Here is a 124,146-nt window from a genome sequence, read left to right as displayed (position 1 = left end):
ATCCTCATCCTGAGTGACGCCCAGCATCAGGTGACCTGGAATGTTTTGTTTTAGAAAATCAGCCCAGGGTTATGAAGAGTCTGGATTAGCCAAGGAGCACAGGGGGCAATTACTCTAGGGGTCCCTGAGCCCCCCATCCTGTAGTAGATCTACCTGCCTAGTTTTATGTGAGCCCCCCCCCGTAAGAGATTACAGGGATGATGAGATTTGGAGAACTGGCTCCCCTGGGACTTTTATGCAGGTTTTAATCCATAGAAAAATATCGAGTGGGTGACCAGAATGTACCCGCAGTCCCTCATTTCAAATGTTTTTGTGAGGCTGTTAGATCAGTCGGTTACCACAAGGTGGCGCTGTTACTCTGTATATTTTTGCTCATTTCTGTTGCAGATTCTGTTGGGATATTATGGGTTAAATTAATTAATAATACGTTTTGGTGGAGGGGGGGAGGGCAGAAATATTTTCCCTTATTTTAAATCTGTAACAAAATATTGATGCAAATAATATAAAAACTATAGAGGGAGGTTTATGGAAGAGCAACATGTGTTTGACATCACGCGTGTTCCAGTACGACATCACCGGGGCATTTCCCGGGATATAAATCTGGTTTTCCTCACACATAATGATTTTAACACACAGTTACACACCAGCACACAACCATTCACTCTTCCACTGACACATACTTACACATACACACATACACTCATACTTACACATACACACATACACGTACATACGCACAAACACACATACTTACACATACACGCACATACGCACATACACACATACACACATACTTACACATACACGCACATACACACATACTTACACATACACACATACACGCACATACACACATACACGCACATACACACATACATGCACATACACACATATACACACATACTTACACATACACACATACACGCACATACACACATACACGCACATACAAACATACATGCATATACACACATATACACACATACTTACACATACACACATACTTACACATACACACATACTTACACATACACACATACACACACATACACACATACACGCACATACACACATATACACACATACTTACACATACACACATACTTACACATTCACACATACACGCACATACACACATACTTACACATACACACATACACACACATACACACATACTTACACATACTGGTGCACATGGGGTTAATTCTGCACAACTTGTACCCGAGTCTAATATGCACCCCAAGCTTCAGGACCCTAAAAAAAGGGGGGAAATGGTAAATATTTTTCTAAAATATGGCGGTTGGGGTATCGGTGGATAAAAGCCCCTCCGCATAGATCGATGGCCTCAACCGGATCAAATTCATTGTTTTATCTCATTTTGTGTTATTTCTGCATTTCCCCCCCCAACAGTTTCTGTAAATCACAGCTTAGAAAACGCAGCGGATGTCCCGGGGTTCGGGCAAATTAAACTTCTCAATCTTTACAGACGGCATCATAACGCGGGCGCTGGCTACGGAGAGCAACATCATTCCAGGACGAATGGGACTGAGATTTATTCTGTACGGAATATCCAAGAACAATTATACAGAACGTAGATATGTGGAACAGCCTCCCAGCAGAAGTGGTAGAGGGTAATACAGTGAGGGTATTAAACATGCATGGGATAGACATACGGCTCCTGAATCTAACACGAGACCAACGACTGATTAAGGTTTGAGTCTTTACTGCAGGAGAAACGGGCGACTAGACGGGGGCCGGCGGGGGCCGATCTGCCGGCAGGTTGTGGGTTTGTATGAAATGCGCGGCTGTATTAGCTGGTAACCCACATGTATTTTACAGCTTCGGCTGTGAGTGGTCGGAGTGGAGGATTCCTACTCCTGCCAGGTAATTAGTTGGACAGAACAGACAAATTAAATTAATTCATTTCTAAAGCCGTTTCCTGCTGTTTCTATACACATTATCGGGGCTTTTAGGGCTGTAGAACCCTGCGATCCCCTCATACCCAGCAAACATTCCGACCTCCTAGAAAAGAGGGGCATCAGGGGAGGAAAGAGGGGCATCAGAGGGAGGAGAAAGAGGGGCATCAGGGGAGGAAAGAGGGGCATCAGGGGAGGAGAAAGAGGGGCATCAGGGGATTTGGTGCTAAGAGAGTATAGGTGTAGTAATAATAATAATAATAATAATAATTAATAAATAATTGTAATAATAATAATTAATAATAATGTAACCTGGTGCTTTTTCTCACAGATATAATAATAAACAACGAACCCAAATCATACATTTAGTTAGAATGTCCCAGAACATAAATTAAATATTATTTAAATACTGATATATTTGCTGATTTTATGGTGAATTATCAATAAGTTTTATATTGACCTAAAAGTATTTTAAATACATCTGCCGTTAACCAGTTATTAACCAGTTATTGATCAGTTATTAATCAATCAGTTATTGATCAGGTATTGATCGCTATCTGTCCTCGATCAGCCGACAGCCGCACCTTTCCCTCCCGCCCCCTTGGCCACACCTCCATCTCCAACTCAAATGGGTGGGGAAGATGTTTCACGTGCGCCCGTCTCGGCCAATCAGCGGCGGGTTTGGTTACCGCGGTAACAGCGTCACTGAAACACACAGCATCCCCGGAAGTTGCCGGTACCTCAGACAGCGGAGCCCGGACTGCACCCCGGACACCGGTACGGAGCACCTCCTGACAGGCAGCACAGGTGGCATACCCCTGACCGTCTGTACCTACCCCCGGGTATCTACCCCTTAATACCCTCAGACGGGGACGGAGGGTTTGTAGACTCATTCTCACTCTCATAGCCCTCAGAAGACAAGAGAGAAATACCCCCTTCCTCTAAGGTGGGTAATCCGGCATTTAAATGGTTAATAAGGAATAAAACAGATATATGAACCCAAAATGTGATACATAAAAATGACAGAAATTAACTGACATTTAATTAAAAGGTTATCGTTTTTTTTTCTTATCGTTTGTATTGGGAGAAGCGGGAATTATACGCTGATTTGTTTAATTTTTATTTCTGTATTTAGGATACGATGCATTCCCGAGTAACGAGTGCCGAGAGCTTCAACGACTTGCGCCCCCAGACTCGAGGAATCACCTTTGCTGGGCGGCCGCCGTCTACGCCGGGCAAATATCTCTCACGCAGCAGTAGCGCATCGTCTGTCAGATCTTCCCAAAGTACGTGACGCAAGTCGGCTCAATCCCGAGGTCTCCGGTCAAATGAAAAAGGGATAACGAGCTGGAACTGCGTGCAAATGTTCCTTTTTAACCCTTTTTTGGCAAAATCTCTGTTTTGTAACAATGTGTGTATTTCTTATCTTCTCTCTTCTTCTTATTACCGGTATTTGCAGTTTCTTCGGTGATCTCCGCGCCGGATCCCAGCCTCTCCGTATCGGACGTTGAAAAAATATTACAGCGGAGAGTTACTGAAATCGGGGAAGATTTAAGAAACGCGTTTATGACTCTAGACGCCGATCAGAGCTTCGCTGTCACAAAAGGAGAGTTTTACCGGGTGCTTCGGAACTTCGTGTTGCCGTTAACGCAGACGCAGTTTGATGCATTGTTGGCAAAGGTCATTTTCCATTTTACGTGTGATTTTCCCCCAAGAAACCCAGAGCCCGTCGGCAGATCGGCCCCATCCGGCCCCCGTCTAGTCGCCGTTTCTCCTGCTGTAACGACTCAAACCTTAAGCCCGTCTTAGATTCAGGAGCCGTATGTCTATCCCATGCATGTTTAATACCCTCACTGTATTACCCTCTACCACTTCTGCTGGGAGGCTGTGCCTTTTATTTACCACCCTCTCCATGCTAAATACATGCGGTGCAGAGGGTTTGCACAAGAAACGCCCTAAAAAGCCATGGTGGCCTCTTTTTAATTAATACAAAGGAATAGGCATAGGTCTTCCTTGATCATAAAACAAGACTAGGGACCAAGTAATGTTTGAAGAATGAGCAGATTAACAGACGGAATTTATCTGCATCTGTAACTCCCATTACTCTCATAGCCCTCAGCAAATAAGATAGAAGCACCCCTGAGTCTAGCTTCTCCACTCCTCTTTATATCCACGTTATGTTTACAATTAGATCAGCTCCTATCACTCTTAGCCGAGGAATAAAAATCCCATGGATGGATGGTGTTAAGCTCCATATAATCCTTTATTTATGATGATCAATCACGCGCACAGAAATGTTTGTGCAAAAATATAAACGGGCAATCAAACGCAACGGCCAGATGTGATCCATTTATTCAATTCTATTCTTTTTTTATTTATTTTGCTATATTTGTCATACAATTTCAGTTATAAAACACAAACTAGACTATAATTTGTAAACATTATTTTATGTGAAAGGCATATATTCTTGCTTGGTTGGTATTTATATAATTTCTATTAAGGTATCAATAGATTGTTCCATTTTGTTGCCACAGATTCCCATCCTGGGTAACGGAGCCGTTCCGTATCTCAAGTTCCTGGAAATGTTCCACCGAGCCGGCGGGCGCTCGGCCCAGGGCAAGAATGTGAAACGAAGGTATGGCTTTATTCTGGTATTTATCTTAATGCCACCACTTCTTGTTACCACCAGCGTCGGAATGAACATGAAACATCTACATAGGAGGAGTGATCTACACAACGGTTCAAAGGTTTGGGGTCACTTAGAAATCTCTTTATTTTTGAAAGGAAGGCACATTTTGTCCATTAAAATAACATGAAATGGATCAGAAACCCAGCACAGATGGGGTTAATGTTGTAAATGACTATTATAGCTGGAAACAGCTGATTTTTAATGGAATCTCTTCATAGGCGTACAGAGGCCCTTTGTCACTCCCATCACTCCTGTGCCCCAATGGCCCTTTATCACTCCCATCACTCCTGTGTCCCAGTGGCCCTTTATCACTCCCATCACTCCTGTGTTCCAACGGCCCTTTGTCACTCCCATCACTCCTGTGCCCCAATGGCCCTTTATCACTCCCATCACTCCTGTGTCCCAGTGGCCCTTTATCACTCCCATCACTCCTGTGTTCCAACGGCCCTTTATCACTCCCATCACTCCTGTGCTCCAATGGCCCTTTATCACTCCCATCACTCCTGTGTTCCAACGGCCCTTTATCACTCCCATCACTCCTGCGTTCCAATGGCACTTGTGTTCGCTGATCCAAGTTTAAGTTTAAAAGGCTTTTTTCCATTTATGTTACAGACAGAAATTTCCTTGTTTTTCATTAAAACAGCTGAGTGACCCCAAACTTTTGAACAGTAGAGCTTATCGTAAAACAGACTGTTAAGTGCCGCATGCCAACATTTAAAAAAATTATTTAATATGCGTAAATTGCATGGTTTTTTAATAAAAAAAAAATGTATGTGTAATGAAAAATAGGATGATATAGACATTTTTTAAAGCCTTGTATCACACTACGGCAAACTATCCAGCACTGAAACTGTTAAAAAAAATAATCTTGCATGCCCTCCCGTGCTAAACAGCTTGCGTTTCCATTATGCAAGTTTCAGGCGAGTGTATGCAGGTTGCCGGTGGTTTTGTTGCGAGTTGGCGTTAGCGGACCTAAATTTTTTTTGCCAATCCAAAATTTAGCGAATAGACCTCAACCCCATACATCACACCTGTGCGTAAGGAGGTCCTTTCTGTAAAAGACCAACAAAGATACAGTATCTGGCACGCACACTCTATAACTATCCGCAGACAGCCGTGTGAATGCCGGGCACGCGCCCAACCTCCTACCCAGTATAAACTCATCATCATTACTGGAAAGGCGACGCTCTTTTGTTGTGATCAGTGGGGTTTGTAACCAGGATCCGGAATCTAATCGCACCTGATGAAGCCTTTGGCACGTACGGCTCCTGCCCACTGGATACAATGTAACCACGAACATTGCAGTTTGTATCAGCGCACCGGTCTGAATGGGAACCAAAACATTCCTTTCAGCAGGACACAAGCACACAACAACATAGCAACAGATTATTGTGTTAGAGAAACGATTTATGGACCCGTTATTTGTCCTTCAAACAACAAAAGGCAAAGACATTAAAAGCCTTTTGTATCTGGCTTTGGACAGACAAATAACGTGGATTTAGTGAAACCCGATATTCCCGGAATGCTCTTTTTTCCATATTTCTTTGTATGTTAAAAAGACTTTCCCCGATTATCCTTTAAACACAGATCTTTCCGAATAGTGCCGACAGATTCCGTTGCGCTGTTTCATTAGCTATTACCTATACCTGCGAGTAGTTATTTAGGGGCTGCGTAGCGCCATGTACCCCCAAACCACGCTGCCCCTGGCTTCTCTTATACTTATCTTTGCCTCGTATATAAAGGCGGTTTTAAGTCTGGTCTTTGCTCCCAAATATGCCGAGCGTTCCAGAGACTGCCGTGTGCCGGTTTGTTTTTCTTAGATTGTAAGCTCTACGGAAGCAGTACTCCCTTTGTAACGGGATCATTGATCTTTGACGCACCGGAGGACCTGATTGCCCAAGAGGATGAAAAGCCCCTGGTTTTGCGGTGGGGGGCACTGCCTCCACCCCTGTGCCTACTGTTAAATCTCATGCATATATAATAAACCTGTCCAAAGAATATCTCCCGTACTTTAGACTCTTGGCTATTAGTCACCAAAGCAGGTTATTATTCACAACGCTTTCACGGTTGTTTTTAACATCAGAAAAGCTGATAGGATTTTCATGATAGCCATTTATTTCTATTATATAGCATAGAAAGAAAGAAAAAAAAAAAATATATATATATATATATATATATACACACAAACCCTGTTTTGGGAGGCTTTAATCATAAACCATCGTTCCCACTTTTTCTGGCGTCCGACAGGCTCTATAAAACTCCATCAATTTGTTTCCGGAGCTGGAAACTGGACAATATTTTCAATAAAGGGAATTTTATTTATATTTTGCGGTTCCCAGTTTGATGTTCACCCGCCGCGTAACATTCGTCTTCATCATCGGTTCCTATAAAACTTTGTAAGCGGAGTATAAAATGATACCGTGTGTTTTCTACTATCGCCACCACCCTGCTGCTTCCGACCGACAGAGCTGCGGCTGATGGAATTCCTCGGCTTCACAGCACGCAGACTTCGAGCGAGAGGTCTCGGCGGGTTCTTTATACAGGCACCTAAATTGGGGAATTATGTCTCTTTTTCAGGTGGAGTCTCGCCGAAGGAAACCAGGTTCTGACCCTGAATGAACTGGAGACCCAGCTGAGACACATGGTACGGTATGAGATTAACAGAACCAGTAAACTTATTAACAAACCGGCCCCCACTGGGGGTACCCGCTGTGATGGCGGCCCCTGATTGCTCCCGTGAAACCTTAAAATTTAATAATTATAATATTATATATACTATATATATATATATTATATATATAATAAAATAACTTCAATACAATCCACTACCAAATCACACATATATGTGCAAGCAGATTTCTTTCATTATTATAACTTTTTAATTGTTGAATGTCGTGTGGATTTACCTGGAGTTTAACGGGTTTAATATATATATTTTAGCGTTAACTGTCGCTGTCATCGTTGCGAGAGAGATGGCTCGCGGGCGCGTGAGGCAGGAGACGTCTCGGCGTCCGCGGTTAGCGCGCGTTGCGTTATCTCACCAATAGGCGACACTTTAAGTGTTTAATTGAGATTGGAGGATTTTGCCCGTTTTCTTCACATTTTAATTTTTGAAGGTGAGAATCCAGATTAACTGTTAACAAACCTTTTGGCGGCAAAGCGCTCGTGGAACCAACGATTTCACAGTCAGTGGTCCTCGTACACTCGCAAAGAATGGCACAGAATATATATATTTCTGGATTTTCCCTGAATCCTGCATTTTTCAATTCTATGAATAAACCTCATGTTAAAATGGTTAAAATAAGAAATATATATATATATATATATATATATATATATATATATATATATATATAACATCATAACCTATGCTATTGTTACATGACATCATAACCTATGCTGATAGGACATGACATCATAACCTGGCATCGCCATTACAGCCCATTAAATAGGAGTAACCTATCCAATGTGCACTATTTGGGCATAAATACGGTTAAATGCGCAGATTATCAAGTTTCTGTGTCTTGTTTTTAAAAGTTTCGTAACGTGAAAATTACATTTCTCAACCTCATGCAAAAAACAAAAGCCGTTAGCATCGAGGCTTCAGACTAACAAATACCCAGACAAGTTACAGATAATTAAAGCTGGGTTAATTAGGATCAGCCAATTAAATTGTAATTAGAAGAAACCTTGTTATTGTAGCATAATCTTGTTATACCGTGGCAGGGTTTTCATCTAATTAAAACATTTTTCCCTATAGCAGTTTGATGTAGAGTTTGCTTGGAAGGTATCCTGTCGGTTTGTCTGTCGGTTTGTCTGTCTGTCCGTTGATGACGGCCGCCAAGCCAGTGTCTGCCGAGGGTGCTTTTATATAATAGATTGTAAGCTTTTGTGTATTCTGAGAGCTGATGGGATGCTACTCTTTCTCTAGAGCCCCTGTTACACCAAAGGTTGTAAATTACGCTTGGCCATTTACCCCCGATTACCCCTCTGAAAATACAGACGCTAATTCTCTTCTCCCTGTTTACAGTCTGTGGGATCTGTGGAGTCAAAATAATTGTAGATCCATGTGATAATCCAAGGAGCCGACCAATCCGTCCATCTGTCCCTCTGTCCTTCGTTCATCCACTGGTCCCTATGTCTACACATACATTCGTTTATCCATCCACATGTCTATCCACCCTCCCATCCATTGGTCCCTCTCTCCACTCATCCATCAACCAGTCCATCCACCTGTCCAATGCCTATCCATCTGTCTATCGGCTGGTCCTTCTGTCCACTCATCGATTAGTCCATCCATCCACCTGCCCATCCATTGGTCCCTCTGTCCATCTATCTGCTAGTACATCCATCTGTCTGTCCACTGGTCCACACATCCATTAGTCTATCCATCCACCTGTTTATCCACTGATCCTTCTGACCACCCATCCACCTGCCCGCCACTCCCCCTCTACACATCCATTAGTCCATCCTCCTATCCGTCCATCCACCCATCCATTGGTCCCTCTGTCCGTCCATCCATTAGTCCCTCCATCTACTCCTCCACGTGTTCATCCATCCACCGGTCCCTCTCCACACATCCGTTAGTCCATCCACCGGTCCATCCCCTGCTCCCTCCGTCTATTGGTTTGGAGTGCTTTCTGTCACCCCAGTTGACTGATTGCATGAGTGAAATTGTCTTATTTTATTGTTTTTCTACTGATTTTGAGTCTGGGAGTAGCTGGGAGGAGTGGGGAACTTTGGGCTGTGTCTGTTAATGTGCCATTTCCGACTTTGGTCGGCCGCGTGGAGATGTAGTAATTGCATCAATCCGCCGCCCCGCGTCTCTCGCCGTTCTCTAATGCTGCATGTGTCGGAGGGGATGATTAAAACCCGAAATCTTAAGGGTTATTGTTGGTCCCTTCCCTGCCAGAGGTCTGCATCAGCTTTGATCATTTTTGCCTGGCGTGTAATAAAAGTCTTTCCAAAATTATGGACTTTAATCATATCCGCGCCAAATTAGAGCCGCTTTTATTTTGCAAAACAATAAAAATAAAAATAATTTCCGCTGAGTCGCTGAGACGGTGCGGCATCATTTAAAAAGGTTTCCACGACGACTTAAATAAAAAAAAAACTATGACTCCCTGAGGTTTAGGTAAAAAATATCGACAAAAAAATACTTTTTCTTTAAACAATAATATTATATCTGAAAAACGAGCCTGAAACATTTATAATATCATTTTTTTTGTTAAAAATTTGCAAAAACATAGAGGACTGGGCCTGGTGCGAATCTTTAGGTGAAGGATTTTTGTCCTTTTGTCTCAGCTACCGAAAATAGAAAAAAAAAAACCCTAATTGATGCATGAAAGTGGATATCTTTACATTGTATCGCAGATCAACAGAAAACAGCATTGATCCATGTCAATATGCGATATAACAAGGCCACAGGTCTGTGAAAGGAGAGGGTGATAGACAAAAGGAACGGCCTCCCAGCAAAAGTGGTAGAGGGTAATACAGTGAGGGGTATTAAACATGCATGGGATAGACATACGGCTCCTGAATCTAAGACGAGACCAACGACTGATTAAGGTTTGAGTCTTTACAGTAGGAGAAACGGGCGACTAGACGGGGGCCGGATGGGGCCGATCCGCCAGGGTTTAAGAAGGTGACGTGTCGGGGTTAGCACTGAACACATTGATTTTTCTGTACGCCGTCTAGTCGTACCGGACTCTATAGTTAATTAAAAACGGGAGACGAACAAAGTATTAAAAGCCCCGTTTGTGTTTCTAGGCAAAGTGCCAGAGCCTGGAACGGATCCAGCGCTACCAGCTGGTAAATAGGAAGTGTGCGCAGCGGGGCGCCGATCCTCCGCAGAGCGTAAACAGATGGAGTCAATAGAAAAAGACAAGTTAGGCTTCGCTGCCGCGGGAAAGCAGCCAACGCGGACAACCTCGCCGTCTCGATACTTATTCCGTTCCAGATCGTTTAGCGCTGAATGTCTCCTGATAACGGCTCATCTGTGCCGTTTCATCCATTTTTGTCCCTTTCTTGAGAATGACAATTTCAAGAGAAAACATAAACAAGAACAACAAAAAAAAATAATAAAACGAACGCGGTTTTTATGTTTTTATGGGTTTTTTGGTTCGCGTGGGGGGGGTGCTGCATCGGTAACGGTCTCTACGCGGTATCCGGATACATTCCAGCTCCCCAGCGCACGTCGTAACCCAAAATAACCTGTTTTACCTTTAGATAATGAGATTATCGTGTCGAAAAATAATAAACGTTACGAGAATGTTACCGATGTTTACGGGAATGTCACTGATGTTTACGGGAATGTCACCAATGTTTACGGGAATGTCACTGATGTTTACGGGAATATTACTAATGTTTACGGGAATGTCACCGATGTTTACGGGAATGTCACTGATTACGGGAATGTCACTGATGTTTACGGGAATGTCATTGATGTTTACGGGAATGTTACTGATGTTTACGGGAATGTTACTGATGTTTACGGGAATGTTACTGATGTTTACGGGAATGTCACCGATGATTACGGGAATGTTACCGATGATTACGGGAATGTTACCGATGATTACGGGAATGTTACCGATCTTTACGGGAATGTTACTAATGTTTACGGGAATGTTACCGATCTTTACAGGAATGTTGATATGTTTACGGTACTTTTTCACTGTGAAGGTCAGACTTTGGAAGCAACGACCTGATCCGGACAATTTCTTCTATGTTTACAGATCTCAAAGAACCTAAAAAACGTGGTTCGCTCCTGCAGACTGTTTGATTACAATCAAAACGGCCAAATCCAGAAGCACGAGCTGCGCCGGATCCTCGAGAGCCACTGCTTCAAAATGAAGAACGCGGAGTATGAGAAGTAAGTCCCAGAATCCCGGCTACTGATCACTAAGCACATATCCCAGGGCCCCTGGTGCTGCCCCTGCGTCACTGCTCTCAGGGGCCCCAGTGCTATGTCTATGTCAGTGCTCTCAGGGGCCCCGTGCTACACCTATGCAAGGGCTCTCAGGGGCCCCAGTGCTATGTCTATGTCAGTACTCTCTTGGAGCCCAGAGCTTTGTCAGTACTCTTTGGGGCCCCGCTGCTCTGTCTAAGTGAATGCTCTCAGGGACCCCCGGCTACGCCTATGCGAGTAATCTCAGGGACCCCGTTCTATGCCTATGTCAGTACTCTCAGGGGCTCCAGCAATTTAACAAGATCACAGCGATGATCAAGTTTAAGCTACGAGTTAGATCGGTCGCCTCGTATATTTTATTACAGTTTCTTTGCCATAAAATAAATCCTCAGCCGTTTCGCTCCGGCCTGTCTCTTTATTTTATGATAATTTAATAACCGCGTAGAGATCGCGGCCGTCGAGTCCCTTTAAAGGCCTGACTGGTTCACCGGCAGTGAGGATTCGGGGGACAATAACCCTGCCCGGCGTCGGATTTGGCAGAAAGCGTCGCATTCTTTACCGCGATTTCCAAACAGCTTAAAGCCCTCAAATTCACATAAAGCGGTAAATTATCGGACGGCTGTGCGGTTTTCAATTAAAGTACTAAAAATCATAGCAGAGAGTTTATAAAAAGAGGGGGGGATTTTATTGCTGAGCGGCTCTGCTCCCCCCGAGCCGTCGCACCGCGTAGCGAGCCGCGCGCCGCACATACAGAGAGAATAAAAACGCCGTTACTTTTCATTGCTGTAATAAAGAGACGCTTCCATACTGAGAGCCGGAGAACGAGGAGCAGTCAGATAAACAGAATATAAATCTCTGTGTGCATGCGCAGTGTCCCCTCTTACTCTGAGCTGGGGGGCGGCAGGAGATCGTGCAGACAGAGGGGGTGTGATAGAGACATTTAAATGCATGAAAGGGTTAAACAAAGTACAGGAGAGAAGTTTATTTCAAAGGAGGAGAAAAGTTAGAAGCCAGAATCTAACGCTAGAGCATCAAAGGCTGAGACGGAATGGAAGGAAGCTTTACTTTCCCGTGAGGGTGGTAGGTAAGTGGAACAGCCTCCCAGCAGAAGTGGTAGAGGGTAATACAGTAAGAGTATTAAACATGCATGGGATAGACATACGGCTCCTGAATCTAAGACGAGACCAACGACTGATTAAGGTTTGAGTCTTTACAGCGGGAGAAACAGGCGACTAGACGGGGGCCGGATGGGGCCCTATGACCTAATTAGGATTAACGATTTCTTTTGGGCATTTGCCTTTTTTGCGCATCCTGGGTCATTCTGCTCCCGGCGCGTTCCGCTTCAGTTCCCAGCGTCTGTTTTTACAGCTTTCTCTAAATTTACCGAAACCAGTTTTTTTTTATCAGTTTATTTCTATGTTTGATTTTTTTTTTCTATGAATACATTTTGCTTCTTGCATTTTTTCCTGAATTCTTGGTTTTTTTCCTGGAATATCTTGTTTTTTGCGATGACAGGCTCTGGAATCAGTACTGCGTCGGGAAAAGGAACACCCTGGATTACAGAGAGATGCTGAGAAACCTCGGGCTGAATTCCGAAGCCCACAGCCAGCCCGTGAAAGAAACAGTAGCCGAGGGCAAGTGTGTTTAACCAAAATTATTTAAAAACAGGAAGAAAAACCCTTAAACCCTTCCCAGAAACAATCCTTTAATCATGTGAAATGTATTTCCATTCATAATTCTGCCGGGAACACTTATTTGTCATGTGACGAATAAACGCGCCGCTGATAGGCTGTTGCCATAGAAACTGAAAAAAGCTTCTCAAACGTTGCTTTTCTATGATTATATGATTTATATGATTACGCAATCAGAGGAAACAATAAAATGCTCGATCTGCTAAGGCTGTCGCTATACATAAATATATAAGATACGGAACAGCTTGGCTTGCAGTTATTTTCTGGTGAAATTTGGGGCATTTGAATGTTTTTTTGTAATCTTTATGGACTTTATTTGCCGTTTTCTTGCTGCATTCAACGGATGCCACAACAGGAAGGGTTAACCCTTTAATGATGACGTAAGTGCGAATTCATAGATCATGTTCCATAAGCTCTTTTTTTGCTTCAATTATAGTTTTACCTTTTTTTTTTATTATTTGGGTTAAACCATAATGCAACCAAACACGGGTAACGATTACATCATGTTCTACAGCCACAAAAAAAATAGCTTGTCCTTATTTTAATGATAGCTACGTTTTGTTGTTTTTACCCGTTTCTTTTAATATAAAACAAAAGATAACAAAAATATTTAATACAAAAAATAATAAAATAAAAAATGGAATTTAATATATCTATATATTATACAAAATGTATATATTAATATAAACTATAAATAATTGCTTTAATATAGTAATAGCCAAAATAATATTTAAAAAAAATCATTTCATACACCCCCCCCCATAAAAACAAGATTTTTTTCTTTTAAAAATGCCCTATGATGATTTATTTTTATGATTACAATATTACATTGGTGATAGCGACGCTCGCCCGGACCGCATGACAGTCGGCATGGGGGGTTCATATACATATTATAAAGATTAATCAAGCCCCACTTATTTTTTTTTCCAGTTTAATTTTCATTTCATGCAATTAAATACTAATTAATGACCGGCCCACATATCTTTATCTTATATCTTTCTTCTGTTTAATGATTGTGCTCATTTGCATATTGCTGTGTCGTTATAGCCTTAAATTGGGAAAGCGTGCGGTTGGCGAAGGAAAGGCAAAATGTTTGGAGACCCTCCTCTTCGTCCAGGGGTCCCGCTGCAGAGGAATGCACCGCCGAGGATCTGGAAGCAGCTTTTAGGAAAGCGGTAAAAACATATTTCTTTTTTGAAATATATTACCACGAAGAAAGAGGAAAAAAAGTAAAAAAAAGAAATGGCTCAATTAATATTTTAAATATTAATTTAATGATATCTTTTTAGATATTAATTTAATTATATCCTTTTAACTATTATTTTAAATAAAATATGAATTTAATATATAATTAAAAAATATATATCTTAAACACCAACCAGACAGCAAAATGCGTTGGTATTGCCTACATTTGGGCCTTTTTTTACCCTATAAATTCTTGAAAATATTTATTTTTGCTGTGTTCTTCACTGGAGAATAGCAACCAATGGTCCAGAATTTACCAGGGCAGTCCCAACAACATTTTTTTTTTATTGACGTGTATTATTGAATTATTTTATACCCCCCCCCAAAAAAAATATTAGTTTGCTATCTTAAAAATGATCAGTTCCTTTTTAATTTCCCCAAAAATAAAAAATGATGCCGGAAAGGATGTTTTAATTAACGCTGTCATTTATTTTTTATGGCGTTAAGGCTTCTGTCTCCGTAATGAAGAGTGTTATCTGATCACGGCGACTTTAAAGCACTTGTTTCAGACATTTCCATGTTTTCGGTTTTTCCACAATTTTCCATTTAACTGGCTGAATAGATGTCTTTTCAGAATTGCTTTAATTTAAAAGGTTTAAAAAAAATAGTTTTCACCTATTCTTCTTCTGGGTAGAAATCATCATAATTCTATAACAGATTGCCGTGCAGTGTTTTTTCTTTTTTTTATTATGTGGGACAATGCATTACCATAGCAACAGCAGAAGAGTATACAATACCACGAATATGAATATTCCATCACATACAATGCGCTCATACGGGGCAAACATTGCATTTTCATTCAGTTAGACGTATTCTTTAACGATATAAATAAAATGTAAAAAAAATGTTTTCTTAAGGTATTTTTTTCAAAACCATATCTACATTTTAACGGCTTTTCCTGCTGTAACGACTCAAACCTTAATCAGTCGTTGGTCTCGTCTTAGATTCAGGAGCCGTATGTCTATCCCATGCATGTTTAATACCCTCACTGTTTTACCCTCTACCACTTCTGCTGGGAGGCTGTTCCACTTATCCACCACCCTCTCAGAAGTAAAACTTAAAGCTTTCTCTGCAAAATGCGTTGGGTTATCGGAGAGAATTATATTGACATGGAATAATAGAAAAGGGGAGGGAACAAACTGTAAATGTACGTTTTTTGAAACATATTCTTTGCATAATTACATTTTTTTTACAGATCCCTGCCTCGTACTCGAGTCTCATTAAGGCTTTCAGAACTTTTGATGCAGCCAACAGCGGATACATCGCTCTGGATGACTTAAAATCAGTGCTTAATAACTTTATTTTCCAATTACCAAATGGAGCGTTCCTTGAGTTGATGAACAGGTAAGAATCGATGTCTTAAATTCTCTATATATATGACGGTCTGGAAAAGGACATCCAACGGTTATAATGTATAGGTAAATCAGCAAGCCGGCCCCAAGTATAATGTATAGGTAAATCAGTGAGCCGGCCCTGTATAATGTATAGTTATATCAGCGAGCCGGCCCCTGTATAATGTATAGTTAAATCAGCGAGCCGGCCCTGTATAATGTATAGGTAAATCAGCAAGCTGGCCCTGTATAATGTATAGTAAAATCAGCGAGCCAGCCCTGTATAATGTATAGATAAATCAGCGAGCCGCCCCCCTGTATAATGTATAGATAAATCAGGGAGTCGGCCCCTGTATAATGTATAGATAAATCAGCGAGCCGCCCCCCTGTATAATGTATAGTTATATCAGCGAGCCGGCCCCCTGTATAATGTATAGTTATATCAGCGAGCCGCCCCCCTGTATAATGTATAGATAAATCAGTGACCGGCCCCCTGTATAATGTATAGATAAATCAGTGACCGGCCCCCTGTATAATGTATAGATAAATCAGTGACCGGCCCCCTGTATAATGTATAGATAAATCAGTGACCGGCCCCCTGTATAATGTATAGATAAATCAGTGACCGGCCCCCTGTATAATGTATAGATAAATCAGTGACCGGCCCCCTGTATAATGTATAGATAAATTAGAATATTGATTATTCTTTCTCTTTGTTTTTAGGCTTGGATTTAAATCCCCAGGCAGTATCCAATGGGAACGGTTTCTGAAAGCGTTCCAGGAGCCGCAGCCTATCGAGAACGGGCAGACTCTGCCCATTAGACCCAATCACAAGTAAGATGCACGTCCCACCTAAAACGGGTGCCTTCCATGCCGTTTAACCCTTTACTATCCGGGTCCATGCTTTCCACCCCGTAATGTGTGGATCGAGGGTTTATTTGAATCCGGATCGTAGACTCCGGTAAATCCCGGGGCCGGATCTGAACGCTCTTTGTGTTTCAGGGTCAATCCGGTGAGAGGAACGAGCGTGACTTTTCCAACCGATCATATTCTTCATAAACTACGGAATCATCTGCAGGAGTCCTATCATTCCCTGAAGGAAGCGTTTCTAGTGCTGGATGAGGTAGATACTCGTTACCGATCGAGACCCGTTGTATGTGTCAGTATAAAAGAGCCGTAAATCTACAACTAGAGGGTCAGAGGCTTAGATAGAAAGTAAGCAGGTTTTACTTTTCTGAGAGGGTGGTAGATACACGGAACAGCCTCACAGTGGGATCTGGTCAGTCGGCCGTTTGAAATCTTTCACTAAACCCACATTTGATTTAAAATAAATAGCAATGACATACGTTTGGTCGGAGCGGCCGGGAAGCACTTTCATGTTTCTGTGTATCAGGGGCGCGACGGAAAGGTCAGCAGGAAGGAGCTGCGGCGGATCGTGGACTGCATGCTGTTCCGGATCACGGACGCGCAGTTTAAAGAGTTAATGATCGTCTTGGACCCCGAGCACACGGGATTCATCAGCTACCACCAGTTCCTGGACCTGTTCGAGGAGAAGGAATCCGTGGTACGTGGCGCTCCCCGCTGACTATCAATCCCGATTTCGGGTACCGCTCAGGCTCCCCGCTTTCTATCCCTGATAATTGCAGTCAATGCCAGATAGTCCCTTAAAGGCTCTTGCCACGAGAAGAGCCTCCCAGCAGAAGTGGTAGAGGCGGATACAGTGAGGGGATTTAAACATGCAGGGGAAATTTAGGTTTCTATCGCTGCTCACACTTAGTAATTCATTTTTTTGAGCGTATAAAGCAGAAAAAGTTCTAAAATACAATGTATCAAATTACAAAGAATTATATTGTTACCAGTTTCTCGAGGCGGAGTAAAGGAGATAAAACTTTGCCCCCTTCCTAAGTCGTTGCTACAAAATGAATAATATTATACAGAAAATGAAATAAAGACGGCAGAGAATTTTACTTTCTGACCCCGGGAGAGTTCAATCTACTTTGTTGTGATTGGTTGGTTTGAAGAATCATTGTGATTGGCTGATTTTTAGCTGTACATTGATCGGGATGCATATGCAATGATTATCGGATCCGCCAAAGGATTATTTTTTTCTGCTTAAAAATAAATTTCTTTTGTAGTCACAAACGTCTTTTCTTTCTTTCTTTAGACAGGACATAAATGGTTAAATAATAAAAGGCAGATAATGCGGGAAACCCCGGTCCAAGTGTCATGGGACGCAGTGAGTATCTGTCACTAATTCAGCAAAATGTTTAAATAAAATGTAGATAGGTATAATCAGTTATAATGTAATAATGTATTTTTAATAATTTTTATTATTATTTTATTAATATTAATATTTTTAATATTATTTTATTAATATTATTATCATTATTTTTTATATATATATAAATAATCCAAGCTCAGAAATCGATTTAATCAAATGTAATTTTTTTTTATTATTTACTCATTTGGTTTGCTTTTTTTTTTTATTACAAAAAAATAAATATTCCAGACCCCATCCCCTACAGATTAGCGTGTGCTAATGATTGGCGTGTAGATAAAGAGCATGTTTGTATGTAAATCGCTCTGCCACGTTTCTGTATCTTTTTAACAACATAATAGCACTATTTAAAATGCAGAGTCGGCAGACGAACATCAAACCATTTAAATAAGAATTAATTTATTCCGCCAGCCGGCTCAAACTTTTACTCCCCCCCCCCAAGTCTGCGAATCGCTTGCTTGGAGGATACAAACAGATCTTTTTATTCGGGAAGCAATAAAAAAAAAAAAAAAAAAAAAATGAGATGCAAAAACGATATATAATGGAAAATGTCAGAAAAATTCCGATTTTATTTTTTTATTCTTGTAAATTCAACACGGCTGAATATCTGTGTTTGGAACTTAAAAATAAAAATATAAATTAATTATGTTTCCAATAACAGGAGCGTTCTAAATACCCGCGCATGTTCTCATTCTGTGCTCCATCCCTATTTTATATGTTACTTCGTATCTAACGCCTTTTCTTGCGCTCCTATTGGTTGAAAGGGTTAGCAAACATGTTATAATAACGTTGCTCATTATGTCAGCCAGTTGTAGGCTAGCTGAGGGTGATGAGAGTTGTTCTTTAACTCCCTGTCTTGCTCTGACTGTAAAGTTAACGTTTTATTGATGAAATCTGTTAATCTGTTATTTTGCCGCTGGATCTGCCCGTCACGGGTTTTCTGTCTTTTCCCGTTAGATGGAAAACATTCTGCGTGAAAAAATCACCAGTAACTGGAGGGGCTTCTCCAAAGCTTTGCAGACGGAAGACAGTAAAAACCAGGGGATCATCAGCAGGGAACGTTTTAAAAGAATCCTGCAGACGCACTGCCCGGCATTATCCGGCGAACACCTCCAACTGTGCGTAACGCTCGCAAACCCGTGGAAAAGAAATCCCGAAATTCTCCCCAGCGCTGTATACAGTAATACCCCCCCAACGCTGTATACAGTAATAACCCCCAGCTCTGTATACAGTAATATAACCCCCAACGCTGTATACAGTAATATAACCCCCCAGCGCTGTATACAGTAATATAACCCCCCAGCGCTGTATACAGTAATATAACCCCCAGCACTGTATACAGTAATATAACCCCCAGCACTGTATACAGTAATATAACCCCCCAGCGCTATATACAGTACTACTCCCCCAACGCTGTATACAGTAATATACCCCCCCCAGCGCTGTATACAGTACTACTCCCCCAACGCTGTATACAGTAATATACCCCCCAGTGCTGTATACAGTAATATAACCCCCAGCGCTGTATATAGTAATATAACCCCCAGCGCTGTATACAGTAATATAACCCCCAGCACTGTATACAGTAATATAACCCCCAGCGCTGTATACAGTACTACCCCCAACGCTGTATACAGTAATATACCCCCCAGTGCTGTATACAGTAATATAACCCCAGCGCTGTATACAGTAATATAACCCCCAGTGCTGTATACAGTAATATAACCCGCAGCGCTGTATACAGTAATATAACCCCCAGCGCTGTATACAGTAATATAACCCCCCAGCGCTGTATACAGTAATATAACCCCCAGCACTGTATACAGTAATATAACCCCCCAGCGCTGTATACAGTAATAACCCCGGCGCTGTATACAGTAATAACCCCGGCGCTGTATACAGTAATATAACCCCCAGTGCTGTATACAGTAATATAACCCCAGCGCTGTATACAGTAATATAACCCCCAGTGCTGTATACAGTAATATAACCTGCAGCGCTGTATACAGTAATATAACCCCCCAGTGCTGTATACAGTAATATAACCCCCCAGCGCTGTATACAGTAATATAACCCCCCAGCGCTGTATACAGTAATATAACCCCCAGCACTGTATACAGTAATATAACCCCCCAGCGCTGTATACAGTAATAACCCCGGCGCTGTATACAGTAATAACTCCGTTCCTTCGTAGACTTTCATTAGTCCTATATTGATACCAATAATAATAAAAAAGCAGGACCCTTAATCTGCATCACTTTGTGGCTTTGGATCAAACCCTACAGATCCTCAAAACTGGAATCTACTCTGTTGAATTATCCATGTCCTTATCTTTGCTCTGAGTTTATATTCAGATTTTTTTGCCATTATTGAGAATTGTGAATTATTCCCAAGACATAGGTTTTCTGTAAACGCGTTTTGCACATTTTTTGGTCCTTAGGAGAAAATGTAAATGTAAAGAAATATTTAACCTTTTTTTTCCTAGAATTTATGAGCGGTATGGTGACGATTCTTGCCAGTACATTGCATACCCAGAGTTCCTGCAGAACATGGGCATCGTCTTGTCGCACGCCGGGGACGTTAATGGCGTCAGCACCAATATCTTCAATGAGAGTCAGTGCAGAGAGGAGTTCAGACAGACGGACCTCTCCAACAGGTAAATCATCTTCCAAATCACTCACCTACAGATCTGTCACATGCAACCAAACTCCAGACATCACACTGTCAATAACCGAAGCAGTATAATGTGTACAGAGAGGGTAGTAGATACAGGAAGTAGCCTTCCCGGCAGAAGTGGTAGAGGGTAATACAGTGAGGGTAGTAAACATGCATGGGATAGACATACGGCTCCTGAATCTAAGACGAGACCAACAACTGATTAAGGTTTGAGTCTTTACAGCAGACGGGGGCCGGATGGGACTGATCTAAATTGTTCTCAATTATTCTAACATACATTGACTGTTGTAGAGGTCACTGCAGTCTCCCTCTCACAATGTCTCTCTGTGGCAGAATGAAAGAGATTGATCACCAAGCCAGTCATCTGATCAGGAAGATCACCGTGGATGGTGTCATCGAGAAGCTGAAGGAGTCTATGAATATTCAAGAATTTGCCACCAAAGACAGTTTCCTCGCCTGCAAGAAGCAGAAAAATGGAAAAGTGACAAAGGCAGATTTCAGGAAGGTGAGAAACAGAATTATTTACACCTTAGATCCTATCCGGAATAAATATTACCAAGAAGGTGTTTTAAGGGTTAACTCCAGACGCATGACCTCCAATACTAACACTCGCAAAACAACTTGTGCGTGACCTCACATTTTTGCAAGTTTCAGTCGAGGTCATGCGAGTTCAATGTGAACTCGCATGTCCTTTCCAGTAACTCACAAAATGAAGCATGCCCTCCCCCTCTTTCCTGTATGAGACCGGTGTCCTCTTTTGTTTTTTTTTGTCACCTGACAATTAAGTGTTCCTTTTGGTTCGGTAAGTCCAAACTGAGATGCGATGTCCGTTGTACAGCGCCGCGTAGTACGCCAGCTCCATATAAATTAATAAGACACAATGCTGCTCTCACTGGCCTGGCGTATGAAGGGTTAAAATGTAACAACTATCTGCCACTTCTGCAGAGATGCTGCCAAGGCGCCAGCGACGGGTCCGATTCCCACCAGCGTGCCGTTTGTCAGATCCGTCTGATTCTGATGTATAACAGTAATAAGGCGACGACGCGTTCCGCGAGGACGCGCCGGGCGACGGCACACGAGACTCCGTATCACGGCGAGCTCTCTGTTAACCTGTTAATGGAATCTCTCGTCTATTAACGCGTCCCCCCGCGGGCAACACAGTAATTAACGCACATAATAAATGAGGGTATCTGCGAAATACGTTACTGCGTTACCCTTCGCATGCTGGATGTACGTTTAACCCTTTCAAGAGACCGGAATCTAACGGGATCAGAGGCTGGGATGGAATGGACGATTAGACGGGGGCCGACGGGGCCGATCTGCTGGCAGGATATTATATTATGGCTTTTTCTAATTAAAATCTCAACTGCAGTTAAATTTTAAAAAATATATTAAAAAATATAAATATATTTTAGAATATAGTCAGAGATTTTTGTAGATTTTGGTAAATGTTGCATTTAAAAAAAAATAATATTTGAATCGCTTTCAGTTTCTGACGATCTATAATGTTTAGATGTCACCTTCCGTATCATTGACGTCTGTGTAGAAAGGCTGACACATTTTATACGTTATCAAGACAGAAGGAGACAGCTTTTCAGGAAAAAGATTTATCGAGATTTGATGAATTTAAAAAAAAAAAAAAAAAAGCTGTCAAGTTCGGTGGAAAGAATTTCGATTCCAGCTGTCGCTTATCAGCTAAATCCGGCGAAATTATTCCTCCCGTTCTATCCGTCACTTCTGAGTTACGTCGGTAATTTCTTCCCAAGAGACCCCTCTTGAAACCAGATTTTTTCCCGGGGGGCCCAGAACGGAACTTTTTTGAAAGAAACATAAAGTTTCAGAATTCCGTGGATCCCCGTGGCGTCGTTTTTTTGACAGGAGCTTCTTCTCCTCGGAGAAATCCTTCAGATCATTAACATACTCGCGCTCTCCGGAAATTGGAAATGCTTTTTATTGACAGACCTGATAACTTTTCTCTTAAAGCGGCACGTTCCGTTTTTCCAAAATATTTTATTTTAGAACAAATTTAATTGCATTTTCCTAATCAATTATTTGCTTGATCCTAAAACAATGAAAAAAATAATCTGAAAAAAGGACCTTGTCTTATAAACGAGGTTGTCTTTTATTCAGACCTCAGCTTCGCGGCTCATTCACTCTCTCACTCTCATTCGCTTGCTCTCATTCACTCTCTCTTCCCTACCTTCTTCTCGTTCTTCTTACTTCGTCCGGTATCAGCTCCATTATCCGGGTACTTCCACGAGGAGAGGGAGGAGCCTCCGCACACACTGGTCTCCCCTGATTGGAGGAAGGGAAGAGGCTGTCCCCGTTGTGCGCTCCACGGCTCCGCCCTTTTGCGGAGGTAAATAAAAACAATGCCGAGAGATTTGTGGAGATAGAGAGGGGCCGAAATGCTTCTCTTTCTCCGCTAATCGTCTGCAATAGTCTGACCTCTCTGAATACTTCAGAGAGGTCAGGGGGCGGAGCCACAGGGACAGCCTCACCCTCATTCCTCCAATCAGGGGAGAGGGTGTGCACGGAGGCTCCGCCCTTTTGTCGAAGTACCCGAATAATGGAGCTGATACCGGGAAGAAGCGGGCGAAGAAAGAAGACAGAAGAACCCAAAGAGATGAGAGAAGAAGCGGAGGAGACGGGGAGACTTATTTGGACAGAATTTTGGGAGACATCGAGAGAATCACATTTTTTTGTAATAATATTTGTAGTATTTTGTAATCTCCCTTTAATTTGTGGCTTGAATCGCGCAGGTTCTGGAAGATCACAGAATCCATCTAGACGACGACCAGTTTGACGAACTCGCCGAGAAACTGGGATTCACCGGAGAAGGACTCGGCTACTTAGACTTCGTGTCGTTATTCCAAGGTACCCCAGACAAAAATGTGATTAAAATGCTTTTTTTTTAATATACATAAATTTTAATAAATTACAAGTGAACAAAAAAATAATAAATACAATGTTTTAATCTCAAGAGACCCACATTTAAAAAACCCGAAACGATTAAAAGTACGTTAACATATGGGCCGTTTTTACTGATAATTAAAAAAAAATGTTCTGCTTTAATTTATATTTATTGGCTTTATTTTCATTAATATACAAATATTGATATTTGAATTAATAATTTAAAGAAAAAAGTTATTAAAATTGTCTTTTTCTGGACAGTCCCTACAGGCGAGGGACCGGGGGACGTCTTACAGAACAGCCCAAATCACCGCGTGAACCGGACGAAGTTTCACTACACCACGGCGGAGGAATGTCTGAGCCGATTGGCCGAGAAACTGCACGAAGGTTACGAGGTGGGCGCCCCCCCCGTGCGTTCCGCGTCTCCCCACAGAACATCGCGGTCTAAGCGTCACGGATCTGCGGGATTATTCCTCCCCATTACGTTATCTCTCGTGCTGATAGGTTGCTGATTTTTGCCGATTGGTCCCCCTTTTCTTTAAGAAATGCTGGTTGTTCAGTAATAATATAATACTAATAATAATAATAATAATAATATATTAAAATCCCTCCCGCTCCCTGCTGCTCGACCGAATTCAAAGCAAACGCACCCAAACCTTATACAGAGATGAGAGACGCCACCCAACCCATCCCTGGGTCGGGTTAGTATGATGGGGATCCCAGCTCCTTCCGCCGGGGGCCCCGGGCCCTGCCGCTGGGTATGTGATACGATGTATGGTTTACCTGTCTCACCTGTCACCGGGCCGCCTCTTGCTCCCCCGCATCTCTCACCCCCCGCTTCTCTCGCTCCCCCGTCTCTCGCTCCCCTTGTCTCTCATCTCCGTGTCTCTCGCTCCCCCCCAGGACTCGTATTCGGCCTTTTATAAAATAGACGGTAACCGTGACGGCATCGTTTCCATGCACGACCTCCGCCGCCTGCTCGACAGCTTCATGTTCGTCTTGACGCAGAAGGAGTTCGAGAGGCTGCTGGGGCTTCTCGGGCTGAATCTCAATTCAACTTTAAACTACGTGGAATTCTTAAAGTTGGTGCAAAGGCAGGAGAAGGACGACTGCCCCCCGTGGCTGAACTCATTCTACAGGTGGGTTAAAAACCTCAGCCTCGCAGACCCCCCCTCCCCGTAATCTGGCCACCGTGTGTCTGATACTGGTGAATGTCGCTGCCAATTCAGGACAGTTGGCAGCTATGATGTGGTGCCTGTCCTAGCCCAGGCAGGGCTGACTTCACCCATAAACAGGTATCATTGTTTGGGGTTAAGGGGTTAAGGGCTACTTCATCAGCCAAACAAGACTGTCGCCTAAAGCACAGATGATATGGCAACAAGAAGGCGTGGCTTAACAAGGTGTTTTTATTGCTTCGCCCACTTCCTGACTACACCCCACCTCCAAATCCTAGATATATATATTATTTTTTTTTAGGAATTAGGGTCACCGGCGGTGGGTGCCGGTAATCCGGGCCTCGAAGATCTTTATCGTTTAAGTCACGCCGTGCGCGGAGCTTTGATTTCCTAGAAAACCATGAAAATTTAATTTGCCGTGAAGTAGCGTTTATTTAAACATCAAGAGTCGTTGGTCTCATCTTAGATTCAGGAGCCGTATGTCTATCCCATGCATGTTTAATACCCCCCTGTATTACCCTCTACCACTTCTGCTGGGAGGCCCTTCCACTTATCTGCCACCTTCACAAAGCTATAAACGAAGCCGCTGAAACTGATCTGTTAGTGAATTAGCCGTGGAATATCATTAACACACGATGTGTCTCCCAAGGCCGAAGCAGACCTCGGACTGTGCGGATCTGGCGTGTGAACAGGCTCATTACTACCTCGTCACGAAAGCACAGGCCAGATGGCACGACCTAGCCAAGGTAAAGCCCGTCCGGACGGCCCGACGCGTCTCACACGCACACGCACCGCGTGTATACATACTAACGAGGGTCTGTCACCCTCCCCCGCATCCTGCGTGTTACATCATCCACGAAATAAACCCGTGTAACGATATTTACACCTGAAAATAATCAACATATATGTATTAGAACTCCCCCCCCCCCGCTTATGTGTGCACAATGGTAGCAGCCATCTCAACTTCCTGTTCTCAGGACCTAAAATTCTCCTAAAATAAATCCTAGATATTGTCCCGTCCCGGAATACTCGGTAATTAACCCTTTCTTTGCCTGTTTGGGGTCCGCGGTCTGTTTGTTGAATGACACCAAAGAAAAAAAAACGCTTTAAAAGGGGAAATATATCACGGAGAGAACAATATCGGGCAGAATGTGTCTTATTTTAATGCCTGTGGGGTTTTTTTACAGACTTTTTGCGAGTTTGACAGCGAGGGGAACGGCATCATTCAGAAAAAAGATTTACGGAACGTCTTGTTTCGTTTTTCGCTTCCAATTACATCGCAAGAGTTTGAAAAGCTGTGGAACAGGTGGGGTTAAAAACAGCGAGGAAACAAATCGGGATTCATTCCAAAAACAGAAATATTGACATCAAAAAGGCCTGAAATCCGTTATAGGGAGATCATTTTCCAAAACAATACACGAGGCCGTTCAAAAGCTTGGGGTCATTTGGCTGTTTTCATGGAAACAAGAAAATTTCTGGCTGTAACATAATTACAAAAAGTGTTTTCTAACCATCAATCAGCCTTTTAAACTTAAACTCAGATCAGCGAACACAACGTGCCATTGGAACCCAGGAGTGATGGGAGTGATAAAGGGCCATTGGGACACAGGAGTGATGGGAGTGATAAAGGGCCATTGGAACCCAGGAGTGATGGGAGTGATAAAGGGCCATTGGGACACAGGAGTGATGGGAGTGATAAAGGGCCATTGGGACACAGGAGTGATGGGAGTGATAAAGGGCCATTGGAACACAGGAGTGATGGGAGTGATAAAGGGCCATTGGAACACAGGAGTGATGGGAGTGATAAAGGTCCGTTGGAACACAGGAGTGATGGGAGTGATAAAGGGCCATTGGAACACAGGAGTGATGGGAGTGATAAAGGGCCGTTGGAACACAGGAGTGATGGGAGTGATAAAGGGCCATTGGAACACAGGAGTGATGGGAGTGATAAAGGGCCATTGGAACACAGGAGTGATGGGAGTGATAAAGGGCCATTGGAACACAGGAGTGATGGGAGTGATAAAGGTCCGTTGGAACACAGGAGTGATGGGAGTGATAAAGGGCCATTGGAACACAGGAGTGATGGGAGTGATAAAGGGCCGTTGGAACACAGGAGTGATGGGAGTGATAAAGGGCCATTGGAACACAGGAGTGATGGGAGTGATAAAGGGCCGTTGGAACACAGGAGTGATGGGAGTGATAAAGGGCCATTGGAACACAGGAGTGATGGGAGTGATAAAGGGCCATTGGAACACAGGAGTGATGGGAGTGATAAAGGGCCATTGGAACACAGGAGTGATGGGAGTGATAAAGCGCCTCTGTGCGTCTATTTAGAGATTCCATTACAAATCAGCCGTTTCCAGCTATAATAGTCATTAACCCCATCTGTCCTGGATTTCTCATCCATTTCTTGATATTTTAATGAGGAAAATGTGCTTTTCTTTCAAAAACAAGGACATTTCTATGTGACCCCACACTTTTGGACCGTGTGTAAGACAGATAGGTAGACGGATAGACGGATTCCATGCTGTTTTAACGTGAATAGTTCCAGGCGTCTCTGATGTTCCTGGCGCTGGGTTTCTGGGAGATCGCTGCGTCGAGTAGATTGCGCTTTAAATCACGGCACACAGTGGGGCTTTAATCGCTTCTCGCCGCTTCGTATCCGGAGCCTTTATTCGTTTTCGAGACGCTTCTGGAATTATGGCGGAAACGTCCGTCTGTCCGGTTTATAGTAAAATATACGCGGATCGCGCGGCGTTTGGCTTAGCGAAGGGGGTCGGCGCGCGGTTTAGACGTCTGAGCACCGATATTATATTTACGTGCGGCCCCTTTAAATGTTTGTCTTGCGCAGGTACGACCCGGAGGGTAAAGGACACCTCAGCCACGCGGAGTTCCTCCAGAAGCTGGGCGTTCATTTCGCCCCGGCGGACGGCGGTCCGAGCCAACGCATCGCCGACAACAACCGGGAATCTCTGCTAAAGCATTACGGCGGGCAGCAAAAAATGGCCGAGGACCTGGAGGCCTTTCACAGGCGGCAGACCAAAGCGCTGGACCTCAGGGGCATCGAGCAGCAGATCAAGTAAGATGCCGGCGGGGCAGTAAACCCACTACTGCCCCTCCTGCCATTGTACAGCGCTACGGAGTATGATAGCACTATATATAAAATAAATAATAATAAATAATAATAATTGCCCCCGTCTAGTCACCCGTTTCTCCTGCTGTAACGACTCAAACCTTAATCAGTCGTTGGTCTCGTCTTAGATTCAGGAGCCGTATGTCTACCCCATGCATGTTTAATACCCTCACTGTATTACCCTCTACCACTTCTGCTGGGAGGCTGTTCCACTAATCAACCCCCTTCTCAGTAAAGTAAAACTTTTTGTTATTATTGAGCTGCCCTGGAATTCCATCTTCTTCAGTAACTATTCAAGCAAGTTATTCCCACTCTCCCCATCGATTCCCGTTTTTTCCTCCCCAGGGATAAATTCAGGGAATATTACCAGGATTTCGCCGCGGCTTTCGCTAAAATGGACAAAAATAAAGATGGCTTTATTACCGTCCAGGATTTCCGACGCACGCTGGAGGAGATGAACTTTTATCTGGACGACGATCAGTTTGATAACCTCCTCTGCAGGTGAGCGCATCGCCTCCAATTCGTTAACCAGATTAATGCCCTTAAAGCCCCATCTTTAAGCAGATCCGTCATTTTATGGTTTCCTCTGAATATTTAATCGCAAAAAAAACAACACATAGCTTTTTATGAAGCTGTTTACAGTTTCTACGGTAACAACCAATCACCGCCTGCTTTTTGCATCACGTGACAATTAAAGTGTTCCTGGCAAAATGTATGCAGAATGCTAAATTTTGACGCTGTCATTATTTGTGGGACGGATTGGGACGTTCAGCGGGACCGGTGCTTCTAACGCGGCATTTCCTTAGTTATTGGATGCCGGAGAGTAAGTGGAACAGCAGCTTTACCGGCGGAGCGTCGGCAGAATAAATCCCCTGAATGCTTTTATTTTCTCTCCCCGAGGTTGAGGATCAGAGTCCGGGACCGGAAGTTCTCCTACTTCGATTTCCTCAGAGTCGTGGATGACGGACGGGCTTCAAAGTACGGCCAGAAACCCAGCGGCCCCCCCGACCGCTTCCCCGACCTCAGCCCCCCAAAGGCGCTCGGGAAGCTGAGAGAAGCCATAGCGGCTTCGTACGACGAGCTGTACAAGGTGAGACCCCCCCGACGCGGCCCCCAGCGCTCAGGCGCTAACCCTCCGCAAATCTCGTGTCCAACACAACGGCATGTCCGCTAAGGAACCTTTCTAGGATTCTTCCCATCCCACCAGTAACAGAAAATAGACTTGTGAAGGATTTGGGGGAAAAAATTAATTTTATTTTGCAGTTTAGGGGATAGAAAAAAAACATATCGAATAAAGAAATTCACAAAAAATGCCCATAACCCTCAGGACACATTTTTTTTGCCTCTTTCTTAATATTTGGGTGAAAATGTAAAATTATTTTTAAAAAGAAAAACTTTCCTGCATCGCATTTTGGCAACAAGAGGGAACACAAAGGCATGGAATGGAAATAAGTTTTACTTTACTGAGAGGGTGGTAGATAAGTGGAGCAGCCTCCGAGCAGGAGTGGTAGAGGGTAATACAGTGAGGGGATTAAACATGCATGGGATAGACATACGGCTCCTGAATCTAAGACGAGACCAACGACTGATTAAGGTTTGAGTCGTTACAGCAGGAGAAACGGGCGACTAGACGGGGGCCGGATGGGGCCGATCTGCCGGCAGGTTCTCTGTTGCTGTGTAATAGTACAGAATGCCGGTGTCTTAATCACCAACCGATTTAAACCAACCAGTCAATGCCAGGCTGTCCTGTAAACATAGAGTTTATTTAACCCAATAAACCCACAGATTAGTTTTTTCTCCCCAAATTGGCAGATGAAAATAATGTTATTCTTGTTGTTCTGCTGCCGGCAGGCGTTCTCGGCGGTTGATGCGGACGCCGCGGGGTCAGTGAAGCCCCCCGAACTGCGCAGGATTCTTGACAGTTTCTGTTTTAAGCTCACGGACGAGCAATTCGAGCGTCTCCTGCGGGAAGCGGCTCCGCGCGTCGATCACACCATAGACTGGAGAGCCTTCCTCCGCAACCCCCCCGCGCCGGCTGCGCAGGTATGAAAAGCCCCCGCCGCGCAGGTACGAAACCCCCCCCCGACCACCGCCAGCACATGAGACGCTTCAACGCATTTCACACGAAAGGCAGCAATTTCACCCGTAACCATCAATTAGCCACACGGAGGATGAATAGTTATTTTTTTTTTTATAGAAAGGGGGCTTTTATTAAAAACAAACCCAAAAGATAGAGGAGCGATAAATCGCTGTCAAGCCTCGTTCCGGAACAATACGTGCCGACAGCTTAAAAGGCAATTCATTCAATATTTAGTTCGGGGAGGAATAAAGAGACAACAGAAAGAGAATCTATGGATCATAGCGGGTGCTGTAAGCGTGCGGGGGGGGGGAGTGCGGACCCCTAATTGTTTTATTACCGCCTGGATAGTTATTTAAGGAGAAGTATTCGGGGGGGGGGATTTATGTGTTGTTTTTTTTGTCCTGGTGCCGTATTCGCTGATTTTATTTTTGTTCGATTGTTAAAGGGTTAAACAGAGATCTTGCTTTGTGTCTTATGGGCATACCTGAGAAGGCTCAGGATTTGCCCCCCAGATTCTGGGGGTCACACAGTCTGAGTCCTTCCTGTTCTCCCCCCGCTGGGATCATATATAAGACCCCCAGTCTGTGCTTTTGCTCCCAGTATGTTATGGTTGATATCCCTGCTTGAATGCAGGTGACTCAAGTGTTTCTTTAAATAATGACAAGTCAAGGTTTCCATGACAACCGGTATTAGAGCCAACACATTTGACGAGGCGCTACGTAGAATCTTCTGAAAGGGTTAGTATTTGGCGTCTCGGGGGCCGCTCCTGTAGAAGGTTCCGGGTTCCGTATGGGGGGGGCAGCCGGGTCCTGACGAGTCCTTGGAATGTTTTACGATCGCTGATATTTTTTTGTAGTCGGCCTCCAGTTGGGTCGAAAAAGTGCAGAAAGCCACCGGGCCGAAGTCCAGCCAGAAACTAACGACGAAGGACATCCTGACGCGCATCCAGGAGGTAGTCGGGACTCGATCCGACGCCATCCTGCAGGAGTTTGCAGAGCGGGATTACGCGAACATTCACGTCATTTCCAAAGAGGACTTCAGAGAAACCTTCAGCAGGAACTTTCTGCTTCTGACAGACGAGCAGGTAAAACATCCGCTGTCCTCGCCGGAGTTTCATCTCTCATAAAACTCCGTCAGCTTTGCAAAAAATTAGGAATATGTATCAGAAACCCACCTTATGTGTATATCATGTCCTCATTATTCCTCCCCATTATGTAAAATCAGCCATTTGTATGATTCTCGCTCTGTCATCTGACCCCCGATCTACTAAACACCGCGACTCCTTATCATACTGCCTGTGGGGAACAAAAGAATGACTCAGTCTTAATCACCCAGCCAGACTCTCTGACTAATGAAAGTCTATGGAGGAACGGACTTCATTAGCATCGCCATAAAGCATCAGCTCAGTGTATCACTGTATACAGTGCTGGGGGTTATATTACTGTATACACCGCTGGGGGTTATATTACTGTATACAGCGCGGGGGGGTTATATTACTGTATACAGTGCTGGGGGTTATATTACTGTATACAGCGCTGGGGGGTTATATTACTGTATACAGCGCTGGGGGGTTATATTACTGTATACAGCGCTGGGGGTGATATTACTGTATACAGCGCTGGGGGGTTATATTACTGTATACAGCACTGGGGGTTATTACTGTATACAGCGCTGGGGGTTATATTACTGTATACAGTGCTGGGGGTTATATTACTGTATACAGCGCTGGGGGTTATATTATTGTATACAGCGCTGGGGGTTATATTACTGTATACAGCGCTGGGGGTTATATTACTGTATACAGCGCTGGGGGTTATATTACTGTATACAGCACTGGGGGTTATATTACTGTATACAGCGCCGGGGTTATATTACTGTATACAGCGCTGGGGGGGGTTATATTACTGTATACAGCGCTGGGGGGTTATATTACTGTATACAGCGCTGGGGGTTATATTACTGTATACAGCGCTGGGGGGTTATATTACTGTATACAGCGCTGGGGGTTATATTACTGTATACAGCGCTGGGGGGTTATATTACTGTATACAGCGCTGGGGGTTATATTACTGTATACAGCGCTGGGGGTTATATTACTGTATACAGCGCTGGGGGTTATATTACTGTATACAGCGCCGGGGTTATATTACTGTATACAGCACTGGGGGTTATATTACTGTATACAGCACTGGGGGGTTATATTACTGCATACAGCGCTGGGGGTTATATTACTGTATACAGCGCTGGGGGTTATATTACTGTATACAGAGCTGGGGGTTATTACTGTATACAGCGCTGGGGGTTATATTACTGTATACAGCGCTGGGGGTTATATTACTGTATACAGCGCTGGGGGTTATATTACTGTATACAGCACTGGGGGTTATATTACTGTATACAGTGCTGGGGGGTATATTACTGTATACAGCGCTGGGGGTTATATTACTGTATTCAGCGCTGGGGGGTTATATTACTGTATACAGCGCTGGGGGTTATATTACTGTATACAGCGCTGGGGGGTTATATTACTGTATACAGCGCTGGGGGTTATATTACTGTATACAGCGCTGGGGGTTATATTACTGTATACAGCGCTGGGGGTTATATTACTGTATACAGCGCCGGGGTTATATTACTTTATACAGCACTGGGGTTATTGTCTCGCATTCATTCCCTTTTCTCTGCAGTTTGAGAATCTGTGGAATTCATTACCGCTCAATCCGTACGGAAATCTCAAATATCGTGATTTTTTGAAGAAGTTCCGTCCTGAAATCCCGTCGTCCCGAAACTCAGACGGCGAACAGAAGCTGGATCGGTCTCTGAGATACGGCCGCCCCAAATCCGGCTCAATGTCTGGGATCAGACGCCCCAAAACTGCACCCCCTGTTTTAAATAAATCAAACGTAGGTACTTGGTCCTTCATCTCGTCTTAGATTCAGGAGCCGTATGTCTATCCCATGCATGTTTAATACCCTCGCTGTATTACCCTCTACCACCTCTGCTGGGAGGCTGTTTCCCTTATCTACCCGGTAAAACTTCCACATACACACATCTGTCTCTACAGATCGGTATTTCCAGGCCGCACACCGCCGGACCTCTTTCTACTCCGATTGTGAATTGTGACGGAGTGGAGAGCAAACTCAGGACTGATCTACAAAAAGTTTGGCAGGAAATTCACAAAATCTGCAGAACCAAAGATCCCGAGAGCCTCGGAGAAGTGACCGTCACAGAGTTCATAGGTCTGTGTTACTAGTGTGATAGGAAAATGCTTCGCCCCAAACCCCTGAAGCCCCTCCTCTCCCCTGATGCCCCTCTCCCCCCCGATGCCCCTCTCTCCCCCCTGATGCCCCTCTTTTCTAGGAGGTCAGAATGTTTGCTGGGTATGAGGGGATCGCAGGGTTCTACAGCCCTAAAAGCCCCGATAATGTGTATAGAAACAGCAGGGACCGGCTTTATAAATTAAACGGGGTAATAAGATTATTCTTCTTCTAAATGCCCCGCCCCCACTCCGCCTCTAACCACACCCAAAACAAACTGTACATGTATATATACCGTGACGCACAGTACTGAATTTCGTGTTGCCGTCTCTTGCAGACGTGATGAGTCGGTTCGGCGTGGATCTGACCTCAGACGACCTTCACCGGTTATTAACCAAATACGACTCGCGAAACAATGGAAAGTTCTCTTATTCCGACTTTCTCCGGAATCTGGTCTTCGCCCAAAAGCCAGGAGAGGCAACTTTCCCACGGAGGATGAAGCTGCCGAGGCCCCGGGTCCCGGTAAGTGAGCGCGGTCACATCCGAAAGAGACCCCCCCCCCGAGAGAGAGGCAGGGGGGCGTCCGCAGCGATCATATTTAGGGTATTATTTTTGGGGGCCCCTCTGCCCCCACCTTACGAAACCACCGGGCCCTGCCAGGTCCAAGAGGGTCTTAAACAACACTCAACTTCTGTCCCAAAGTTTCCTGGGTTGAGGTAGCCCATTGGGACCCAATTCTGAACGCTACTCAGGGGTACCCCATCGCTAGGGCCAATGAGAGGGCCAATTGTAGCTCCCTGTTTTTTTTAATAAAGTGAGTGTGAGCGAGCGAGTCTCTGTTTGCGTTTGCAGATGAGTTCGGGAGCGCAGGGGCCGGTGTTCCTGGAAGCCATGCTCCGAATTCAGCCCAAGATACGGGATTGTTGGAGGCCGATGAGAAGAGCCTTCGTGGCTTGCGATGACCCCAGGACGGGGTATATAACCATCCCAGACTTCAAACAGGTAACGCGCCTCTGCGTAGGGGGTGCCCGGAGCAGCAAAATCGGGGAGGGGGGGATTTTCATTTCCCTGTCAGAATCTTTTCAATGTCACCAATTTCCCACCATGTTCGTGGCACCCCGTTTCCTAATCGTGCCCAGAAAACAAACCCACATCGGAATCCGTCACTCGGGAGAGGTGGGGAGAGGCCCGAAGCTAACGAGGAGGGTCCAGCTGCTAACGTGTATTTGTTATTTTATTTTTTTTGTTATTTATTTGCAGGTTTTACAAAAGTTTGGAATAAATCTATCCGAAGACGAATTCTTCCACATCGCCGGATACTTCGACAAAGACTTGGAGTCCAAAATATCCTACAATGACTTTTTGAGCGAGTTTCTCCGATAAAGCGCATCGATTACCGCCTACGCTGGTCTGTATACAGCGCTGTTAGCGGGGGACGCGCCGCGGTTTCATTTTTTTTTTCTTTAAATTGATGAATTCCGTAAACGACGATCCCTCCAGCGGGATATGAAGTCCGGACGCGGCTCATAAACTACAGTCTAATAAGTAACATTAGTAACTAAAGCAATAAGTGTTTTTACAGACATTACATTCAGCGCTAACGGGCACAGACACCCCCCCCCACCCCACCCCCCACTCGCCTAATTAGGGCAATCAGACAAAAGTAATGAGAATAATTTCAAGTTTCTATAAATCCAAGATAAAATATGTAAAAAAAAATATATATATATAAATAAAAAATGAAATGAATTCAGTGAAGTAGAACCGTGTATCAGATTAACTGGAAAATAATCACAGTTAATTAAAATACGGGGAGAAAAATCATTTTTCTTGCCTGTCAACCACAGAACAGAAAAACAGAATATATATATTTTATTTAAAAAAATGCAAATCCAGTGAAATTTAGTCATAAGGGGTCGATGGGATGGGATGGGATATCGAGTTTATATTCTACAGACAGGAAGCACAGGATGTCAATTTGAATACAGGAAGTGAGGTCACAGTCTCTGTATTACCTAAAGGCTAACAGGAAGTGAGGTCATTGCCTCTCCGTTACCCAAAACCGACCTCACAGATCCGCGAGAAAACCAAGGCGAGCAAAAACCCAGAGATTTTATTTCCCTTAAAAATAAGAGAATTTACTTTTAATTCTGGGTCTTCGTAATTTATTAAATTCCTGAAAAATTAGCAAATAATTTCAAATTTGGAAATTTCGTTAGCGATAAAACAGGTTAGAAAGTAATCTGTTTATAACGTAACATCTGACAGCTAAAAATAAATTCAGCACGTATTTATTAATTAATTTTATATAAAAATATAACTAATAGACACATTTAATTGAATTTAAAAGGCTCGGCAAATTCCCGACTCCTTCGTTCCGAAATTATTATTATTTTTTTTTTTTTTTCTCGGAATGTGCCACATCATTTCATTACGATTCAATTTAGGGCGGTTGAGCGTTACACAATAAGATCATCTTCATATTTTTGTCTGAAGTAAGAAAAAAAAAATATTTACATGCATGAGAGAAAATAATAGAGTTGAAATTGAAGTTGTTGAAGCAGGAAATTATCGTATGGCTTATAGAATAATCGGCTAAACAAAGGAATCAGCGGCGCCGAATTCCGCCAGGAGACCCGGAGCTCATCGTTTTCACAGAGCATTAAAAAAATAGTTTGCTTTGTCTTTTTAAGGCAATTTTTTTTTAATAATTTTTTTACCCCAAATTAAAGTATTTATAAATGGTTTTGAACGATCCGAAGAGCACCGCAGGTGATTATCATCAATACACAATATTTTAAATCATTTCTTTCACTGTTTGAATTTGTGTGTAAATTTTAAGTATTAAAAAAATCGCTTTTATTGAAATGCTGTGCGTTTATTTAAGAATATTTTCTGGAAAATGCTTAAAACTACAGTATATACCGGTATATATTTGTTCAATTTATTTTATTAATAATATATATATATATGGATAAAACGGTTTATTAAAGCACGGGTTGTCTTAATTTTAAGTGGAGAAACAAGGGCACTTTTATTTTAGGGGGCGTGGTTAGAGTTGTGACTGGGGCGGGGTTATTTGTGTAACTGGGCGGGGCATGTAGAAGAAGAATAATGGGGTTTATTTCCCCCGTTTATTTTCCTGCTGTTTCTATACACATTATCGGGGCTTTTAGGGCTGTAGAACCCTGCGATCCCCTCATACCCAGCAAACATTCTGACCTCATAGAAAAGAGGGGCATCAGGGGAGGAGAGAGGGGGGACATGGAGGAAAGAGGGGCATCGGGGAGGAGAGAGGGGGACATGGAGGAAAGAGGGGCATGGGGGGAGGGGCGTGAGGGGAGGAAAGAAGCCCACAGGTGAGGAAAGAGGGGCACAGAGGAGGAAAAAAGGACACAGGAGTTTGGGGCCCAAGGAGTGACTGGACAAACTACACAGGGGCACTTGGAAGGTATGCGTTCTCTATGCTATCAGACACTTTATTAGAATGAAATAACTTCACAGACGCTTTTTCGGCCTGAACTCCGTCTTGCGATTGTTGGAAGGCATCGCCGTTTTTTTTCTGTATCCGTTTTTGATGGGAAAGGCTGTAAATATTTCATCAGAGTCTAGATTTCTTTTTCTCTACCATCCTCTCCCTCTACGGCGTGAAGCCTCGCTGCCTGGAGAACCAAATCAACAATTATTTTAGCATTCCACTCAGCCTAACAAAAAACCTCCATTTCCAGCGCGTTCTGTCACCGAGCATCTGTTCGTCTCATCCCATCGTTACCAGGAGCTGAAAAGAACCCCCCGCGTCCCGGCCATTAACGGCGCTCTAACCGCCATCGCCTCCTATTATCTGTATCCGCAAAAACATTTCGGCGAAGACGTCTCAATTCTTCGCTTAGAGCGTCTTGAATAACGACGGACTTCATGTCGAGTTTCCAAAACTATAATTAAACAAACATTTCATGTTCTGTCTGTTTTTTTTTTGTCGGAGAAAACATAAATCTGAGTTTAAATACCAAATACGTAAAAGTATTCGGCGTATACCGAAGCCAGGCTAAGATTTCACTGATCCTTTATACCCCGTAACATGTAATTACCGTACAAACCCATTTATTGCCAATTAATTTTTTTATACCAACTTTTTTTTTTTTAATATATAAAAATAAAATATTTTCTTAAAATAAATGTAAAAATTTTTTTTTATCGCTTTGATAAATTGAATCTAGACAAGTAATAAATATTTTATGTTGATGCTGTCCTATAGACCATGACATTTCTCATGATGTCACAAATATACCTAGAATTATTGTAAATAACTTTGGGGGGGGGCAGACTGCAGTTCTAGAAATGACAGCATTTAGCTTGGTTTTTTTTTTGTTTTTTTTTCGGGCAGTTCCATCTTTGCGTTTACTTAAATAAGTTCCGATCTATTCTTGGAAGGTGTGTTAAACCTTCTGTATTTTAAATTTGCATTTTAATTGCCTGTCTCCATCTGGAGTCGGGGGGTGGGGGGATTCTGGAACACTTTCTATTCCACTGGTTCGAATCAAAACAGTGAGAGAATGTTAAAAAATTCTAATTGAAATTTTTATTTTTCAGATTCAACCGTTCTCCCGTGCGTCGGGCGCTTTAACTCTAATGATAGGAGTTTGTTCTTTAGACGGGGCATCTGGAACAGAGAGTTATATACGTATAGGGATATCTAAAAAAGATGCAGTGGGGATTTTTTTGGGGGGGAAAGATGATGTTGGGGATACTTTCTTGCAAATAGTTGAAGTTGAATCACAAGAGGAAAGAGGGAATCACAAAAGGAAAGAGGAGCACAAGAGGAAAGAGGGAATCAGGAGAAGAAAGAGAGGATCACGAGAAGAAAGAGGGGATCAAGTGAGGAAAGAGGGGGGGGACAAGAGAGGAAAGAGGGGACCACAAGAGGAAAGATGGAATCAAGAGAGGAAAAGGAAAGAGGGGACCACAAGAGGAAAGAGGGAATCACGAGAGGAAAGAGAGGATCACGAGAGGAAAGAGGGGATCAAGTGAGGAAAGAGAGAATCAAGTGAGGAAAGAGGGGAACAAGAGAGGAAAGAGGGGAACAAGAGAGGAAAGAGGGGAACAAGAGAGGAAAGAGGGGATCACAAAAGGAAAGAGGGAATCACAAGAGGAAAGACGGAATCACAAGAGGAAAGAGGGAATCACGAGAGGAAAGGTGGCTGTCAGAGGAGAGAGACACAGGTGTTTGGGAGAGGGACTGTCTGAACTAAACAGAGACACTTGGCAGTAATGAGATTCACACTTAACTGTGATAAACTAAAAGACTCTCAGATACTTGCCTGGAACACAATTTTATTTACATACAACATATGCCATAATTTAAAAGAAAGCAACAAAAAAAAAACATTTAGAATCAACAAACAAAATAAAAACCACCCAGCAGAGGGGTTATTGGGGGCCACGGAGGCCGAACCCCAGCTCAGGGAATTCATCAGACGAGGCCAGTTTGCAATGTGTGTATATGAAGAAATAATGGATGGAGGGGTTATGAACTACTAAATGGGGAGAAAACGGCGGCAACCCCATCCGCCCGGAGGCAGTTAAATCATTTATATTTCCACGCCAGAAGCTCATTACCCAAAACATGTAAAACTTTATGTTTCTTTTTGTATTCCAGTTACTGTGCTTTTTTTTATCAACGATCCAGAAAGTTCCTGCAGCATCATTTGGGATGAAGAAATCTGCAAGATGTGCTTTTTGTTTCATTTTGATTTTTATTTCTTTAGTTTTGTCCTTAAGAAAAAATGTTTTTGTTGTTGTTTTTTTGTTTTTGTTGTAACGAGAAGGAAACTGATGATGCCATCGACGGCCCGGGGGTCTGGGTTTCTACAACATGTTTATCTCCTTGAAGAAGAAGAATCATCATCCAGTTAAAATTCTGACGGTTTGGCTAAAAATTCACCAAGAATATGAAAAATAAATGTAAAAAGTTTGTTTTTTTTCTTCTTTTTTTTCTGGATAATTTAATCTTTTTTTTCTTTTTTTCTCAGAATAACCAGATCATGAATAATCCGGGACAGCCCCCCCCCCATAAAAATCCTGTTATCCTGGTGATTGGTAAGTACTTCTGGAAACGTGCAGGCGATGGCGCGATGTTATTATACCGCGTAACGCCGGCCGCCGATTCGGCGATAAAGTCTTCCGTAGTCCCGCTGAGAGCAAATAACGTCGTTCGTTGAAATCACGTGTTTCTTGGGGTTGGCAAATCGATGACTATCGGGGGGTTCACAGGCTGGTAGTTCACAGTACATACCGAGGAATTCACATACGTGGTGGTCCCGTCAGCCATGACGCCGTATCCTGGAATCAGAAACAATGTATCACCGGAGAAACGCCACCAGAGGAGAACCTATCGCTCAGCAGATTTGGTTTCGCGGCACTCGGGGGTTAATTTTAATCAAATCCCATTGGGCGGCCGACCTGGTTCTAGTTATCAGGGTTCTACCTTCCACGGTGCAAGAGCGGCAGCAACTACCCCAGGCACAGCGAGGTGAGGTTTGCACTCGAGCCACTGGGTCGCAGGCGTCAAGATCCTGAGTATCGGCCCTTGGGGACAGCCTGGCGAGGGTTTCCCTGCATCCCAGCTAAACCACGACTTGCATCAAAACTCAGCGCGAGTGAGTGGGGGCTGGGCACGATGAGTAAGCGCTCAAACTCACGGCTTCTGGGACCCTTTTCATAATGAGTTACCTTTAAATCAGTTATTCGGGTAATTGGGTAATCCGATGATACTTTACTAACAGGGACGTTAAGGCCTCCCTTTGCTCGCCCAGCCCATGCGCGTCAGACCCTGCCACGGAAATCGGGACAACTGTAACCGGTTCTTGGTTTGGAGCCGGCGGACATGTATGTGGGTTCCTTACCTTCATGTATGTGACCGAACACGTGAAGCCGCGGCTGTATCCGCCTCTGGACGGTGTTCAGTAACTCCACGCATCCCACTCTCTGCAGCTTCTTCGGGACCCAGTCTAAAAATCCTTAAAGTGCACAGAATGCGTTACAATTTACCCCGGCAACAGAATGACCTCATCAGGGCAGAGGCTGAGATGGAATCGACTTTACTGGGAGGGTGGTAGATGGATGGAACAGCCTCCCAGCAGCAGTGGTAGAGGGTAATACAGTGAGGGGATTAAACATGCATGGGATAGACAAACGGCTCCTGAATCTAAGACGAGACCAACGACCAAGAGACGTAAAAGTCCGTTCTTCTAAAACCCATACAAAGCACGTTCCCCCCGTGTCAGATCCTTTTGGGGCTGCAGATCCCTCCAGCACTGATAGGGTCGCTTTTAGCGATAGGATAAACCCCCGCCGTGCCTGCGCGGGATCGTTTCCCTCGTATCATTAGCGTGCAGTGAATGGAGCCGTAATTAGCCGCTCGGAGCTCATTCTCTACGCGTCCAAATTTATCATCCGTCTCAGGAGCAGCTGCCAGAGAAGAATAGAACGTTCCGGAACCCCGGATCCTCGCGCTCTAAACACCCGACTCATTTATAGCTCCGATTCCTTACCTAATGGCGGCCCGTGGGTGACGAGAACGTCCGTGCCTTCGGGGATGAGGTTCCACTTGTCCAGCAGGGCCTGACCCCGGGGAAGGTTAAAGCCCCAGCCGTAGAACCAGGGCTGCCTGCGGAGGGGGCAATTCTTTAGTTACACGTCAGAAAATAGACAGAAAGACGTTAGTGCGCGTTTATGGAGATTCACGGTCGTTATGGAAACCAGGACTGGTCAGGAGGTAAAGCTATTCTGAATGGAGTCACCTGTATTCAAGCAGGGATTCCAGCTGTGATAAAGCAGGGAGAAAAGCACCAATCGGGACGCTCAGATATCATTAAATCAGAGGAGAGTATGGAATCGGCTTTTGACTGAGAATCTGCCCATTTACCCCAAAACCCTGAGACTGGGCTAAAAATCCTGAGAATCTGCCCATTTACCCCAAGAAGACCCTAAGACTGGGGTAAAACATTGCCGTGCTTAAGATTATGACAGACAGACAGGGGTATGATTGACCGTTAATAGATTGCTTCTATGACATTATGTGGTTATTCCGCCCCGTTATACATTAACATCAGATCACTTTATAGAATATTCGCCGCCTACGAGATAATAAAATGGAGGTAAAAAACTGATTATTCGGGATTTGTGCCGAGAATCGCCTCCACCGAGGTAACCATTAGAATAAATTTCATACAGATTCATAGTTACTATGGCAACCATAGCAAATTTTTCTTCCCTGAAACAGATGTCTCATTTAGTTGAAAATTAGAACGTCTAAAAAAAAAAAGAAAAAAAAAAAGAGAGGAACCCACGGGAAAAAAATGAATTCGAAAATTCCCCCTGAATGCTGCCTAAAAACTCCATGTCCGGGGCTGGCCCCCCGGGGCAACTGCAGCTTTCCCAAACTTTACCATTCCCTGGAATATTTCTAATGATCCAAATAGATACAAAGTATCCAGAAGTATCCATCCACAGATTGATAAACCACCTGCAGGTAGGGCGACTAGACGGGGGCCGGATGGGGCCGATCTGCCGGCAGGTTCTCTGTTTCTATCCTATTATTATTTTTTTGCAGTTATATAGCACCATCTTACTCCGTAGCGCAGTACAATGGCCAAACAGGACCAAAGAAGTAGGGCATCTCCAAAGCGGCTGCACCATTCCTCCCCAAACTGAATCTACCCCCAAAGAACCCGAATACCACCCCAAACACTGACCCTTGGTAGAAAAGCTGACAATCTACTGCCAGGCAGGATAAATAGACAAAAATCATATAATGGAGAGAAGCTCCACGGGGAGAAGTAAAAAAACCTGAAATTCTACACAGAGATAAAACAAATGAAAATCCCCCAGTAATTCAGCCGGGTTTGTTTTTTTTTTCGGTTCTCGGAAATCGTCGCCCGCGTTCCGTGATAATAATCCCGAGATAATCCCCGCTGAGCCCCCCAGGTGGCACGAGACCGAGTCAGGAGAAAAGAATAAAAAATAGAAATACGAGTCCAGACTCAGCTTGGTGCCGGGGAGTCCCACTCAGGGGTCCTTGGCTACGCATGGGCAGGGGCCACATGTCACGACCTCGCATTGTAATAGATTTTGGCTTTCGGCACAATATGGGGTAGGGGGGGCATTAAAAGGTAATACAGATATCAGCTAAAATGGTACTGGTTACCCGGCTGGAAGCCCCAGTGTCCGTGGTGCCACCAGTGCATGGAGTGACGGGCCGAGTGGATTGAGTGCCAGGTTGAGTGCACAGAGTGACGGGCCGAGTGGATTGAGTGCCAGGTTGAGTGCACAGAGTGACGGGCCGAGTGGATTGAGTGCCAGGTTGAGTGCACAGAGTGACGGGCCGAGTGGATTGGGTGATGGGCGGAGTGCATTCAGTGACTGGCGGAGTGCCTTGAGTGACAGGTCTAGTGCACTGAGTGACAGGTTGAGTGTACAGAGTGACAAGCTGAGTGCATTGAGTGATGACTGAGTGAACTTTCCAAGTTCCCATTAGGATGCACTGAGGACACCTGGGAAACGTACAGAAGATCATTTAAAATAAAACTAATAAAATTGCAGCAAACAGCAGAGTCGGGGAGCGATTTTGTGCGTCACAGGAGCCACCGGGAAAGTGACAGCGTCTGAGTGAGTATGTGATTTAAACGATCAGCAAAGGGTTAAAGTATGCCTTTTGCCCAGTTTGACAGAATACAGAGCTGAAACTTGATTAGTGCTCAGCTCACTAACCCCGCCCCCTAGGAGCTCGAAACCTCCAACAAAACCAAATGGTCCAACTTTTCCTTCTCTGCTTTATTTTAATAAAATACTTTAACACAGGTGGGTAACGTGCCCCACGTGTTGATTGTTTTAGAATAGGGTAAGGGGCATTTGGCTTTCATGTTCTGAATTTTAGGGGGGGGGCTTTAGTCGACTACTTCTCTACAACGTTCTTACATTCTGAAAATGTAAAACAATTCATAAAAAAAAAACATCAGCAGCCAAACAACGAATTATTAATGCGACAAATTCTATATTTCCCCCGGGGCGGACAAAGACAAACATATTGAAGTTTCATATGTTGTCCGGAATTTGCCTATATGCCGTGACTCGCTCCTCGCATAGCCCGCGGCATCATTTCCCTCGTACGAGTGACACATTTATATCAACGTGATAATAAATTTCGCATCTCATCATATAAACAAGTAAGAGATATTCTCCCCCAGAAGCCTGCGGAAACATCCGTCCGATGAATAAACATTTTCTCAGGTGGGCGCCGGGCGTAAGAAAGTGAATTTAACATTTTTATTAAGTAATACATTATACGAAACATCAGCAGCCGACACGCTGACGCTCGGTACCCGCAGTATTGTTACAGAAACGACATATTCTTGGGTGTCCTCATTAAATGATGTTGGTTTTACTACGTTTGGCGTACTATTATTATTATTATTATATTTTATTATTGTTATTATTATTATTATTATATTTTATTATTATTGTTGTTGTTATTATTATATTATTATCTTTTATTATTATTATTAATAATGACGTTTATTATTATATTTTATTACTATATTTTATTATTAGTAGTAGTATTACTATTATTATCTTTTTAAATTATTATTATATTTTATTATTATTGTTGTTATTATTATATTATTATCTTGTATTATTATTAATATTATTATTAATGTTTATTATTATTATATTTTATTACTATATTTTATTAGTAGTAGTAGTATTACTATTATTATCTTTTTAAATTATTATTATATTTTATTATTATTGTTGTTATTATTATATTATTATCTTGTATTATTATTAATATTATTATTAACGTTTATTATTATATTTTATTACTATATTTTATTATTAGTAGTAGTATTACTATTATTATCTTTTTAAATTATTATTATATTTTATTATTATTGTTGTTATTATTATATTATTATCTTGTATTATTATTAATATTATTATTAACGTTTATTATTATTATTATATTTTATTACTATATTTTATTAGTAGTAGTAGTATTACTATTATTATCTTTTTGAATTATTATTATTATATTTTATTATTATCCATAATTTTTATTATCTTTTATTTATATAGCGCCAACAATTTACGCAGAGCTTACCATGGAGATCCGTAAATCCGGAATCCTCGGACGGTGACCTCGGAATCTTGGAGATAGATACAGTTTGTTAGGAGGGATTGGACATTTTCGTAATTTTCCGGTTTCAGTTTCGAAACCGAAGGAAAGTAATAGAAGTCCTGTTTGATTAAGTCGGCCATGAATTCGTGGTCGAAGGTCAGTTCGTGATTTCCCGCGATGACGATTTTATACTCGTAGGGGAGACTTCCTGAAACGAAAAGGAAAAAACGAGTCAGCGATCGGAAAATAATGAATTATTATAATTAATTCTTATTATTATTATTTTTATTTTTTTAAGCGATTATATTTTCACCAAATTTCTTCTGCCTCCTATCGGGGGTCGTTCAGCAGCTGCTGCGTTGTTGAGTATTCGGGACCCTCCGTGTTACACTCACCAAGCCAGTCATTAAACTTCTTGACCTCGCTCGGGAGTCCCAGCTCGGTGAAGTCTCCGGCGTGAATTAAAACATCGCCGTACGGCATTTGGATGAGGTCGGTTCTGGAATGAGTGTCCGAAATACAGACGAATCGAGTGTATCCTGGGGGTTTGGGGGCATCATGGGGTACGGGGTCCACCCTGCAAGAAAGAGAAAGTACAGGACAGCATAGAATCAGTTCTGAAATATATTATTATTACCATTATTATTATTACTATTAATATTTGTCTTAGTCTGTCATTTCTCGTCTTGTCAGACCCCTTGAGTATATGTATTGTATGAAGCGCTGCGTAAACTGTTGGCGTTATATAAATAAAAGATAATAATAATAACAACTATTTTTATTACTGTTATTATTATAACTGTTTTTATTGTTATTATAACTACTATTGTTATTATTATTACTGTTATTATTTTTGTTATTATTACTATTATTTTTACTATTATTATTACTGTTATTATTATTATTGCTATTATACTATATGTTATAACTACTATTATTAGTATTACTATTGTTATTATTACTATTATTGTTGTTATTGTTGTTCTTACTATTATTATTAATATTATTATCACTATTATTGTTAGTATTGTTATTATTATTACTATTATTGTTTTTGTTACTATTATTGTTACTATTACTATATTTTATTACTATTATTAATATTACTATTATTGTTACTATTTTTATTATTATTACTATCATTGTTATTATTGTTGGTATTATTACTATTATTGTTATTATTACTACTATATATTATTACTACTATTATTATGACTGTTATTATAATTACTATTATTGTTGCTATTGTTATTATTATCGTTGCTATTATTATTATTATTCTCTTATATGACAACTTGAAAATATTCATCCAGTAATCTCCAGGAACAATCGGCCCACCAGGATGTAACGTCAATCACAGGAGTTACCAAAATTACTTAAACAACTTGAAATATTTCTGAATGAAATATTTCTGTTCCACTTAAACATGAATTGCGCTCTAATTCTATCAGTTGAAACAAAGAAACCTCAGATCTGTTATTTTATTCTTTCCTCTGAATATTTAATCACTTAGGCTTTTTTCAGTTTTTATAGCAACAGCCTGCATGTCTTTGTATCACATGAACGTTAAGCATTCCCTGAAAAAATAAGGTAACGTTTCACACGATTAAAAACTTATTTCTGGGCAGAGTTTGAATTAAGGCGCAGGAGGATGAGGAGAGCCCACGCCAGCCTCAGCTGGGTTTTAAAACTGGAATAATATTTGGCAGTTACAGGCCTGAAAAGGTATAAATAATGTTAAAGTTATAATGCATAATATCGCTAGGGTCGCCACCTGGCCAGTATTTCACCGGCACAGCCAGTATTAAGAGCACCCTGCCGGTATCGGTATATTAAAAATACTGGCCATGCAATGGCCGGTATTTTTTGCAGGGCAGACTGGCAGGGTGATTGGCGGAGGCTGAGCTCTGGGTGGAAGTGATGTTTAATTTCATGACATCACTTCCTCCAGTGGTCTGGAGTCTGGCAGCATCCACAGACTGGCCGGCCTGTGCAAGCTCACTGCCTGTGGACTGGGAGGAAAAAGCTTTATGTCCCAACTCCTGCCTGCACTGATAAAGGTGAACTGAGGTAGGTGACATTATGTTTCTGTGACAGGAAATATTGGGGGGGTAGGTGCACATTATGTTTCTGTGACAGGAAATATGGGGGGAGGGAAGGTAGGTGCACATTATGTTTCTGTGACAGGAAATATTGGGGAAGGTAGGTGCACATTATGTTTCTGTGACAGGAAATATGGGGGGGAGGGAAGGTAGGTGCACATTATGTTTCTGTGACAGGAAATATTGGGGGGGTAGGTGCACATTATGTTTCTGTGACAGGAAATATTGGGGGGGTAGGTGCACATTATGTTTCTGTGACAGGAAATATGGGGGGAGGGAAGGTAGGTGCACATTATGTTTCTGTGACAGGAAATATTGGGGAAGGTAGGTGCACATTATGTTTCTGTGACAGGAAATATGGGGGGGAGGGAAGGTAGGTGCACATTATGTTTCTGTGACAGGAAATATTGGGGGGGGTAGGTGCACATTATGTTTCTGTGACAGGAAATATTGGGGGGGTAGGTGCACATTATGTTTCTGTGACAGGAAATATTGGGGGGGGTAGGTGCACATGTTTCTGTGACAGGAAATATTAGGGGGTAGGTGCACATTATGTTTCTGTGACAGGAAATATGGGGGGAGGGAAGGTGCAGATTATGTTTCTGTGACAGGAAATATTGGGGGGGTAGGTGCACATTATGTTTTTGTGACAGGAAATATTGGGGGGGGTAGGTGCGCATTATGTTTCTGTGACAGGAAATATTGGGGGGGTAGGTGCGCATTATGTTTCTGTGACAGGAAATATTGGGGGGGGTAGGTGCGCATTATGTTTCTGTGACAGGAAATATTGGGGGTGGGGGGTAGGTGCGCATTATGTTTCTGTGACAGGAAATATTGGGGGGGAAGGTAGGTGCGCATTATGTTTCTGTGACAGGAAATATTGGGGGGGGGTAGGTGCGCATTATATTTCTGTGACAGGAAATATTGGGGGGGGTAGGTGCGCATTATGTTTCTGTGACAGGAAATATTGGGGGGGTAGGTGCGCATTATGTTTCTGTGACAGGAAATATTGGGGGGGTAGGTGCGCATTATGTTTCTGTGACAGGAAATATTGGGGGGGGGTAGGTGCGCATTATATTTCTGTGACAGGAAATATTGGGGGGTAGAGAAGGTAGGTGCACATTATGTTTCTGTGTCAGGAAATATTGGGGGGGTAGGTGCACATTATGTTTCTGTGATGTCACGTATATATAATTAATTATGCAAATTAGCACTGCTGGTATTTTTTTGGCAAGAAAAATGGCACCCCTAAATATCGCGCATTATAAGGCCCAATGCTGCACTGGCCCACCGGGCCACCCGCCATCAGAACCCCCCACTTACGTCCCTCCCTTACAAAGGCTGCCTGAACCAATCGGCACCTTATGAGTACAGGAGAGAGAACTTAATGGGGAGGAATAATCATGCAGACCCTGACCCAGGGCGTCAAGATGGCTGCTCCCATGACATGCATATAAGGGGGGTTCTTCTAATACATTTCTTGGGTTTATTTAGAGTACAGAGATGGAAAAGATAAGTTGGGGGGGTATTTGCATTCAGCAAATAAACAGATTTAAAAATATAAAAACAATCCAGAATTATTTAAGAAGCATTTGAGATTTAAATCCATGAGTTTTTGCGTCACATGACAATTAAGTATTCCCTGTGAAAATGGCGAGCAGTCAGGTACTTGAGAATATATAATATATGAGCCCATTAAGGATCAAGAAATTCTAGGTGTTAATTCCCCTCGGTTACCAGAAAGCGCGTCGGGTTTTAATTAGTGTGAATTGAGACGATCGCGGCGCTCCGTGCCGTGACATCATTAATTATGATTTCTCTGAGAAAATTCACTTTCCTGTATAAAAAATTCAATTAAATTACCAACGATATTTGGGAGAGGGGGGGGCAACGAGTTGAACGGACGGCGGGTGATAATAGGACGTGAAGCTATTCGAGAAAAAAGTCATGAAAACAATGATTGTTACTAATGTGCAGGTCAAGGGGTGAGGAAAGTAAAAAAATATTAAGATTTTTTTGCTACGTTTGTATCATTTAGGGTTTCGAGGGAGGGAATAATTAATTATTGCGAAATAAAATATAAAAATAAGGTTTCTTTACATTAAAAGTGCTAATAATAATAATTAATAATAATCCATATTTAATTTATCCGTTTAATTGCATTTTCTGTTTCCATCGACTGGGGGAAGCATTTTTCGTGCGGAATCTACTTCCTGCTGAACTTCCTCCTTAGTATCTGCTCACGCCAATTTCTGATAGAAAAAATACTTTTCTCTATTGTTTATCATAAATAATAAAATGTATACTAAAAATATGAAGAACTATTAAGCTTAATGAAACAAAATGTGTTTAAATTTATAGAGTTTTCCTTATATTTTTTAATAAATTATGAATAAAATAAAAATGTGTAACTTATTATAAATTTGCTTTCCATATTTTTTTTGTAATTCAAGCAATATTCAGCGTTAAAATAAATTCTCTCGATACGGAGGCTCCTGGTCTGTATAACGGGTGCCCCCCCATCCTGTTATATGTTTATCATTAATAACAACTAAACTCATAAATTATCCATTATATCCAAAGCGTTTCGTGACATCTGTTACTTCTAGAGAAAAAAAAACATCAAGAAAGCGTATTCTGTAAAATAACAACCGACGGGAAATAAATGATAGCAAAAATCATAATAAAAAATAATAATAAATAAAAAAATATAAAACAAACAAAAAAGGTACCCCAAAAAATCAGCTTGATAGCGAACAACTATTTTACCCAAATTATGGAAAATTAATTCACGCAATAAACGCACAGACAGCAGCCCGTTCCGGGAGAGATCGATCGCCTTTTATATATAAAGATTATTTCCTGCGGCTGCACAAAAGCGGAATCGGCAGCGATAAATATCGGCTTAATGCTGATTGGGTTCCATATGAGACAATATACGGGGGGCTGAGACCCCGATAGATGGATGGATAGATCAGTAGATGGATAAATATATAGATGGATAGATAGATACTGCGTGGCTTTGGTGATTCTGCTACATTGTATTTATTATACCCTTTAGAGTGTAAGCTCTGCTGCTCAGCTTTCTCTATAACTGTCTTTGTACATGGCTGCTGACTCTGTTGGCGCTATACAATTACACAATGACACTTCACGATATTACAATAAGTCCGCGTTTGGCACACGCCGCGGGGGTCCGGGGGGGTTCGATACTCACATCTGCACGTGGGGCGGCTGGAACCGGCCCTGGTTGATGTTGTAGAAGGTGAAGGCTTGGGTCGGGTTGGCGCTGTACTCGTCCACTTCGATTATCAGCCTGCTCTGCGGGTGCCGTCTGGATGCCATCATGTGCGAGTGGGTGAAAGCCATCCTTCTCCTGTGGAACGGGGTTTTTTGTGTTTTTTTTTTTCACGCTCTCATCTCTCCCGTCTTCCTACAGCGGCGGAAAAAAACCCGTCATCTCCTCGTCTCTCCCCTCTAAGAAAAACTAACAAAAAAAAAAAAAGCAAGAAACGGAGTGTAAGTATTTCACGCTGAATCTGTAAGGAGGCGGGGGGCAGGGATTCGGAGATGAAGGTTTCGACAGATGATGAGCGAAAATATCACCCAAAAAAGAGGAAAAAAACCCACATTATTAATCCAAAATCTGGAAAAAAATCTAACAAAATGAACCTTCAGATTAGAGGAGAGTTAAACGCGCCGGACCGGACAGCGCGGGGTTAAAATGGAATAAAGATAGAGATTTACAGAAATGGAATTTCCGGATTCATCCTGTTTTTTGTTTTTTTTGCCGCGTATTAAGTGTTAAGAACTAAAAACACGTTATTGTTATCGGGGGTTTTTTGTTCTTTTGTATTAATGAGGATTTTACTCCGGAATGGAAGGAGGATTCACTCGGCGTGTTGCCGCAGGACACGCGTGTAACACGCAGCGATTAACTGACGCCGCTTTAAATCACATGGAATTACCCAAACTTCAGAAGAACCTTACAGAGAGAGAAAGAGAGAAGAGGAGAGAAGAGACAGAGGAAAGAAGAGAGAGGAGAGTGAGAAGAAATAGAGGAGAGAGGAAATAAATAAGAGACAGAGGAAAGAAGAGACGAGAGAGAATAGACAGAGGACAGAAGAGGCAGAGAGAGAATAGACAGAGGAGAGAAGAGACGAGAGAGAATAGACAGAGGAGAGAAGAGATAGGGATGAGAGAGGAGGACAGAATGGAGAGAGCAGAGGGAAATTTAAATACATAAAGGGAATTAATAAAGGACGGGAGGGAAGTTTATATCAAAGGAGGAGAAAAATTACAAGAGACCCGAATCTAACACTAGAGGGTCAGAGGCTGAGATGGAATGGAAGGAAGTTTTACTTTACTGAGTGGGTGGTAGATAAGTGGAACAGCCTCCCAGCAGAAGTGGTAGAGGGTAATACAGTGAGGGGATTAAACATGCATGGGATAGACATACGGCTCCTGAATCTAAGACGAGACCAACGACTGATTAAGGTTTACAGCAGCAGAAACAGGCGACTAGACGGGGGCCGAATGGGGCAGATTCCGGGTCTCTATATATGTGCTGGATATTGATCGCTGATTTCTGGTGTGTGTGTGGGGGGTAGCGGAGTCCCAGAAAACCCGCGAAGCGTCCAAATAGAGCCGAATCCCCTTCTTTTTTCAGCATCAGATTGGGGGCCGATCTCCGGACGAAGCCACATCAGGCTTCACATCTGCAGCAAAACCGCGTGACTTTATCCAGCGCTCAGCAGCCAAAATCCAATTCTAAATGCGGAGCAGTTACTATGGAAACGGGTGGAACATTCCCGCTGAGTGTTTCACTTTTGTAACTTTGCACCGTAAATTCTGGTTTCCAGGAATCTTTTCATGTAAATCCGACAACAGGAAACAGCAGGGCCGGTCGGTGGATTATTGGCCCCTGAGTAACCCCCCAATGAGGGCAACTAACTCGATTCATTAATACAGACAGAAACTGAGATCGGTGGCAGTCTGTGGCAGAGCCAGCATTACCCATTAATGCGGGGAGGAATAAAGAGAAAGTTAAGGTTCTAATACATTGATATTTTTTTATTCTGTAATCACCATTTTATGGGTTTATTGTCGGATTTACGAGAAGTGGCGGATTTGCGTTGAACGTCAGGACCCCCTGCGCCGGGGTCTCGGGGTAGATCTGCATGGCGCTCTCGTTGAGGTCACGGACGCGTCTCATTCATTTAACAAACTCTCCGCTCAGCATCTGCTCAATAATTAACAATGTTTGATAAAATATGTAGACAGAGCGGCAAATATTATTCAGACCCAGAGCCGCGTCCTGCCGGCGCACAGATCGCTGGCTGAGAGTCATCGGTGCTGAACGCCCCGATGCCTTATTAACCCCTTACACTACAGCCATACCCCCCCCCTCATTTACCCTTTCCGGTATTAAAGAAACGTCTAGCTGAGTTAATAACAATATTATTTATAAATTTGTAGGCAATAAGAGCTTTTGTAGCAGAATATCTGAAATTCTGTTTATTTGTTTTGATGTTTTTGGGATGTTTGTGTATTTTAATAAATCACCTTATCCACCACATAAAATATTCGGAGCCAATGTGACTTTGGAGCAAAATTTTTATATATTATTCACATTCCCCAAAATGTTATTGAGCTCCTACTCCACATTCTGCAATCTACCTTTTTACCACTTCTGCTGGGTAGCTGTTCCACTTATCCACCACCCTCTCAGTAATGCAAATCATCCATTCCATCTCAGCCTCTGAGCCTCTAGTGTTAGATTCCGGTCTCTTGTTGTATCTTTTCTTCTCCTTTGAAATAAACTTCTCTCCGGTGCTTTGTTAAACCCCTTTATGTATTTAAATGTCTCCCTCATCCCTCCCTCTCTATTCTCTCCCATCCCATCTCTATGTTCTCTCCCCATCTCTCTTCCATCCCATCTCTCTCTCTCTCTCTCTCTCTCTCTCTCTCTCTCTCTCTCTCTCTCTCTCTCTCTCTCTCTCTCTCTCTCTCTCTCTCTCTCTCTCTCTCTCTCTCTCTCTCTCTCTCTCTCTCTCTCTCTCTCTCTCTCTCTCTCTTTCTCTCTCTCTCTTCCATCCCATCTCTCTCCCCTCTCTCTCACTCTCCTATCCCATCTCTCTCTCTTCTCTCCCCCATGCTGGACAGATTGAGACCCCTCAGTCTCTCCTGATTATTTGTATCCTATAAACTGCCCTCATCACCGCTCCATGATATCCCCCCACCGAGTCTTTGGCCCCTTTCCTTATAACCCCCAAGTCTGTGGCTTGGGAGAAAACATTTACCCCAGTCTCAAGGTCTTGGGGTGAATTGGTAGATTGTCAGGGTTTTTATCCCAGTCTCGGGGTGAAGGGGCAGATTCTGGGGTCTCATAGTCTGGAGCCGACTCCGTCATATTCTCATCTAATTTAATGATATCTGAGCGTCCCGATTGGTGCTTTTCTCCCTGCTATATCACAGCTGGAATCCCTACTTGAATACAGGTGACTCCATTCAGAATATCTTCACCTCCTGACCGTTATTAGAACCACCGCCATAGGGTCTGTGCGATTAAAGGGTTAATATTTAAAGCTCAGAGCGACTCTGTAACCGATCGTCGTGAAGGTTCCGCAGCGGTGGTTCTGCAGCCCACGAAGGGTTAACAGTAAGAGTGGAAATAAGCAAAATTTTTATTCTTTTTGGTCTGAAAAATAAAAGTCGAGTTTTAGGTCGGAAATAATAAAAAGTTATCCCCGCCGGTGAAAGTTTGTGTATCACGCAGCGTGTGTGTGTGTGTTGGGGGGTTGTGGTCGGCGATTATCTGCCCGCCGGGGCCGTTCGTGTCTCCCGAATAGCTGCGCTCTCTGCTGGAATTTTGCGGAGGTCGCTTTCTGGAGAGTCCCCCCCCCCTCTACCCCCCGCTCCCCCCCTCTCTACCCCCCGCTCCCCCCCTCTCCCCCCCTCTAATCAAACCAAATTATTAACCGGCTGTAAAAACCAGCAATGGGAGCCGATCGATGAATTGCTGCTCAGCCTTTATCCTCAGAGCCCCCCCCCTTCTTAAGCCAGAGCGACAATGCGGCGGGGCGGCCGCGGGGCAACTCCCAGCACTGACCTGTGAACAATGATGACGTCTGCTTTGTCCGAAGGAAGACGGAGAGATGAAAGCTCCTCGCGTCCTCTGCTCAGGGAAACGCGGGCGCCGGGGCTGGGACTGATCTGCTGGCTGCGGGAGACGCCGCTTCCTGACGCCTCACTATACGAGGCTTCCTATATATATATATAATGTATATCTGGGCTCAGCCAATCAAACGCAGCTGCGTTACTAGAGAGGATTTCAGAAGCTTAAAAAACCCGGTTACTAAATTCATATTTTTTTTTTAGAAATTTAGGATTTACCGAGAAACCTAGAACCCACCAGCAGATCGGCCCCATCCGGCCCCCGTCTAGTCGCCCGTTTTTCCTGCTGTAAAGACTCAAACCTTAATCAGTCGTTGGTCTCGTCTTAGATTCAGGAGCCGTATGTCTATCCCATTCGTGTTTACATTCCTTCACTTTATTACCCTCTACCACTTCTGCTGGGAGGCTGTTCCACTTATCTAGAGACATCACTTATTTTTACACTGGTGTGATATACATTGATAAACATTTACCCTCTTAAATTAATTTAAATGCCACATTAATATTATCCAGGACAGGTCCTAGAATACTATATAAACAGATAAAACAGCAGGGGGGGCATTACAAAGCAAAGTGACCCCATGAAGGCTACAGAAACAAACCCATCTTTATGGGGGGGTAAGAGACCCCACTTGGTGTAACCTATAGATAAAACTCCAACGTTAAGCTAGCAATGAGAAGGATAAAGGAGGATACGTATTAATGGCTGAGCAGCATAAGAGTTGTTGTCTCTGTTTACCTTTTAGCTGCACAAAGCTCTGCGTGGGCGTGTCTGCTCCTCGGAGGAGGGATGGAGTTAAGATGGGGCCGGATTTACTGTCCATCGGCTTTGTGATTCTTTTTTTGTTATAATCTCAGTGTTCGGCCTCTCTGGGCGCATTTTAATGGGTAAATACCCCTCCCTGGCACACGGAGCCCTAAACAAGACCCTTTCCTGTTTATTTTTTTATCGTATAAAGACAGGAAAAACACGACGGCATAAATATTCAAGCTGCGGCCCATTTCACCTCCCCAGGAAACAATGTTTCTTAAACTGCTTTGTTTCCTGTCTAAATGTTTTTGGGTTCCCTTCCTGCGGTCGGGAGGTTGGATGTTGCGGGCGGCCGCATGATGGGAATTTCAGTGTCTTTATCCCTGTAAATAAAAACATTTTTTCAACTTTTTCTCATTTGCTGCCCTCTAGTGGTAAAACAGATGAACTTCCGCATGACAAAAGCCTACTGTAGAAAAATCCAAAATCTCCATATATTTTATATTCGGTTCAGTTGCGCCCCCCCCCACCCACACACCCAATGCCCCGCTGGGTCAGAATCGCCCTACCAAATATCTAATAACCCCCCTGTCTCTTTCTGACAGGATCCTTTGCAAAATACCGGTATTTTAATGAAAATTTGGCACTAAAATGACCCGTCTCATTATTTTCTCCATCATCCTTTTCCTTCTATCGATTGACATAAAGTGTAAGAAAATTGTGCTTTGGAATTTCACACTTTGTCGTTTTGGGGCATTTTCCCCTCCAGTGTGTTTGTGTTTTCTTGTGGCCAGAGAAATCTTGCCCCCCCCCCGTACACATGTGCGGTTACACTTATGTGCATTGCGTGTTTTGGCGCGCTGTGTCTGTCTCGCCTCGGGTGTTGGAAAAGATTCTTGAAGGAAGGAAAAACTTTCTTGGGTTCTTATCTTAAAAACATAAATAAAGCCACAAGCGCCAAATTCTAAGCCTTTAATAGCGATCTCTGGAAAAACCGCCAAATTCCCAAATATTTCATTCCGCTCAAATATTTACAGATTAAAATTCTGTTTCCGACCAAAGAAAAGAATAAAAAAGCAAAAAGTCAGAATTGTGGCTCCATAAATAACGTCTGATCCGGGTATTAAAGCGTTTGATCCGCCGGTAAATGAGGAATTCAGAGGCACCGCAGAAACCAAGAACCTGCCGGCAGATCGGCCCCAACTAGTCTGACACACACTCCCTCTCATACACACACACACTCATTCTAACACACACACACACACTCCCTCTCATACACACACATACTAACACACACACACACTCCCTCTCATACACACACACATTCATACTAACACACACACACACTCCCTCTCATACACACACACACTCATTCTAACACACACACACACACTCCCTCTCATACACACACATACTAACACACACACACACACTCCCTCTCATACACACACATACTAACACACACACACACACTCCCTCTCATACACACACACACTCATTCTAACACACACACTCCCTCTCATACACACACATTCACACTAACACACACACTCACTCCCTCTCATACACACACACATTCATACTAACACACACTCCCTCTCATACACACACATACTAACACATACACTCCCTCTCATACACACACATTCACACTAACACACACACACTCCCTCTCATACACACACATTCACACTAACACACACACTAACACACACACACACACTCCCTCTCATAAACACACACACATTCATTCTAACACACACACTCCCTCTCATACACACACATTCACACTAACACACACACACACTCACTCCCTCTCATACACACACACATTCATACTAACACACACACTCCCTCTCATTCACACACACACATTCATACTAACACACACACTCCCTCTCATACACACACATTCACACTAACACACACACTCCCTCTCATAAACACACACACATTCTAACACACACATTCATTCTAACACACACACTCCCTCTCATACACACACACATTCATACTAACACACACACCCCCTCTCATACACACACACATTCACACTAACACACACACTCCCTCTCATACACACACACATTCATACTAACACACACACACTCCCTCTCATACACACACATTCACACTAACACACACACTCCCTCTCATACACACACACATTCATACTAACACACACACACTCCCTCTCATACACACACATTCATACTAACATACACACACTCCCTCTCATACACACACATTCACACTAACACACACACACTCCCTCTCATACACACACATTCATACTAACATACACACACTCCCTCTCATAAACACACATTCATACTAACACACACACACTCCCTCTCATCCACACACATGCACATTCATGCTAACCCACACTACTTCTCATACACACACACACATTCATGCTAACACACACACACTCCCTCTCATACACACACATTCATACCCAGGGCTCCAATTTGGCATAAAAAAAAGTCCAAACAACTGTAAAATTACACTTTTTATTACAGTTTCGATAGTTTTTATGATACAATGAATTTACGATTATAATACAGTTACAATTAAAAAAGTAAAATTCTGAGGTTTTTACGTGAATTCTGATCTTTTCAATGAGTTGCAAAAGGTTTAAATATATATAAAAAAATCTGTACAATTAATTGCATATTACAAAAAAATCTTGAAAGGTGCGTCACGTTTACAAAAAAAGAACACATTCTCCATAATTTGACATAAATGTCTATTATTCTGGGAATTAATGGGTTTTTACTCTTTTTTTTGAATAATGTCTGTTTTGTTATAGTCCGTCTTTTATACGCTTGTTTTTTTAGCCGTTAATTTAATAAAGAATAAGACGCTTTATGTCACTACCAACATTTTGATATAGTGAGAATTTTTAACCCCTTCCTTCTGCACATTCATTACCCATATTAACACAATCATTCCCGCTGTCTCCATCCCGTAAATATACCATTAATTTAAGTTTATATCCTGCGGTGGGCAACGCGTTCCACACTTTCTCTAGGGGGGAGATGATACTCGACGCATTGGGGGGGGTGTTAGCGGCTTTTATTCAGTAGATACCTCTGCTGCATGAGATACTTCTGATCACCAATTTTGGGCAGAAAAAAACATGATAAATATTTGAGTTGTACTGCTGAAAAAAAAGTTAAATTTTCAGCACTTTTGAGTGTTTTTAGCCGTAATTGTTTGGTTTGGTCATGAATATCACTGCATGCCAACCGTGGCATTTCATGGCCAGTTAAAAGGCAGATCACTGATCTCCCCAGATGGCGCGGTATGGAGGCCGAGTCAGCACAGTTTCCATAGATCGCCTCCTGCGCGTCATTGTAAAGGGTATGATGTCATATCCCAGCGCTCAGCGGTAACCCCAGCATTTTTTGGGGTGGATCCGTGCATTCTGATGAAAAAGAAAACCTGCCGATATTTCACAGTTTGAGTCTTTACAGCAGGAGAAACGGGGGACTAGACGGGGGCCGGATGGGGCCGATCTGCTGGCAGGTTCTGGGTTTCTTGTGGTTTAGCAGCTATATCCTTCTCTGTGGTTCTACTTCCTGCTACATGGGCATCTGGAGCTAGTAATGGGCAGAATCCGCAGGGGAAGCTGCAGCTTCAATGGAGTTAAAACCTACGCCAATAATGGATGATGCTGGAAGTGGAAGCAGAGAAGAGGATGTAGCTGCTAAACATATTTAACCCCCAAATAAAAAGATAATAAAAAGTTAATTTCTGTTCTGGACCAATTCTGTATGAGCTACATCCGTACAAATTGTTTAATGAAAAATGTAAGCTCTTGTGGTTGCCAAAAAATGTGTATCAATAATTATTACAATTTGGTAACAGGTAGTTTAAGATTAATCAATCTGTTCCCATTGGTCCATGAGCCTCCTATTACTCTTCTATCAATTCTATCTGAAGAAGAGACCTCTGAGGTCCTAGGAACTTATGTAACTTTGGTTACTATGTTGGCCCCCCAAAAATGTATCAACTTTCACCTGTGAATTCTGGTTATTATTATATTAAAGCCCTTTAGTAAAATCCCATCATCTGGAGAGCTGGGCTCGATAAACTCCCAAGCTACAGGTTGATTTTCTATGCAGCGCATTTTAGGTCCCCATCCGCTAAGCGGCGCAAATACAGAAATTACACAATTTGCTGAAGATCTCTGAACAAAATTCACGCCAGGCATGGACAGCAAAATCAAAAATACAGACATCTCTAGAAAAAATAAATTCTGTTTTTTTATTATTTTAATTTGAAACGTTCCGAGATCTGATTTTCAGAAGGTTACGGAATGATGAAGATTATGAAGACGGATACATTGTTTTTATGATAATAATATTCCCTTATCTTACAAACAATAATTCTCACCACCTGACATTCAAACGTTGGGAATATTCCTAATTCTTCGAGGCCGTAAGGAGGACACGAAGAGCGAGAATATTTAGAACAAAATAATAAGAGATTTGGTCATTTCTAAAACCCGAAAGCTAATATTTATTTGCAGTTACGTTAATAGATTATTATACAATCTACGTGGCGTGAAGCTCATTGTTCTGATGGATACTCGGCACACATCTATAGGTTAAAAGATTTAACATCCGCGGAATGAGCAGCCAATCGGAAAGGAGATGTCAGATGCATGCTGGGAGTAGATATTATAAAAGTAAATATTATTTATTGGGTTTATGCGCTGCTCATTAATGTAAGTTTTTTTGCTTAAATTAGACACTCTCCCTCTCATACATACACATTCATGCTAACACACACACACTCCCTCATACACACACAAACATTCATGCTGACGCACACACACTCCCTCATACACACACAAACATTCATGCTGACGCACACACACTCCCTCATACACACACAAACATTCATGCTGACACACACTCCCTCATACACACACATAAACATTCATGCTGACACACACACACACACACACACTCCCTCTCATACACACACAAACATTCATGCTGACACACACACACTACTTCTCATACACACACTCATGCTAACGCACACTCCCTCACATACACACACATACACATTCATGCTAACCCACACTAATTCTCATACACACATTCATTCTAACACACACTCCCTCTCATACACACACAAATACACATTCATGCTAATCCACACTACTTCTCATACACACACATACTAACACACACACACTCCCTCTCATACACACACACATTCATACACACACACACTCCCTCTCATACACATTCATAATAAATAAAATTTTGTTTAAACCCACCATATCACGGTAAGTTTCATGAGCCCCGAAGCCAGGATTTTCCTTAATTATCTATCAGAAGCGGGCGGCTTGAGGTTGGTTAACGCGGTTTGGAAGTGGATTTAGGGACGATAAATCACAATGCATAAAAACATTAAAATTTCAAAAAAGCGATTCCAGAAAACGACACCTTATTTTGGACAAACATTATTTTTCTAGGAGAAAATAAAAGCGCAGGACGGCGGGGTTGATCTTTGTACAACGCGGAATGAACTTTACATCCGGAACATTTTTTTTTTTTGGTTTCGATTAGAATGCTAAACGCTAAAGAATGAGAATCCCACCCGCAGCCCCCCAACATCACATATAAAATACAAGTGCAATTTCATTTTAAAATATTAATTATACTACACGTTTCCGTTTCCATAATAATCGCTGGAAGGCGGCTTCTTGAACCAAGAAAAAGTTCTAGAATATACATTTTATCTGAATAATTTGGGTGAAATCTCTGCAGATGCAGGCAGGGTCCTTTCGCTGCCTCTTGAAGCAGGTGGGTGGGCAGGGATCGGACCCCCACGCGACGCACCGATAACTCCTTCCTCTGTGTTTTCGCCGCAGTCTCGGCCAATTCAGTTTTTTGGGAGTTTTTTAAGGATTTTTTTTCTACGGGATGCAGATGGAGGATATTCCTTTGCACGGATTGGAGGCTTCATTTTGGATGCGGTATCTGGCTTTTTTTTTTTTTTTTTTGTATTTCACGGAAAAATGGGCCGGGGGCTTCTACGATCGCCGGGTTTTTTTTTTTTTTTTGCGGTGCCCATTTTAATTTATATTTTTTTTTCAAATTCCATCTAAAATTTGGTTTGTTTAATCTGATAAATGTTACCATGCGAGGCGGGTAAAATTAAATGGCATCAAACGTATAAAGGATGAGAAAAAAATCAAGATAATTCGCCACATCAATTAAAAAAGTACGATGATGGCGAGACTGGTGGCGTGAAGTTAGACTTTTAGGCATCATTTTGGGGAGATTTGGGGATATTCCGGTTTCAGGTCCTCTAGGTGAAGACCGTGGGTAGAATTGTGTTGTCCTCCCTTGGGTTGCGATGTTCGGAGACTGGTGCCCCCCCGCCATCGCAGAGAGGGGCTCGGCATCACTGTACATTGCAGCAGGCACGCTATTGTTGCCGTCTGAGGAGTAACATGCGCGATCTGAGGATCCGAGCGCAAGACGCAGAGAGGGGAAAAGTCTGTGGTCCCCGGTTGCTCCCGAGGGCCGAGCGTCTTTCTGCAGCGTCTGAAATAAGCCCCCTTTTTTTTGTTCCGCTTTTACAAAAAGGGATGCAAAGGCTGCAAAAATGAGTCTTCAGGAAGAGAACGTCTCTAAAGCGGGGAGGAATAAAACAGGAACGGTAAAAAAAAAAAAAAAGGAGGGGGGGAATTGGGGCTAAAAGGAGGATAAAAGCTACTTGTAAGGTCGTAAAAATCTGGAGACTTTGTTGCGGAGGAGTTTGATGAAGGATCTGGGAAACATTTCTTTCGATTCCTGCGCCGTGTACTTGAAGTAATTTTGAGGATGCGCCAACACGTCGAAAAGGGCCTTGATCAGCTTCTTGTCCTGGAATAAAGAAAGAGGCGTTCTGCTTAAAGAGTCCCATTTACACAATCGCTCCCCAACGGCGATGGCGTTCATGTAATTGTATGTTAAAGGGACGCTCCAGCCATCATTTGCACTTTAATAATACGTCGTCCCTTACATTTCCATGGTGCCCCCCCCCTACAAATGTAATATCTGCATTTGCCCCACTCTCTGCTATCTGCCCCATTCCCTGTCCCACCCTCTCATGCCAGCAATGTGTTCGGCTGATCTGAGTTCAATGGGAGTTCCATTCTGCCGCTGATTGGCTGCTTCGAGCAACCACTCAGTACCATGAAACATGGCACCCCTTTATTCAGGGGGTTAGATTTCCCAGTTTTACCGCCGTCGCCTTTCAATAAAGAGTTAAAATCACGTACTTTCAGTATCTCTTGGTGGTTTTCGGACGCGTACAGCCTCCCGTCCCGGACGATATCTTCTATCAGCTGCTGATAATCCTCTGCGAAGCGAGAAGACGAAATGCCCGCATTAGCCAATATTTGGAAAAAATAAACAAATTTGCGCTTATTGCATAAATAACCCAACGTATTCTGTGGCGCAGTACAAACATCCTAAAGTCCTAAACAACAAAGGGACCATGGAGCGCCTTCGTTTTCCGGGCCCCCTTCGTTCCGATGATCCAGAGCAAGGCAGAGAAACCCCAGCGGAGTCGGACCTTTAATGACTCCTTGCCGGCGACGGAGACGAATACGTTGTATTTATTACGTGTATTTATTATACGCAGCGTAAGAAGTCTTACCGTCGTACGTCACGTAAGGCACCTGGAAGCCTTTGCCGCTGTTTCCCTCGTTGGACTTGAACTGGATCCAGAGCTTGCGCGATCGGGAGGTGAACGCGATCGGCCTCTCGTACGTCTGGCACGTTTCGTAAGTGGTGATGGAAGTCGGGGAGGCTGCAAAGAAACCCGCGAGCCGTTATATAGAGATCCCCCCCAACTCACTACCAGGACTTCGTACCCACAATGCATTGGACCAGGACTTAGAAGTTATACCCAAGACCAATGAATTGCGAGATGGCGAATGCGATACTGCATCGGACCCGTAGGCGTGGAATCCACAGCAGGGACCCCCGGGTCGGCCAGAGGAGATCAGGGGGAGCACCAAAAGTAACCCCTGAAGCGGGTCAGCGAAGCAGCTTAACCGCACAGTGCCTGAGAATAAGGACTGTCCCATAAAAACCTGGACACTTGGTAGGTACAGTGGCGTCGCTACTTTATCCCCCTAGGATATTCCTTGCCCCCCCTGTTGCCCCCCCGCCGAAATTGGAGCCACCCAGGACAGTCCCCTTGACTGCTAACAACGGCATGGTGCCGTCGCTAGCAGTCACAGTCGGGTGCTAACGACGGCACCATGCCGTCGCTAGCACTATCTTACCTTGATGGAGGTCTGTGGACCTCCATCACCACCTGCCCCGGCGATCTGCCCCTCACACTGAAGGGCATCACCGGGGCCACCCGATCCGGCCGGTGACGTCGCGCGTAATGACGCGATGACGTCACCGCGCAACTTTATTAATAACTGACAATTGTCAGTTAAAGAGGTATGGGGGCATGCTGCTTAGATGCCTGTATCTCAGGCATCTGAGCAGCTACAGACCTCCAACATATACCGTTGGAAAGGTAATTATCTCACCTTTCCAACGATATATAGCTTGTTAAATAATTTTAAAAAATTACGTTAAAAAAATGTAAAAAAAAATGATTTAAACATAAAGTAGTTAAACTTTAAAAAAAATAAAAAAGTTTAAGTATTCTAGCTAAATGATCACTGTGATAGGCAATGTTACCACAGCGATCATATAGCTATAAAAAGTCACATTCCCTTTTTAAAAATGGCCGATACTAATTTTTAATCCCATGATCCCTTTGATCATGGGGTTTAATTTAGCCAACGGTAGAGGGAGGCAATTTTTGAAATCCTGATGAACTGCAAATATTATTAAAATCAGCCATTTAGCCTGTGCGGTATGTGAGTAACCATCTCATCCCTGGAGCGCCTTGCATTTTTACTGCAAAACTTATTTTTGCTGTAAAAGTGATTTTGTTTCTCCCTTTACCATCATTTCTTTGGGATTGTAAGGGGAAAGAATGGTGTGTGTGCTTATGTGAGTGAATGTATGGAAAGTATGGTGTGTGCTTCTGCGAGTGAATGGAGATATGAAAGGCGTGTGAATGATCAGTAATTAGGGTTGAACCCTTGACGTGGCATTACTGCTCATGTAGGAAGTTAAATTATGGCACAAAAAGTACACATTTGCAAGAACTACACACTTTGGCGCATCAAATGAGGGGCTGTATGTGTTTCTAGTACAAACATGGAGTGCGCTAGACACAAATGAACATGTCGCTATGGATAGAAAAAACATATTTTCTAGCCAAAGAGACATATTCCATCTTTATTTGTGCACTCAACTTTTGTCCTAGAAATACGTGTAGCCCCTCATTTGAAGCTCCAAGGGGCGTAGTTTCTTAAAATGGATGAATTGTCTGAATGAGGGAGAGCATGAGTTAATGTGTGGATGAATTGTCTGAATGAGGGAGAGCATGAGTTAATGTGTTTGTGTGTATCATAGATGTATAATTGTAGAAGGGCAAAGATGGCACTAGCAGGATATTTGAGCCTTGGGGACCGAGATGGCACAGGCCGGGTGTATATGGGACAAAGATGGCAAATCGTATGTGTGTTATCTGGGTGCTGGCCAGGTTCTATGTGGACAGCATGGACGCCAGGGCTTGCTTTGGGGTGTGCAACCTGTGATCTATGCCTGTAATTTAGGGGGTTTTAAATATACCTTTAATGCTGTGTTTTTATGTGAATTCCAATTGATCTATACCTGCAAAGCTGGGTTTCTGTGTTATTCTGTAGATCCATATCTGCTATGCTATGTTTCCATACATTATTTATGTATACCTGCAAATACAGGGTTTGTATGTCTTGTTCAGTTGATTAATACCTGCAATGCTGTTTCCATGTATTTATTTGATCTATACCTGCGATGCTACGTTTCATATATTATTATTGTATACCTGCAAATACAGGATTTATATGTCTGATTCTGTTTATTTGATATATACCTTCAGTGCTGAGATCACAAGTGAATTTAAATTGATCTATACATGCAAAGCTGGGTTTGTGTGTTAATGTGTTGATCTATACCTGCTATCGGCAGCAGGGTCTAATATTTATATATATATATATATGTATATATATATATATATATATCGTCAGCAGGGACTAATATTAATATATATCGGCAACTGGGGCTAATATTAATATATATGGGCAGCAGGGTCTAATATTTATGTATATATTTATATATATATCAGCAGCAGGATCTAATATTAGGCCCTGAAATCATTTAGTGCAAAAGTTAAGGTATTGTGTTGTTTAAAGGATTTCAAGGATTAGTCGTACTAAGTTGTGGCTTCAGGCTTCCAATGTTGAATGATCAAGTATTGTATTGTCCAATAACAAAAGTATCATTCCATAGCACATTACTTTTGGCTATATATATATATATATATATATATATATATATATATATATATATATATATATATATATATATATATATATATATATATATATATATATATATATATATATATATGTGTGTGTGTTTTTTTTCAGTGGTATCATTTAATGGTGGAAATTATTAATGCCCCCCCAGTTTGACTGTGGTATCTTGTGTGCCCCCCCTATATATTGTTTCTAGAGTCGCCACTGGGTAGGTATATTATATACTAACGATCTTGGTGCAACGCAGCACATGCTCCTCTGGCGCTCAAAGGGTTAAAGCCGAGTTATTCCGTCTCTCCTGCCCCCACTTACCGCTTTTCCTCATCACCAGGACGTCTCCGCACTCGTCCTCTATGGGGAGAAATATTTCGGGTACGACTATGAGAATCCTCCTCTTCGGCGGCGGGTTGATGTACCAGATGCACTCCACGTGGGAGGGGTAATCTCCGGGGTAATTGGGGGATTCGATGTATCCGGTATAGTCTCCTAATTCCCCCCCGCATTGCTGGTCTGTGAACAATAAATAAAAATCACATTAGCGATTTTTTTAAGTCTAGCTCTGTTTTTTTTTTTTCACCCCAGTTGTAGTTTTTGCCCCATAATACAAAGTTTTCAGGCAGCTGCATATCAGCCGTTTGTATGATTCTCGCTCTGTTATCTGATCCCCGATCTACTAACCCCCCCCCGACTCCTTATCATACCGCCTGTGGGGACAATAGAATGGCTCAGTCTTAATCACCCAATCAGACTCTCTGACTAATGGAAGTCTATGGAGGAACGGACTTCATTAGCATCGCCATAAAGCATCAGCTCAGTGTGGTGTTTGGGTTGGGAAAGTTACGCGGGTAACTTACTTTTGCAGTGAGTAACGTTAGTGGAGCCGTCGAAGTCCGTACTCGTGTTCCCCGGGCACGTTATGCAGAAGTTCTGCCCAAACTCGGGCTGGTAGGTGCCCACGGGGCATCGGATACACCTGTGGGTGGTGGAGTTGTAGTAGTGTCCGGGTGAGCAGTGGACTGCAAGACACGAAAAAACATCACATGTAACACGTTAAGAGATCCTGCGTGTACCGGGACACGTAACAATGCAATGAATCCCGCACCCTCTGGGTGGGTATTTGCCCCAGGCCACCAGGCATTTGCCCCGTCCAGCCAGATCTATCCTCCTGTCTATTAACCTTTTGTTTCACAGTCCTGAAAGGAAACCGCACTCTCGTATTTAGTTGTGAGGCCTCCTCCACACGGGAAGCAAACCGTCCGCCCCGACTCAGGCTGGTAAGTCCCGACCGGGCAGGGCCGACAGGGTTTGAAGCCGTCGGGGGAGATGTGTCCCGGAGAGCACTTTCCTGAAAATGATGAAAGGAAACGTGAGAACTTCTCGGTGACAAAGAACAGCTTTACATTATTTATATAGCACCGGCATATTCCATGGCGCTGCTTTAACAGGGAAGGGTGGAAATTTACATAAGAGCGTCCTGCTCCCGTGAGCTTACAATCTATTCACATACAGAAGAACAAAAGAGGGGAGCGCTGCGCTGACATCAGCGGGTACGTATGTGGGCTATGACATCACACGCTCACCTCCGCACTCCGACACGTTCCGCGCGCCCGCACTGCCCACGCTGTCGCTGCTAGGGCACGGCTCACACGCCAGCTGCCCCTCCATGTCCTGGTAAGTGCCCGGTGAGCACGGAACGCACCGCGCGTGTTCTCCGCTGTAATAGGTGCCGGCCGGGCAGTAAACTGCGAAGAGAAACTCCTATGAGGACGAGCGTAAAGCCTGACAACCAAACGCGGACCGGCGAGGGGTTAACAAGGCAGCGGAACCGGTGCAAAGTATCCAATATCTGGGGCAACAGAGCAGACTTTGAGGGCTTTTGCCGTCGTCATTCACAGGGTACTGAGGGGGGGTCCTCTGTGACCCCCTAACAATCCCCACTGAGATCCGCCAAACGGTGTAACTGAAATGGTTAATACCGCATTTTCCGTCGTGCAGCACCTGGCCCGAGCCGCACGCTTCTGGACTCGCCGAGCTCTTGGACAGCTTTGGGGCAACTTCGTAGTCCACCCCGGAGAGCTGGATGAAGAACTGCTGCTTGTTGATGGACTTCTTCAACGTCTTGAGGGCAGCCTGCAGCCTCTGCTCCGACCTCTTCCTCACGCAGTCCGCGTTACACGTGTCTGGCGTGGGGAGGAATAAAAAAAACATACGTGATTTTCTAGCAGGAAGAGGGGGAAAGACAGCAGCCGGACAAGCAGGTAAGAGACAGACGTCTTACCTGAAACTTCCTCCCTGTTCACCTCCAGCTCCACCTCTGCGAACAAATGAGAGACCTCCTTGGAAGGAGACTTGCGTCCGCGTTTCTTCTTCTTGGAGGAATCACACTTCAGGTTCACAAACGTCACGTGGCAATTCTCTGCCAAAAGAAACAAAATCTATACTCTATAATTTATAGGTGACTGGGGGGGGAGGGGCTAGGGGGGGCGGAGACAGATTCCCCAGCCAATGGCTGCAAAACTTAATATAATATAAATTGTATCCTATATACAATATTTGACTCAATTATTTATAATTAAACCCCTAAAATATTAACTAAAGGGAACTTTTGGAACAGGAAGCGGCCGTAAGCATCAGCAGGAAGTGAGTGGTGCACCCGAGAATTGCTTCCCCCATGGCTCGCATGTTTTTTGTTGTCTTTTTTCTCATCTAGGAACTCGATACAGATGCTTTTCCATTTCTCCAGTATCTGTTACAACGTAACTATTTTTAAGTAACTTTCTACATCATGGATTGCACTTGGCAGCTCAACAGGGACAGCGAGGGTGGTAGGGTGACCACACCGACCATGTTTTCCAGGCACATATAATTTAAGGGGGGACCCATCTGCCACTATCAAGAAAAGAGACATTAGAATCCCCTACATGCCCTAATCATGCCCCTGAACAACCCAAACACATAAAACAGCCCCATCCGACGAATCTCACGTACCCATCAGGGGCAGACGTCCAGAGTCCTTCACCTTCTCTCTGCTCCTCGGTCGTAGATTACATTTGGAATCTTTTATCTTAAATCGGATTTTCTGCGTGATGGGGGGGCCTAACGAGTCTGAGAGATGAACACGGATTCTTTTTTTACAGGGAATATAAATAAATTGTACGAGCTGCACAATAATTAAAAAAAATACAATAACCCCCCCCAGCGCTGTATACAGTAATAACCATCAGCCTTGGAAACATTATGGCGATGCTAATGAAGTCCGTTCCTCCATAGACTTCCATTAGTCAGAGAGTCTGACTGGGTAATTAAGACCGAGCCATTCTATTGTTCCCCACAGGCAGTATGATAAGGAGTCGGGGGGTTTAGTAGATCGGGGATCAGATAACAGAGCGAGAATCATACAAACGGCTGATATGCAGCTGCCTGAAAACATTATATTATGGGGGCAAAAACTACAACTGGGGTAAAAAAAGAAAACAAATAATTCCGACAACTAATTTTAAATCTGATTTGATGAATACAATATTTGTCGGGAGATCCTCTTAGTTTGATGCCTGTGACCTAGCTTAGTAGTTAAATTAGGATTTTTGGATATATATATTTATCTAGTAGATTGTAAGCCTGCGAGCCAGCTCTAGTTTTGTCAGACCCTTTGAGTGTAGGGACTGTAAGCAGCGCTGCAGGAATTGTTGGTTCTATATAGTTAGAGAATAATAATGCTAAATAATAATAAAATAAATAATAAATCAAAAATATAATAATAATAAGGAAGCGTTACATTCCCTTTTCTGTCAGTAGAGGGCGTCCTCTGCCAGTTAAACTAGACGTATGTTCTAAATAGCACTTCTGGCTGGCAGCTGGCAGCACGTGATAGGAGTGGTAGTCCAAAGTGGTTAAACTTTCAGCAAAAGTCAGCCCCCCCCCATACAGGGGACCACTCTGGTTTTTGTTGGGGGGGGCGTATCGAGCCTCATAAAGCAGTAGCGCAGGACTCGACGGGGGCTGGATCCGTCTCATTACGTTTAATTTGTATTTAAGTATTAAGTTTAAAATTATTCGCGCAAACGGCTGAAAGGCTCCTCCCCGCCTTCCGAGTCGCCGCTACAAAGACTTTCCAATTTATTTTTAAAAGAGTTTTATTTATTCCAAGTCAGTTAAAGAATAATCTCCCCCGGAGGTCAGCAGGAAGCCCCCACATCAAACAGAAGGCGGCTGGAATTAAAAACACATTTCTGCGGCTAATAAAAAAAAAAAAAAAAGGGGGAGGAATAAAGCATTCTGGGACTAGTCTAGGTTGGGGGGGGGTCATCTAATGGCCGGTGGTGAGAAGCTGCTGCAGAACTTCTTGCCATGATGTGCTGTCAATCATATGGGGTTAAATCTTTAACACAAGATCACAAAAGAATAAGGAAGAAATCACTATTAAAGCTGCTGTTCCACTGGGGGTTATATTACTGTATACAGTGCTGGGGGTTATATTACTGTATACAGCGCTGGGGGTTATATTACTGTATACAGCGCTGGGGGGTTATATTACTGTATACAGCGCTGGGTGTTATATTACTGTATACAGCGCTGGGGGTTATATTACTGTATACAGCGCTGGGGGGTTATATTACTGTATACAGCGCTGGGGGGTTATATTACTGTATACAGCGCTGGGGGGTTATATTACTGTATACAGCGCTGGGGGTTATATCACTGTATACAGCGCTGGGGGTTATATTACTGTATACAGCGCTGGGGGTTATATTACTGTATACAGCGCTGGGGGGTTATATTACTGTATACAGCGCTGGGGGTTATATCACTGTATACAGCGCTGGGGGTTATATTACTGTATACAGCGCTGGGGGTTATATTACTGTATACAGCGCTGGGGGGGTTATATTACTGTATACAGCGCTGGGGGTTATATTACTGTATACAGCGCTGGGGGGTTATATTACTGTATACAGCGCTGGGGGGTTATATTACTGTATACAGCGCTGGGGGTTATATTACTGTATACAGCGCTGGGGGGTTATATTACTGTATACAGCGCTGGGGGTTATATTACTGTATACAGCGCTGGGGGTTATATTACTGTATACAGCGCTGGGGGTTATATTACTGTATACAGTGCTGGGGGTTATATTACTGTATACAGCGCTGGGGGTTATATTACTGTATACAGTGCTGGGGGTTATATTACTGTATACAGCACTGGGGGTTATATTACTGTATACAGCGCTGGGGGTTATATTACTGTATACAGCGCTGGGGGTTATATTACTGTATACAGCGCTGGGGGTTATTACTGTATACAGTGCTGGGGGTTATATTACTGTATACAGTGCTGGGGGTGATATTACTGTATACAGCGCCGGGGGGTAATATTACTGTATACAGCGCCGGGGGAGGGGTATTATGTGTGGTAAGAAATGCAATAAATGATAAGGCTGGTTATTGTAGCCTGGCGCTCCTCACCTGCGCATGCCGGGATGGTAGAGTTGCGTCTCGGGGCGGACTTGCTTTGGACGGGGGCTCCGCAGCTGATCGAGTAGCTGTTCTCTGCACCTGAACACGGAAGCGAAGCCGGTGAATGAAGACATCGGAAGAAATCGAATGAAAGCAGAGAATTCAAATAGATTTTAGTAGCGTTTTCATGCTTTGACGCTCCGGGCATTCTGGGCACTCAGATCAGCCCCCTGCCTTATTCCCACCACAGTTATATAATATGAAAAGATTGTGAAAGTGAGTAACCAATCAGAGAGAGGATCCCAGACGTGTGGTGGGCTTCCCTATGTGGTCGTTCCTTATGGACCCCTCCCCCGCACACGTATGTTCGTGCGCCGCCCGTCACCCACAGACCTGGCAGGAACAGGGTGCTCGTCGGACAGGATAGGAAGCAGTTGTCCGTCGCTCCGGGTTTGGTGCAGGCGAGCTGGGCCCTGGCGGGGGGCTTCGTGGCGGGGAGACACTTCACGGACTCTGCGGAAACCAGAGGACAACCAATAGTAACGCAGTCAGCTGGCAGTGGTGTCGGGGTCTCGGGGTGAAGGAGCAGATTCTGGGGTCACACAGTCTGAAGCCTGAAAAGCTTTCTGGACCTCAGAAGTCTCTTCTTCAGATGGAACGAAGTCTGTAGAAGAGACCTGTGAGGCCCCAAAAGCTTGTGATTCATTTTCTTTGCTGGCCTAATAACGGCTCTCCGCTTCGACCAATAGGTTGGAATCATTTGCCCCTATCTTCCCTATTGCCTTTTTTTTTTTTTTTTTTTTTTTTTTTTTTTTTTTTTTTTCTTTTTTTTTGCAGTTTTTTCTCGTGGGGGCAGATACACTCGTAACTGCCCATCGTGTTAACGCAGCCCGAGTCACAGCTGCCGTTATTAACGCTGCATTCGTCGATGTCTAGAAAATCAATAATCAATCAATAATCCAGCAATCAACGATCAATAAATAATCCACCAATCAACGATCAATAAATAATCCACCAATAATCAATAAATAATCCCCTAACTACCCCTGCCCCCCCCAGTCTGTCTGATGGGGTCACTTTTATTCTTCCTTAATATTTACCAATAAAGGAATCTAGACAAGCGGCTGGAATCGTACTTTTCCAGCAGACGGCGGCTGAGGATGATAGGCATACCAGTGAACGTTTACAGGGCACTGATGCCGCAGCAGATGCCAACCGGCCGCAGGACCGGCAAGATACGATTGCCCTTTCTGCCGTCGCTATAGGCTGGCTGAGGATGATGAGGGGCAGAAGCTGGAGGTTTATTTGTTCATAAAGCGCCAGCATATTCCGCTGCGCTGTACAACGGACATCACGTCTCTACACGGCTGACAGACGCGTCATACGTGACCCCCCCCCTCAACCCGCAAAAGGTCAAAGAGAGGAAAGGGCTTCAAACCTCCGCAGTGGGTCATCCCGTACAGCGTGTAGCCCCTGCGGCAGACGCACTCGAAGCTCCCGGGGTAGTTGATGCAGATGTGGTCGCAGGTTCTTTCAAAGGAACATTCGTCAATATCTGGTGAGAAAGGAGGGGGGAGGGGTTACGGAAGGAGCCGGAAAGAACATACGGAACGCCAACAAACGACAGCCTCCGATATATAATAAAAGTATCTAAAAACATAAAACATACCAATTATCCACCTTTTATCTGAACTGCAAAACCCACGCAGTACCCAAACCGGCCACAAGGTGGCGACCGGCACAACATACGGTTACATAGACGTTTAAATCAGGAAAAAGAGACAATTTCACCAAATATTTGCCAGAAACGGGAAAAAAAAAACAATTCAACCACTTTATTCACATAATCTCTATACCTGCAGTCATGTGATGTTTTGGGTGAATTTCCCGGCTCTGAGCTGATGATTTATCTATGCGTTTTTACCTCCCACATACTGTAGGGGGCAGCAGCACGTGACTTGTATAAGTGAAAAAGCGACCGCTGTGGTTTCCTTTGAGCCCTGGAGCAGTCATTGGTTATAAAAATGGTTTAATTACCTACCCTGAGGGCTTATGTGCAATAAATACCCCTATAGCCTCTTTTTGGTCCCGACCACGTCTCCCCACACCCCTCTGTCTCCACACCATTGCATTCATAGAGTCGGGGGGGGGGTTGAGGTCTCTCTGTGCTCTTCTGCAAGACCCCCAGAGACGCGCCCCCCCCCGGGAAAAACACCCTTTTTATTATTAATATTAAAAAAAACAGCACCCAAAAGTCTCAAAATATTAATAATCCTAGAAAATGTTGCAGATTTTTTTTTTTTTTTAAACTGTTCTAAATTGACCAAATTCTATTTCTTTAGCCCCGAATCCTCCTAAATAATTGACCTCGTCAGCCACGGCCGGAATAAACACAAGATCCTAACCCAGCCCGATTTGTGTTTATTAAGCCGGAGACAAAGCTGACCTCGGTTTCTCTCGTTTTTTTTAATGACCGAGGGCTGTTTCCGCTCAAAGACTTCATTAAAAGAATAAAACGAAGAGGACGTGCGTCCCCGGGTTTCTCCCGCAGTTCCCGGCGATAAGCGAATCTCTGGACTTCGTTTGTTTAAATTAGAATTTATCGACTTGGAAGAGAGGCTTTCCACCCAGAAACCGTGACAATATTTCTTCCGATTACACGACTCTGGAGCTCATTAAGAGGAAACAGCCCTTCTTTATTAAACCCGCCATAAAATAAAGCACTTAGCCCCGTAACACCTCATCTGGAAGGCGCATTCGGGTCTCAACAAATCCTCCGTCTGCAGCCGCCCCGAGGACTCGGCGGACGATATATAGAGGGCATTAAATCTGCTATTTCCAGAGCATGCGGGGCAAATCCTACCGGGCCGGGTGCAATTATTGCTCGGAGATTAGCTTTCGTTACACATTTAATACGATTATTATTACTTACTGGTTTATATAGCGCCAACGTATTCCGCAGCGCTGTACAAGACGTGATGTATTGATTTATATAGCACCACCCTATTCTGTAGCGCTGTACAATGTTTATTATCATTATTGATTTATATAGCGCCACCCTATTCTGTAGCGCTGTACAATGTTTATTATCATTATTGATTTATATAGCGTCACCATATACTGTAGCGCTGTACAATATATATATATATGCAGATCAGGAAACAAACCTGTTGTTGTGTCAACTTGATCGAGAAAATGTGATATTTTTATTTTATATTTTCTGTGGTTTCTTTAAAAATGAAAAAAGGGAAAATCTTAAGAGTAAAAAGCGTCGGGGAAGCCAATAATCGCGGCTGGATTTCATAACGCGTTCCTTGAGAGGCCTCGGCGCACACAAAACGTGATTTAATGAGACAAACGCAAGCAAAACGGGTCCAAGCGCGGAACGAAGGGGCCAATTAAAACAGCGATTACGGTTCCCGCATTCCAGAAAAACCACTTTTTGCTCCAAAATTCATATTTCTTTTTTTTTTCTCACATCTCTCAAAAATGATCTATAAATAAAAACACTGAAAAAATTCCACCGGTTGCAGACGGACCCTCCGTACGAGGAGGCGACCCCCGCGCCTCCCCTCATTAATCATTCGTCCCGGTCGTCGGCCCCTAATGACTCCGAGCCGGCACTTCACCCCGTTGAACGCCCGCTGGGCCGTGGAAGAAGTTGGCCGCGATTGCGCCGAGGCGTTTTTTGGGAAGAACAGCGATTTACAATCCGATTCCTAATTTGGGCAAAAAGCGTTATTAATAACCGCCGTGCCAATTTCACAGATTCTAGCCTTTTTTTTGGCCCGAGCCGCCCCTGGTTTTTCGGAGAGGTTTGCACGATGATGGCGCGACGGGACAACAACTCGACCGCTGCTGCGTACATCCTAACAGTCCCGGTTTTGGGAGGACAGTCCTGATTTTCTCGGGATTTGTTCCCAGGTAGCCGCCCCAATGTCTCTGGTTGGAGGGATCCTCTGATCTCGCCTGAGATGGAGACCTCGATAGAGATCCAGGCTGTTGCCAGACAGACTTCCGCCGCAGCTCCTGCTTTGCCCGGTGGCTATTCATTTCTGGAGCAGGCCCCACCCACTTCTGGGGCAGGCCACACCCCCAGACACAGGTGGGGTTAAGTAACCCTGTATCAGAATCCCATTGGTCAGCCCAAGCAGGAAGTTGTAATCTGCTTCCTGTTCTCTCCCCGCGTTGTTTTAGCGGACGGCGCAGGAGCCTCTAGCACTAGAGATTGTTTCCAGCCGCGCAGGTCCCTCCGTAACGCTATTATCACAGATACCTCAGGGCGACGGGCAGCAAGATGACAGCTCCCGCATACAGCACGGGGGGGGTTAACAAAGGGGGATTTATATTCATAAAAATATGAAAAAAAATCACCATTAATAAGGGGGATATTCGGAAAATGTGGCCGCGGGGGTGTCGCTCACCTTGGCAGGTGCGCTCGTCGGTCAGTAACTTGTACCCTTTCTGGCAGCTGCACTCGAAGCTCCCGACGGTGTTCCGGCAGAAATGATCGCAGCCCCCGTTGTTTGCTAAACACTCGTCGATATCTGAAAGACAAAGAGTGCGGATACAGAGAGACTTTCAGTAAACGACGCCGAACATGCGCGCCGCTCGTACCCTCACACACACACACACGGCGGGAGCAAATGCATAGATTCAGGGTAAAAAAATATATATATATACACATATATATAATATAAATATAATGTATAATAAAAATATACTGGTAATTTATATTATATTTATATTATATTTATATAATATAAATTGCCGGTATATTTGTATTACCGTATATATATATATATATATACACACACACCGGCAATTTATATTCTACACTACTGCTTTTTATAGGTAAAATTATACATTTTTCCCCCAAATGTTTTCTCTTGTTTAATATTTTTTTTTTTGCTACATCATGGTTTATCGGTATACTTGTCCAGGGAGAAAAAAATACCTAATTTAAATCAATTAAACTAAATGAGATGGGGGGGGGATTACACTTCAAAAAGCGCCAAAAACCCCTTTAGTTTAAGGGGTTAACTTTTTTATTTTTATTATAAAATTATTATAATTTTTTTTAAGTTTTAAGAAGTTTTCCAGAAACAACAGATTACATAAAAAGGGAAGCTGCTTCTGCACCCGCGCTGCGGAATCTGCTGGCGCTATAGAAATAAACGTATTGGTTCTTTCCCACGCGTGTTAGCCCGGTACTCGCAGGCAGGAACATGCGCGCTCCGCTGCCTTCTTTGGGAGGAGAAAGTGTTTTTCTGTTGTTTTTTTCCCACAGGATCAGACAATAATCGTCTCGGTGAAAGCTGAATCTTTTCTCGCAGGAACAGGTGTGCGGAGAATACACAGCGGCCCACAATGGGGCTTGTTTTTTTCGGGAGAGAAAGGCCCCAGCGGACACCCACCTCCTGCTAGGTTCCCTTCTTATCTCTGCCATTCCCTTGTCTTTAGATAAGCCGGGTTATCTGTCACCCTGCGGATCAAAGAGCCCACCGTGTACCCCGGAGGGGGGCCGCGATCAATCTACAGAGAATACAGCAGCGGACAGCTCCGTGAGGATCAATCACCGGCTGATACAATGTATCCCCCCGCAGCGCTCATTCATTCGTCTTTAAATAAAAAGCTCAAGAAAAGTATAACTGTCTTTACGTTAGGAAGTTTTACTTTACGGAGAGAGTGGAACAGCCTCCCAGCAGAAGTGGTAGAGGGTAATACAGTGAGGGGATTAAACATGCATGGGATAGACATACGGCTCCTGAATCTAAGACGAGACCAACGACTGATTAAGGTTCGAGTCGTTACAGCAGGAGAAACGGGCGACTAGACGGGGGCCGGATGGGGGCCGATCTGCTGGCAGGTTCCATGTTTCTATCAGCAAACATTTGCTCATTTCCTGGCAGTGAACAGGTTAAACATAACAATAATTGACATTTTAATTTCTAGGTGGATGTGCGGATATTTTACATCCCCGCGGCTTGAAATGTACTCAGCGCCGCGCGTCTCCTTTCTGCCCCCGAACGCAGCGGCCGACAAACAGCCAGAAATCAGCAGCTCCCGCAATAAATTCCCCTCCGCGTCGTCTCACGCTGGGCGAAGCCGCAGCTTCCTGCCGTTTATTTAAAGCAACGCTTGGGACAGAATCAACAAATCGCACTTTAATTAACGCGGCGCTTCCAGAACCCACGGATATTACGGGCAGAAAACCCCAAATCCTGGATTTTCAAGCCTGGTGGCCAAAGGTTCATAAAAACCCTGGAGCCAGAAATCCTGCAACCCGGGGAGAGACCCCCCTCAGAGGGACGCGAAATAAAGGGGGCCGCAGCGGGGATTTAAATAGATCTGTTATACAGAACATAAAGCCCCATGGAAGAGCCCCCCCCCGCGCTGTATACAGTAATTAACCCCCAGCGCTATATACAGTAATATAACCCCCCAGCACTGTATACAGTAATATAACCCCCCAGCGCTGTATACAGTAATATAACCCCCCAGCGCTGTATACAGTAATATACCCCCCAGCGCTGTATACAGTAATATAACCCCCCAGCGCTGTATACAGTAATATAACCCCCCAGCGCTGTATACAGTAATATAACCCCCCAGCGCTGTATACAGTAATATAACCCCCCAGCGCTGTATACAGTAATATAACCCCCCAGCGCTGTATACAGTAATATAACCCCCCAGCGCTGTATACAGTAATATAACCCCCAGCGCTGTATGCAGTAATATACCCCCCAGCACTGTATACAGTAATATAACCCCCCAGTGCTGTATACAGTAATATAACCCCCCAGCGCTGTATACAGTAATAACCCCCAGCGCTGTATACAGTAACATAACCCCCAGCGCTGTATACAGTAATATAACCCCCAGCGCTGTATACAGTAATATAACCCCCAGCGCTGTATACAGTAATATAACCCCCAGCGCTGTATACAGTAATATAACCCCCCAGCGCTGTATGCAGTAATATACCCCCCAGCGCTGTATGCAGTAATATACCCCCAGCACTGTATACAGTAATATAACCCCCAGCGCTGTATACAGTAATATAACCCCCAGCGCTGTATACAGTAATATAACCCCCAGCGCTGTATACAATAATATAACCCCCAGCACTGTATACAGTCATATAACCCCCAGCGCTGTATACAGTCATATAACCCCCAGCGCTGTATACAGTAATATAACCCCCAGCACTGTATACAGTAATATAACCCCCAGCGCTGTATACAGTAATATAACCCCCAGCGCTGTATACAGTAAAATAACCCCCCAGCGCTGTATACAGTAATATAACCCCCAGCGCTGTATACAGTAATATAACCCCCAGCACTGTATACAGTAATATAACCCCCAGCGCTGTATACAGTAATATAACCCCCAGCGCTGTATACAGTAAAATAACCCCCCAGCGCTGTATACAGTAATATAACCCCCAACACTGTATACAGTAATATAACCCCCAGCGCTGTATACAGTAATACCCCCCAGCGCTGTATACAGTAATATAACCCCCAACACTGTATACAGTAATATAACCCCCAGCGCTGTATACAGTAATACCCCCCAGCGCTGTATACAGTAATATAACCCCCAGCGCTGTATACAGTAATATAACCCCCAGCGCTGTATACAGTAATATAACCCCCAGTGCTGTATACAGTAATATGACCCCCCAGCGCTGTATACAGTAATATAACCCCCAGCACTGTATACAGTATAACCCCCCAGCGCTGTATACAGTAATATAACCCCCAGCGCTGTATACAGTAATACACACCGGACATGCAGATCACACGCCATCACACTCATCATTCATCACTAGCGGCTAACCTTTGCACGTCTTCCCATCCGGCTGAAGCGTGAATCCCACCGGACAGCTGCAGCGGACCCCCGTCGCCGTGTCTTTGCAGGTGCGGTCGCAGCCTCCATTGTTCACGGCGCACGTTTCTGAGAACCGCAGGGGGAAAATGGAAAAGAATGAAAATCAACGTCACGAAAAGGTGAGCTTCACCAACACACAACGGCAACACAACAGAAACATCGTACAAGTAACCGCAACGGGGAAAAATAACTAAAAATAAATAAAATAATGATAAAAACGCACCAATCAGCAACCCCCGCCCAACCGCATTACATTTTTCTTTAAAAATACTTTAAATGTTACGTGGCTTCCTTGGTCTGTGTTTCTTTTGTCGCTTATGTACAATACGTGCCCCCCCCAACGCCATTACCCCAATAAACCTGTCCCAAAACACAAACTGAGATGAGGTTTCCGACCGCATTCACCCCGCGGACGGCTGATGGAGCCTGAGGAGGGCGATGAGAAGATCTCTCAGCCCGGAAGAACCCGCGGAGCAACCCAGACATCAGAGCAGCCGTTTAGTCGATCGGCCAACCGTGCAGCGCCAACGAGAACGCTGGTCCTGAGTGACTTCGTGGCTGTTTTCTGTGGGCTCCGCTCGCGTTGCGGTCTTCGATGTGGTCTTGCAGGCCGCCATGTTTTGCGTGGCCGGGGCAGAGGAGATGATGAGTTACTCCCATGGGGACAACAAACGATCGCTGGCCGCGTCCAGAACCAAGAAGACAATCAGAACGGACTAAAAACCCTCGTTAAGACACCGAGTTCCCCAAAGGATATAAAGAGGACTCAAAAGCACTTAAACAATCCAAAAAATAATGGGATTTGGAACCGAGATGGTTTTTGTTGCAAAACAAAGTAACAAACAAAGGAGATACCTCTCCCTCTCTCTCTCTCCCTCTCTCTCTCTCTCTCGCGCTCGCTTTTATGTGTATTCTACGAGGGGGCTCTCAGGAACATCGAGAAGGAGCCTTATGTTTCCTAAAGAGACCCGAAAACCGCACTCGTCCAGACCCACTGAAGGACCACAGCAAGGATCCAGAGCCGGGGTCGTGATCGTTTTTAGGACTATTCTTGGTGGTGTTGAACTCCAGGCCCCGAGGGCCGCAGACAGACCAGGAGTTAAGTAAATCTCTGCTTTGATCGCAAGCAACTTAATCCGTTCCACATCCACTTTTATTGAGAAGCATGTGCTTAAACTGGGATATCCAGAAAATCTGGCCTGGTCATGGCCCTTGAGGGTCAAACTCTATAATCAAAGCAACCCAGGGGCCAGGAGCCTCCTACCAGAGATCAACTAATCAGAGGTTTCGGCCAACGTGGCCCTTGATTTTCAACGATGAGGATTCTAAAAAGAGCAGACCAAGCAAAAAATCAAAAAATATTAACTTTTTTATACCCTATTACACCGTTTATAGCGAATAATAAAACGCACGGCCGTCGGCCGTCAGGAAGGTGGATCCACATCGGCCCAACGTGTGAATTTTCGAGCGGCTTTCATCTCCTGCCCGTGCCGGTTCATAGACTGTTTAACGACCCGTTCCGAAGACAGACCGCGCTCCGCCGAGGGGTTAAATAAACCCCCAAATTATTTAGCAGCTAAGATTATATAACGATAAAATATAAAAACCTCAAGGTCCTCAACTCCCAAAACGCATCGGCTTTCAAAAAAGAAAATTTCACCAAAAAAAGAAAAAACTAAAGCATTTAAATGTCAAAAATAATAATAAATATTTTCCCTTTTTTTTTTAAATTAATTTTTTTTTTTTGCCCAGTCGCTGGAAACGGGGTCACCGCTGAGCTTTAGAAAAGTTTCTCGTTAAATTGTGTAAATAGAAGGGGGTAGAAAGGACCGCAATATTTTTTGTGACAATTCACATAACAACAAAAAAGAGAACAAAGCTGCGATTCCACGCAAACTCGCGCTGATCCCGCCGCCGCCGGCAGAACAAAAATCATTGCTCAGAGCGTCTGACGGGCCGCTCGGGGGTTACTGTAAGTTCCCTGCGTGCCGAGGGCCGACGAGCTCCTTTTAATCCTTTTCAGCGCTTAATGGAACAAAAGCTAAAGATGAAAACGTCTGAGAGGAGAGTAAACAAGGATCGCGATTCACCTGCGCGGAAAACGCCAGGAATAAAAACACGGAGCCCGAACGGCAGGCGATGTTTGAACAGAAAAACAAAAGGAGGAACAGAACGTCGATTCGTTTCATGATTCAGAGGCTGCAGGGTAGCCTCGAACTCTGCCGCAAGGTAGCCTCGAACTCTGCTACGGCTCCCCCCACTTGGTGTTTTTTGTGTACCGGGGGGGGGGGGATGCCGGATCCTTTCCGAAGCTTTCCACAATCCACTATGGGGTTGTGATTAAAAACATACATAATCCATCAAAAAAAAAAAAATTAAAAAAAGATTCTAGGGTGTGAAGTTACCAGGTAGATGGACAGAACGTTCTTACTTGCTGTTCCATGTTAGGACTTCGCGTCAGAATTACTCTTTATTAATACAGACCGAAAACATGGGCAAAAAAGTAAAAAAATGCCAAAATGTGGCAGTTTAAAATATCCCGTCCCCCAGCGCTGTATACAGTAATAACCCCCCCGCGCGCTGTATGCAGTAATATAACCCCCAGCGCTGTATACAGTAATATAACCCCCCAGCGCTGTATACAGTAATATAACCCCCAGCGCTGTATACAGTAATATAACCCCCAGCGCTGTATACAGTAATATAACCCCCAGCGCTGTATACAGTAATATAACCCCCAGCGCTGTATACAGTAATATAACCCCCCAGCACTGTATACAGTAATATAACCCCTCCAGCGCTGTATACAGTAATATAACCCCCAGCGCTGTATACAGTAATATAACCCCCCAGCGCTGTATACAGTAATATAACCCCCCAGCGCTGTATACAGTAATATAACCTCCAGCGCTGTATACAGTAATATAACCCCCAGCGCTGTATACAGTAATATAACCCCCAGCGCTGTATACAGTAATATAACCCCCCCAACGCTGTATACAGTAATATAACCCCCAACACTGTATACAGTAATATAACCCCCAGCACTGTATACAGTAATATAACCCCCCAGCACTGTATACAGTAATATAACCCCCAGCGCTGTATACAGTAATAACCCCCAGCGCTGTATACAGTAATATAACCCCCAGCGCTATATACAGTAATATAACCCCCAGCGCTGTATACAGTAATATAACCCCCCAGCGCTGTATACAGTAATATAACCCCCAGCACTGTATACAGTAATAACCCCCCCGCGCGCTGTATGCAGTAATATAACCCCCAGCACTGTATACAGTAATATAACCCCCAGCACTGTATACAGTAATAACCCCCAGCGCTGTATACAGTAATATAACCCCCAGCGCTGTATACAGTAATATAACCCCCCAGCACTGTATACAGTAATATAACCCCCAGCGCTGTATACAGTAATATAACCCCCAGCGCTGTATACAGTAATATAACCCCCCCAGCGCTGTATACAGTAATAACCCCCAGCGCTGTATACAGTAATATAACTCCCAGCGCTGTATACAGTAATATAACTCCCAGCACTGTATACAGTAATATAACCCCCAGCGCTGTATACAGTAATATAACCCCCCCAGCGCTGTATACAGTAATAACCCCCAGCGCTGTATACAGTAATATAACCCCAAGCGCTGTATACAGTAATATAACCCCCAGCACTGTATACAGTAATATAACCCCCAGCGCTGTATACAGTAATATAACCCCCCCAGCGCTGTATACAGTAATATAACCCCCAGTGCTGTATACAGTAATAACCCCCAGCGCTGTATACAGTAATATAACCCCCAGCGCTGTATACAGTAATATAACCCCCCAGCACTGTATACAGTAATATAACCCCCCAGCCCTGTATACAGTAATATAACCCCAGCGCTGTATACAGTAATATAACCCCCAGCGCTGTATACAGTAATATAACCCCCAGCGCTGTATACAGTAATATAACCCCCAACGCTGTATACAGTAATATAACCCCCAGCACTGTATACAGTAATATAACCCCCAGCGCTGTATACAGTAATATAACCCCCCAGCGCTGTATACAGTAATATAACCCCCAGCGCTGTATACAATAATATAACCCCCAGCACTGTATACAGTAATATAACCCCCAGCGCTGTATACAGTAATATAACCGCCCAGCACTGTATGCAGTAATATAACCCCCAGCGCTGTATACAGTAATATAACCCCCCAGCGCTGTATACAGTAATAACCTCTTATCTGGAGCCGCCGTTGCTGTCGGTCATGTGATATTTTGGGTGACTCCCGGCTCAAACACCGCACTGAGCTGATGCTTTATGGCGATGCCAATGAAGTCCCTTCCTCCATAGACTTTCATTAGTCATACAGTCCAGCTGGGTGATTAAGACTGAGTCATTCTATTGCCCCCACAGTCAGTATGATAAGGAGTCGCGGTGTTTAGTAGATCGGGGGTCAGATAACAGAGCGAGAATCATACAAATGGCTGATATGCAGCTGCCTGAAAACTTTATATTATGGGGGGGGGAGATTTGGGAAGATAAATAAGTTGTTTTGTGTGGATGGATTGGTAGGGAAGCAGAGTGCGGAATTTCTACGTCGCGAAGCCTGCAGATGGTTGGGGGCCCCGCGTCCGCCGAGCGTCCCAGTAAAGATTCCCCTCTATGGTTCATTTGACAGCTGGGGGCCCTTGGCCAAAACAAGCAAAATCCTTATGTTTTCAGTGGGGCCCCAAAATTCCTAAAACCAAAGCTTCAAGGAGAAATAATAATTAAAAAAAAAAATACAATAACAACCCGTCCTGCGATTCCGAGCGAGGTGCAGAGGGCAGGGAGCCGCAGCGAGCGATCAGGCGGGAGCACGGGGCCGATATCCCGGCATTACCAGCTTTTATTTGTTCTAATGGAGACCAGATGCCCGCCAGGGCCGTATAAACGGGGATGTCGGCTTCGTGACCTCTGAGAAAGAGCCGGGGCGGCCGCACGAGGCCATCGGCAACTTGGTCGCAAATAAAGGAATGCGGGGTTAAGGCCGTCGGTCGCGATTATTCATTTTTGGGGGGCGGTTTAAAACTCTTATCCAATGAGAAAATAAGGCAGATATGATACGAATCGGACGTTGGTGACCATGGCAACAGTTTGCTTGGATAGGGATGCCGATCGGCGTGAGGTTGGCTGAGTGTCATGGGCTTTGCAGTTTAATATCCTATGGGCATTCCTAGGAGGTACAGACAGGGAAAGGGGCTCCTGGGGGCCCAAACCGCGCAGAACCCCAAAGCCCCCCCCCCACGGCCCACCGGCCGTTTAAACGCTAAATGTTTGAACATAGCAGGAATGGAGAAAACTTTTCGCCAAAAGCAGCAGAAAAATGTGGTGATTTCCATCATTTCAGCAACTTTAACAACGCGCCTGGTGATGAGCGTAACCTCCGGGGCGGAAAAACCTCCACTTCTCCTCAAAAAGTTAGTCACAACAGCGAGAAAAAGTACGAAAGTTATCGTTTAGAGGCAGAATAGTTCATTTTAGTTTTCCTTTACGCAAAAACACTAAAAACAATCTTTTTTTCCTTCTACTTCAATATTTCTATTGAGCTTTAAGACAAAAGCCCATAAACCCCCCAAAACAGCTTATTTTTTTTTAATGTTAACCCCCAGGGCAGCGACTCACAGGAAGACCCCGTCTCTGTTCTCCGCGGGGTAATTCATCGTATTTGTGATGTCACCGGTTCCGACAAGGTTCTGCCCCCCCGTGACCGGATCTCCTCGAGGATATTCCACCAACGGCTCGTTGCGCCCACAAGACCACAGACCACGGGCCGTACGCTTAACCTTCGACATGGCGACGGCAAGCAAGACGGAACGGCCCAAGAACGACCGGGAACATAAGCCAACCCGGACCGGAGATTCCTCGGCCCTCGGGCACTGTGGGCATCCGACCAACGATCTGACCAAGTGCTGCGGCGGAAGCCATCTTGGCCCCCGTGTGAATATCACCAAAAATAACCCAAAACTGTATCCAGGAACCAGGCGCACTTGGCCCGGGGTAAAAAGATTTGAATTACCCATTCATTAATAATTATTTAACTTGATTTCAAGTCGAAAGTCAACTATTATTTTAAAGTTCTAATGTTTTTTTATTTTATTTTGGGGTTTTTTATGCCCCCCCCCCCCCGGGATGCGGCGAAGGCTGTCGAGGGAAAGGTTTAGGTTTTAACATTAAAAAAAACCCTTAAGATTGTAAAAAAATAAATGAAAAGAAAAAGAAAAACCGAAGAACGACTTGAAAAGATCTTTGGACCCGACAGGAATTATCTCCGGTGCACATTCGACACACACACAAGGAACATAAAACGACACTTTTACGACACACTCCGGGAAACACGGAAAAGTGAAGAAAATGTTTACCCATAAGGAGGCGCCGTTTCACACGCTTGTCCACATCAGCTAATGACGTGGAATTGTACTCAGAACTCTCAATTGCAGCCTCATCCTTTTCTAAAACACAAAGTAAAGGACAAACATGGAGCATTTGGTTAATCAAAAGCCCAAAAAAACCTCTACCGCCTGTCACACAGCTCCCTGCGCACGCACAACCGAAGCCCACCCCCGGGGAGCCCCCCGAAATCCTCCGCCGAGGAGGGTGTTAATCCCGAAGTAAACCCCCAAAAGTAGGAATGATTAGCGGCCGAGGAGTAAAGGCGTTAAACTCTTAACACACACGCCGGTTAGTGCGAGAACGCGCAAGAACGGGTCGTCGGCAAAAAAAAGAGAGCCGTCGGAGGGGGGGGGTGACCGGCAGCGGCCACGTAGAGGGAGACAGAGCCGGTGATGGGTGGTTATTAGACAATTCCGAGAGAACATAACGGAAACGTACAGCGGGCACACGGAACATGCAAATAAACAGAAATATTACATTATAGAGGAAAAAAATCAATAAAAAGGAGGAAAGGAGATGACTCGGGCAGTGCTGGTTGCCTGCTTGTCTATGGAATGTGTTTAAAAAGTTGACATTTAGATGTCGCAAAAAAATAACAGATTCTAATAAAATCGGTCAACATGCAGTGAAGCAAGAAAAAGCCCAGCGAGGGGAGACGTGAAGGGCAGCGGGGGGAGGGGTATAAAGAGCGAGGAGGAGGCTACCACAGCAAGGGTTAATAATACACAAAGAGGTTCGGAAAGGAGATTAAAGGAGAAGTATCACTCCCGTCATTTATTTCACCCCGGGGGGGGGGCAGTGTCGGTTCACATACAAACCTCGGGGGTCTCTCTGCCAAAGCACCTCCCGTGCATAGCGAGCGAGGTAGCTCTGCTTCTTATTGGCTGGGAGGACGGCACAGGGCACAAAGCGGCCAATAGGAAGTTACCAATCACTGACGCATCATAAGAGCGGGGCAGAGGGACAGAATTTTGGAGGATGGGATTTAATAAGCGGCTGAAAGGGACAGTAACCCTTAAATATCTATTAAAGAGCTATTTTTGGAGATATTATATATATTTTTTCCTTTTTTGCTCTGGAATTCCGTGTTTAGCATCTTCCCATCGATGCGTTTATGGGCAGCTAGAGGCGAAAGCCAAAAGACGTTAAATCCGCATCTAAACGTCTTTATGTATAAATGAAGTCATCGCCGTCCTTTAACCCCCGGGGCGGGAGACGGACCGCTATTCCGATTATTTAAAAAGCTTCATTTTTAGGCGATACTTCGGCTTTAAAAAAATTTAAAAAAAGGAAGCAAATGAAGAATCTTTGAGTTATTGGCTCTCCAAGCAAAGCCGGGACAAACAAAAAAAAATAAAAACAGTAAAAAAAAAAGAAGAAAAAGGAAGAGAAAAGGCATTGTTAGAGGGGGGAGGGTGCAGGGAACGGCTCTGCTTTATAATATAGATCTGACATGCAGCGAACGAAATAAAAGAGGGAATCAGTCAGGCAAACAGACAACGCATTAGAGATGATTGAACGAGGATTACAGGTATGTTGCGGGCTTGCATTGATGCGACACGCAACACGCAAGCTGGCAAGGCGCAGGACGCGGGGAAGGAAGGCTATCTCCGGCCGCACTACATGATGAAGAAGAAGACATTTGACAAGTTCTAGATGAGATCAGGCTGCAAACGAGGTTCTTTCTTTTTTATATATATACACATACATATATATATAAAATCAGCAAAAAAATATTTTCGTAAACATCTTATTTTTATATATATATATGTTTTTTTTGTTTTGTTTTGTTTCAGACAAGACAGGCAATCAGAGACCATCACCAGAAAGCAAGGTAAATCAGAATGAAGGGGATACACACAAAAAAATAATTAAAAATGACTGCGGAAATTCTCTCATTTTGGGAAGGAAAGAGTTAAAAATTGTCTTACAGAAATATACACACAAAAAAAACACAATGCGAGCGGATAAACAGGTTGCAACAATGTATCCAACGCAACAATGTAACGGAATTCTACTACACAAACCAACAATTATTTACACGACAAATCAAACGATATAAGAATTTGAAATTTAAGAATTATTGATTAGGAAACAGCAACTGAATTGAGAAATTAATTTGGAATAAAAAAAAAAACGGACCCAACGTACACATAAGAAAAATAAACAACGTAAAAAACGGTAATAAATGACATTCCTGAGTGTTTCCCATATAGAATGTTTGTTTCGCATTAAGGAATAATTAAAAGAAATAAAAGGATTTTAAAATAATTGATTTTTTTATTAAAATAGATTCTTAATTAATGAAAAGAATTTAAAGGATAAATTGAGTTTCGTTTCATTAATCAGGGAGACGAGGTTATTCTGGGTAATAATCCGATGTACGATTTATAAGGTTGGTCCTCAAACACGCGACATACGGGAAAATAATTCTCGTGGAGGTCGTGCCCTACGTTTTTATGAATATGTTGGCCGAAATCTTTCGTGGCTTGGGATAAAAATGTGAATATTTCAGGGCCTTTCAGAGACACAAAACTCCTGGGGATTCTGGACGCATCAAGAAAACATTTTAGACACAATTTATAAAATCAGACAATAAAAAAAAAATCCAACCCGGGGAGCAACTTGGCCTTCCCGGGAGATCAAGGACAGCGCCGGTCGCCGACCAAACAGGCACCAGGCAGGAAGGCTCTTAGTTGCCCCCAAACACACCATGGCTTTTATCTTTTTATCCATTTAGAACGTCAGAGCAGGCATAGAACGCCGGCGCTCGTTTCCCACGCATGGTGGAGGCTTCCACCGCAGCCCCGTGCGTTCCACTTAGTGCCCGACTCTCCTGGCACCAACACTGACCCTGATCAACAACTCCGAGTTTATTTTGGACCAACTTATACCGTTAACCCTAAAATCACCAAACACGCAAGCTCTTTATCCATGAAAAAATACTCTGGAGATCTGTTATTAGTATTTTGGGCCACAGGAGAGGGGAGCGCCCAATGAGAGCCATAATTAAAGGGCCAATGATGCCCGTATATAAATGATATATACAGTCTTATGGCCACATACAGGGGGTGGGAATTATTAAACATCTCTGATTTTACTTTTGATAAAGTCCTGAAGTTTTGCTGCCGAAAGAAAAAAAAAAAAAAAAAAATCGACACGTCTGAATTTGCAGCTGTATTCTGATTGGCCAATCAATCAATCAGAAGCCAGTCGAAACTCAAGTCGGTCGCCGACCAGGAAACGGAATGGGAAGATATCAGCTATAAAATGCCAATTCCTGAGCAGAAAATGGAAAATAGAAACTTTATATCAATTATCTTTGCTCATTTTTTAAAATTTATTTCTATTTTATAGAATACACAGGTTTCTAAACGTTAAGCCAAAGTAACTGGAGGTTTTTGTTAATTTTCTCTCTCTTTGCAAGACGATTGATCTAGAATGACGTATCGCGAAGGTGCAACCTTATGAACTCATTGAACATGCGCGGCATACGTGGCCAAATCTCTTAGAAAACGTATGGCTTCCACTTACCGATGCAGGTTCTACCGTCTGAGTGCAGCGCGTACTTCTGGTGACAGTCGCAGACGGGGCCTGTATCCGTGTCATTGCACATATGTTGACATCCACCATTCCCATAATTGCAGGTTACTAGTTAGGCCAAAAAAACACCCCACATGTGAAAAACAAACATATATGACCCAGAGAAATTAGGGTTTTTTTCTCTTTGGAACAAATATCATGAAATTGGTCTCAGGCGGGCGGTCTTTCTGCAGGCGGTGCCAACGTCCGCAGCGGTCAAGGATTTAAGAAAATTAGACAAATGCGGCAGCTGCAGTTTAACGCAGATAAATGTAAAATAATGCACTTGGGATGTAAAAAATCCAAAAGCAGGAGATTATATATATATATGTGTGCTTAAAGGTAAGCAGGCGATGGAACAAAGGGGCGGAATAAACAAACAGAGTGCCGGGCATATAGCGAGAGGCTTTAGTTATAGGAAGAGGAAGGCGGTTCTGCTACTTTACAGATCTCTGGTTAGATCTCAACCATCTAGAAGCTTATTGACATCTTAGAGAGAGAGTTCAGTGGAGGCGAATAAGATTGGGAATGGTTTACAGGATAAAACGATCAAGAAAAACAGAGGTCTCAATGTCTGGCTTGGGGGAAAGAGAGAGAGAGAGATAGGATGGGGAGAGATAAAGAGGGAATAGGGGAGAGAGAGAGAGAGAGAGAGAGAGGGGAGAGAGAGAGAGAGAGAGAGGGGATGGGGAGAGATAAAGAGGGGATGGGGAGAGATAGAGAGAGAGAGGATGGGTCGAGAGATAGAGAGGGGATGGGGGAGAGAGAGAGAGAGAGAGAGAGAGAGGGGATGGGGAGAGATAGAGAGAGAGGGGATGGGGGAGAGATAGAGAGGATGGGGGAAAGATAAAGAGGGGATGGGGGAGAGAGAGAGAGAGAGAGAGAGGGGGGGGATGGGGAGAGATAAAGAGGGGATGGGGAGAGATAGAGAGAGAGGGGATGGGGGAGAGATAGAGAGAGAGGGGATGGGGGAGAGATAGAGAGAGAGGGGATGGGGGAGAGATAGAGAGGATGGGGGAAAGATAAAGAGGGGATGGGGGAGAGAGAGAGAGAGAGAGAGAGGGGATGGGGAGAGATAAAGAGGGGATGGGGAGAGATAGAGAGAGGGGATGGGGGAGAGATAGAGGGGATGGGGGAGAGATAGAGAGAGAGGGGATGGGGGAGAGAGAGAGGGGATGGGGAGAGATAGAGAGGGGATGGGGGAGAGATAGAGAGAGAGGGGATGGGGAGAGATAGAGAGGGGATGGGGGAGAGATAGAGAGAGAGGGGATGGGGGGAGAGAGAGAGAGAGGGGATGGGGAGAGATAGAGAGGTGGAGATAGAGAAAGGGGGATGGGGGAGAGAGAGAGGGGATGGGGAGAGATAGAGAGAGAGAAAAATTGATACATTTAAAAATCGATCTTTATCGGAAAAACACCACCTACATGTACAGTCGCGTTGGTTCTTTGCGAGTTCGAAGCCCGGCCGACACTCGCAGGCCACGCCGACCTTGGACGTCTCGCGGCAGATATGGGCACAGCCGTGGTCTTTGTTCATACAGTTCATCCCTTCTGGAAAAAAGCGAGTGTAATTAACTGAAAAGGTGTAATTTACAGAAAAAAAGATAAACCTTTTTTATTATTTTATTTTTTTAATTTAATTTTTTTTTTTTACAACAAATCGTAACGCAAAATACATAGAAGTCGTACTCCTGAATATGATGTCATAGGTTCTTCGTACTCCTTTTACTCAAATACTGATCACACGGTCCGAATAAATTGCTAAATCCTTGGTGACTACTATCCCTATTATCCTTTATTTACAAGCCGCACTGCTGTCCAATACACCCACTGCCTTCACAGAGATGCAAATACTCCGCTGGGGAGGAAGAGCAACCCGCGAGGGGCATTTAAAGCGCCGCAGCATGGTCATGTGACCTGCTAGTCGACATCATTGAGAAACGGCACTTCCCATTTTTGTTAACACTTAAAAAAAAAAAAATGATAATAATTTCACCCGTTTAAAAAAAATGAATAAAGCGGAGAACGGTAAAGCCAAATTTATAACGCAACATAGAACCCAAAATAGCATCACCTGCTGTGATGTCATCAATAACTGTTACCTCGTTCCTACTTTTTACCAGGAACACTTAAATTGTCATGTGACACAACGCGAAGGAACGCAGAATATTTTTTTTCTCTTGCTATCTGTTATTCGATTACTTCGATGTATTTTTGACATTAAATCCAGCCCATTATCTCCGGCTAAACGGGAAAACGGAGTCCTTGCGGCTGGATGCGATTATAAATCATTATTTTATATTATATTAAAGCCGGACTCTCACCTGGGGGAAAAAACCCTGCAAATGTGATTTCCTGGAGTCCTGCGCCAGTCGTAAAGCAAGTTACAAAGTATTTTGAAAGCAGCCAATCCAGAAGAGGAAGGCAGACGGTACAGACGTTTTAACCAATAGAAACGCGTCATCGGAACATATTACACAACATAAATAATAATAATAATAATAAATAAAAATAATCTTACAAAAAATATTTGTCGAAGAATTAACTGACCCCTACTTAAGCCATCCCCGGCCTTCCTGCAACTAGCCACACCCCTTGTAGGGTTAGACCCACCCTTATTCATATTAGCTCTGCCTCCTTGTGAAGCCACTCCCTCAGAAGAGGAAGCGCTTCAGGGAGCCAAAGGTGATGAAGGAAATCGTCCTCCCCTCTCTAAAAAAAGAGATTTTCCACTGAAAAAAAAAAAAAAAAAAACCAACAGTCATACTAAAATGAGAGGTTTTGGTAAAAATGAGAGGTTTGGCGTCTGTTCTTCCATCCATCCGCCCAACAGCCTTCTTCAAGTCTAAGTTTTTGTAAAAATTCTTTTGTTTCCAAATTATTTTTAATGCTATTTAAGGGAAAATGTTGGGGTTCCCTAAAGCGTTGGATTCCCAGCGATCCTTCTGTTGGTGTCCCCAAGAACGAGGGAAGGGCCTCCCAACGTCAGCTCTACCATCGGGGACGGACATCTTGACCAAGTCCCCGTAATCCACCTGAAGACCCCTCTCACTGGAAGCTTCCATCTTCAAGGCCTCGATCCTCCAAACCACATCCATTCCCGATGACCATCAAGTTCTCCAATACAACCCAAATCACCAACGCCCCCAAAAAAATACGCCAGTCCCGCCGCGTGCCGTCCCAAGACGATCAACAAGACTCTTTCCTGTTACAAAATAACAACAATCATCCCTGATGTGAAACGTTCGGAGTTCTCCTGCGTTCCGTTTCCAAGCATCGCGCGGGACGGCTTCACGCTGCGCCGATTAACTCCCATCCTAGAAACTTTGTAATCAGCTCGACAGTTTTATCAGAGTCACGTTGGACGGGGAGCGGGCCAGCGCACGTCTCTGAACCAAAACCGCCTCGTCGGGAGGCTTCCATCCCATCACCGACAAACCCCGCACGCCATGTGTGTTTACGAGTGCGGCGGACGATCCGATAAACACAAATCCTTACTCGCCAGGCAGACTTCCTGTCTTATGAAAGCGGGACGTTTTGGTTTATACTCGGGACGCGGCCAAATGTATCCAAAAGTAAACATTCCGGGCTCTCGAAAAGAAAGAAAGAAAGAAAATCCATCTCGTCGTTTAATATTTACATACTTATTTATTTTTAAACTGTAACTTTTATGCAGATTAACGTTCCATATTCCACAAAAATAAAAATCCACCTATGATATATATATATTTAATATCACTATAAATTATTTTACTTACTAAAATAAAAAAAAAATAATAATTTAATGCAGAATAAAATTTCATCAGCCAGGTTTAAAAAAAAAGACCTAATATTTTTTCTGGTAACCCTAAATAACATATTATATATATATTGATTTTTTTATTTATTTTTATTTATTTATTTTTATTAACACTGGTAAAAAAGAATAGATTTTTTTTTTTTCTACAAGAAATGTTTTTTTTTGTACAGAATAAAGCAAGGAAGGGGTATAAATTATTTGGCGGCCGTGTTCTAGAACTCCGCGCATGCTTCTGTCACAACGGAACTCAGCAGCCCAGATAAATGAATTTTACAGATTACACGGATATATTGGAGAAAATCATCAAAGCCAAAGATATGGCAAAAAAAAACTATATAAAAAAGATAATTAAGAAATAAATTCTATAAAAAATACTGATGAAATGTGAAACTGATACAAAGCCAAACTTTAATTCTATTCCACAGAAATACAAATAAAGAGCTCAAAAACATTTTATTTTTTGTGGGTTTTTAAAAAAAAAAAAAAAAATGTACAGAGAAAGATTAAAAGTCGATGATAAGGAAGATCTCGTTTCCGACCTGAGAACTTTATCCGAGGTCAAGGATGAACCCAATGGCGGGTATTTCATCGACGTGGGGGAGGCGGGACGAACGTAAAGAGTTACCCCTCGCACACCCTATCCCCCGGCACCTTAAGGGTTAAAGGGGCAATTTCTCTGCTCCTCCGTTTGCCATTTTCTTGGCCTCGCCGGGTAAATTATTATTATTATTTTTTTTTTTCATTGTTCAATGGCTACTCGGAAAACAATTTCTAAGCTCAACAGTCGTGGCGCCAAATTGCATTTATTGCGTTTACACAAAATAAACTCAAACCGTTGCGCTTTCTCCAGCACCTTTTATCGCGGGGCGTTTTCCAAACACGCATTTTCCACTTGGCAAATTTCTCACCGCGCCGAGACTTTGTTCCCTCTCCAGAACTCCTGAGCCATGAGCAGCCTGGCTAGCGCGGAACAGGCTGGGCTGACCACCGCCTAACCCCTGGCTCAGCGGATTTACGGATAAATAACGCCAAAAAAAGATTTAATAAATAATAAAGTGCTACATATTCGCTACGGAGAGGCAATTTGAGGTTATTTGGTGTCCCATAGACTTTATATACTAATGGTGCAGCCAATCAGGACATGGAGACCAGGGTCATGCCGGTAACTATTACGGGATTGGAAGGGTTCTAGGCTGGTTGAAGGGTTCTAGGCTGGTTGAAGGGTTCTAGGCTGGTTGAAGGGTTTTTTTGTTCTCATACTCGGTAGTGTTCAGATAAATGAGATTTAAGAAGAGCCTGCAGACCCAGAGCTTCTACACCAGGGAGAAAGATCTCTCACCGGGGGTTACGGGGATAAAACGAGGGGATATTGCCCTTTCCGATCCGCCACAAACAGTCCGCCGATGAGATTCGGCTTTATCCAGGTTATGCTCCTCATATATTATTATAGAATGGGTTTTTAAAGGAAAGCGACCAAAATCTGCACGCGCAACCAGATCTCACATTGTAACATTCCATTTATGGGAAAACAAACATCTACGATGATGTCATAAATGGCGGAAACAATAATATTGGTGGCCTCCCCAAACACTGACATTTATCGGAGATTAAAAGCTTCTTCTTCTGTGATTAGAACAGGAAGTGATGTCACCGCGCAGTAACATTGCGTGGCGTAGATGACAATGCGTTCCAAAAGTAGGAGGTGTTCCAGCTCTATGACATCGCTCCCACCTCAATCTACCCCTCCACCAATACACTGGTGGGGAATTTTTTTTTTTAATCTACGATGTTCTGAAATTCAAAAATGTATCATTTTACAAAAAAATGAAAATAAACCCCCCCTTAAAGCCACAAAATTATATTTTCTGTTAAAAAAAGAATGTTTTTTTTTAATAAAGGTGAACACTAATTCTATACACAGTCAGCTATGGAAACTTACATTTTTTTTAATGTACTTTGTATATTTCTTAAAGAAGGTATGCAATCTGTTTCTTTTACCAGAAAAAAAAAAAAATAAAATAAAAAAAAAAGCAGAGTCTCGAGACTATAAGCAATTTTAAAAATGACCCCATAAACCTTTCAAATTTTCGCTAATCTATTTACTCCGAACAGGAACGCAAAAAGCCACAATTAACATGTGCATCCAATTTCCGTAATCTCGCTCCGTGGCCTCGCTCTGGAGAACGAGGAAACGACTCTGACAGCTCTGACAGAACCCGGAAAGGAGGACAGCGGAAAACATACACAAAAAAACTGAAAAAAAGCCTAAAAGAGGGGTTTTTAACATGTTTTCTCTAAAATGTTTAGCTGTAACCCCCGATACCGCAGCGCAGCGGCCCGGATCTCTGCCGTCGGGGTCCGGGGGGGGGGAGGCTTTTTAAATCCCTTTTTTCTATTGGATGAGAACTATGGGGGGTTTACCGGTTTTCCGGGTACGGCGAAGCCAAAGCCTGGAAGATGCTGCTAAACGAATCGCGTAATTTGCATTTCATGCGATTTGAGTCCAGGAAGCTTCGTAATCCCCCCCCCCCGAAAAAAAAATCTAATTTCTGAATCTGGTCTGGGAGTCTGGATATCGTCCGGCGACAAGAAGCGTATCGTTCGGAGACCTTTCTGAGCCCGAAACGTGTCTTACAAGCATTTATTTACAAAAACTACAACGCATTGCATACAAACAGAAAGGAATAACCAAAAAAAAGCGGAAAAGACATAAAAATGCGTGCATCAAATCGATAAAAACGCTTTGGAAACTTTCAGCTGAAATTGGTGGCAGAGCCAGCATTTTGTGATCGGTTTCCTATCTGGAAGTTCTCTCCCTTCTTCTCCGCTGACAAAGGCTGCCTGAACCAATCAGCAGCAATCAGCAACCTAGCAATAGGGGAGAGATGACTAAATGGGGAGGAATAATCATGCAGACCCAGGAAGTTAAGACGGCCGCTGCCCCGGTATAGATACATATATAATGAAAACTGAAAACTATGACATGGGTGTATTTAGTGAACTTTCAAATATCTCCAAATATATGATTTTTTATGATAAAAAGCTGAAAATATTAATTTATAATATAACACAAAAAGTGACATTCCGAAAGAATTTCAATTCATTTTAATTCACTTCACAAGCCTATGAGAGCCTCGGCACCAAGGTCACATAAAGGTTGTTTTTTTAAACTTCAAGAGTTTCCAGTATTGGTTGAAAAAGAAAAAAAAAAAAAAAAAAAAAAAAAAAAACTTCAAACTCTACAGGAAAAAAAAAAGGAAATTCTTAAAGTTAAAAGGAAAATTCAGCTCAATTTAACGAGACTTATTTATTAACTAAAAAAGTTAACTATAAACCCCCCCCTTTTTTTTTTTTTTTTTTTTTTTTTACAATGGTTGCTGCCTAATTAACTTCTGACGGGTCTATAAATTAGATGAGTAAATAGAGCATCTGTTGTATTTTAACAGCCTGGCTTTAATTTGCTCAGCGCAAGAAAACCGTTTCACCGAGAGCATTTCAGCCAATTTCAGCCAATTGCTTTCTCAATGTACAGATTTTTGCAATTACTGCAAAATTCTTAAAAAAAAAAAAAAAAAAAAAAAAAAGAAATAAAGAAAAAAAAAGAAAAAAAGAGGTGAAATATAGCAAAATCCAATTAAACCGACGGCCTTTTCTTAAACGAGCCCGACTCACGAGCAAGAGGTTTCTTCACTAAGCCGCCTACAATACAGAACATTTAAACAAAACAAAAAACATCGGGATGAAATAAACATTTCTCAATCCTGTTTGTTTTTTTTTTGTTTGTTTTATATAAATTGCAGAGCTGTAGCAATTTTGTGTTTCTCCGTGATAAGAAGCTTTTTACATTTTTTTTTTTTAATATTTAAAATATTTTTTACAATATTTATTATTTTATTTCTCATAAATGTGCAAAAATATTTTTTTTTTTAATAAATTTAGATACAGTTTGGCCCTGGTGAAACCACTGCTGAAAGTAGTTTGTTTTTTTAACAATTTATTTTTTTATTTTTCTTATTATTTTTTTATTTTTATAGTTTTTATAAGAAAAGGTGATAATTATGGAGGAATATAAGATAAAGAATGTAACTTTGGAACACGGTATTTGGAATATGGCAGAGGAAATTTTGCCAGATTATTTTCTCCTATAAAAAAGTGACTTTACAGGGGGAAAAAAAAATAAAAATAACTGGCAATTCCAAATGAAATGGAACCAGGTTTTATTTGCTGCTGTTTAGCAATGGAAAAACTGGACTTTCAATTTTTCATAAATGTTACTTTTCTATTATCTCCAAAAATTTAGGTTATTAGAAAAATCAATGGGGGTATTAAGACTTCATCATCACCAGACTACGAGCTTCAGCGGCCAAACAGATCGTCATGATCAAAAATCACCATCGGTACCTCAGCCACTGGAAATATCCACGTGCGCCACCAAAAAATACATAAATAAATAAATAAATAAAAACAAGACAACAGGATTTCAAAAACCATGAAAACCGTGAAGATTTATACCCGTGGCCTCCGTTCAAACGCAAGCCACGGAAGATCCCGCCACGAAAATCTATAAAAACCCAGCTGTAAACCACCAAATAACGACGGCAATCTTAAGATTAGTGCCGCTTCCTCCTTGGTTACAAACGGCTTTTCCGAAGCATGCGCCGGACGCCGGCTGAAGCCCCCTTTCAGATGTTTATTTGTATTCCTCCACATTACCGTCAAATACTTTGTTTCAACCTTTGTGAAAACTTTAAAAAAAAAAAACAACAACAACAATTTATACAGAGTAAAATATATTTATTTTTATGTAATATTCAGGATTTGTTATCTTCTATAATATTGGGAGTTTTGCAGTAAATTCTAAGTCTCCCTATTTACATTTCACGAGGAACAGACTTCTGTGACTACTCTCTCAGGACCCGCAGGCAGGAATAAAGTAAATCTATCGTCTGAACTCCGAAGAGACTGCGATTGAGATGAAGACCAAGCAGGTAACAGACGGGGAGGGAAACGGGGCGGAATCAGCTCCTTAAATAATAAGAGGAACCTCACCTCCTCGACACCAAATCTCCTCCCTCCTAAATGTTACGAAACCTCTATGATTTTATCCCACGTTACAGGATATTATAGCACAACGGAAAATAAAAACTATATAAAACCTGAAGGTTAGAATAATAAGCGGTGCGATGAGAATTCCCTATCTGTATAATCACGCTACGTCTTACACCTTTATCAAACCCTTCTATCCGGAGGAAAAAATATTACAGTGCCACGAAACAATATATTCTAATCCCTCTGCAGTGCGCTGTATACAGTAACAACCCCCCCAGCGCTGTATACAGTAATATAACCCCCCAGCGCTGTATACAGTAATATAACCCCCAGCGCTGTATACAGTAATATAACCCCCAGCGCTGTATACAGTAATATAACCCCCAGTGCTGTATACAGTAATATAACCCCCAGCGCTGTATACAGTAATATAACCCCCAGCGCTGTATACAGTAATATAACCCCCAGCGCTGTATACAGTAATATAACCCCCAGCGCTGTATACAGTAATATAACCCCCCAGCGCTGTATACAGTAATATAACCCCCAGCACTGTATACAGTAATATAACCCCCAGCGCTGTATACAGTAATATAACCCCCAGCGCTGTATACAGTAATATAACCCCCCAGCGCTGTATACAGTAATATAACCCCTAGCGCTGTATACAGTAATATAACCCCCCCAGCGCTGTATACAGTAATATAACCCCCCCAGCGCTGTATACAGTAATATAACCCCCCCAGCGCTGTATACAGTAATATAACCCCCCCAGCGCTGTATACAGTAATATAACCCCCCAGCGCTGTATACAGTAATATAACCCCCCAGCGCTGTATACAGTAATATAACCCCCAGCGCTGTATGCAGTAATATAACCCCCCAGCGCTGTATACAGTAATATATCCCCCATTGCTTTATGGCGATGCTAATGAAGTCCGTTCCTCCATAGACTTTCATTAGTCAGAGAGTCTGGCTGGGTGATTGAGACTGAGTCATTCTATTGTTCCCCACAGGCAGTATGATAAGGAGTCGGGGGGTTTAGTAGATCAGGGGTCAGATAACAGAGCGAGAATCATACAAACGGCTGATATGCAGCTGCCTGAAAACATTATATTATGGGGCAAAAACTACAACCGGGGTAAAAAGAAAAACATTTTTAATCTGAAGCTGGGAAAAAATCCTTCTATGGGAATTCCCTTTTTAGTACAAAAACACCCGATTTAGTGTCGGTCGGAGGTATAATAACGTCTTAAAAGCTCAGCTGGAAATTATTTTGGTCTTTTTGCTATGGTTTTGTCGTTTATAGGATTTTTTAGTAAGAATTTCCCCGTTTAAAGCTCGCTCTGGAAGAAGCGGATCGTTTCAGGTGTTGGCAGCCGGCGTGACCGCGAGGAGATGCGCTGACACAGCAGCACTTTGTTACGAGCAGAGAGGGTGCATTATCCGGACGCGCGAGTTCCTCCTTCCAGCGGTAATCACCGGCTCGGTAATTAGCAGACCCGGCTTGATTGCGGCCAAGAAAAACTTTACAGCTCAGGCAAGTGGCAACAGACAGCTCGTTAAACTGCCGATTTAATTAGACAATTAGTACCCTCCACAAACGGGTGCGAAATGAACACCGCGCCAATCACAAAGATGGCGGAGGTGAAGCAGCAATGAACACTTTGTAGGGAAGAGGAAATAAACAGACGGGCGGCAGATCCAACAGAAACAGAGATTTTACGGTAAAACCATAATAAATATAATGTTACGACTTTTGGAAAATGTATAATCTCTTCTACCTACATTATTATTAATAGATGATAGGAAGCAGACAGCGTGCCGGGCTCTAGAGTCTCCACCGAGGCAGCTTCTGTGACGTTGTAACTTATGAAGTGATTTAGAACGTGGAAAGGATGGATCCGAGGAAACAAATCTCATTATTACATCAGAAGCAGGATATTTGCTAATGGCTTAAAGAGTGGGGAGAGTCCAGAGGAGGGAGACTAAAATGGGGATTGGTTTGCAGGATAAAAATGATCAGGAAAAACTAAAGATGAGAGAAACAGGGAGTGGAGAGGAGAGACGAGGAGAGACGAGGAGTGGAGTGGAGAGACGAGGAGTGGAGTGGAGAGGAGAGACGAGGAGTGGAGTGGAGAGGAGAGAGACGAGGAGTGGAGTGGAGAGGAGAGAGACGAGGAGTGGAGTGGAGAGCCGAGGAGTGGAGTGGAGAGGAGAGACGAGGAGTGGAGTGGAGAGGAGAGACGAGGAGTGGAGAGGACGGACGAGGAGTGGGGAGGAGAGCAGAGACGAGGAGTGGAGTGGAGAGGAGAGACGAGGAGTGGAGAGGACGGACGAGGAGTGGGGAGGAGAGGAGAGATGAGGAGTGGAGAGGAGAGCAGAGACGAGGAGTGGAGTGGAGGCATGAGGAGAGAGACATTTATTTAAATACATAAAGGGATTTGACAAAGTACAGGAGGGAATTTATTTCAAAGGAGGAGAAAAATTACAACAAGAGAGCGGAATCTAACACTAGAGAGTCAGAGACTGAGATGGAACGGAAGGAAGATTTACTTTTATTTTATGTTTCCAGGGTTTTATAAAATCATAGTCTGGACCAAACTCTATACAACCACATGGCCCACCGCGGATCTAAATAGCCACACGTGTCCGAGACACCCCCCAATAATAATAATAATTCCACCTACACCAAGGCTGAAGACTCGTTCCCCATCGCCAGCTCAGCCGTTCGGGGAGAAAATGTCATTTGACTCACCAGTTAAACACCAGCCCCCTACGCGCACCTTGGCCGACTCTCCCTGGAGGAGCGAGCGATCACAGAGGTCGTCCCAACCCTCTACACGCCCAGGAGGAGCCCGCAACACGCCCACCAGGAACACAAAGAGCCAATGGCTAAGCGCAGAGTGTGGCGGGCTTCTTGTGATTTCCAAACGGCGGATCAGCTTTCTCAGCAAATAACTAATTAACATCTGTCTGTCCTGGGCGAGCGAGACGGACGGCCTTTGGCCGGGACATCACCGTCAGGATGTAATCCCAGGCGCCATCTTTACCGGCGTACGTACCGTGTAAGCGATGAATACAGGTGTGTTGGTTGTCGCTGAGGAAGAAGCCATCCTTGCACTGACATTCATAGCTGCCCATCGTGTTGACGCATATCTGCTGACATCCGCCGTTGTTGTCCAGACATTCGTCCACATCTGTAAAAACAAACAGAACGGAGTCATTTCTGCAGAAAACGAAGATAGAAACCAGCGGGAAAAAAAAAAAAAATCTATTTGTGCATTGAAAAGTTTTTTCAACTGATTTGGATACCATGACAGAGGATCACAGGCCTCAGGACTGCCCCATAAAATTCAGGATGGTTGACTGTTATGGCTGGTATCAACATTCACCTGCCCTCTTTCAGGGGGTTTCATTATTTGCCCGAATCAAAGGCAGACATCCGACCGACTCGGTCCATCTCTTCCGTATTTTGTACTCCGCAATCCTAAATAAACCCTACGGGGGCAGCCGACGCACATAAAAGGCCATTATTAGCCATTATTAGCTGGAAAAGGCCCTTTATGGGGTCCTGGCTTTAAACAGAACAGCATGTTTCAATTACCAGAGCCATCACCCCCCACCACTCCGGCGGGGGCTTCTTTTTAAATCCCAGTGTATGCCGTCAGCATCGTCATCTTAAAAAAATAAAATAAAATAAAAAATAAAAAAAATCTAAATCCTATGATATAGAAAATTAAAAAAAAATCTAAATCCTCTCTATTAAGCCAAGATATCCATGGACCCCCCCCCCGCCCCCAAGTGAATTTGCTCGGTTCTTTTCCGTTTCATGATTACATATCGTCGCATTTGTCTGGATGAAATATCAATTCAATCTTTAATTCACCGGGGAGGAAAAATGACCCACGGTTGACATGAAAACGTTTTTTTTTTTTTTTTTTTTTTTACAATAAAGCAGTCAGACTGTGGGATTCCCCGGCTTCTGTTTTATTAAAAGAAAAAAAACCACAAGAATCCATCATTTTGTAGTTATCGGTCCCGATCTCCCCACGGCTCTCGCACCACCTGGATACACAGATCTCTCCGCCGATAAACTCGGGGGATTACTGTATGAAATAAAACTGGTAAAGTATAAAAAAAATAAAAACTACAATCACACCCACGCTTTTATTCCCCTATATAAGGTCGTATTTTATATACAGTCTCATGAAATATTTAACAAAATGTATATAATGTTACCTACTAAATATATAAGAATCTTTATTCCTATTGGTTTTGAACACCTAAACGTTTCTCAGTTGGCGCATTTACTTTTGATACTTTTCTTTGGCTTTGAGAAATGCTAGCCTGTAGTCATGTGACATGAGGAGCGGGCACTGACAGGCTGAAAGTCCTGTTGCCATAGCAAAAGAAAAATAAATTGTTATGTTTGTAGGGTTTCTTTTTTACCCTCCATAGGGAAGAATATCATGGACGATGGGATTGGATTAAGTGATATATATATACACACCAAATCTGCAAGCAGGATGAATACATCATCTATGTTCTAGATTCAAAACCTCCCTGGACACATTAATAAGATTAAGCAGATCGGCCCCATTCGGCCCCCATCTAATCGCCCGTTTCTCCTGCTGTAAAGACTCAAACCTTAATCAGTCGTTGGTCTCGTCTTAGATTCAGGAGCCGGATGTCTATCCCATGCATGTTTAATACCCTCACTGTATTACCCTCTACCACTTCTGCTGGGAGGCTGTTCCACTTATCTACCACCCTCTCAATAAAGTAAATCATCCTTCCTTTCCATCTCAGCCTCTGACCCTCTAGTGTTAGATTCCGGTCTCTTGTAACTTTTCTCTTCCTTTGAAGTAAACGTTCCTCCTGTTCTTTGTTAAACCCCTTTCTGTATTGAAACGTTGCTGTTGGTAGATTATATATATACACACCCAGACAGAACACCTAACTGTCCAAAAATAATGAGCGTAAGAATCATTAGTAATCTGCATATTAATTATCCAGCTAGTTCCTATTTAAATCATTCCAGACCTTCTTTGCATAGAACCTTCTTAGAACATTAAAAAATAATAATAATAATAATAATAAAACAATAAACAATATTAAAATATAAATTACTATTCTAATCAACAAAGACTTTTCAGCAAGAACTCTGTGGCCAATAGAGTCCACGTTTTCACTTTTCTAATGCCCTTAAATAATAATAAACCACATCAAATTGTTTCAATATTAAGTTAAAATAATAATAAAAATAAAAATAGTTATTTTATCTTTTTTTGCAGATCACAACAGTAACCGAACTGTCTGGAGCAGGTTTTTTTTTAAAAAAAATATATATATTCCCCCCCATGGTACGTATGGCTCAAAAAAACCACTTTCATGTTTGCAATAAACCGGTAAATTGCATAAATGCAAAAAAATAGTTCTAAGCCGGTCAACAAAGAACGTTACAAAAAAAACAAAAAACACACACACAAAAAAAAGCATCCCCCAGCGGGAAATCAGCGCCGAGGTAGTAACAATGTAACAAGTCGCTCTCACTTCTCATTCAACTCGCTACATTTTTCCAAGTGAAGTTTTAGCACTTGGCAACCGAGTTGACATTAGAAGCCTGGAAAGTTCTATTTACGGAGCGGTGATAGGGGTCGCTCGGATTGCCAAGAAACCAGATATCCTCCACATCAACTACTTCTTCAGAAAGGAAATGAAAAAAAGCAACTATTACCAAAACCAAAAATATATATTTCATTTTTTAATGAGTTGGCCAACAGAAGAGTATATTTAATAAAATTAAAACATAAAAAAATGTATCGGTTAAGAATTTGTTACCAAATGTATTTTTGTCCAGACAAGTTGGTATGGGGTGATTTCCTTATCTGTATGTTAATTATTCTCGTTACTTTGTGACAAGGAAGGAATTCATTAACTAGCAGCTCCAGGGGGGATTAGGATGCTGGAAGAGTCAGGGAAGGGGGCAGGATATCAGAATGAGACCCCCAGGGCAAGCTCGTAAAAAAGGAGAGAAATCACTTTCAGAGGTCAACATGGGTAGACAATTATTCCCATCAAGGTCAGGGATGGGGGAAACGCTTCCCGGGGAGGAATCACCCTCCAAGGTCAATGTTGGGTGGAAAGTTATCAGAGGAGACCAGAAAATCGGATGTAAATACGAAAAGCTGCTCAGGAAGTCAAAAGGACGACAAAAGGGGAAACAAAGTATCATCTCCCGTCTTCATCCGAAAGTCTGAGTGGCCGTTTCGCCAGGACCAGGCAGCCTATCCATGCCACCGGCAGCCTATCCATGCCACCGGCAGCCTATCCAAGCCACCGGCAGCCTATCCATGCCACCGGCAGCCTATCCAAGCCACCGGCACGCCATTCACCAGGCAGGCTGTGGTCACAAGAAAGGGGGACTGAGATTCCCCGCGTTTCGCCTCTGTCAGAACCACGAGCTGCCGCCGTGACGGGCAAACGCAGTTATTTAGTAAACAAATGAGACATTAAAAACACATTTATTTATTTAACCGGGTGGGTGGTCTCCGGCTTACCCACCGGAGATAAACTAATGAACAAAGGAGGAGAAACGTTAGAACAAGAGGTCATAATCTAAAACTAGAGGGTCTGAGGCTGAGATGGAATGGAACAGAAGTTCTACTTTACTGAGAGGGTGGCAGAAAAGTGGCGCAGCCTCCCGGCAGAGGTGGTAGAGGGTAATACAGTGAGGGGATTAAACATGCATGGGATAGACATACGGCTCCTGAATCTAAGACGAGACCAACGACTGATTAAGGTTTGGGACTAGAGGGGGCCGAATGGGTCTGGTGGCAAATTCTATGTTTCGGTGGCTCTAACTGGATCTCATTGGGCAACCAATGCAAGACAGACAGACCTGAGATCCCACCTCCTATTGGTTAGGCAAAGATCCTATCACCGGTGAATCCCCCCCCCCCCGGGGTACGGCACGGTGTATGCAGAACGGGTTTGAAACGCACTCATTAAAATAAATTTGTTTTATAGGCGAATATCCCCCTCCTTTTGGGATAATCCTCCGACATCGTGAAGGCTCCCATCCGAGAACGTCAGAGGCCGGACATTCTTTTCCAGTGAATAAGACCACAAGAAACGCGGCCGTAGCATCCGAAGGAAAAATATTTTGAACTTTAAAGGCGTCCCTGTCAAGCCCGTCATATGATTCACGTCGAGAAGACGGTAAATGCGCCTCCCACGTAGTTCGGCAAAAACTAAATTTAGCGGCCAGACAGAAAATAAATAAATTGTAGAAGCGATACTTCTATGAATCATCAAAAAGCTTGGCCATCAAAGAGTTAAGTCTGCAGCAACATTTACGGTTCAGAACAAAACTCTAAGAATCAGAACCATTTCGACCGCTTTCTGCTGGAAAATTTAGAACAGCAGGTGGAATTTTGAGGATTTTTGGTTTGTTTTATGCAGTTCCTCCATTACTGGTTTTATGGTTTTGCTTCTGCAGAGGTTTTTAGAGACTTTTCTATTATTTCTTACAATTTAAATAATATTAGATTAAAAACTAAAACAGAATTAAACACTAGAAAATGTGCAATATTTTTAATAAATTTTAGATTAAGGAAACTGGACGTCCATTAAAAAAAATTAAATTATTAAAAAAAAAAAAAAAAATTAAATATTTTTTTCTATAAAAATCTCAATTCTCTGCATGAACAACAACCAAAAAAAAGTTTAACCCTTGTGTGTCCGGCGTGGACCTGAGGCTTGGGGCTTCACAATGAGCTCCTAGTTCTCTTGCAGCAGAGGGGATTTGGAGAAAAGCTTTTTTTTTCGTTTTTTTTTTGTGACAAAGTAAATGAGACAAATTGTCCCCAAACGATGGTGCGGGCAGGGGTGAGCGGCTGTGTATTCACTGACAGCGATCACTGCTGGCTCTCGGCTTCTAGGATCGGTTTCTGTGAATGGAGCTTTTAAAATACAGTAAGTTTTAATTGCTACAATTCCAGGGACCGTGGGAAAACGCAGGTTGCCCTCGGTATTCACACAGCTCAATGTCATGTAGACACCGCTCCCCTGCTGATCCTCACAATTGTTCACATTGATTTTGTGCCCCAGAGAGGGGCACGGGATTGTCAGACGCGCGGAATCCTGCAGTCGGCCCGAGCTCAATTCATCCGGACTCCTTACGGACGGCAACCCCCCCCCCCAAAAAAAGTACTGCGGCTGCTCCTACAAACCAGCTTGGGGTGCCCAAGGACCCCCCCCAAAACAAAATGCTACTATAAGCCCCACTGCCCCTACTGCCAATATAAACTCCACCAACCCAAAACAAAACATATAATAAATGTATATATTTAAAGTCTAAATAAAAAAAAAAAAAAAAAAAATATTGGGAAAAAAAAAAGTTTGCATCTATAAAATAAATATATATTGTTACGGTGAGAATTCCCCAACTCAGGTAGAAAAATACATTGAGAACATTTGTATCGAGATAATTCATCACCATCAACTCAATATAATAAATAAATATATAAAGCAGAAATATATATAATAATATTTTCAAAGAGGACTATCTTCGCTGGTGTATTGTGTGTGATGGGATTTGGTATGAGGGACTCGGGGGTCTTCACAGATCAACAGGTTTGTGATAAAGTCTGAATACTTAAGATTGTTAGGGGTAAAGATCTATTTGTTTCTAATAAATTCACTTAATAATCCTCGCTGGAAAAAAATATACTACAAAAAAAAAAAAGTTATTAAAATGGGAAACTGGAAATTTCACAATTAATTTTTCATTGTCATATTTAGGGAGCGGAGAAATGGTGATGATCCCCCCCCAACGGCATTAAATAGATATCTGGGTGTATAATTCAATAAATAATTCAATAAATAATTTAAAATAAGGATGGATTCAATTTCCATTTATCCGTGCATTCAGACAATTATTTAGGTAGATAATAAAAGCCTCCAAAAATGGCACAAAAATATACATCTGAAACGCTTGAAAGAAAAAAAAAAGTTCAGTTGGTGCCTTTAATTACAAAATTCTAAAAGAAAATTATCCAAAAATGTAATAATTAGAATTCAATCTCTACGTATCCATGTAATCAATGAATTATTGAAATCCCTAATAAACGCCTCCAGAGATGGAAGAATTAAAACATTTTGGGGGAAAAAAATCAGTTTGGGCCTTTTATTACAAGATTCTAACAAAAAAGATCCAAAAACTGCCAAAATAATTGGAATGCTCAAAGTAAGATATTCTGTACACATTTTGCTAATTTTCTTTTTTTTTTCCAGATTTTTTTTTTCTGTCCAAAACAATTTCATCAAAAAAAAAAAACAAAAAAAAACCTGTTTAGACAAAACGTTACAAACTTTCAAGATTTTCCCCAACAAAGAGGAAGGAGGGAGAAGTATTTGAACCGAAGAAGGATATAAAGAAAAAATAAACATCTGAAACAGACTCATTCATGAGCGGCCGAGGCCGCGGACACATTGCGTGCAGCTGTCGTGAGAAAAGTAAAATAAATAAATGCGAAATCAGAAAAAAAAATGCCAGGCGCTTTAATCACGACCCTAATCAGTTACATGAGCGAGGCCGGCGGATCACCACGCCATCCATTTCAATATTTCTTTTTATTTATTCTCTTAAAAAAAATTTGGGAAATCTCTGGATAATGTGGAGGAAATTATAGCTAAAAAAAATAAAACAGTAATTAAAAAATAAATAAATAAATCTATCTACCTGGCAGCCTCGATGACCACGGTTTGGATGGTTTCCTAAAAATTGTTGGGCTCTAATCCAATCTCCTTAGGTTCGTGGAGGGATTCGTACATTAGATCGTAAGCTCATCAACCCATATTTTTAGTAATAAATATAAATGTATTGAAGTGCATTGAGGTGCCGGTGTAGGCGTTTTTTGGTTTGTTTTAATAATGCTTCATGGAGGAGGGTGGGAGACACCTGTGACATCACAGATCCCTGCACGTTAGCGGGGGATCAGCCAATGAAAACGTCATATTAAAGTACCCTTTAAACTAAATAACGTCATGAGTAAAGGGGACCATATTTTATTACGTGGCCATTATCTGAATCTAGAGGGTCAGAGGCTGAGATGGAATGGAAGGAACTTTTACTTTACTAGATAAGTGGAGCAGTCTCCCAGCAGAAGTGGTAGAGGGTAATACAGTGAGGGGATTAAACATGCATGGGATAGACATACGGCTCCTGAATCTAAGACGAGACCAACGACTGATCAAGGTTTGAGTCGTTACAGCAGGAGAAACGGGCGACTAGATGGGGGCCGATCTGCCGGCAGGGTCAGCGCTTGTGATTGGCGTTGCTCGCGATGAAAAAACTGGAAGATCAGAAATCAGTACAAAAAAACAGAGAAAAGGTAAAAGTTCTAAACAATCCTTTCTCTAAAAGAACATGCGCGATCTTCCAGAACGTTGAGCTCAGCAGCCGTGTGTTTGGTCAGAAAACACGAGCGTTAGAAGCCGTCGGAATAGCTTATTTTTGTTGCAGAATGATCAACATTTGGATATTTTCGGTATTTATTTGTTTCGGCTTTGGGTGCCAGAGAAGAATCCTTCAGGGACGGCTGAATTGCAATAAATCTTCCTCGGAGAAGGATTGCCAAGAAGAGGGAGACGAGGAGGCGATAAGATTCACGGGGCCGCGAGCCGGATCCTAACTCACAGAGGGCATTTCAATTTAAAGGGACAGTTAAACGCCCCTGACCCCCCCTCCCCCAAACACACACGCGCCATAGAAGCTGCAGCTGCCCTTCTCTCCATGATCCGAACATCCTTACCATTGATTGGCTGCTTCCAGCAGCCAATGAGTATCAGGAAAGCACTCGCAATGAACTCCTAAGATTCTGCAAGGCCACCGATTTCAATTGGAGCGTTTTCCTTCGCCTGATTGGCTGCTTCCAAGGGTGGGAAACACAGGACCGTGGAGGGGCTGGAGCTGCAGCTTCTCCTGAAGGGAAGCGCTTTAGAGTTTTTCATCTTCTTTATATTAATCACTGCCGGGGGTTGTATGGAAGCCACACATTAACAATAAAACGTCAGATTTTAACCATGTGACGGGGGCAGCAAGATGGCGGCTCCCGCGTGCCGCACATAAAATGAATATATTAATAATGTAACTGAGAAACATAATAAAAGTCAAAGAATTAGGATCAGGGGTTATTTGTAATGTCACAAGTGCCCTTAAACTGAAATATCACTTTAACCCTTTCCTAAACGAGCTGACGAAGGGCATTGCTGCGTTAACAAGCAAAAGAGGGGGGCTCGGCCCTCGGGGGGGGGGGACAGACTGAAAGATGAACATTGTAACATTTAATACAAAGTAATACAAATTCTCCCTAATTATCTGCCCGAGACAGGCGTCTAGACAGATTTCAGAGCGAATAATCCACGCTTGGACTTTCCAGCCTTGTTTGTTACAGTAAAAGACTTCATTATTTGCCTTCTTGGTAAATAATAAGAAAAAATGTATTTATTTTTCCTGGTTTTAGTGTTAATTTATCGAGAGTCTATGAATGCTTAAAATGTGTCCCAAAACACCAATATTTTTAATTTCCAGACACACGGACATTCATTCTATACATTTATATTATATTTTATTATTATTTTTTTATTTTAGGGTTTGGCAGAATAATTTGAATCCGATACACGGTTTCAAAAAATACACAAAGACGTCATTTTGAGACGAGCCGTCAACAGCCGACCGCCGTAGGACGCGGTGTCCGACCTCGCGGTGATGTCAGCCGTATCTTTATATAGAACACTAAACCGGCCTGTCTGCAGGAAAGCGCTCGCGACGCTCAGGGAAAAAATAATAATTCACATTTACATGAATGATGGTTTGTTTTTGGAAAGAAACCCAACTTAGTGGCTTCGAAAAGTAATAAAAAAAAAAATGGCATCCAGGGGTCGTAAAGAGCTTGAACGCGGACGGGAGCGATATGCTAAACGCTGCGGCAAATATTATTACAGATATCTACTAAAATATCTCTACGGAAAATATATTTATACACACGCTCAAATGCTATATAAATGTATATTTCATTCATTTAGTTCCTTCAGCCCCTCCCCCCAAAAGTCTTAATTATACAAAAAAGCTCTTTTATCTTGTCTAACCTGGCTATAAAAATATATAATTTTTCCAACTGCAAAAGTATTTTTTTCTTTAGTGAGAGGATGATGGATAAATGGAACAGCCTCCCAGCTGAGATGGTAAAGGGTGGGATAGCAAATCCCGCTGAAGATCTACTCACCCAGACAGTTGTGTCCATCGTGAGCCAGCATGAAGCCATCGTAGCACGTGCACCTATAATTGCCCGGAATGTTGATGCACTCGTGTACGCAGCCGCCAGTGTAGTCATTGTCGCATTCATCGATATCTGGGGGGGGAAATCATATTTTATTACTTTAGAAGATATTTCAAGATTTAGGAGACGCACAAAAGAAATCTTTAGACAAAAACAGCAGAATTTTTAAAGTTTAACCCTACTGAAAACCCACAAATGCTGCCTGAAACGCCGGTACCGATCCGAAGCGCCCCCTGTGGCCACATATAGAACTGCACGAGCTGCCTATGCATCTACAAGGGGCCACAAATGAAAGCAGCCAATCAGTGACAAGAAAGCGCTAACATTTCTGCGCATGCCTCCCAGCACTGGAATTGACTGGCAGTAAGTACGCCGTGTAGCAAAAGCACGCGGACCCCCCCCTCCTGATTACTGCGTTTAGGTGTTTCAGCCCCGACAGGTGTATAAAATCAGCCCAAAGGCAGCTTTACACGCGGCGCTGCCGCAGGACGCCACTTCTGCCCTGTGGAATCTGCCCCGGGCCACTGCAAGCGGAAGCGCCTAGGGGGTAACAGCAGCTACCACGCGGGGGGGGGAGGTTCTGCTAAATCTTTCTATCATGGGGGGGCTGATTTTATTTTCTTGTATCTTTGAAAATAAAAAATAAATAAAATATCTCGCATTTTTCTGGTCCGTGCCAAGCAGCTCCTGGCAAAGGGCCGACAAACAGATCATAAATAACCAGAGCGGGTTTTATAACCATTCTCCCAATATGTAACGGAGAGCTCTCAGCGCGCCGCGCCACCGGCGGTCTCCACCCCCCATAAATCAGCCCCTCTTACCGGAACCGGAATTGTATTTGTCACGTCGTAAAATGTATCGACTTTAAAAGGCAAATTCTACCAAAAAAATACGTTTGCAATCATTCCCTTTACAAAAAAAAAAAAAGCGCGGCCGCCGGCCGTTCACGATATACGGCAATAAAACGTAATCACCGGAACGATGGCGCTGGAAGCAGAAGCGGCTCGTGCCGGACCGGACCGGATACGGCTCAGGATCCGGGGAAGTTGGCCATTACTATACATTAACCTGATTTACCCCAATTCGAAGCATTACCGTCTTAAAGAGACACCGCACTTTAATGTGTACGATTCTGCAGAATTCCCCCAAACGTATCTGCCCCCCCACACTCTCCGCAGACATTTTCCCGCCATGATTGGCTGGTTAGCTCCAGCGCTGCCTCTGTCTACCGAGACTTCGTGCGCAGTCCTGTAAAGCACTCCCATTGGTTTCCTGCCGTTGGTTGGCTGCTTCAAGCAACCAATCAGAGGTGAGAATTCCCCGACCATGGAGGGGGTGCATTATTAAAAAGTTTAATAACCTTGAAGAGAAGCTGTTGAGCTGCAGCTTCTCACCAAGGTAAAAATTTTTATTATTTACTTCATGGCGAATGCAGGGGGGGGGTTGTATTTCTTCTACAGAAAACGCCGGATCGGAACGTCCCCAGATCTGATTTTATTTCCAGGTTCTCGGAAGGCGTTAATCCTCAAAGCACAACTAAAAACACCGGCGTACAAAAGGGCGCTTTCAGTCGGCCATGCGCGGGGAAACGTTTCCGTCCCGGGGAAGATACCGAGATGTTTCAAATAGTTTTGCGGGTCTTTTTTTTTTCTTCTTTCCACTGGAAATGGAGAGCAATTTGTGTTTAATGGACTTCCTGGGAAGACACGAAACTCACGAAGGGAAAAGTGCGCCTGATCCACGACATCTTAAAAGGAGAACGCCGCATCGTGAACCGGTAATCACCGATTACTTTTATTTAATGCCTCATTTTTACTAGGATTTTCCTATTACCCCTTAGTGAAGACGGCATCGGAATCCCATTGGTCAGCCCGAGCAGGAAGTTGTAAGCCGCTTCCTGTTCTCTCCCTGCGACAGGCCCACGCAGGAAGTTGTAAGCCGCTTCCTGTTCTCTCTCTGCGACAGGCCCAAGCAGGAAGTTGTGAGCTGCTTCCTGTTCTCTCCGTGCGACAGCCCAAGCAGGAAGTTGTGAGCCACTTCCTGCTCTCTATGTGCGACAGCCCAAGCAGGAAGTTGTGAGCCACTTCCTGTTCTTTCGCTGAGGCAGCCCAACCCCCTGCGACCACTTGTTCCTGTCTCCTCAAACCAATTCAACATAGCTTAGAAAGGACCCTTCCGACCTGGTCCGAACAGAGAGACAGTAACATCTTGGCGTCACGTTACCCCCCTTTGAGACCGAGACTACCCGCTCCAGGGGCAAAGGAGGCACAGACAGGCTGTTTGGGGCAACGATGGCCCAAACTGTCTGTTTGAGGGTAAGAATGGCACTGATAAGCTGCATGGAGGGCAAAGGTGGCACTGTGGGAGATGTTTCTTGGTGAAATTGGGGGGCGCATTCCAATTTTTGCACCAGGGCCCCGTGGTTTCTAGATACGCTCCTGGTTCTGGGTTTCTGCGTTTTGGGGTCTGCGACGGCTGAGAACCGGGGGAAACGAGCCGTGTGCAAAAAGTTAACGTCCTGGTGGAAGTCAGCGCAGCGTGTGCAGAATAATACACACCGCATAATCCACGTCTTACCGCTCCTTAAACCCGCTTTCATTTTAACGAGGTCCTTGAGCAGAGACAAGCAGCAGACCCCGAACTATAACCCGACCGCCTTAACCCTCCTGCGACTCAAACTCTATTCAGCCGGCGATCCCTGGTTTATAACAACTTAAACTGCACCTGTTTCCACTTAAATGGAAATCTGCAACCAAAACGCCGTATAAATCATGTTTAAAAGACACAAAGTTACAACATTCCACTTACGGCTAAGTGTCTATTTCCATAAACCTCTTTTATTTTTTGGCAGAGATGTTTTTGAACTTAACCTCCACTCGCCGTCGGCCGCTCTTATCTCCGCAGACCGTCGAACCCTCCGAAGCGCAAGATGAGCTCCACGTCCCTCCGAAAACAACGAGAGGTGGCGATACCAGCGCTCTCTAAAGCGCTCCATCCGGGGGGGGGGGGGTCTGCCGGCTGGACAGGGATCTCCTAGGAACCCCAAAAAAACACTAAATGATACCCCAAAAACCACTAAAATATTTTCATCCTGGGATCCCCTTGCTAGCTTTTGGGTCAGAGCCTCCTTTTGAAGCGTAAGCTCATATGAACGAGACCTTCACTAACTAAATCTGTGCAGTCTATTAAATAACGATCAATGGATCTCTGTCTAGATGGGATTTTATCATGAAGTCTCATTCTCCCGACAGGTGTGTATATGCGTTATAATATATGCGTTATAAAATATATATATATATATATATATATATATATATATATATATATATATATATATATATATATATATATATACACACACACACACACACACACACACACACACACACACACTTCTGGCAGTGAAATGGTTAAATAAAACATAATCATGCTCAGAAAGACAATATCTCGAATACTGACGTCTCTTAAAAGTTTTCCAGAACTAACCTTGAATTGATTGCAGTCCATCACCCCCCCACACGCACACGCATTACACACACACGCATACACACATATTACACACGCAATTCGCGCAGCCATAAGCATCTCCTCACAGAAATAAAAGAGGTAATTGTTGTTTTTTAAAGCAGGCAGGATTTGGAGGCGGCTTAAACCCAACCGAGAACCGCTTTGCTGCAGTCAGCTCACATTATTATTATTTATTTTTTTAAATAGGAAAAAAAAATGGTGAAAATAAGTTTTGCATTAAAAAAATCCAGCTAATGAGAAATTAGTAAAAAATAAAATAAAAAAGTAAAATAAAATGACTAAAAGGTAAACTGAAATGGTTCTGCACCGAGCTCCCCGCAGGGATCCAGGCTCTGTTTTGATTTTTCGCTTGCAGTTCAAAGCGAGGCCGGCAATTCCTTTAATTATTAATTAGGACGGATGTCGGAATAATTAGTAAGCTCTTCGGTCACCGGGTTTCTGGAATTATATCCGCGCCCGCACGATCTGCCGGTACGCGCAAGAACAGCCACTTGGATTTCCCACTGACATCATTATTCTAAAATAATGTTTTTTTTTTGTTTGTTTGGTTTTTTTTACATATTTTAGGTAACTACAAGCTAATTTTTCTGATTTTTTGTTTTGTTTAGGCAACCACGACTCCAAAGGTGCAACAAATTTGAAACCCCCTGCAGGCGAGTTAATCAGTCCCTCCGTCACGCTCCTTCTCTCTCCTATATACAAGAAACAATATCCTAAAGGAATATGTCAGCAGAGGCTAATCCCCTTCTGCTTGTGTGGGGGAAGGCAACTAAAACTACCCCCTTTACCCACCGGTCATTTGCCCCTCGTAGAAACCCAGAACCCGCCGGCAGATCGGCCCCATCCGGCCCCCGTCTAGTTGCCCGTTTCCCCTGCTGTAACGACTCAAACCTTAATCAGTCGTTGGTCTCGTCTTAGATTCAGGAGCCGTATGTCTATCCCATGCATGTTTAATCCCCTCACTGTATCACCCTCTACCACTTCCGCTGGGAGGTTGCTCTGCTTATCTACCACCCTCACCCCTGCCAAAGCTGCAGAGGGATCCTGTCGAGTTCGCTTGCAAATGCCCTGGTTAATAATTGTAATGTTTCCTCCAAATCGGTGTCTGGTGAGATAAAAGACAGTGGCTTTGATTCTGCAAAAAATCGTAATCGTTAAAGCTGCTGTCCCACCTACTCTGCTGAATGTAACACTTTTATAACTAAATGCAGCTCTTAGTAACACTATTCCTAGCAACGCTAAAACGCTAAACCTTTAGTTCTCTATAAATAGACATAGATAAAAAAAATAAAAATAAAAAAAAAACGAGCTTTTTATGAACACAAAACATAGAATATAATTATTAACACAGAATTTTCACAATCTTTACCATTTCCGATAGGATCTTGTTCCAAAACTCTGTCTAAAAAACGCACATAAAAGGAAAACCCACAGGCGTACAACTGTGAATCCTAAACAGGCCGCGCTACACGAATTCCTCACCAGGTCGTTACAAAATCGGCCTTTGAAGCGTCAGTTCTGCAGCCAACGCTACATTGTATTTCCAAATATATTTTAAAGCCCACACTATAAATTCCAGCTTACGAGCAGATATCACGGCCCCCGAAAAACTTTCCATTCGTTCCCAAAACTGCCGCAGGTGTATGACTTCCTATTGGTTAAACAGGCCGGTGATGTCACTAGATGCCCCCTCCCATTATATATATATATATATATATATATATATTATATAAATACACAGCACCAAGCACCTTTCTGTTAATATTTAACATTAAAAGAGTGACCGGGTTCTACCGGCGAGCTGGAAGGACCATCACCAAGCTCACCTACATCTCGCATCGGCCTCTCGCAAGTCGTTAGGCTTTGGGCATCGCCTAAAAATCTCTACTTCCTGTTTCCTGTTCTATTTGTGAATTTTTTTTTTTTTTTTTAAATCTGATTGATGAAAATTGTTAGGCCCGTTGCATGCTGGGAAAAAAAAACAGCTTCCAGGCAGGTTAAACCAAAAGAAAAAAGTATCGGTTACGCCAACAGAAAAAGGAGATTTCATTTTTTTTAGTTGGGATTTTTTTTTTCTTTAAAAAGCTGCAAATTCTGCCCCTCATAAAGCGTTAAATAAATCTCGCAGAATATAACGCCCTATGTGACACACAGCGCCAGGCCCGGCCCGGGCAAAGCCAATGCCACCTCTGATCGCTGGTCTCGTCCTGAATTCAGGAGCCGTATGTCTACCCCATGCATGTTTAATACCCTCACTGTATCACCCTCTACCACCTCTGCTGGGAGGCTGTTCCATGTATCTACCACCCTCTCAGTAAAACAAAACCTGGGAGAGCAGAGCGCCGCAACCTCTCTTATATTCTCTACTGGAGATTAATTCCATCTCAAGGCCGGCTCTCAGATGGTTCTTCGGCTCAGTGCTCCACGTTCTGCAGGTAAATCACAGTTTGTCCACTTTTGTTAAAAAGTATCCAGGCGAGAAAGTTAATGGAATCTCATGGATAAAATGTAAATTCCACATCTTAACAGAACAAAAGGGTCCAGGGGGGCAGCAGACGGCTGTATGAGGGTCCCTGACAGGCTGTTAATAAAGAGTTAAAATAAAAAATATATATAATAACACCCAGCCTTAAAAACTTCTGTCTGAGCCAAGAACACGACCTTCACATTTCCATGTACATGTTACGATAAGATGTCTCCTACCGTTCAATAACCCGCACGTCATGTGAATTTGTTTAAACATATGTCCGCTCTTGGCACGAGTTCTATAAATACGAGGCAGGATTACGTGTCCTAAACAACAGAGCGTGAACGGTAACGGATCCGCCGGGCTTCCGATGAGGAATGGAGCTCTCCCATGTGGAAGAGATCACCTCGTTAGGAACCCTGAGAGTTCAATTTACTTAACCTGCAGGGTACGGCCCCGGAGCATGCGCGGAGTACATCGAAACACAGATTCGCACGAACACCAGAGCCGACCTTCACAACCGGGCGGTTTATTGGAAGCAAAGAGGGAAAAAGAAAGGAAATTGAGATGGTTTATTCCAGAGCGTCCGTTCGCCTCCAGAGAAATCAGAACTTTAAAATTAAAAAAAAATAAAAAAAATTAAAAAAGATTGTAAAGAATGAGTTCTCTTTCCCTCTTAGAGAAATCAGATCCTTAAAATAAAAATGTGAAAAAATATATATAAATATTTAAAAAATACAAAAATTGTAAAAATATTTTTTTTAATAAAACCAGATCCATAAAAAAAAAAAAAAAAAAATGTTTTAAAATGTACAATTATTTGTCTTTCCGTCTCGCTTCATGCAAACCGGATCCAGGTACTAACGGGGAAAGGACGGAATATATCCAGGGCTGTAGCGAGTATTCCTCCTAATATTTAAACTGCGCGGGGGGGGGGATGGGGGGTGTTTGTTGCAATATTTGGAATGATACAGCATTGAAATAAAAATATTTTTAAATATGCAGAAGATTTATTATTTCTTCGGATATACTTAAAAGACGGACGAACCGTCTCCATTGTACTGGAACGCTCCCTGGTATCCGATCTCCGCAGGGGTATCGATGCCCCCTCGCTCTGACCCTCCTGTGAAATGCCCCGCGGAGGTCTGGTTACCCCCATCATGTGGCTGCACTTGAGCTCTCATAACTCTTAGCCGACCCACGTGATTGGGGTGTTAGAGCCAGCAGTAGATACCCAACCCCGACTCTGGATCCCAAGGAATCTTTTCTCATTGGGAGATCTTCCGGCCAATCAGGACGCTGCATTTGCAAAGCATGAAAGGCGCGGAGTGCACTGGCACAGCAGCCTGTGCGTTCTGCGCATGCCCGTTGGGGGGTTTCATGAGACCCCCTGGAGCTGCCCAGGTGAATGCAGTCGATCTCACGGGGGGGTTTAAGAGTTAATTTAAAGGTGACACGCCGCTATCATATGCATTACTGTGTACACGGGGGGGGGGCCTTGGGGGCTACCGTCCCTTTAAATAAAGTAATCCCATTATACAGACAAACGAGCAATATGTCGCGCCCCCCCAGATCCCCCCCCCCCGAATCCCCCATAGCACTTCATTCACACGTTCTAAACCCGTGATAAAGCATTAGATCCCAACACCGGCGACTCCCGCAGGAAAGTAAGTGCCGAGTATCTCTCCGCACAGAACAATTAGCAGGAACAGCAGGGGCTCCCCGGCCAACAAACACCAGGGGCTGCAGGGCGAGCAGCTGGAGGGCCGTGCGAATCGCTCCAGGAATTCAGCTATTTACAAAGATTTAGCAGAGCAAACAGGGCACGGCAGGCTCCCCCTTACCTCCACACTGCTTCCCTTCTCCCTTATAGCCGGGCTTACAGATACACTTATACGATCTGGGGGTGTTCTGACAGATGGCGTCAATGTGGCAGTCGTCGGTTCCCTCGGCGCATTCATCGCTGTCTGGTAAATAGAACACAAAGCGCCGTTTAGTTAACCGGGCCCCATCCTCCTTAAAAACAAATTCCATTATTTCTAATGTAAAAAAAATTAATAAAAAACAATTTGGAGAACATTTTGCAAAAAAAAAACCATGTTATAGAAACCCAGAACCGGCCGGCTGCTGAGCCCCATTCGGCCCATGTTTAAAAAGACTCTACCATGTCTGCTGGGAGTCTGGTCCGCTTCACTACTGCCCTCTCAGTAAAGCAATATTGAGGTTCGGTAGAAAGTTGGAAACGACCGAAACGAGAAACACAAATTTCATCCGTTCTGGAAGCTTTTACTGCTCTACAGATATTGCGTTTCGATGTCGGACTATAACTCCCATCAGCTCAGGCATTCGTCATTTATAGAGCGGCTCCGTCAGACGGCACGCCGAGGACGTTACAAGCACAGGGAAGGTTTTTCCAGGATCAGGAGTAGTCCGGCAGGAAGCCGGCGCAGCCTCAGGCAGAAGAAAGAAAAAGGACTACTCCGCAGCGTCTCGTTGATGCTTTTATGCCGTTTGTTGCCGGCTGCAAATCCAATTTTGATGCTTTTTATACTCAATTTAAAGCCGATCCCCCACCTGCGGCTCCCTAAAAGCAGATGGAGCAGGCGGGGGTTCAAGAAAAGTAACTAAACGGCTCGTTCCATGAACAAGGCTGGCTCTGAAACAAATTTGAGTAGATAAGGGGAACAGCCTCCCAGCAGACGTGGTAGAGGGTAATACAGTGATGGTATTAAACACGCATGGGATAGACATACGGCTCCTGAATCTAAGACGAGACCAACGACTGATTAAGGTTTGAGTCTTTACAGCAGGAGAAACGGGCGACTAGACGGAGGGCCGACGGGGGCCGATCTGCCGGCAGGTTCTGGGTTCCTGCTGTAATAAAGTTCCGTGTCAGGTCTCCGGGGCTGATTTATGGAAACGTCTCATCCACATAAAGTTTGCCCCCGGAACAGGCAGGAAGCCCCCGGCGGGGCGCTGAGTCACGCTGCGTTTGGCTGACATGGTCTTCAATCTGAGGGGGGGGGCAGAAAACACGGCACCGGACCGCCGAGCCAAAAAGAACCGAGTCATGGGGGCAACCGACAGCAAGGAGGGCAGAAGGTTAATGGAAGCAGCCGGTACCGGACACATCACCACACGCCATATACACGCATTATCCTATACCGGCACACGCTAGATGTATGGAATACACAGGACCATATAGAACACACGCCGTATCTATCACATACATCTCACACGCGACTCGCGACACTCAGGCTGCTGCCAGGAGGATGTATATCTCAGATGCCCTTATATATTCTATAGGGGCGCACATCAACCGGGGGAAGCTTAACAGCCTTCAGTAAAACTTCACTCACAGCGCTGAGATGTATATTTATATATATACAGACACACACTACATATACATATTATATTATATTATATATATACAGACACACACTACATATACATATTATATTATATATTATATATATACAGACACACACTACATATACATATTATATTATATATTATATATATACAGACACACACTACATATACATATTATATATATATATTATATATATACAGACACACACTACATATACATATTATATTATATATATACAGACACACACTACATATACATATTATATATATATATTATATATATACAGACACACACTACATATACATATTATATTATATATATACAGACACACACTACATATACATATTATATATATATATTATATATATACAGACACACACTACATATACATATTATATTATATATATACAGACACACTACATATACATATTATATTATATATATACAGACACACACTACATATACATATTATATTATATATATACAGACACACTACATATACATATTATATTATATATATATATATACACAGACACACACTACATATACATATTATATTATATATATATATATACAGACACACACTACATATACATATTATATATATACAGACACACACTACATATACATATTATATATATACAGACACACACTACATATACATATTATATATATACAGACACACACTACATATACATATTATATTATATATACAGACACAATAACACACATATTTATATATATATACACACACACACACACACACTACATATACATATTATATTATATATATATACATACACAATAACACACATATTTATATATATATATACACACACACTAGGCATTCATATAGATATACATATACACACACATATTATATATACATATAGACATTACATATATATTTACACACACAGGCGTAGCAGGGTGACATGGAACGGCTGTGGATTCCATACAGCCACACGTTACATCATATGGTTTTGCTTATGATGTAAAGATGGATATATACACACACATATAGACATTACATATATATTAATATATACACGCTGCAGGATGAAGCCTCACTGTATAGAAGTATCTTTACAGCCAGTAAGGATTTATAAAGCATGCTATAGAAAGTCATACAGAGCTCTCTATACAGCGAAATGCCATTTCCATAACGTACGCAGCAGGGTTCCATATAGCTATAAAGCTATAAGGTGGTCGGTATGCGGCTTCCACCAGGGAGAGTTTCTCTTTATAGGGGCATCTATATGGACCCCATGATAGAATAATTTCTCTATAGGGGTATCTATAGGGGTCTAACTGCTGTATTATCTCTATACAGTGCTATCTAAAGGGGTCCAGCTGATGCAGCATATGATGGCATCCTCTCGGTATAGGGGCACCTATAGGGAACCCATGGCGTTATCATATAAGGGCATCTATAGGGGTCCAGCTGCTGTGTAATACGATGGTATCAGCTCTACACGGCGGTTTCAATGAGGATTACATCTCATAATTCTCTTCTATAGGGATCTATAGGGACCTCATCCACAGCAGAGCGCGTTTGGTGCCAGCTCCTGCCCGGGATGAAGTTTTCCAGCCGGTTAGTGGGTGCAGGGCGCACCGTGCGGGCAGAGGAGGGATGAGTTCTTACCTGTGAGTCCGGAGGCGGCGGTCGGGCGGAGCAGCAGTAACAGCAGCAGCAAGAGGCTCAGATGCCCTCTCAGACCGGCAGCCCCCATGGCGAGATCCGGACCCGGTGCGGCAGCCCCTGGGATAGAGCCCCGCTCAGTGCGGACACTCCGACTGCCTGACAGCCGCGAGCTCATTGGCCGAGCGCAGGGCACTGGAGGCGGGGCCGCGGTGAATACAGCCAACCTGCCGCATGAAGGGCGGGGACAGGAACCAGGCGGTCACTCCCACTGCCCGCGATAGGAAAGAGTTGACCACGCCCTCTACCCAGTACGGCTTATACCTTGTGCGAGGCTCTGGTGGGAGAGCAGAATGGAACCAGAGCGGAACCGGTGCCCGGGTCACTGGACCGGCGTCACACACTACAAACCACTGCACGGGGAGTACCGGGACCATTATCAGACTGGTACAAACCGGTATACTGGCCCTCTGCCACCAGGCCACGGACTGCTCCAGTATGTGGTACAGGAACCAGTACACTGGACACGGAGACCAGTATAAACCAGTGCAGCCTCAGGCTGCTGAGGGGCTGACATACCCCCCCCCCCACAGCCTGGTATATAAACTGCTTCATGTCACTAACTGGTTACCCCGGGATACTCACAATATTAACCCTTCAAAAACAACACTCCTACTCAGGTCAAAAAATAAAACTAACTTTAAAAAGAAAACATTTAATAAATGATGGTAGTTTTTTCCTAAAAATCATCACTACAGCCGTCCGGTACATAAAGGGTTTCTTAGTTTCTTTTTACTATTATTTACTAAATTAAGAGTGCCCCCCCCCAGGCCTGGCCATAGGCTTGGGACCCCTGTTCCAAACTTCTCAAAAAGTGAAAGACATGAGCGAACAAATAGCGCAAAACAGAATTAGTGAATATTTCACCGCGACAAAAAATGCGCTGGTTACAAAACATTTGGCTGCTAATTTTTTTATTATTTTTTTCTATTAAAAAAAAGAAAATTGGAATTATATATATTTTTTAAATGCTGTTAAATTTTTTTTACTTGCATTTTGAGTTATGTGTCCTATTTCCAGCAGTTTCCCTCTTTTTTATATATATATATATATATTCCCCCCCCTCCCTGGCTAGGAAGGGGTTAATTCGGTGCCATTGTCAGGGCCCCTTTTCTTCTCTGTTGATTCAGTGGCTGCTTCCGAGACAGAAATGGCTACTCGCAAACTAAAGGAAAATAAAGGAGCTTTGAAGAAAAACCTTGCCTGTGGGTTACCGTGGTAACGGGTCTTTTTTTTTTTTAATGATGAGAAAAGTTTTTGCCTCTTTTTTTTTTTTTGAGGGGTCCTGTTTGTAACGAATCGAGATCGGCGGCCGCCCCGTCTTCAGCGCCAGTCGCTCTTTTCCGGACGTTCGACGGCGCAACGCAGAGGGGATGTTTATCTGCTTTTAAGGAAATTTTTTTAGGGGTAGAAAATATTTATAAAAGTTAACTAATACAAATTTTTACTGATAATTTTTTTTATGCCTGTTCAGAGGTGAGATTTCACGGGTTAAGCCTTGTTTTTGATGGGTCCTAGAACCTTCCGGCAGATCGGCCCCATCCGGCCCCCGTCTAGTCGCCCGTTTCTCCTGCTGTAAAGACTCAAACCTTAGTCAGTCATCGATCTCGTCTTAGATTCAGGAGCCGTATGTCTATCCCATGCATGTTTAATCCCCTCACTGTATTACCCTCTACCACTTCTGCTGGGAGGCTGCTCCACTTATCTACCACTCTCTCAGTGTAAAGAAGTAAAGCTTCTGATCTGCTGGCAGATTTGAAATCGGAAATCGGTCCCACTGAGCTCTGTCTCTTTATTTGTATAGTTAAAATGCAGAAAATTTGGTCCGGCGACCCCCTAGCGCCAATCTAGAGGCCAGTGGCTGATAGGGCCAGAAATTTGCCGCCCTAGTGGCAGATCAAGCCCTGCAAGGTGTATAAGGACATAATCGAGTGGCCTTAAAGTGCAGGGCTCTCCGTGGCGGAATATGACGGCGATATATAAATAATAATAACACATTGTACAGCGCTGAGGAGTATGACGGCGATATATAAATAATAATAACACACATTGTACAGCGCTGCGGAGTATGACGGCGATATATAAATAATAATAACACACATTGTACAGCGCTGCGGAGTATGACGGCGATATATAAATAATAATAACACACATTGTACAGCGCTGTGGAGTATGACGGCGATATATAAATAATAATAACACACATTGTACAGCGCTGTGGAGTATGACGGCGATATATAAATAATAATAACACACATTGTACAGCGCTGCGGAGTATGACGGCGATATATAAATAATAATAACACACATTGTACAGCGCTGCGGAGTATGACGGCGATATATAAATAATAATAACACACATTGTACAGCGCTGCGGAGTATGACGGCGATATATAAATAATAATAACACACATTGTACAGCGCTGCGGAGTATGACGGCGATATATAAATAATAATAATAACACATTGTACAGCGCTGCGGAGTATGACGGCGATATATAAATAATAATAACACATTGTACAGCGCTGAGGAGTATGACGGCGATATATAAATAATAATAACACACATTGTACAGCGCTGCGGAGTATGACGGCGATATATAAATAATAATAACACACATTGTACAGCGCTGCGGAGTATGACGGCGATATATAAATAATAATAACACATTGTACAGCGCTGCGGAGTATGACGGCTATATATAAATAATAATAATAACACATTGTACAGCGCTGCGGAGTATGACGGCGATATATAAATAATAATAACACACATTGTACAGCGCTGCGGAGTATGACGGCGATATATAAATAATAATAACACATTGTACAGCGCTGCGGAGTATGACGGCGATATATAAATAATAATAACACACATTGTACAGCGCTGTGGAGTATGACGGCGATATATAAATAATAATAATAACACACATTGTACAGCGCTGCGGAGTATGACGGCGATATATAAATAATAATAACACACATTGTACAGCGCTGCGGAGTATGACGGCGATATATAAATAATAATAATAACACATTGTACAGCGCTGCGGAGTATGACGGCGATATATAAATAATAATAACACACATTGTACATCGCTGCGGAGTATGACGGCGATATATAAATAATAATAACACATTGTACAGCGCTGCGGAGTATGACGGCGATATATAAATAATAATAATAACACACATTGTACAGCGCTGCGGAGTATGACGGCGATATATAAATAATAATAATAACACACATTGTACAGCGCTGCGGAGTATGACGGCGATATATAAATAATAATAACACACATTGTACAGCGCTGCGGAGTATGACGGCGATATATAAATAATAATAACACACATTGTACAGCGCTGCGGAGTATGACGGCGATATATAAATAATAATAATAACACACATTGTACAGCGCCGCGGAGTATGACGGCGATATATAAATAATAATAACACACATTGTACAGCGCTGCGGAGTATGACGGCGATATATAAATAATAATAATAACACACATTGTACAGCGCTGCGGAGT

General features: G+C 43.2%; 3 protein-coding genes across 4 annotated transcripts; 1 reads left to right on the top strand and 2 right to left on the bottom strand.

The window, feature by feature from the left end:
• Positions 1 to 2,781: 2,781 nt before the first annotated feature.
• On the top strand, positions 2,782 to 34,674 carry EFCAB6 (EF-hand calcium binding domain 6). The gene is made up of 31 exons (XM_053462231.1): positions 2,782 to 2,862; positions 3,052 to 3,202; positions 3,376 to 3,596; positions 4,451 to 4,551; positions 7,183 to 7,249; positions 11,340 to 11,476; positions 13,028 to 13,146; positions 14,251 to 14,378; positions 15,644 to 15,792; positions 16,503 to 16,613; positions 16,782 to 16,902; positions 17,173 to 17,343; positions 17,944 to 18,015; positions 19,015 to 19,175; positions 20,543 to 20,713; positions 21,067 to 21,238; positions 23,496 to 23,610; positions 23,908 to 24,041; positions 24,550 to 24,785; positions 25,471 to 25,567; positions 26,009 to 26,127; positions 27,673 to 27,900; positions 28,300 to 28,455; positions 28,855 to 29,044; positions 29,806 to 29,997; positions 30,891 to 31,118; positions 32,722 to 32,937; positions 33,099 to 33,273; positions 33,629 to 33,813; positions 34,144 to 34,293; positions 34,552 to 34,674. The coding sequence occupies exons 2-31, from the start codon at positions 3,058 to 3,060 to the stop codon at positions 34,672 to 34,674; spliced, it is 4,590 nt and encodes a 1,529-aa protein (XP_053318206.1). The 5' UTR covers positions 2,782 to 2,862; positions 3,052 to 3,057.
• A 4,506-nt stretch (positions 34,675 to 39,180) lies between these two features.
• MPPED1 (metallophosphoesterase domain containing 1) lies at positions 39,181 to 53,816 on the bottom strand. Of its 2 annotated transcripts, XM_053462228.1 has the most exons (7): positions 53,681 to 53,816; positions 49,787 to 50,002; positions 44,863 to 45,044; positions 44,450 to 44,675; positions 40,842 to 40,957; positions 40,194 to 40,307; positions 39,181 to 39,630 (listed from the first exon to the last, which is right to left on the bottom strand). In XM_053462228.1, exons 2-7 carry the CDS (start codon positions 49,936 to 49,938, stop codon positions 39,512 to 39,514), a joined length of 909 nt encoding a protein of 302 aa, XP_053318203.1. In that variant the 5' UTR covers positions 49,939 to 50,002; positions 53,681 to 53,816; the 3' UTR covers positions 39,181 to 39,511. The 2 variants fall into 2 exon arrangements, with proteins under 2 accessions (XP_053318203.1, XP_053318204.1); XM_053462229.1 differs by lacking the exon at positions 53,681 to 53,816 and having other exon boundaries at positions 49,787 to 50,031.
• A 6,418-nt stretch (positions 53,817 to 60,234) lies between these two features.
• On the bottom strand, positions 60,235 to 120,682 carry SCUBE1 (signal peptide, CUB domain and EGF like domain containing 1). The gene is made up of 23 exons (XM_053462232.1): positions 120,556 to 120,682; positions 117,382 to 117,504; positions 109,489 to 109,614; positions 100,261 to 100,395; positions 89,773 to 89,898; positions 88,301 to 88,417; positions 84,736 to 84,825; positions 78,261 to 78,377; positions 74,834 to 74,956; positions 71,848 to 71,964; positions 71,229 to 71,341; positions 70,803 to 70,959; positions 70,419 to 70,508; positions 67,941 to 68,057; positions 67,231 to 67,368; positions 66,929 to 67,132; positions 66,533 to 66,694; positions 66,130 to 66,297; positions 65,807 to 65,968; positions 65,265 to 65,462; positions 62,174 to 62,326; positions 61,794 to 61,873; positions 60,235 to 61,395 (listed from the first exon to the last, which is right to left on the bottom strand). The coding sequence occupies exons 1-23, from the start codon at positions 120,641 to 120,643 to the stop codon at positions 61,243 to 61,245; spliced, it is 3,057 nt and encodes a 1,018-aa protein (XP_053318207.1). The 5' UTR covers positions 120,644 to 120,682; the 3' UTR covers positions 60,235 to 61,242.
• Between the last annotated feature and the right edge of the window lie 3,464 nt (positions 120,683 to 124,146).

The sequence above is a fragment of the Spea bombifrons genome, chromosome 4 (assembly GCF_027358695.1).
Source record: "Spea bombifrons isolate aSpeBom1 chromosome 4, aSpeBom1.2.pri, whole genome shotgun sequence".
NCBI classification, from domain to species: domain Eukaryota; kingdom Metazoa; phylum Chordata; class Amphibia; order Anura; family Pelobatidae; genus Spea; species Spea bombifrons.
This window is presented reverse-complemented; position numbering and strand designations above follow the sequence as displayed.

What these genes read in the sequence shown, in the direction of transcription:
- EFCAB6 (XM_053462231.1), top strand. Translation starts at nt 3,058, where the DNA reads ATGCATTCCCGAGTAACGAGTGCCGAGAGCTTCAACGACTTGCGCCCC. An exon ending in TGGCTGAACTCATTCTACAG is followed by an intron (nt 24,786 to 25,470) that starts GTGGGTTAAAAA and finishes GTGTCTCCCAAG; the next exon opens with GCCGAAGCAGACCTCGGACT. An exon ending in GATGGCACGACCTAGCCAAG is followed by an intron (nt 25,568 to 26,008) that starts GTAAAGCCCGTC and finishes GTTTTTTTACAG; the next exon opens with ACTTTTTGCGAGTTTGACAG.
- MPPED1 (XM_053462228.1), bottom strand. Translation starts at nt 49,938, where the DNA reads ATGGCTTTCACCCACTCGCACATGATGGCATCCAGACGGCACCCGCAG. An exon ending in GAAGTTTAATGACTGGCTTG is followed by an intron (nt 44,676 to 44,862) that starts GTGAGTGTAACA and finishes TTTTCGTTTCAG; the next exon opens with GAAGTCTCCCCTACGAGTAT. An exon ending in CACCCACGGGCCGCCATTAG is followed by an intron (nt 40,308 to 40,841) that starts GTAAGGAATCGG and finishes GTGCACTTTAAG; the next exon opens with GATTTTTAGACTGGGTCCCG.
- SCUBE1 (XM_053462232.1), bottom strand. Translation starts at nt 120,643, where the DNA reads ATGGGGGCTGCCGGTCTGAGAGGGCATCTGAGCCTCTTGCTGCTGCTG. An exon ending in GAACCAACGCGACTGTACAT is followed by an intron (nt 88,418 to 89,772) that starts GTAGGTGGTGTT and finishes TGGCCTAACTAG; the next exon opens with TAACCTGCAATTATGGGAAT. An exon ending in TCAGGACTGTGAAACAAAAG is followed by an intron (nt 65,969 to 66,129) that starts GTTAATAGACAG and finishes CGTGTCTTGCAG; the next exon opens with TCCACTGCTCACCCGGACAC.